This window comes from Oncorhynchus mykiss, chromosome 3 (assembly GCF_013265735.2).
Source record: "Oncorhynchus mykiss isolate Arlee chromosome 3, USDA_OmykA_1.1, whole genome shotgun sequence".
NCBI classification, from domain to species: domain Eukaryota; kingdom Metazoa; phylum Chordata; class Actinopteri; order Salmoniformes; family Salmonidae; genus Oncorhynchus; species Oncorhynchus mykiss.
This window is the reverse complement of record NC_048567.1, coordinates 67,260,282-67,399,183: the sequence shown is the minus strand read 5'-3', so window position 1 is coordinate 67,399,183 and position 138,902 is coordinate 67,260,282. Positions and strand designations below refer to the sequence as shown.

Genomic DNA, 138,902 nt, shown 5'->3' with positions numbered 1-138,902 from the left:
GTGGAAATAAAACAAATACACATATAAACAAATGTTTTTTCAACTTATTTGAGAATAGTGAATCATGCAAGGGTGTCAATATACTGTATCTAACCACATCTTTATATATTATAGCAAACTATTTTATTTGTCAATTATGCTATAGTTGATATATACACGTTTGCTACATCATGACCCACCATCTCCTCCAGAAGCGAGCAGCTCACTGTTGGGGCAGAAGCGCACCACGTTGACAGCCTTGGTGTGCCGTGCAAGGTTGGACAGGAAGTCCACCACTGCTTTCCCATCGGGCCCCATCTCCACACGCCACAACTAACCACAGGAAGTGACCTCACACGTTATAGCATCACACAGACCCACTACACTCATTAGGTCATTATCTCTCTTAATAGTATATCACCATACAATACATTATTAGTTTCCTTTACCAAGCTCTCTGTGTGTGTGTGTGACAATCTGCTAATGCATACAAAGTGTTCACGGTGTGTGCATATGTGTGCATATGAGAGTGAGAGAACAATAGAGACTGGTCTCAATTCCAGGTGGGATACTTGAAACAACCCCAGAGAATGAATGACTAAACAACAATGGAGGGGTTGTTTTAAACAGATAACGTCAGTAGCTAACTGTTGCTCACCCTGACAGTGGTGTCCACTCCCGCTGTGGCCAGCCTGTGTATGCGGCCCTCTGAGTTGTGCTGGAAGTCCAGACTGTAGACAGGTTCTTTGTTGTGCCACGCAATCTCACATGTTATCACCTTCATCTTGCTACTAAATACAGGCAAAGAGAGTAACGTTAACGTTAGCTAACTGAAAATGCGATGTCAGTTAGACTAGAGACAGCTAGTAACGTAAACAGTTAGTTAGCTAACTACAGCAAATAAACAAACAGCAGATGTTGTTGACACCGATAGTCACTTGCAATACATACTGGGAAGGCAGTGGAGAAAGTTGGGCCATTAACCACTTCCAAGTGCTCTCAAAGTTACATTCATTTTTTTTTAAGAGTTAGCTTGGTAGCTACTGGTTTGCTTAGTTCAGCCATGGCTAAACTAGTTTAATTCGATTGCTGTGTGTTGAAGTAAAACAATTTGCGAAGACACATGAACAATTATGTTATATCAAATATTGGATTATTCAAATACGCATCCAGAACAAATCCATAAATATGCATGTATCTCTGCCTACCAGTTTTTTTCCACTGATTAACTTTTCTGCTGCGTCCCGCGCGGAGTCAAATCTACAAGCGGGCAGCAGAGAGAAAACATTGGTTTCCCGCGTAGAGTTCGGAAAAAACTTCCGGTAGAGAAGTCAGCAGTGATAGGCTGAGAAGGGAAGGGGCGGGTAATACCAGAGTAGTCCAGGGGGTTCCACGAGCTTCTATATAGCCACAGATTCCACAGCCAGAAAGTCCAAATTGGCACACACACACACAAAAAAAAAAATGCCTTTGCTCTTAATTTAAATTCAGTGTTAGGTTTAAAACGAAATGGGCGAGGTTTATGACTTGGTGTCAGGAGCTTGCCAGCTTGTAGTCCTAAAAACAGGAAATTATTTAGCTCTGGTTCTTTCAGCCATTCCTATAGGCAAAATGAATGTCGAAATAGGATTTTTGGAATACACGCCGAAAATAGGGTCAGAGGTTATTAACACAGGCTCATTAAATATTATGTTTTGTTCTATGAGATAACCTGACCCTTATGAAATATGAAGCCTTTATGCAATGTAAATTACATAAATGCTTAAAGTGATATTAGTTTATATCATAGAACAAAACGTATAAGATCTCCTACGCCTGTGCTTACCAGACCTTAATTTCAGCGTTTATCCAAAAACTCCATACATTTTTCCAAAGGCTTCATTCAACGAACCACCGTGGTTAGTGCCTACAAAAAGACGCCATTGCTATAGTCCGCCATAGCGGACGCGTTTTTGCCGCCTTTCATTTTTTCACATTGTGAATTTTTCAAAATATTCAAGTTAATTGTGTATATGTTGTAGGCTTATATTGGCATGACGTTTTGATAGCTGTGTAATTCTCTAGGACAAGGTGAGTTTTATAATTATATTTGCCTCAATTTACTCTTAAATTCACAATGCAAATGATTGATTCCAGTTAACTGCGCACATCTCTCTAGGACAAGTTATCAAAACGTCAAGCCAAGGTAAACCTACACAAAACACAGACCTTATACAGTAGGTCTAAAATTGCAGGTGGAAAAATGTATGGTGAAAAAACAATTAGAACCATTTCCGGGTTTTATGACTCATACTGTGGCACCCAATTGTGTCTGGGTAATTTAAAATCTGTAAATCTGCATTCCAGAATAACATATGACATGCAAGCCATTGTAAGTGTTTGATGTAATGTAATTTCAGGTAAAAATGTAAGTTTGTTATATTGCCCAACCATTCAGCAAATATACTTTCGCTTTGAAGCTAGGTGCTCTTCTAATGACACCGAATGAATAATGTTTCAGTTTTGATGCCTTCCCAACCCAGTAAATTATTGCTGATCGTGTATGGAATTGTGAAAGTGACAGAGGATTCGTTAGTCAGTAAATGTTATTGGGATTTCAAGGTCTCTTTTTTTCATTGCATACTTTTAGAAGCAATGTTGGTAATGTATCTTTTGTAGAGGCTATACATTGAAAAAAAAGTCAACGCATCGCTGGAACAGTGAAAAAAATAAATATATTTTTAAAAGAAATAATACATCCGGGACAGTTGCATTGCTAAAAGGACAACCAAAATTCCCTCGTGTCGAGAAAACAAAGCACATTCCCACTCTCTAATCCCAATTGAGGGATGAATCACAAATCAATAAATTAACCAGTTAACTTTGATAAACATTCCAGATATAGCTGCTGATTTTCCAGTTAATTAATAAAAAGGTTCAGTTAAATATGGATCATTGAAGATATTGAGTCAGTTGCACGACCTCAATGAGTCAATCTTTCTTCATGAAATAGAAAGTTTGGAGTGGTTTGAGCTGGCTATCAATTTGATCCTGCTTTGAAATACAGTGCTTTCAGAAAGTATTCAGACCACTTGACGTTTTCCACATTTTTCTTTACATTACAGCCTTATTCTAAAATGGATAAAATAAATATTTTTCCTCAGCAATCTACACACAATACCCCATATCGACAAAGCAAAAACAGGTTGACATTTTTGCTCATTTATTAAAAATAAAAATACCTTATTTACGTAAGTATTCAGACTCTTTCGCAATGAGACTTGAAATTGAGCTCAGGGACATCCGGTTTCCATTGATCATCCTTGATGTTTCAACAACTTGGGAGTCCAGCTGGGGGTAAATTCATTTGATTGGACATGATTTGGAAAGGCACACACCTGTCTATAAGGTTCCACAGTTGACAGTGCCTGTCAGAGAAAAAACCAAGCCGTGAGGTCGAGGGAATTGTCCGTAGAGCTACAAGAATGGATTGTGTCGAGGCACAAACCTGGGGAAGGGTACCAAAAATTTCTGCAGCATTGAAGGGCCCCAAGAACACAGTGGCCTCCTCCATTCTTAAATGGAAGAAGTTAGGATCCACCACGACTCTTCCTCAAGCTGGCCGCCCGGCCAAACTGAGCAATTGGGGGAGAAAGCCCTTGGTCAGGGAGGTGACCAAGAACCTGATGGTCACTGACAGAGCTCTAGAGTTACTCTGTTGAGATGGGAGAACCTTCCAGAAAGACAACCATCTCTGCAGCACTTCACCAATCAGGCCTTTATGGTAAAGTGGCCAGATGGAAGCCACTCCTCAGTAAAAGGCACATGACAGCCCGCTTGGAGTTTGCCAAAAGGCACCTAAAGTCCATGAGAAACAAGATTATCTGGTCTGATGAAACCAAGATTGAACTCCTTGGCTTGAATGGTAAGCGTCACGCCTGGAGGAAACCTGGCACCATCCCTACGGTGAAGCATGTTGGTGGCAGCATCATGATGTGGGGATGTTTTTCAGCGACAGAGACTGGGAGACTAGACAGGATCGAGGGAAAGATGAACAGAGCAAAGTACAGATAAAAACCTGCTCCAGAGCACTCAGGACCTCAGACTGGGGTGAAGATTCACCTTCAAACAGGACAATGATGCTAAGCACACAGCCAAAACAAAATAGGAGTGGCTTTGGGACAGGTCTCTGAATGTCCTTGAGTGGCCCAGCCAGAGCCCAGACTTGAACCCAATCGAACATCTCTGGAGACCTGAAAATAGCTGTGCAGCAACGCTGCCCATCCAACCTGACAGAGCTTGAGAGGATCTGCAGAGAAGAATGGGAGAAACTCCCCAAATGCAGGTGTGCCAAGCTTGTAACGTAAAAAACCTAAGACTCAAGGCTGTAATCACTGCCAAAGGGTCTGAATACTTATGTAAATGTCATATCAGGTTTTATTTTTTATAAATGAGCAAAACTGTTTTTGTTTTGTCATTATGGGGTATTGTGTGCAGCTCGATGAGGGCGGGGGGGACTATTTAATCAATTTTAGAATAAGGCTGTAACGTAACAAAACGTGGAAAAAGTCCAGGGGTCTGAATGCACTGCACCTCTCTGGACTCATCCCCCATCTCTTGCATTACAATCTCCCGCATTTGGACCTTAACTTTTAATTAATAATTTACAATTTTGTTAGCGTCCCAGAGGTAGGAATAGGTTTGAAATCCTCTGGAGTGCAAAAACCCTGTTATTTCAAGAGAAACATCAGTCTCAGCTCAAAAGAACAGAGAGGGATTGATAGTACTCTGATAAGACAAACGTGTGACAAGAGTGAGGGGAGAGAGGTTATGGATATCGTACTCCTAGTTATAAAACATACAACACAAAATAAAAATATATGTTAACTCAAGATTTGGGTGAAAAAGTCTTCATTATTTCTTAGCATATAAATGAACATGAGCACATAAGAGTGAATGCAACATTGAATACTGAACTTAATCTGTCTTGATCTAGGAACGATGTAGAACTGATGGCTATGTCTGTTTTGGGAGAGAAGGGAGTCCTTCTACCAAGCCACAGAGCAGATCATGGTGGAGACTATGTCCCTTAACTCATCAAGTGAAAACTCCTCTGTTCCTGACATCATTCCAGGAAAGTTCACTGTGGTCACCTGTAATCGAAGAGAAAAACATCTTCCCGGAACACTGACATGATTCTAGAGCCTCCATCCACATTGGAGTAGTAAGTGTTTGTGAGAAGGAGAGGTTGAACTCAGTAACCCCAAAGTTTCAGTGCAAAATAGCTTACTGTTTGTTGCATCATTAAGTACCACCATGGTCATGGAACAATATAAAAGTGTTTGTACAGCAATACAAATAAATACTTTTCAGTTCATTCCCTCTTTCACTAGTAAAAAATCCATAGAAAATACATTTAAAAAGTGTAAAAACGCAGAGGTAAAAGGAGAGGCAGGAAGTCTCTGTGACCATCTCCAGGTCTGCCTCTCCTCACAGAGTTAGATGGAGGACAACCCCTCCATCCATATCCCGCCCCAGGCCCTTACGCAGGCCCCAACGTCTCCACATCAGTAAGAACCTGATGGAGGATCTCGTCGATGACTGGACAGTCGTAGTTGACTTGTTCAAGGTCCAACGCTGGAACAAACGTGACAAGGAGACGACCAATGCTCCTCCGAAGCTCCCTCAGCCTGAGAGACAGACAGACAAAGAGAAAAAGGATGTTCATGTACAGTGCCTTCAGAAACTATTCACACCCCTTGACTTTTTCCACAATTTGTTGTGTTACAGCCTGAATTTAAAATGGATTAAATTGAGACGGTCACTGGCCTAAACACAATACCCCATTATGTCAAAGTGGAATGATGTTTTTACAAATTAATAAAAAATGAAAAGTTGAAATGTCTTGAGTCAATAAGTATTAATCCCCTTTGTTATGGTAGGCCTATATACACGTTCTGGAGTAAAAAATGTGCTTAACAAGTCAGGTAATAGTTTTTTTTAATGACTACCTCATCTCTGTACCCCACAGATAATATGTAAGATCCCTCAGTTGAGCAGTGAATTTCATACACAGATTCAACCACAAAGACCAGGTTTTCCAATGCCTCGCAAAGAAGGGAACCTATTGGTAGATGGGTATAAATACATTTTAAAAAAAGCAGACATTGAATATCCCTTTAAGCATGGTGAAGTTATTACACTTTGGATGGTGTATCAATACACTCAGTTGCCGGAGAGGAAGGAAAATGCTCAGGGATTTCACCATGAGGCCAATGGTGACATTAAAACAGAGTTTAATGGCTGTGATAGGAGAAAATTGAGGATGGTTCAACAACATTGTTACTCCACAATACTAACCTAAATGACAGAGTGAAGAGATGAAAGCCTGTACAGAACAAAAAATATTCCAAAACATGAATCCTGTTCGCAAATAAGGCCGTTTCTGTCCTGGAAATAAAATGCTATGATTAGGGCAAATCCAACACAAACATCACTGAGTACCACACTTCATATTTCCAGGCATGGTGGTGGCTGCATCATGTTATGGGTATGCTTGTCCTTGGCAAGAACTAAAGAGTATTTTAGGATAAAACGGAATAGAGCTAAGCACAGGCAAAATCCTAGAGAAAAATCTGGTTCAGTCTGCATTCTAACAGACAATGGGAGAAAAATGAACCTTTCAGCAGGACAATAAACTTAAAGTGGCTTGAAAATATATGGCAAGACTTACAAAGGCTGTCTAGTAATGATCAGCAACCAACTTGACAGAGTTTGAAGATTTTTTTAAAACAATAATTTGCAAATATTGTACAATCCAGGTGTGCAAAGCTCTTAGATGTGTGCAAAGCTCTTAGAAACTTACCCAGAAAGACTCAACTGTAATCACTGCCAAAGATGATTCTAATATGTATTGACTTGGGTGTGAATAATATGTACATTTCTGTATTTCTCTCTCCCTTGTGGCAAGGATATGTAGTAAACACTATGGGAGATAATAATTGTGCAAAAATGTCTAAAAACATGTTAGGGTATTCTGTGGGTGAGAAAGGGGAAAAAAAATCATCAATTTTGAATTCAGGCTGTAACACAACAAATGGTGGAATAAGTTTAGGGGTATGAATACTTTCTGAACAAACTGGTGATCTGATGACCATACAGGAATACTGAAGGAAACAGAAGTGAAAATCTTATCCTCACGTCTGGGGTGCCTCCGAGGTCGAGCCATTAGCAGCACTAGTGGCCGCTACGTCTCCCCTCTCTGTCTGGGCAGCTGCAGCCTGAGCTGCTTCTCTCTCCTGTTTCTCTCTCTCCTCTTTCTCTCTCTCCCACTCTTGTTTCTCCCTCCTCAGCTCCACCACGTCCAGCTGCAGCGTCTCACACTGGGACAAGAGGTTGCCCTTCTCCTCTTTCATAGCCTCCACCTGGAGGTGGGAGAGTAGATAGGGACACAAAAGGGAATGGACGGCAGATGATTATGCGGAGGAAGATAAGAAACCACATCAGATAGACAAACTGATTAATGTTCACTTACACACAGTATGATGCATTGCCCCATCACCACCTCTTCATCCTCCACACACCTGGTACATCAGGTTTCCATCAAACTAGCCTTTTTCACGGTATGGTAAAATATCAACAGCATACTTATAAAGGTAGGGGGGATAAAATGGCCACTCACCTGGGAGCGTAGCATGTCACGTTCACAGTTGGCATTGCTGAGGTCCTGGAGCAGAGTGTCTACCTGTACAGCCAGCTGGTCACTGACCTTACTCCCCTCTGCCGGCTCTCGTTCTCCATCCCCTGCTCCAGTCTGACATGCCAGGTGGCATTGCTCTCTCTTCACAGCGGCCCGGGAATGCTCCTGCATGCTGCCCTCCAGGTCATGGAGCTGGCAGGTCAGCTTGTGGACCTGTTCCTTGAACTGGTCCCTCTCATGGGCTGCAGCCTGCATGAGCTCCAGCAGCTGATCTTGCTGCTCCTGTGCCTCTGACAGGTTACGGAAGTCAATCCGAGGAAGGTCTGATGGGTCTGGGACAGATGGGCCAGCAGAGAATGGGCCTGCAGAGGATGGGCCGGCAGAGGATGGGCCTGCAGAGGATGGGCCTGGTGTGGATGGGCCTGGTGTGGATGGGGCTGCAGAGGACGGGCCTGCAGAGGAGGGGCCTGGTGTGGAGGGGTTTGGTGTGGAGGGGCCTGGTGTGGAGGGGCCTGGTGTGGAGGGGCCTGGTGTGGAGGGGCCTGGTGTGGAGGGGCCTGCAGAGGATGGGCCTGCAGAGGATGGGCCTGCAGAGGATTGGCCTGGTTCTGTTCTCTTCCTATCTCTTTCCTCCTTCTTCTTGTTGTCCTCTTCTTTGTTCTTCACTTTTGTCCAGTTCTCTATTCTCTCCTTCTCCTTTTCCACTTCCTCCTTTTTCTTTCGCTCCTCCTCCTCTTCATCCTTCACGTCACCCCGTATGTCTGTCTGGGTGGTGATGCTCATCTGCTCTGAGGAAGGTGGTAGAGGGGAGAGGTTGGTCGCTGCGGTTCCCGTTTCCACGGAGCTTGTTCCTATGCCATTGGTCCTAACATTGCCAGTGCCAGAAGGGGTTTCCACAGCCCTACTCTCTGACTTTACCTTGCCCATGTCAAAGGTTGCCTTCTTTGGAATAGGGGTGCTGTTGGTCTCCAAGATAACAATGTCATCGTCATCCGTGATCTCATCATCGTCATCGTCAATCGGGATGATGACTGATGGGGATGACACATTCGTCTCTGCTGCCGTTGATGCGGATCCCATAGAGGTGTTTTGGTGGAAACCGTTCACCCTGGGTCTTTTGGTGTCCCTTTCAGAGGTCATGGCCAATGTTCTCTTCATTCTACAGAGGATATGGGGGCTTATTATGCACCATTAAACAAATAACAATGATTATTGACAGAATTTCTCTCTCCCTTGTGGCAAGGATATGTAGTACAAACACTACGGGAGAGACAGAGAACGAGAGAGCATACAAGAGAAGAGAGACTACCACTCAGACAGTGACCCTACCTTGAAGGTGTTGAAGGGGCTGGAGGGGTTGAAAGAGAGCACACGCTAGAGATGATGGGCATGTGGTTGGAGGAAGGGCTGGTCCCTATGAAGAGAGAGATACATTTATATCAACACTTACATTATCAAAAACATCCCCACCAACATAACATACACAGTTCACAGTAGACGTACCTGATTGAGTGAGGGGAGAGATCCTGAGAGGAGATGATCTGGGCCTAGCACTGAGTGGTGATGCTGTGGTAGCCCTAGTGCTCAGTGGTGCCTTCACATTAACTCTGACTGTAGGGGGAGCAGAAGCTGGAGACATCTGTACAGCTGTCCTGAAGCTCTACAAATGACAGAGGAAAGGAAGGACATGAGTAGGAAGACTGTATTGGCTGTTTTTATTCAACTAGCTAGTCCTCCTCGCCTCTGTACTAGGTGCTGCTATATGACATATCTAGACCCACCGATGTCTTTATTAGCTGCAGTTTCAGGTCCTCCTGTTGGCGCCTCAGAGCTTCGTTCTGCCGAGCCAGCGCTGCGATCCGCATCCGCTCTGCCTTCTTCTGCTCATCTTCATACTGACACACACACACACACACACACACACACCAGAGCCGGGCATTAGGACACACACAACAAAGTAGTTTGGGCAGGGTACACAAAATACAAGGTAGAACAAATCATGTGTAGGCATGAACCAGGGTGTGACACATACATAGACAGGCAGACAGACACACACAGAAAAAGCTAACCTGTTGTCGTTTCCACTCCTGCTGCATTTTGGTGTTCCTTTCACTGTGAAATAGAGCACAGTTTAATTTGATTGAAAATGAAAAGCCATAATGGCATTAATCTCACCTGCTGACATCATACACATTCTATGGAATCGCCTATCAGGTTCGAAATGATTGGCACCCTTGATAAAGATGAGCAAAAGGTTTTCAATGGGGTTCAAGTCAGGAGACTGATTTTGTCTTCAATTAACAATTTCTTGATTTTGATGTGTGCTTGGGGATATTGTCTTGCTGGAAGTTGCACTTGCGGCCTCCAAGTTTCAGCCTCCAAGGGGAGGCAACCAGGTTTGTGGCTAAAATGTCCTGGTATTTGGTAAAGTTAATGATGCTGTTGACCTTAACAAGTGCCCCAGGACCAGTGGAAGCAAAATAGCACCATAACATTTACATTTTAGCCAAGATCCACCACCATATTTTACAGTAGGTATGAGGTTATTTTCTGCACCTGCATCCTTATTTTGTTGCCAAACCCACCACTGACTGGTGTGCATGCCCAAAGAGCTCTGTCATCTGACCATAGCACCGGTTCCAATCCAAGGGGCAATGCTGTTTATCAAACTCTAGGCATGTACATTTGTTTGTTGCTCTCAATAAAGGCTTTTTCGTGCAACCATTCCAAAGAGCCTATTGGAATGGAGGTGGCGTCTAATTGTAGATTTGGAGATGTGGTGACCCGGTAATGTGACAAAGTTTTGTAATTCTCCTACTTTGGCCCTTTTATTTGCCTCCTGAACCATCTTCCTCACTGTGCGTGGGGACAAGATACACTATGCGTCTAATACTAGGCAAGTTTACCACTCTTCCAACGGTTTTACACTTCTAAATTGTTGCCCTAATAGGTAGTATGTATTTTTTTTGCCATTGCCAGATTTATGAAGGTCAACAACCATGTCTCTTTTCGTTTGTGAGTTCTATTCATTTTCCCATTGTGATGGATGACAGGGAATTTACATGCATGTTACCTAATGTTTATACCCCAGTGAAACAGGAAGCCACGAAAGGCCACACACAATACAGTTCCTTAAACTGAGATGAATTTACAAAAGTAGACTGAATTAAGAATTTTTATGAGTACAAATACTTGTGAACTTATCTTTTTTAGAACAAATCATTACTTGTTAAACAAATCTCTTTCTCTAAGCAATGTATATAAAATAATAAAACAATATAGCACAGTATTTTGATTTATTGTATACATAATTGTTTGTTCATCTTTATCAAGAGTGCCAATAATGGACCTGACTGTACAACGTCAACTCCTTGCCTACTGTGTTGCAAAATGAAGTGAGAACTTGCACATTCATCTGTCAAGTCAACAGTCAGGTGTAATTGCTGAAGCAGTTTGTTAAAAATTTGTCCCCCACTTGAAATCTTCGACATACTTCTTATTCTTTTGCACGCTACTCCTCTTACACCGTTTGGATTGAGTTGCTTACATACAACCTTTTGACATCTTTTATACTTTTTAAATTGTTAAGATTTTTGTCCTTATTTTTGTCCTCCATCCACTTTTATGGAATTTCCTCAACATTCTAAAAGGTCCCAGTGTGACACCACTTAACATTCCATTCACTGTAAATGCAAATTGACACAAATTAGCTACTCTGCTTTTCAAATCTGAAATCAGAACAACAATATATTCTACCGATCAATCAATATAGTGGTTTTACTAACCGTGCCAAAGATATATAAACAACTGAAAATTTAAACATTTTTCCAACAAGTTAGAGGGCATGACTTCTTGGTCTACTTATCTGCTATTCAAATCTGGAAACAGAACAGATTGATCTGTTACCAATCAAAAATGACAATTGTTTGAGTAACAGCATCAACTACTTTGTCTGAACTTTTACAAACTTACATTTTAATTAAAAGTTACAGCTGTTTAAAATGACAAAAAGTAGCTAGCTAACGTCAGCTTACAGCTCTCTCGTGTCATCATTGAGCAGCCCAAACGGAGCAGTTACTACGGATACTCACAGTGCATGGGGCAGCGCTGGGAGCTAGGGACAGACAGAGACGATCAGCTATAGATACTAATGAAGGAAGTTACTGTATTTCTAATTTCGGGTTCGGCAATCAGGCCTGGGTAGGGCTTGCACTAAAAAGTCATGCCCATGCAGGGCTCTAGATAGAACGTAGCACTGGTTGCATTAGCCCAGGGCTTCGGGATACAGGTGTGAATCACTACATGTATCCACACACACACTTTATTTTTGCTTGCCTGGCTTAATGGGCCAATAGAATAGTCCCAAAATTGCAAACCCTGGCCATCTGACACTCCAGGCAGGCTAGAGAAAACTCTCAAAGTATAGTATTTGACCATGTAGTATTTGACACAGACTTTTCTTTCCTAACAGGTCTGAAGGAAAAGTCACACAATCTTCTGTGTCCCTGTCCGATTATGTAAATCAGACAAAATCATGTCATGAACATTTCCTGCAAATTCTATCAATTTGCTTTGTTTATAACTCAAAGTAGATTGAAATTGAACTAGTGACTCGACTTGTGTATCCCCCTGGGGATAGAGGAGCTATGAGGGAATGGGTGCCTTTATCCTGTCAGTGGGTCCCTCTTCCCACTGATCCCGATTCAGCCCAGAGAGAACTTCAAGAAAATCCTGCTGTTGTCCAAACCGTTGTGATAAAATTTTAATTTAAAACTTCAATCCCTCCTTGTCTCCTGTACTCTATTATCACATTTTCCATATACTGTGGTATTCTAGGAGTGTATTAAAAAAGTGTAGTCGTGAGAGTGTAGTTATTTCTGATCAAATGTGTGATCCGATTGCCCCACAATCCAATGTATTAAGGTTGACACACTACATGACCAAAAGTATATGGACAGAGTAATGACGTTGGGCCCGGGAACTGCTACAGGTTCCCGTACCTCAGCTGGCGTGGCAGGTTCCCCGTGCCTCAGCTGGCGTGGCAGGTTCCCCGTGCCTCAGCTGGCGTGGCAGGTTCCCCGTGCCTCAGCTGGCGTGGCAGGTTCCCCGTGCCTCAGCTGGCGTGACAGGTTCCCCGTGCCTCAGCTGGCGTGACAGGTTCCCCGTGCCTCAGCTGGCGTGACAGGTTCCCCGTGCCTCAGCTGGCGTGACAGGTTCCCCGTGCCTCAGCTGGCGTGACAGGTTCCCCGTGCCTCAGCTGGCGTGACAGGTTCCCCGTGCCTCAGCTGGCGTGACAGGTTCCCCGTGCCTCAGCTGGCGTGACAGGTTCCCCGTGCCTCAGCTGGCGTGACAGGTTCCCCGTGCCTCAGCTGGCGTGACAGGTTCCCCGTGCCTCAGCTGGCGTGACAGGTTCCCCGTGCCTCAGCTGGCGTGACAGGTTCTTGCACATCAGCAGGGGTGCCGGTCCGCTCCTGAACCCCGGGTTCGTCCCCTTTGACAGCGTCCTGCAGCTGGAGCCACGCGTCGGAGGGGGTACTGTCACATGTACTCCCTCTCTGGCCTCTAGGTCATCAGGCTGCTGATTATCCCGCATACCTGTCACAATCGTCTCACGCTCCTGCGCCTCATGACACTTACCTGGATGGACTCCTTCACCTCCTTGATTATCTTCCCTATATCTGTCACCCCCCTTGGTTCTTTCCTCTGGTGTCATTGACTTTGTTTTCATGTCGGTGCGTTGTTAGAATTACGTGTTTGTTTCATTTATTTAAACACCCACTCCCTGAACTTGCTTCCCGCTATCATCCAGAAGGCGAGGTCAGTACAGGTGCATCAAAGCAGGGACCGAGAGACTGAAAAACAGCTTCTATCTAAAGGCCATCAGACTGTTAAACCACTAACATTGAGTGGCTGCTACCAACACACTGACTCAACTCCAGCCACTTTAATAGTGGAAATTGATGTAAAAATATATCACCAGCCACTTTAAACAATGCTACTTAATATAATGTTTACGTACCCTACATTACTCATCTCATATGTATATACTGTACTCGATACCATCTACTGTATCTTGCCTATGCTGCTCTGTACCATCACTCATTCATATATCCTTATGTACATATTCTTTATCCCCTTACACTGTGTACAAGACAGTAGTTTTGGAATTGTTAGTTAGATTACTTGTTGGTTATTACTGCATTGTCGGAACTAGAAGCACAAGCATTTCGCTACACTCGCATTAACATCTGCTAACCATGTGTATGTGACAAATACATTCGATTTGATTTGACTCTCAGCACACTCTTTACAGACAGACATTTTTGTGATCTAACTGCCCCACAATCATAATTAAAATCAGGTTGATAGTAGTTTATCAAAGTAACCAGACCAATTATATTACTAAATGTAACTGACTATATGTAACTGCGTTGCTTCTAATAGTAGATAAATGTTTTTTTTACTTCTTCCACTACCACAAACATACTTTTAAAAGAGAAAGCAAGCCCCACAACTTTACTTCATGTAAAGTTACCATCTAGTTATAATTATATTTCTTCCATCCACTCTAGAGCTTAAGCGATTTAAGTTATGAATACGAAACAAACTTCTAAAACCTACAGGCTGCCCCAACTTATATTGCTTGAGACATTTTTTTTGATAGCATTTATACTTTTTGTACTACAACAACATTTAAATGAGCTCTCAATGCTTTTTAATGCCAAAAAGGCCCATAGGCTTGAATGCTAAAAAAAATATCATTTTACTGTTTAAGCTATCAACTCCAAACCAATGTTCACACGTGCAGAATTACCTAACTTAGATTTCTTGCATTCAGAATTTCGATACCATATATACTTTTTGAACTATAAGCATTTTAATTGTTAATAAAAAAGCTCCATAGGCTTGAATGGGAAGTACTTGAATTTGCCACTGCTCATTCACTGTTTAAAGGGTAGGTAGTATAAACATAACCACATGTAACATATGGATTTGCATTAGTATACACATCAAAAGTCCCAACGCAAAGTTAACTCAACTTGAAAAATGGAAAGTATTACATAAAACCAAATCAGAATTCCTTAGAACGTCAAATTAATGTCGGAAATTAAACCAAATCGTTTGCACTCATGACTACTGGTTTAAATGTAATTTCTTGTTACAAATCAGCTTGTATGGTTGTTAGGCCCTACCAGCCTGCTAACGTTACATTAGCACTGTGTGGGTCAGCCAGTTGCTATCAACACCTAGTTACAACTAAGTTTTGAAATACATAACGGCATCTAACCAGTTACCAAATAATGTCACCGGTATACGCAGAGCCCAGAGGCCGACCCAAAACAACACCGCTGGAGGAGAGGGCGCCAGAGCAGGTTTCTAGTGAGGCTACACCACCCAGAGTATATTACTCGCTAACGTCCAGTCCCTAGTAGACCAAATCAAGGCAAGAGTTGCTTTGCAAAAAGATATCCGGGATTACCGTAACATACTCTGTTTCACGGAAACATGGCTAGCTGGGGACATGCTGTCGGAGTCTACACAGCCAACGGGATTTTCAGTGCATCGCACCGACAGGAATAAACATCTCTCCGGTAAGAAGAAGGGCGGAGGTGTATGTTTCATGACTAATGTCTCATGGTGTAATTGTAACACACAGGAACTCAAGTCCTTTTGTTCACCTGACCTAAAAATTATCACAAGCAAATGCCAACCACATTATCTCCCAAGAGAACTCTCCTAGGATATCGTCACAGCCGTGTATATCTCCCCTCAAGCGGATACTAAGACGACCATCAAGGAACTTCCCTGGACTTTATGCAAACTGGAAACCATATCTCCCGAGGCTGCATTTATTGTAGCTGGGGATTTTAACAAAGCTAATTTGAGAACAAGGCTACCTAAATTCAAATCAACATATCAATTGCAGTGCATGAGTGAATAACACGCTCAACCATTGCTACCCTAACTTCCGCGATGCATACAAGGCCCTCTCCCGCCCTCCTTTCGGAAAATCCGACCATGACTCCATCTTGTTGCTCCCCTCCTATAGACAGAAACTAAAACAGGAAGCGCCCGTGCTTAGGTCTATCCAACGCTGATCTGACCAATCGGATTCCACGCTTCAAGAATGCTTCGATCTCGTGGACTGGGATATGTTCCGGGTAGCCTCAGACAATAACATTGACGTATACGCTGACTCGGTGAGTGAGTTTATAAGGAAGTGTATTGGAGATGTTCTACCCACTGTGACTATTAAAACCTAAAACCGTGGATGGATGGTGGCATTCGCGCAAAACTGAAAGCACATACCACCGCATTTAATCATGGCAAGGCGATTGGAAACATGGCCGAATAAAAACAGTGTAGTTATTCCCTCTGTAAGGCAATCAAACAAGCAAAGCGTCTGTATAGAGACAAAGTGGAGTCGCAATTCAACAGCTCAAACACGAGACGTATGTGGCAGGGTCTACAGACAATCACGGACTACAAAAAGAAAACCAGCCCCGTCCTGGACATCGACGTCTCGCTTCCAAACAAATTAAACAACTTATTTAGTGCGCTTTGAGAACAACACAGTGCCACCGACGCAGCCCGCTACCAAAGACTGGGGGCTCTCCTTCTCCGTGGCAGACGTGAGTAAAACATTTAAAAGTGTTAACCCTCGCAAGGCTGCCAGCCCAGACGGCATCCCTAGTCGCGTCCTCAGAGCATGAGCTTCCTGACGGGGGACGGCCCAACAACTCCACTCTGCTGATCCTTAACACTGGAGCCTCACAAGGGTGCGTTCTCAGCTCCCACCTGTACTCCCTGTTCACCCATGACTGCGTGGCCAGGCACAGGTCCAACTCAATCATAAAGTTTGTAGACGACACTACAATGGTAGGCTTGATTACCAATAACGACGAGACAGCCTACATTGAGGTAAGGGCGGCCGGAGTGTGGCGTCAGGAAAATAACTTGTCACTCAATGTCAGCAAAACAAGAGATTATCGTGGACTTCAGTAAACAGCAGAGGGAGCACCCCCGTATCCACAGACGGGACAGTAGTGGAGAAGGTGGAAAGTTTTAAGTTCCTCTGTGTACATTTTACAGACAAACTGATGGTCCACCCACACAAACATTGTGGTGAAGAAGGCGCAGCAGCGCCTCTTCAACCTCAGGAGGCTGAAAAAATGTGGCTTGTCACCAAAAAAACACACCAACTTTTACAGGTGCACAATTGAGAGCATCCTTTCGGGCTGTATCACCGCCTGGTACAGCAACTGCATCGTCCACAACCGCACCCCAGAGGGTGGTGCGGTCTGCACAACGCATCACCGGGGGCAAACTACCTGCCCTTCAAGACACCTACAACACCCGATGTAACAGAAAGGCCAAAAAGATCATCAAGAACAATAACCACCGGAGCCACTGCCTGTTCCCCCCGCTACCATCCCGAAGGCGAGGTCAGTACAGGTGCATCAAAGCTGGGACAGAGACTGAAAAACAGCTTCTATCTCAAGGCCATCAGATTGTTAAACAGCCACCACTAGGACAGAGAGGCGGCTGCCTACCTACAGACTTGATATCACCTGCGTCCAGCAAAACGTGGTAGAATTAAAATGTTTTGAACTAGGATAAATGGCCTGGCAACTACCAAACGTTACTGTGGTGGGAAAACTCGCAGCATAATGAAAACACAAGCAACTTGTGCCACGAACCAGCATGGGAAATATGTTGCCATTATTTTGCTTCCATCAACAACTCACACAAAGCACTGTTGTCAATCTAACCGCATTTTGCGGAAGGCCTAATGTTGGTTTCACACTCCATGCATAGACAAAATAATGATGCATGTTTCAGCCTTAAGGTCAATTATCTGCAAATAGCCTAGATATACAGTTATGCATTGAAAATATCTTTAGATGCAGCATTAATTGTTCATTATAAACTGGTTGGTTCGAGCCCTGAATGCTGATTGGCTGACAGCCGTGGTATATCAGAACGTATACCACGGGTAAGACAAAACATTTTATTTCTTTTTAAACTGCTCTAATTACCACGGTAACCAGTTTATAATAGCAATAAGGCACCCTTAGCAGCTAAGGGCTGCATCCAAGCACGCCGCATTGCATCATATATAAGAACAGCCCTTAGCCGTGGTATATTGGCCATATACCACTCCCCCTCGTGCCTTATTGCTTAAGTATATGGTAGATGGTTGGGTTCTCACTGTTGCTTGTAGGTTTTCTGGTATGAAGGTTGGTCATCATCGGAGTCTTCAGGCTCTTCCTCTACCATGCAGCTCCTGGAAAGGCAGGCGATAATGAATGCCTATATACTGCCGCGGCAACGTCAACACACACAGGTACACACACAAATACATACACTCCGGTAGGCAAGTAGACATGCACACAAACAAAGACCGAGGGGGGTTGGGGTCACACAACATGTTACAACACTTTATAAACATGTTCATTTAATCTAGGTGGGTTCGAGACACACCTGAATTGGGGGTCGGGATTCATGTGGCAGAACCACTTCTCTGGGAGCAGTCTGCAATCAATCCCATCTGGCAGCTTCCTCCAGCGCAGGCAGGTGTCACATTGCACCCAGTTCTGGTCCGGGCGCTTCCTATGGGGGTAGAGGTACGCAGAGGAACAAGTTAGAGGAGGGATGGAGACACAGAGGAAAGGAGAAAGGAAGATGGAGGAGTGTTTTACTTACATGGTGTCTTCCACTGGTACGGTGCTGTTAGGATCTTCTTTGTCTCTTTTAAAGCGGATCTCTTTCCAGTAGTCCTCCAGCTTAACCCCTAAGTTGTTGATGGTTTTCCTGCACAAAGAAAATAAGAAATAAACTATGACAGTTCACGTAGTGCCACTTTATCCAGCTAAATTATTAAAAGTACACCATCTTTAAAGTATGTGGTCAGATGGCCGCAAAACAGTCAGATTGTTTTGTTTCATTGAATGGAAAACGGTTCTTCAGGAAGTGTTCTTGAAGGGAGAACTCTCTTCTTCAACTATATGCGGTAAGAGTTCTTACCTGTATTTGTCGGTATTGTCAAAATCTTGCTTGTTGTGGGTGGGCTCCAGAAAGTTACACTCGATAACCCCAATGACCCCGAGACCTTGGATGTTGGCCTGAAGGGGGTAGAGGTGGTTATGAGTCAGTGATGGAGGACGAGGCATCCGATTACCACAATGGATGGCAATTTTTCTTATGCACAATCCACACGCCCAAACATACAAAAACACTATTTTACCTTGAGTTGAACGCCCACTCGCTCATAAGGTTTTATAAGGCGGTTCTTGTGGTACATCATGATGCCATATTGGTCTTTGCTCTTGGTGTTGTACCCAAACGTGATGGGAATACGTCTGTTCTGGTACAGGACTTAAGGCCTCAAACAGGAAGGAGAGAAGATGACATATCCTCTCCCCTTTGTGAAAAAGACCATATTGTATCACTGTGTTGAACATGAAAATCTAGCTATGGAATGTATTCAACTAATATTAGTTAAACATAGGTAAGTGATTATTATCGCAAGCTTATAAAAGTATTGTGCCTATGGCAGTGGCTGATGGTATTTCTTATATGTAGAGTACCCATATCTTCCTATTTCTATTTTGCCCCCAAAAGAAAACAAAATGAGTGTCTCGAGGATGTGACAACACGAACGCACAGGAAAACACAAACATGGACACACACAGTAAAGCCATCCACGGAGGCTCCTGCGTGGGGTAGGATACCACAAAGTTGGGCTTGTAATAGTCCTTAGCGATGTATGCCAGGCTCTTGGAGATGAGCTCAGTCTTCACTTTCTGCCCTCGAATGACGATCTGCATACGCGGCTTCAGGTACAGAATACTGCAGTATGCCTGAGCACACAAACAGCACATTGAGAGAATACAATAAACAATCAAAATACAACACTAGAAAAATAAAATTTCACACATACAAATGATAATGCACATGTCTAGTGTTTACAAACTCTGTCCTGGGGACCCCAAGGGTTGCAAATGTTGGTTTTTGCCCAAGCTTTACACAGCTGATTCAAATAATCAACTGATCATCAAGCTTCGATTATTTTAAAATCAGTTGTGTAGTGCTAGGCAAAACCGAGTTTGGAAACATCTAGCTAAAGCTACGCTCTGTCGTGAGAAATGCTGTATGGAATGTCAATATTCTAATACTCACACGTAGCGAGTAGTAACTCTCTGGTTTTGTGAGCAGCTCCGACCGCCTGTATTGCTCACTGGTGCTCTCCAACACATCCAACGGGATTCTGATGTCGTAACTGGATGTTGTGAAATCAAATTCTGTCTGTCCTGTTAATGTCCTGTGGACAAAAATAAACACTTACTGTATAGACTCCTACTCAACCGTTTTACATGCTCCATACTTCAAAAAGGGCCTCTGTGCCGACCCCTAATGGTGGAATTTTAGGTTTTGATTATGTTCAAGGAGAAAACTAAAGTGAAACCTACAATTCCACCAAGGGAGAAATCTGATGGCTGAGAGAGTGGCAGTTCCAAAGGAGAAGTAACATTTGAACGTAAATTCCACGTAGTGAAACTCAATAGCCGAGGGAGAAAGAAAGAGGGGAAAATGTCCTTATACGGACTGTGTAAGAGAAGAATACCCAGGTGTGTGTGTGTGTCTGACCTGCGCAGGCTCCAGATGATGATGCGTGTTCCTGAAGAGCCCATGGAGCAAGTGGAGTTGATGGCTTTGAGCTCTGTGAGCAGCTCGTTCTCCGTCTTAAAGAGAGAGTAATACAGGATGTCCTGCAGACTGGCCTTGTGCTTCTCATTCACACGGAGTGCAGAAGTCAAGGACAACACACACAGGGACAATACAACCGACAGACTATAAAATGACACAGTGTACAAGTACATCTATAGATCACCGTCCCACCTGTCCAAACTGTTTGAAGGTGATGACAGTTTAAGCACTATGACGTGTGTGTATGTGCAGTGCGTATGTGTAGTCTCTCTATAGAAGGATATACTGGTTGTGTGCAACGCGTTGGAAGGAGACAATGGGTACGATGATCTGCTCTGCTTTAATCTGTGCCAGGTAGCTCTGTGAGAGCATGCCTACATGCATGGTGTCTCCATCTAGAGACTTGGAGAACACGATGGCGTCTCGTCCCAGACGCATGGACCCCGACTTGAAACCGTTACCGTAGAGACCAATCGGGTGCTGGCCGTTTATGACTGTCTTGTCACTGTAACCGAAACTGAGGAGGGAGAAGGATAGAGAAACATGGTGGTTTTCTATGTACATCAATCAGAAACTTGCATTCTTATAGCACAGCAGACATTCATTTGTTTTTTACTTGTCCCTGGTTTGTTCCGGGACGTCCCTTAGGACGTTTTCTGAACATTTGTTTTTCCAGTTGTCAAGACATTACATGATGGTCCCATGGGAATGTTCTCTGGGAGGACTTCTGTAAATTCCCTGGACGTCACGGAGGACCGAGTCAGGACGTTTTCAGGACATTCACCAGTGTCATCAGGATGTCACGTGATGGTCCCGAAGGGGGTGTTCTCTGCAGGACTTTTGTCCCGGCTTTTATCTAACCTGATTCACCCTGCTAAAGTAGTGGTAATGGTTCAGAGAACTGTCCATACCTGAGCATCTTGTGCATCTTTTCATAGTCCAGCCCATTTCCATTGTCCATGAAGATGAGGCAGTCTTGGCCTTTGAACTGGGTCTTATCAATCCAGAACTGCTTGGCATTGACATCTGGATCATAGGCATTATCTGGGGAAAAGACATGGAAATAAAGGATTTGTAACCATAGAGAAATATGAACAGAATAAATCAGAAATGACATTTTCCCACAAATATTGATTTTTCCACTGTTACTTTACAAATAACGAATCTCTTGCATAGTGTTTGCCACTATAGTAGACCACCCAAGCCATTTGTCCAATGCCAACACATCCACGCCAAACCAGCATAGGAGTACAAGCCAAATCACATTGCCATCTGTGTTGCTGATGCTGTGGAAAACTACCACATATCATCAGGGTTTTAGACACCCAATATAACATTAAAGCTGTGTAATGTAAAGTGTGATAGATATAATATGTCCTCCTTTGTTGCTTGTGCAACGTGGACCATTAGAACAGGCTGGCTTTGACAGCTGTCACAGAGGATGCAACCCCAGCCTCTGCCGTAGATGCAACATCCACAAAACACTACTGGAACATTAGACTAACACAAACATGTGGTCTGGTCTCCCTCTCCCATCAACTACCTTCAAAATCACTCCCTCCCTCTATCCATCTCCTTTTCAAAATGTTCATCCCTACCGCCATCTTTGTACTACTATCTTCTATTGTCTAGCTCCTCTGCTCTCCATTATTGCCTGGAGTAAGCTTGAATCCAAAGGCCTCTCCAAAGCCATACTGGCAGGGTGGGGTTGGCAGTGTGTGTAGATGGGAAACACTAGGCTGATGAGAGATATTGCTATATCCTACGCCTTTGTTGCTCCAGGTACAAAGAGAGAGAAAGAGTGGGATTGGTTAGCAAAAGTGAGGGGTATTGAAGGAAATCAAGAATGTGAGATACTGCAACAGAGAAAGATGGAGAAGGAGAGATTGATGGTGATAGGAGGAAACTGTATCAGAGACATGCACAGAACTGTGATGGACATCTGAGACGGTATCTGGTGACAGGCTGAATACTAAACTGGGTTGGCAGACAAACTGCAGGCTGGCAGACTGCACTGCAGCAACAGAGACCTGCCTGAGAAACGGCTCACTGCCTGATAAGCAGGGCTCCAGAAGGCAACCATTTAGTTGACCCTATAACTATCTGTGCGAGTTACATTTTTAATTGGTTACACATTCTACCTGGTCACCTCAATCTACATGTCCTATTTTTGGGCTAGATAAAACATTGACTTGGTTAAACAGTAAACTGCAATTATACTCATGACTCCTTTAATGAAATGGTCTGCCCTCCTGCTGTGCCTGTTTCGCTGGGGCCACCTGCTGTAATGAGCAAGCCTCGCCCCGTGTGCCCTGAGAAATGCATTCTGATTGTATAACATTTCAAAATGTAACTGCAAAGAAAAAACAACCTTGGAAGCAACTACTGTTGTCCATGTTAAAGAGAGGGACACGGGTATAGGTACAATTTGTTTTCTCATCTTTCTGTAGGTATTATTTGTATTTCTCAGCTCTCAATGTTGAGCTCAAAGCACACAGTTATACAATCAAGATATTCTGAATGTGGAGCATGTGAAATGTGCATATACCATGGCGAGTGCACTAGGCCTCATTGGAGATGAGTAGGTAGTAGACCTATTACAAAAGTGTTTTTAGCACATTAAAATGTACTGTTTGATTAACATGGCTACTAGCAGTAGGTGTTACATTTAGAGTTAGCAATCTAGCTAATGTGTTTACAGTTTCCACTTCCTCAGGTGGTGAATGAGCACCAATTGAATTACGCACATATATGTAATATTAGTGCATAAAGATAACGGAAAAATCATCTCTATTGAACCCCAAAAACAGAAAATTCTATAGCCCCATTTTGACAGTAAAAAAAATGCATGATAATCACTGGATTAGATTGCATGTCAAAATATCTTGTATCAGGCATTCCTGCTTAGACATGTTAGATGTAACGTGTTTATTGAAAACGATCCCAGTAGTCTACCACACACTTCTAAATAAAGCAATGTGATTGACCTTACAATCCCTTCCCAAGATGATCACTCCTATTATTTCTATTGCGTGATGAATGTCTTTGGATGGTGCGACCAAATCATGGGCTGGTACTATCAACTGTAAAAGTTTGTGGCACCAGTACCACCAGGTTAAAACGTTACCCTGGAGCCCAGTGATAAGGCAAAGGGATTAATCATCATGGAGGCTGAAAGTGCATGTGGAAAAAGACCACCCCAGGGACAGGACTGCTGTGGGATAGGCTACAGGCCTAGCCCGAAGGATAAAAAGCCTCATCCAGACACACTACTACTGTAGGCTAATTGTCAGAAACTATGGTAATATGGTTCAGAAAATATAAAAGGTCTGATCACAATGACGTCATTCGAAAACAAATCAATGAGATGCAAAGAGAAGTGAGGAAGGCGAGCCGAGGAGGGAAGGGGACCTTGAACACCCATTAAGTTATATTCCCAAACAGTCTAGGGTATCAGAGGCATTACGGAGTGTTGGCATTCCCTCTTTTTCTGACGCTCTCGGGTAGTTTGTGTGACAGAGCAGCCTAGCAGAGGGCTTATTTCTCAGCATGGGTAAAATGTTCTTATATGCAACATCTATGGCTGCCAACTTGAAGAGTGGAGAAAGGTAGAGAGGAGGGGCGAGACAGGGGATTACACAGATTTAGAATGATAGTCTGAGCTTCCATTAGGTTATATTCCCACTCATTGTAGGGTTCAGAGAGCTTTAGCATTCTCTGTCCATCTTGAGTAGTTTTTGTGCCATAGCAGCCAAGAGCAATAACTTTTTATAGTAGTCTGGAGAACGGTAGTAGAAAGGTAGAGGCAGAGTGAGTATAGGAGGGGAGGACATGGCAGGGGAAAGAAAACGGCATATTCCGTAGTGTGATTTGAATAGAGAGTGATACTCACTGAACATCAATTATGTTATATTCCCACTCACTGTAGGTTCAGAGATCTTTAGCTCTTCAGTGTGTAGTCATACAGCATAGGTTTCATGTAGCATACATCAAAAAGCTACATTCCATGTTATGAAAATTCCATAATGTTTCCAAAGTCACGGGTAATTACTGGTACATTTTAAAAGTTACTGAGAATATTCCCTCCCGTTGCAACCCTACTCTGGAAAACAGACATCCCCAGGGACAGGACCGGACCGCTGTGGGTCCGTCTATAGGACTATCACTTTAAATCTGTTTCTGGGTAACCTGTGAGAATAATATTGACGAATACATGGATACGGTGACTGAGTTTAACAGGAAATGAATAGGAAATGTTGTGCCCATAGTAACTATTAAAACCTACCCAAACCGTGGATAGATGGCAGCATTTGCACAAAAATGAAAGAGCAAACCACCGCATTTAAAAATGGCAAGGCGACTGGGAATATGGCCGAATACAAACAGTGTAGTTATTCCCTCTGTAATGCAAACAAACATGTAAAATGTCAGTACAGAGACAAGTGGAGTCGCAATTCAACAGCTCAGACACGAGACGTATGTGGCAGGGTCTACAGACAACCATCGGACTACAAAGGGAAAACTAGCCATGTCGTGGACACCGACGTCTTGCACCCAGCCGGCACCAGACAGTATCTCTAGCCGCGTCCTCAGTGCATGCGCAGACAAGCTGGCCAGAGTGTTATCAGACATATTCAATCTCTCCCTATCCCAATCTGCTGTCCCCACATGCTTTAAGATATCCACCATCGCTTTTTTGGGTACAGGAACAATGGTAACTGAACCTTACACGTTAACCTTACACCCTAGACTAGAGGTTGAACAATTAATTGGAATGACAGATTAATTAGGGCAGATTTCAAGTATTCATAACAATTGGAAATCTGTATATTTAACTAGGAAAGTCAGTTTTATTTAACTAGGCAAGTCAGTTAAGAACACATTCTCATTTTCAATGACAGCCTAGGAACGGTGGGTTAACTGCCTCGTTCAGGGGCAGAACGACCGATTTTCACCATGTCAGCTCGGGGGATCCAATCTTGCAACCTTACAGTTAACTAGTCCAACGCTAGAACCACCTGCCTCTCGTTGCACTCCACAAGGAGACTGCCTGTTACGCAAATGCAGTAAGTCAGGGTAAATTGCTAGCTAGCATTAAACTTATCTTGTAAAAAACTCCCTGTTCACCCATGACTGCGTGGCCACGCACACCTCCAACTCAATCATCAAGTTTGCAGTTGACAACAGTAGTAGGCCTTAATTACCAACAATGATGAGACAGCCTACGGGGAGGAGAGTGAGGGCCCTGGGAGTGTGGTGCCAGGAAAATACCCTCTCACTCAACGTCAACAAAAGAAGCTGATCGTGGACTTCAGGAAACAGCAGGAGGGAGCACCACCCTATCCACATCAACAGGACCGCAATGGAGGAGGTGGAAAGCTTCAAGTTCTTCGGTGTACACATCACAGACAAACTGAAATGATCCACCCACACAGACAGTGTGGTAAAAAAGGTGCAACAGCGCCTCTTCAAGCGCAGGAGGCTGAAGAAATCTGGCTTGGCACCAACTTCTACAGATGCACAATTGAGAGCATCCTATCCAGCTGTATCACCGCCTGGTACAGCAACTGCACCGCGCACAACCGCAGGGCTCTCCAGAGGGTGGTGAAGTCTGCCCAATGCATCACCGGGGGCAAACTACCTGCCCTCCAGGGCACCTACAGCACCCGATGTCACAGGAAGGCCAAAAAGATAATCAAGGACAACAACCACCCGAGCCACTGCCTGTTCACCCCACTATTATCCAGAAGGAGAGGTCAGTACAGGTGCATCAAAGCTGGGACAGAGACTGAAAAACAGCTTCTATCTCAAGGCCATCGGACTGTTAAATAGCCACCACAAGCACCTTAGAGGCTGCTGCCCTATATACGTAGACTTGGATTCACTGGCCACTTTAATAATGTTTACATATTTTGCATTACTCATCTCATATGTATATACTGTATTCTATTGAATTATATTCTACTGTCTCTTGGTCTATGCTGCTCTGACAATGCTCATCCAAATATTTGTATATTTTCTTCATTCCTTTACTTTAGATTTGTGTATATTGTTGTGAAATTGTTAGATATTACTTGTTAGTTACTGAACTGTTGGAGCTAGAAACACAAGCAATTCGCTACACCCGCAATAACATCTGCTAAATGTGTATGTGACCAATACAATTTGATTTATAGGTCTACCCCAAGGGGAAAAAGAAGACTCATCCATTAACACTGTGGTTATGGGAAAAGAATCCCATCCAAAAATGAGACACTCAGCAGGATAAAATAGGTCACAAAATGAGCGCAGAACATTGCCACAGAGTAGCCATTTTAACACCATGATGCTCAGTGATTGGATAGTAATTATTTAACGACTCACAGTTGGACACAACGATTGGACAATTATGACAGGTGACACAGGTAACTTGGCGACTGGACAGTAGGACTGATGATGACTCACCTATTAATTCAGCGATCGCACTGAAGGGCCAGGTGTGGCTGGTGGAGTTTGTGTGGAGGAACTTGGGACAGAGCTGTTAAGGGAGGAGTAGAGTTAGCCTATGTTGATGACATTAAAGGGATAAAATGTTGTATATTACCACCTCCTTCAGGAAGCATTATGTTAGGGCTACTCCATTCTCAAATGACTGACAACCCTTGATGTCCTGACTGACTAACCTACATGTGTCCATCCCCACATCATGTGAGTCTAAAGTGTGAAAAGCACACCCAATACTCACTGCCTTTACTCATCTCACACAAACCTCTCTCCATCTTCTTCACACACAAACCTCTCTCCATCTTCTTCACACACAAACCTCTCTCCATCTTAATACACCCCCCCCCCCCCCCTCCTCCTCCTGTCAAACACACACGCCTGTAGATTCAGAAGCTCCCCCAAGCACAGCCCATGGGACATGGAGAGGATAGTCTTAAAGGATCGTCTTAAATTAGATAAGACGCATGTCCGGGTCAATATGGTCATTCTTGGCTATATGGTGGTGAAGTTAAGCTATACATCTCGCACTTCTGACCTGTGCAAGGATGAAAATAGACACTATTTCCCCATTTGAATGGCATAGGATAATTGGATGCAGCAACAGCAACCATACTGTGACCGAGGAGTGGAATCACTGGGGTATATATTATAGCTATGAACTGGAGACAGCGTCCAAGATGGCCGACCGTTGTTTTCAACGTAATCTACTCACGTTCGCATACGCTGTTTCGTGGTGGTTGCCATCTGCTTTACAACGCCGTGAAAACACGCCCGTTAGGCAATCTGGCGCTTTGATTTGAACACAATTCAATCTCCCGGATTTCCGAATCTCTCGACGCAACTCGTTTTTGACAATAGTGGATGAGCGCCATTGGGCTACTCCGTGTGTGACACTGAAAAATATTGCACGTCACCACAACAACACCGCATGACATTAGATGAGGAGAAACGCCTCTACAAAGTATCTATTTTCTCCAAGTTCAGAAATAGTTCTGTATTTATCTAGCAAACGACAAGATAGAAATATCCAGCTCCGCTGGTCAAAAGATGTTCCATTTTGCATGGGGACTGGGGGTTATCAATATCGCACGCGCTAACGGCAATCAACATTCCCAAAGGATATTGGCTAGCTAGCTAACGTTAGCTAGCTCCAAAACACACATTACATTATGCGATTGAACCAACAAGACTATCACCATACTTCTAAGTTTACTGCACAGCAATTTACGTCTAGATACAAATTCCAACAGATTACAGATACTGTAAAATATCATAATATGCTTACCGCACTTAGAGGCACTCCTCTCTGTACTTGCGACGCCATCTTCTCCGAAATGCAGAAGGGGCGTGGTCAACATGCACAAGTCCAGCGCGAGGGCACCGCCCAGCGGGACATGACCCCGCCCATAACATGCTGTTGGTGTGATAAGAATAACTTCATGTATCTGTTTAATCACGAACCAATTTATATACATTTTAAAGAAAGACACTGGCATCTGAGTACGGTTAACACCTAACTCTCGAAGTCCTCCTGACTTCAGAGTCTGGAATGGTTCTTTGATGTTGTCGGCACAATGCGTCGATAATGAAGGAGGCTGTGCTATTACTGGTTGGCTCTCCACTGTGTCTTTCTCAGTCAAAGACCCACACGACACAGCCCCAAGCCCCACCCTTCCATTACAACTGTTGGATTTCAAATATTTGTTTGTATTATTATGTTTTATTGCATTACAGGAACATGGTACAAAACTATATACAAATATCACACGTAACAGAAAAGTAAATAATAAACAAAACCAGAGAGACACAGTAAAAATATATTAAAGACAAGTTACATTTGGACAAATTCTGTAGACACTTATTTGATCATTTGGTATTTATATATTTTAAATCAAATAAAATTGTATTGGTCACATACACATGTTTAGCAGATGTTGTTGCGGGTGTGGCGAAATGCTTGTTATATAATATTGTAAATCAATCAGAAAAATATTGAAACTTATTTTCTTACCATAAAAATGTTTTACCCTCTTTTTCTCCCCAATTTCGATCTTGTCTCATCGCTTTTTTTTTTTTGTACCATCATCTTTGCAATGCAAGAGAGAGGCCCTAATGTATTATTCCAGCTCAGGCGCAATTGAGATTTTGACCACTAGATGGCAGCAGTGTATGTGCAAAGTCTTAGACTGATCCAATGAATTTTTGTTCAAAGACTGCCCAAATGTGCCAAATCGGTTTATTAATAACTTTCAAGTTCATAACTGTGCACTCTCCTCAAACAATAGCATGGTATTCCTTCACTGTAATAGCTACTGTACATTGGACAGTGCAGTTAGATTAACAAGAATTTAAGCTTTCTGACAAAATCAGATATGTCTATGTCCTGGGAAAGGTTCTTCTTACTTACAACCTCATGCTATTCGCATTAGCCTACGTTAGCTCAACTGTCCCATGGGGAACACACCGATCCTGAAGAAAACACCCGCCCGCTTAACCTGGAAGCCAGCAGCACCGAGGTTAGCCTGCAGGTGCCCGACCCGCCACAAGGAGTCACTAGAGTTCAATGATCCAAGTAAAGCCCCCCTGGCCAAACCCTCCCCTAACACAGACGACGCTGAGCCAATTGTGTGCCGCTCTATGGGACTCCCGATCACGGCCAGTTGTGATACAGCCCGGGATCGAACCAGGGGCTGTAGTGATGCTGCGCCAATCCCCAGCCCCCATGAACTTCATGTTATGGATTAAAAATTCTCCCAATAAAATGAACAAATTCACAATGTATTGGCAGTCACTGTGCATGTATGTCAAATAAAAAATAATATGAAATTAGAAAATACTTACAGGTTTACCCATCTTATCACTAATATATATTTTCCTATCTGTCCAAAATATTTTACTATGCAAGTAATCTCAAAATAAATGCTCTATAGTCTAATTTTCCAATTTTCAAAAGCTACATTCTTTTTCTACATGAATTATATATATAGAAATACGACTATTACAAGGATAACATCTGTGAAGGATCTTGTTAGAGACGTATCTTACTTTATTAGTTATCAAATATTTATATGAATTAGTCCACCAATTCACATCAAATGAAGGTGCCCATTTGGATTTTCAAATCCAAACTATGAGTATGGTTGTATTCCCACAGCTAGGGATTGCCTAAATAGGTATCTCCCCTGACGAGGGCCTGTCTTCAATACAGACTCCTTTTGTCATACTGTATTCCATATGAAGCATCCAGACCTTATGAAAGTTGTCCAGTATACCCTTAATCTTGTAATAAATAAAATCTAGTAATACATAACTTGACAATGTGGGAGTATAAACAACTTACCAATTAATGGCAATGCATTTCTTAGACGCTCTAAATGCTTGGTTACACTGTTTCTTCAGATAACAGTTTGCAGTATTAACATTTCCAAACAAATAAAAACATAAAGAAGGGAGAATCTGTAGACACCCAGAGAAAAAGAGAGGGATTGAGTACAAAGAACACACTCTTTGCCAGAATTCAGCCAGCCTTCACAAGACCATAACAAATCCAAATACAGTTGAAGTCGGAAGTTTATATACACTTAGGTTGGAGTCATTAAAACTAGGTTTTCAACCACTCCACAAATTTCTTGTTAACAAACTATAGTTTGGCAAGTCGGTTAGGACATCTACTTTGTGCACGACACAAGTCATTTTTCCAACAATTGTTTACAGACAGATTATTTCACTTATAATTCACTGCATCACAATTCCAGTGGGTCAAAAGTTTACATACACTACATTGACTGTGCCTTTAAACAGCTTGGAATATTCCAGAAAATGATGTTATGGCTTTAGAAGCTTCTGATAGGCTAATTCACATCATTTGAGTCAATTGGAGGTGTACCTGTGGATGTATTTCAAGGCCAACCTTCAAACTCAGTATCTCTTTCGCTTGTCATCATGGGAAAATCAAAAGAAATCAGCCAAGATCTCAGAAAAAAAATTGTAGACCTCCACAAGTCTGGTTCATCCTTGGGAGCAATTTCCAAATGCCCGAAGGTACCACATTCATCTGTACAAACAATAGTACGCAAGTTTAAACACCATGGGACCACGCAGCGGTCATACCGATCAGGAAGGAGACGCGTTCTGTCTCCTAGAGATGAACGTACTTTGGTGCAAAAAGTGCAAATCAATCCCAGAACAACAGCAAAGGACCTTGTGAAGATGCTGGAGGAAACAGGTAAAAGGTATCTATATCCACAGTAAAACGAGTCTTATATTGACATAACCTGAAAGGCCGCTCAGCAAGGAAGAAGCCAACACTCCAAAACCACCATGAAAAAAGCCAGACTACGGTTTGCAACTGCACATGGGGACAAATATTGTACTTTTTTGGAGAAATGTCCTCTGGTCTGATGAAACAATAATATAACTGTTTGGCCATAATTACCATCATTATGTTTGGAGGAGAAAGGGGGATGCTTGCAAGGTGAACACCATCCCAACTGTGAAGCACAGGGGTGGCAGCATCATGTTGTGGGGGTGCTCTGCTGCAGGAGGGACTGGTGCACTTCACAAAATAGATGGCATCATGACGGAGGAAAATTATGGATATATTGAAGCAACATCTCAAGACATCAGTCAGCTTGGTCGCAAATGGGTCTTCCAAATGGGTCTTCCAAATGGACAATGACCCCAAGCATACTTCCAAAGTTGTGGCAAAATGGCTTAAGGACAACAAAGTCAAGGTATTGGAGTGGCCATCACAAAGTCCTGATCTCAATCCTATAGAAAATGTGTGGGCAGAACTGAAAAGCGTGTGCGAGCAAGGAGGCCTACAAACCTGACTCAGTTACACCAACTCTGTCAGGAGGATTGGGCCAAAATTCACCCAACTTATTGTGGGAAGCTTGTGGAAGGCTACCTGAAACATTTGACCCAAGTTAAACAATATAAAGGCAATGCTACCAAATACTAATTGAGTGTATGTAAACTTCTGACCCACTGGGAATGTGATGAAATAAATCAAATCTGAAATAAATCATTCTCTCTACTATTATTCTGACATTTCACATTCTTAAAATAAAGTGGTGATCCGGACTGACCTAAGACAGTGAATTTTTACTCTGATAAATGTCAGGAATTGTGAAAAACTGAGTTTACATGTATTTGGCTGAGGTGTATGCAAACTTCTGACTTCAACTGTATGTCCCCTTTTGTGTTTTAAACCTCCAGCAGAGGAATGATTTTTGAGTGCATGTTATTCGGTTTCACTGGAATATAGTAGGTTCTATGGATGGTCTTAAATTACAGCAATGTATGTCTGAGATGATATGAACATGACTGGGCATTCAAACATATATGTACCTATTCATCATCATCAATAGCTTCTACCAGGTCTTCCTCACATTTTTTTTACATGTTTTGTGTCACCAGGAAAAGGTTCTATCAACCCTTGATACAGTTTGGAAAACAACTTTGGAGGTTTGTCTTAAAATAGCATCTGGCTTGACCAGTGTTTGCTGCCCAGAGAGAATAAAGTGCTGTATCAAAAATTCACCTCACCTCCATCACAGACTTCCCTGGCTGCCTAACCCTGCTGAGACCCCTGTCACCATCTGATCCTCCTACAGTAAAGCATGACAAAGGATTGCCTTATACATTATATTATCCAAGAATAAAATCAATGGTTCAATATTGGAAATGACCATTATTCCCAGATCTCAGACTGAAGCTTTAATCTTAACCTGCTGTACTGTAGCTACTGTAGGTCTACCCAGCAATTCAAAAACTTTGTATCATTCAATGATATTGTTAATAAACTGCTAAATTGACCTGAGCTCAGTAGAATGGTCTTCCCTAGCTGTCTGATCCAGCTGGGAACCCTGTCACCGTCTGATCCTGCTAAGGCATGATGAGCATAGTGTTGTGTTGGCCTACTGACTGCACTAGAAGGCTGCATCCCCGCGGGATCCCTGCGAGATCTGCTGGTCCCAACAGAGATCATTGTGGCACGGTCAGCATTTTCAATGCTGTGGACAGGAGCGGGCGGTCAGACAGAGATCATTGTGGCACGGTCAGCATTTTCAATGCTGTGGACAGGAGCGGGCGGTCAGACAGAGATCATTGTGGCACGGTCAGCATTTTCAATGCTGTGGACAGGGGCGGGCGGTCAGACAGAGATCATTGTGGCACGGTCAGCATTTTCAATGCTGTGGACAGGGGCGGCGGTCAGACAGAGATCATTGTGGCACGGTCAGCATTTTCAATGCTGTGGACAGGGGCGGCGGTCAGAGAGAGATCATTGTGGCGCGGTCAGGGCGGGCGGTCAGACAGAGATCATTGTGGCACGGTCTGCATTTTCAATGCTGTGGACAGGGGCGGCGGTCAGACAGAGATCATTGTGGCACGGTCAGGGCGGGCGGTCAGACAGAGATCATTGTGGCGCGGTCAGGGCGGGCGGTCAGACAGAGATCATTGTGGCGCGGTCAGCATTTTCAATGCTGTGGACAGGGGCGGGCGGTCAGACAGAGATCATTGTGGCGCGGTCAGCATTTTCAATGCTGTGGATCATTGTGGCACGGTCAGGGCGGGCGGTCAGACAGAGATCATTGTGGCACGGTCAGGGCGGGTGGTCAGACAGAGATCATTGTGGCACGGTCAGGGCGGGTGGTCAGACAGAGATCATTGTGGCACGGTCAGGGCGGGTGGTCAGACAGAGATCATTGTGGCACGGTCAGGGCGGGCGGTCAGACAGAGATCATTGTGGCACGGTCAGGGCGGGTGGTCAGACAGAGATCATTGTGGCACGGTCAGGGCGGGCGGTCAGACAGAGATCATTGTGGCACGGTCAGGGCGGGTGGTCAGACAGAGGACTTTGTGGCGCGGTCAGGGTGGGCGGTCAGACAGAGGACTTTGTGGCACGGTCAGGGTGGGTGGTCAGACAGAGATCATTGTGGCACGGTCAGGGCGGGCGGTCAGACAGAGATCATTGTGGCACGGTCAGGGCGGGTGGTCAGACAGAGGACTTTGTGGCGCGGTCAGGGTGGGCGGTCAGACAGAGGACTTTGTGGCACGGTCAGGGTGGGCGGTCAGACAGAGATCATTGTGGCACGGTCAGGGCGGGCGGTCAGACAGAGATCATTGTGGCACGGTCAGGGCGGGTGGTCAGACAGAGATCATTGTGGCACGGTCAGGGCGGGTGGTCAGACAGAGATCATTGTGGCACGGTCAGGGCGGGCGGTCAGACAGAGATCATTGTGGCACGGTCAGGGCGGGTGGTCAGACAGAGGACTTTGTGATAAAAATATTTTTGTTGTCCATCAGATTATTTTGAAACCGTCTTCGTTCTGTTTTGTATGTGTTAGCCTACATATTGTATCAAAAACACTTTTTTTTTTGCATTATTCACACACTCAGAATTCGCTGCTTCAACTTCAGTATCCTACTTCTCCTAGTTGGACATGAGAGTTCAAGTACGCCTAGCATGTGTGGTCTCAATGAAATAGAGTAGGCTGCCTACGCGGACGGAGAATCCCATAGCAGTTAACTTGAATATGAAATTAACTTAAATATGATTTTACTGTAGTTTACTACTGCGTGTGTAAATACATTTTGATAATGGAAAGAAGTGAAGGGCGCTCAACCAATGTGAGTCGAAGTACAAAAATACTAAAAAAATCATGATTGAAACTGAAAAGGCACAACACATAGGTTGGGCTACTATGGTGAGCGAGCGTCGCCCCTTTTAGTTTTCAATAAGTATTGATTACCCATTTATAGGTCTCTGCCTGCAAATCGTCCTTCAAGGTAGGCAATATCCAATAGACCTATGCAAAACTGTAGCTGTCATCGTTCTTGCTGCTTCTAAGTGGTGACTCACTTTTTTAGCAAAAAATAAACTATTTCAGTTTTGTGTTATGTTGGCATTAATACGTGTCAAATATCAGTTTGAAAACACTGTAAAAAAAAAATAATAATAATTGAGTTAATTAACCTCTTGGGGCAAGGGGGCAGAATTTTCACTTTTGGATAAATAGCGTGCCCAATTTCAACTTCCTGCTACTCATGCCAAGAATATAAGATATGCATGCATATTATTCATAGATTTGGATAGAAAACACTCTGAAGTTTCTTAGCAAAAAATAAACTATTTCAGTTTTGTGTTATGTTGGCATTAATACGTGTCAAATATCAGTTTGAAAACACTGTAAAAAAAAATCTAATAATCATTGAGTTAATAAAGCCTCATACAAACATGGTCTCTTTTTTCTTTCTTGAGTAAGGCAGCTCCAAAATGTTGAAGTTTCAGCCTAGCTCAGTGCTTTCTGTGGTGGTGGGGCAGCCAGCGGAAAATACAGAGGGTAGGAGTTGGTAACGTTCTTTAGTTCTGCCATGATTGGCTCAGTGTTCTGTCACTCATGGGGACACTACATCACTGCAAAATCTACTGGAAGAGCTCGTAAATTCAAGCCCATTGGGTTCTGCCATAGAGTTACATTAGAAGTGCCCATCCAAGAAGGCTCAAGGTCTTTGGCCACAGATAAAATAAGGTCAAATCACGTAATATCTACCATAGCCTTGATTGAACTAGCGGGATGAAACATTAGCTAACGTTGCATGTCAGTTGCAATACTAACTCAGCACTGTGAATAAACACTAGTTTCATTTTTTTCTGTTAAGTTAAACAGCAGTTACCTTGCCAGCAACATCAGTCAACTAATCAACACAATCAATGGGGGGGCCACGAAAGGCCAGGGCTCCTGGGCACGTGCCCTGCATGCCTAGTCGACATGCAAGTTTAGATAGCTGGCTTGACTAAATACCAATCAAAAAGAGTTAGCTGGCATGGCTAATTGAGTGACTGACATGAGAAATAAACTGCTGAAGTTCAACCACATTTGGAAATTGCACCAGGTGTATTCTACTACTCTTACAGTCAACAGTAAGTTGAGACCGTGACGGAGTTACAAAACAAACATATTTTTGGTGGGTTGGAGGCCCTAAGCGAAAGCTTATGTCGCTTATGCCTTGAATTGCCATACTCTGCCTACTTCCATAATCACTTTAATATATAATTTAGTATGCATGTAAACTTACTCAAACCAAGATGGCAAAAAAACAAACATTTGAGAGAACCAAACCCATTGCACAATTTCCGATCAAATATTGCAATAACGGCCTCCTTTCCAGACCAGCATGGTTAAAGCTGTTCCTGTGCAGTAAGTCACTTGGGCCTCGTCAGCCAGGCTACATGCATCTACCCAGAACACAAATCCCTGCCTCCCCAGATAAAGCTATAACACCTGCATACTTATGTTATTGACTCTTAGGGTTAGGTCTCTGAGATTATCAAGCAAACATTCACAATATAAATTTTGAGCTCCATTTATTGGATCATTCTTTAATATTGGTTTTTATTTACAGACCATAATATATTAATTCTGATATTAAAAAGTTATAATTTTCAGGAGGCCAGACATTCACATAATTTAGTTAAGCATTCAAATGTGAAGAACAAATCGATGATGAGCGGTAAGTCCAAACATTCCCCAAAACACTTAAAAACAGACAGAAGTCGAAGAGTTCCCTTGAATAAAATACCAAATTGACCCGCATGTTATTTTATTATATTAGATATCTAGAGGTTTTGCCATGTACACAAATCACATTCAATAATTTACCCACAAATAAAACTGCAACATCATGATTGATGACAAGCAGAGCTTTTTAAACATTTAAAACCAAAACATCCTGTACTAAGAGCCTTAGAGTTCCCATAGTCACTGACCAGCAGGTATACTAACCTACTCCTGTCTCATTGGAATACATTACAGCCTGGCAGTCAGACAGACACAACTTGCTAATAGGAGGGAGTAGGTTTATGGAAAGCTTTGTAGAGCGATGGAATGGAATCAGTAGTCAGTACTGCTGTCACTCCCTTTGTTACAGTGGTACTTATTTTACAACCAGTATCACCTCTAAAAGCTACTGTAGCTAGCATCAGTATTACTTTAACTTTAAGTCAGCACATTCAGACTTGTACTCAGAGAGCCCAATAACTACCACTCCGTTCCAGTTTGTGTCAGTTAATTCTAGATTATTTTAGAGTACCGGTATCTCAAATGTAGAATATCCTATATAGACATGGAGTGTTCAGATTCAACCAAGTAAAGTAAACAATTCATCATTCAAGAGAACATCCCAAAAGATTGCCATTTAGCTGGCATACGCCTATAATAAAACATCGCTTTCAGCAGTTGTGGCCATTCTACAACATTCAATTGCTATAGTTCCAGTTCTCATTTCCTCAGCGTTCTAAGCTCTAGAACCTTGGTGGAGATCTAACTCTCCATGGAGTCCAGGAACTCTCCCTCAGTGATGTGCTCCAGTCGCTTCAGGACTTGGTGGGCGCTGGCTGTGGGGTAGTCTGCCACAGGGTAGTCTGCAGGGCTGCTGGGTGATGTGCCCTGGAAGGAACAGCAGAGTGTATGGAGGAAGGGAGCAAGCTGGGTGATGGAGGAGAGAGAGCGATGGGTGAGGAGGGGGAACTCCAGACGCTCCGTAGACGACTCGTCACTCAGCGCCTGGAATTATAGGACATGACATCAACAGAATGGGATGAGCAGATCGCACGATTGAGTCATGTTATCATGGTGACTATAAGGACATGAGTTCTCTTGCTCTATAGTGGTGTTTGCGTTCTCTTACCCCGTAGTGTTGGTGTAGAGCTTCTAGTACTTTGACAACATGGGGTTTGCACTCCTGCTCTCCCTCCAGGAGACCATTCTCTGGGCCACTGTAGCGGCTCATATCCACCTCTGGAACAAAGGCCCAGCGATACCTTGACACACACGCACACACATGAGCAGAGAACATTTAATTGTAATCATGCTAAGCACAGCCTATATAGATGCTAAGTTGATATTAAGCAGGGTGAGGCACTCACATCTGAAAGAGGGGCATCTTCTCTGGGGGGAAGGCCAGGGCGGTGTCAAGGAACTTGCAGGCAGACATGTACATGTCCAACTCTGGCTGGGGGAATGTCAATGGCCCAATCCCCATGGACCCACGTACCACTTTAGTCAGCCTGACAGAGAGAGGAAAAGAGGAGGGAGAACAAAGAAAGGGTGGTGATAGTTACATGAGAGACTGTCTCCTACATAGATAGATGGACAGATATATTGATGCGTCTACAGTAGACTGAGTGATCATGGACTCACTTTGACACCTCTTTTTCTTCCGACAAGGCTTTCTCCAGACGAACAAATGTGTGAATCTGACAACCAAAGATCAAAGACACCATTAGAAGACAGGACTGGACAAACACTACCAAAGATTTTCTTTTGACATGCCACCTCCCTGCTGAAAACAATGTACATCGCTACAGTGTATACATGCATTGAAATGAGAAAATTAGGGCTGTGACGATATTTTCCATGCCAAAAAATAAAACACGAAGCAGACAAAACTCTTTGGTTGTTTAAAAACCTGCTGTATGTAAAATATTGTATGATATAGCTTCGAAGATAAGCAAATGTGAATGAATGACAACATAATGATGTTTGTTTCAAACACTAGGGCTGTTTTCCTAAAGGAGTTAAATGCGCTTCTTGATTTGTTTCCTTTCCATGATATACTAATGAGTATCTTGATACTGGTTCCTTCCGGCCCTACAGGAAATCAACAGTGACAGGAAGTGATGTCATCAAGGTGGGGGTTGTTCCTCACCAGTTCTGTGACCATAATTGGCCAGAGGGAGGTGAGGTGCTGGGGGGAGATCCGCAGCATAAGAACACGGAACGTCAGAAAAATCTGGGCAGAAACGGAGGGCGTTTGACCAATACGCAGAGCCTCTGTCAGCCGCTCTGAGGGAGAGGGGAGGAGGAGGAGAGAGGATAGGATACTCGCATTACATTATACTGTATATTAATAATTAATATTGGCCTTATAAAATGTTAATGTCACACACACTCTCATTATCCATCAAATGTGATGGTCTACACCAGTATTTCTAAATCCTGGCGCTCACACACTTCATTCAACTAATCAGATCCTCATCAATCAGGTGTGTGAGTGCTAAGGCAAAAACAAACAAAAAAGTGCACCCATTTGGAACCCCAGGAATGAGAAACGGGTCTACACACTTTGTCAATACACACAAATAAATGCCCAGAATACACAGAAAGCACACCCACCTTGGATGAGGGGCAGGTAGAGGTGGTACTGGTCTAACTCCCCACTGAACATGGCAAAGGCCTGACGCTTCAGTAACATGGGCTTCTGCTCTGCACTGGGGAACAGCTTCAGAGAACTGCTCTGCATGCCTGCAATACACACACACACAGAGTTAACACACGCACAAATGCACTCACACGGATGCACACACACACCTACTCTACTTACTCATGAGGTCTTTGAACATGGTCTTCTCATGGGTCAGCAGGTGGTCGATGATGGCCCTCCAGCTAAAGAAACACAGGTCAAACACAGTCATTTTCTTATAACAGTTTATTTGATAATATTGATTTGTTAATATTTACATGGCATGCACACACTTAAACACAAGCACACGCACAAACACAATCTTACTGGGGGGCACAGGAGACATCCATGGTGAAGAACAGAGGATCCATGTAGAGTTCGAAGGCCTCTTTTTTCCAGGCCCTCTTGGTGTAGGCGTACCCACTCAGATTGCTCAGGAGCTGGGCACCTGCCCCGAAACTGGGCATGTTGTAGGCACTGTGGTTCTTCAGGTAGGGGAAGACGTAGTACATGAGGCGAGAGATGAGAGGGACGGCTTTCTCCTTCTCATCACTGCGATACACCATGTCCAGAAGAGGGGCTAGAACCTGCAGAGGAGGAGGGTCTGTCAGAAATAGAAACACATACATAGGCATGAGAGCAATGGGTGCACAGATCCACACACGGACACACCTACCTCTGCCAATAGCGCAAGGGCTTGTACACTGTACACAGAGGGGGCTGAGGAAGACACCATAGTGCTGGCCTGAGCTTCAGAGTCTGGAGAAAAGAGAGGAAAGGAAAGAAGGAGATGGGAACAGAAGGGAGTTGTTAATCATGAATATGTATGACTTTCTAATCCAGTGCCCGCCCTGAGGGCCAACCCAAGGCTTAACCTCCTCATGGTAGCAGGAAGGATCTCCATCTCATCCTTCAGGCCACATCCTGGGTGCACTGCTTCCAGTGACGCAGCAGGGCACTTAGTTCCACTACTGGGGACCGGTTGACATGGGTAACACCAGAGGAGAGGCACTTTTGTAAGAATAGTGTCCTCTTTCCTCACTGGACCATTACACTGGGGGACATAATGTCGTGAGGAAGTGCTGTGTTTCCATGGTTACAGTATAAGTCTGTGGTCTCTCTCAGTCCACTCTAATGTAGACCTGAAGAGAGCAGAGGAGAGGATGGAGAGGAGACTGTTGGTCGAGGTGGGCCCTCTTGCGTTTCTCAACTAATGATGTAGAACGTGCATTCGGTGCCGGGGGTTGGTTGCCATGGTTACCGAGGAGCATGTCCTGAGGGTTAAGGAAAGGGGTGTCAAACTCATTCCATGGAGGGTTTAGTGTCTGCGGGTTTTTGGTATTTCCTTTCAATTAAGACCTAGATAACCAGGTATGGGGAGTTATTTACTAATTACTGACCTTAATTCATCAATTAAATAAATAAAGTGAGGAGTGAAAACCCGCAGACCAGAGCTTCTCAAACTCAGTCCTCGTGACCCCAAGGGGTGCATGCTTTGTTTTTTGCCCTAATACTAGACTACTGATTCAAACCATCAAAGTTTGATGATTATTTGAATCAGCTGGGTAGTGCTAGGACTTAAACCAAAACGTGCACTCCTTGGGGTCCTAAGGATAGAGTTTGGGAAGCCCTGCCGCAGACACTAGGCCCTCCATGGAATGAGTTTGACACGTGGTTAAGGAGGTTAGACTCTGACATCAGAGCTGCTATCTAAAAGATAGCGAAGGAGTCAGGCGCAGGACACAGATAAGAGTAACAACCACTGATTTACTCAATCCAAAACGTAACAAAATCCAATCCAAACAAGGACACAACAGGACTCAAAGAACACACCGGAATACACGAAAGACAATCACGCACAAAACAGAAAGGGAAACCAGAGGGTTAAATAAGGAACATAATTATGAGATGGGAATCAGGTGTGTAAAACAGACAAAACAAAAGGAAAAATGAAACATGGATCGGTGGCGGCTAGCAAGCCGGTGACGTCAACCGCCGAACGCCGCCCGAACAAGGAGAGGGAACAACTTCGGTGGAAGTCGTGACATCTGACCCATTTTAAAGCCTAATGTACACCTTCCACTTCAAAATAACGTCAATTGAACATCCGCTTCCATCCGCAGCTCCTTGGAAAAGTGTCCTGGAAAAGTGCAAACATATACGGACAGGAATGGACGTTCGCGATATTGCATTTTTAGAGCAAACCTAGCATATGGTGTGGAAGCACAAGGTGGAAATTAGGCTTCAGTCTGTTCCTGATAGAAGCCAGGGATGTCTCCGTGTGTGTGTGTGTGTGTGTTTGGTTACCATAGAGGTCCAGGTTCAGTTCGATGGATGGCTCCTCGGTCTCAGGACACACCTGTGGCTGGTTCTTGACTTCCAGATTGCGGCTGAGCCAGCTGGTCTGTTCCAGAGATGACCCCGCCACCCCGCCCACCGCCTCCAGGATCTTCTGGGTCACTTCCTACAGGACATCGCCATGGTAACCATCATTATCATGCATCTCACACTGTACCCTCTCGATCTTTCGTTTTAATGAAACGTCCGGTCCTGTCCACACATTTCGGTGTGGACATGGGCGGACAGGCGCGGACGTTCGATATTGCATCATTTCATTCAATCGGACCTAGCGGATGGCGTGGAACAGGAAGGTGTACATTAGGCTACAGCTAGGGCTGTGCTACTGTGCTCCATGTCTTACCTGCATGTCTCTAGTGTCCTTCTTATTGTCCAGGTTGGAGAGTCGGTTTACAAAGTCATTGAGGATCCTGTAGTAGGAGAGGAGAAAGATGTCTGTACAGCTATGGAGAGGTAGACTAGAGTGCAATAATATCTTGTTGATTCTGATACAGTAGCAAACCAAAGCATGTCTATTGATGTGGGATGTACTACTTATGTTTGTAAATAACATTTACATTATAACAAACAACAGAGTGTGTTACGCTGGGAACAATGTCTACAGTAACAAATCAGTATGACCACAGATGTATGCACGCATGACTGTAAGGGGAGTTATTTGTGAATCGAGGGCTGACGTCATTTCCTGTCACAACTTGTGGACTTGTTTATGTGCTGCTGTGCGTTTTGTTGCTAGTGTAACTTTGCTACCTGCCAACTTTACGTATTTTTTAAATTACCGTTTTATATTTTTCTTTTTTCCCCCTCGCTCAACTTTTTTCATTCAACTTTTTCACCCTGGACATGGTTCTACTGGACCTCCACCAGCCGAAGATAAATAGTAACATTAACATTATGCCTTCTAATTGCAGTCGCTGTACTCATAATGTACAGGAGAACAAATCGCCTAATGGTGAGGATAGCCGTGCTGTAAGCCCAGCTTCAGACGCAATAGTTAGGTAAGGGTAATTTGCCCCCATAGGCAAGGCTCTAACTCCTCTAGCTCCACAAGGAGATAGGGTGCAGGCCAGGCAGCAGGCTGTGCCACCAATAAGTACAGATAGTAGTATAAATCCTCTCGCACAGTCCCCGCAGCCGTACAATTTTGTCATGGCTTCTGGAGGGAAATGCTGTAGGAATGCTCAACTGGTGTCGCTCATTCAGCCGACAGAAACTTTCAACCGGTTCTCCCATTAAGCAACGAGTCGGAGTCAGAGGCCGAGCCTTCTCTGGTCTCTCCTCCACCCATTACGGGGTCTGAGACGCCGAAGCCTCCCACCATTAGCTTTGACGAATCATCCAGCGATCATACACTGTTTACCAGGGGGCCGGGCTACCGACGTTAAGGCTAATCTGAAGATGGTGCTGGCTAAGGCTAAAACTGGTGAGTGTAGAGAGTATAGGGATATTGTTATCCATGTCGGCACCAACGATGTTAGGATGAAACAGTCAGAGATCACCAAGCGCAACATAGTTTCAACCTGTAAATCAGCTGAAAGATGTGTCGGCATCAAGTAATTGTCTCTGGTCCCCTTCCCAGTTAGGGGGAGTGATGAGCTCTACAGCTGAGTCTCACAACTCAATCGCTGGTTGAAAACGTTTTTCTGCCCCTCCCAAAAGATAGAATTTGTAGATAAATTGGCCCTCTTCTGGGACTCACCTACAAACAGGACCAAGCCTGGCCTGCTGAGGAGTGACAGACTCCATCCTAGCTGGAGTGGTGTTCTCATCTTATCTATGAACATAGACAGGGCTCTAACTCCACAATGAGATAGGGTGCAGGCCAGGCACCAAGCTGTTAGCCATCTTGCCAGCTTAGTGGAGTCTGCCACTAGCACAGTCAGTGTAGTCAGCTCAACTATCCCCATTGAGACCGTGTCTGTGCCTCGATCTAGGTTGGGCAAAACTAAACATGGCGGTGTTCTCCTTAGCAATCTTACTGGAATAAAGACCTCCTCCATTCCTGTCATTATTGAAAGAGATTGTGATACCTCACATCTCAAAATAGGGCTACTTAATATTAGATCCCTCACTTCCAAGGCAGTTTTAGTCAATTAACTAATCACTGATCATAATCTTAATGTGGTTGGCCTGACTGAAACATGGCTTAAGCCTGATGAATTTACTGTGTTAATCCCCCGCGCACCCCGCAAAGGCGGAGATGTTGCTAACATTTACGATACCAAATTTCAATTTACAAAAAAAGAAAAGAAAAAAAGACTACGTTTTCGTCTTTTGAGCTTCTAGTCATGAAATCTATGCAGCCTACTCAATCACGTTTATAGCTACTGTTTACAGGCCTCCTGGGCCGTATACAGCGTTCCTTTCCGAGTTCCCTGAATTCCTATCGGACCTTGCAGTCATGGAAGATAATATTCATATTTTTGGTTAATTTAATAGTCACATGTATAAGTCCACAAACCCACTCCAAAAGGCTTTCGGAGCCTTTCCTCATAATCCTGGACTATCAGACCACCATTTTATTACGTTTGCAATCGCAACAAATAATCTGCTCAGACACCAGCCAAGGATCATCAAAAACCTTGCTATAAATTCTCGGACAACCCAAAGATTCCTAGATGCCCTTCCAGACTTCCTCCACCTACCCAAGGACGTCGGCATACAACAAACTGAGGAACTTCATTTAACCTTGAAGCTATATTATACCCTAGATGCAGTCGCACCCCTAAAAACTAAAAACATTTGTCATAAGAAACTAGCTCCCTGGTATACAGAAAATACACGAGCCCTGAAGCAAGCTTCCAGAAAATTGTAACGGAAATGGCGCTACACCAAACTGGAAGTCTTCCGATTTAGCTTGGAAAGACGGAGCAGCAGTGAGGGTACTATCATCCTATTTTTCCATCTTAATTGAGGAGAATAAGAACAATCCAAAATGTATTTTTGATGCTGTCGCAAAGCTAACTAAAAAGCAGCATTCCCCAAGAGAAGATGGCTTTCACTTCAGCAGTGATACATTTATGAACTACTTTGACAAAAAGATCATGATCATAAGAAAGCAAACTACGGACTCCTCTTTAAATCTGCCTATTTCGCCAAAGCTCAGTTGTCCTGAGTCTGCACAACACTGCCAGGACCTAGGATCAAAGGAAACACTCAAGTTTTTTAATACTATATCTCTTGACACATTGATGAAAATAGTCATGGCCTCTAAACCTTCATACTGGACCCTATTTCAGCTAAACTACTGAAAGAGCTGTTTCCTGTGCTTGGCCCTCCAATGTTGAACATAATAAACAGCTCCCTATCCACCAGATGTGTACCAAACTCATTAAAACTGGCAGTAATAAAGCCTCTCTTGAAAAAGCCAAACCTTGACCAAGAAAATATTTTAAAAAAACTAAAATCGGACTATATCGAATCTCCCATTCCTCTCAAACATTTTAGAAAAAGCGGTTGCCCAGCAACTCACTGCCTTCCAGAAGAGCACTGAGATCACACTCGTGAAGGTGGTAAATTACCTTCTAATGGCGTCAGACCAGACCATCTGTCCTCGTGCTCCTAGACCTTAGTGCTGCTTTTGATACTATCGATCACCACATTCTTTTGGAGAGATTGTAAAACCCAAATTGGTCTACACGGACAAATTCTGGCCTGGTTTAGATCTTATCTGTCAGAAAAATATCAGTTTGTCTCTGTGGATGGTTTTTCCTCTGACAAATCAACTGTAAGTTTCAGTGTTTCTCAAGGTTCTGTTTTTAGGACCACTATTGTTTTCACTATATATTTTACCTCTTGGTGATGTCATTCAGAAACATAATGTTAACTTTCACTGCTATGCGGACGATACACAGCTGTACATTTCGATGAAACATGGTGAAGCCCCAAAATTGCCCTCCCTGGAAGCCTGTGTTTCAGACATAAGGAAGTGGATGGCGGCAAATGTTTTACTTTTAAACTCGTACAAAACAGAGATGCTAGTTCTAAGTCCCAATAAACAAAGACCCTGATCTCTCTTTTGACAAACATATCAAGACTATTTCCATCTACGTAACATTGCAAAAATCAGAAACTTTGTCCAAAAATGATGCAGAAAAATTAATCCATGCTTTTGCCACTTCTAGATTAGACTACTGCAATGCTCTACTTTCCGGCTACCCGGATAAAGCACTAAATAAACTTCAGTTAGTGCAAAACACGGCTGCTAGAATCTTGACTAGAACCAAGACATTTGATCACTTAAGGCTAGGGCTGATTTCAAGGTTTTACTGCTAACCTACAAAGCATCACATGGGCTTGCGCCAATCTATCTTTCCGAGTTAGTCCTGCCATACATACCTACACGTACACTACGGTCACAAGATGCAAGCCTCCTTATTGTCCCTAGATTTTCTAAGCAAACAGCTGGAGGCAGAGCTTTCTCCTATAGAGCTCCATTTTTATGGAATGGTCTCCCTATCCATGTGAGAGACGCAGACTCGGTCTCGACCTTTAAGTCTTTATTGAAGACTCATCTCATCAGTAGGTCCTATGACTGAGTGTAGTCTGGCCCAGGAGTGTGAAGGTGAAAGGAAAGGACAGTTCCCCTCTCTTCTCTCTAACCCTATTACAGGGGCTGAGGCTTACTGGTGCTCTTCCATGCCGACCCTAGGAGGGATGCGTCACTTGAGTGGGTTGAGTCACTGACGTGATCTTCCAGGTGGGTTGGCGCCCCCCTCGGGTTCGTGCCGTGGGGGAGATCTTCGTGGGCTATACTCAGCCTTGTCTCAGGTTATTAAGTTGGTGGATTGAAGATATCCCTCTAGTGGTGTGGGTGCTGTGCTTTGGCAAAGTGGGTGGGGTTAAATCCTGCTTGGATGGCCCTGTCCAAGAATATAGTCGGACAGGGCCACAGTGTCTCCTGACACCTCCCATCTCAGCCTCCAGTATTTATGCTGCAATAGTTTGTGTCGGGGGGCTAGGGTCAGTCTGTTATATCTGGAGTATTTCTCCTGTCTTATCCGGTGTTCTGTCTTCTCTCTCAGCCCTAGCACCATGCCTGATGACTCCTTGCTGTCCCCAGTCCACCTGGTCGTGATGCTGCTCCAGTTTCAACTGTTCTGCCTGCGGCTATGAAACCCTGACCTGTTCACCAGACGTGCTACCTTGTCCCAGACACACACACACTCGCTCACTCGCTGTCTCTAACTCTGAATGATCGGCTATGAAAAGCCAACTGACATTTACTCTTGAGGTGCTGACCTGTTGCACCCTCTACAACCACTGTGATTATTATTATTTGACCCTGCTGGTCATCTATGAACGTTTGAACATCTTTGCCATGTACTGTTATAATCTCCACCCGGCACAGCCAGAAGAGGACTGGCCACCCCTCAGAGCCTGGTTCCTCTCTAGGTCTCTTCCTAGGTTCCTGCCTTTCTTGGGAGTTTTTCCTAGCCACCATGCTTCTACATCTGCATTGCTTTCTGTTTGGAGTTTTAGGCTGGGTTTCCGAATAGCACTTTGTGAAATCGGCTGATGTAAAAAGGGCTTCATAAAATCATTTCATTGATTGATTAGTCGCTTCGGATAAAAAAAAGTCTGCTAAATGGCATATGTAATGTGATCAATAACTGAGACCGGTTTCTGGACATCAAGTGAACATTTTAGTACATGTGTCAGAAGGATAAGAAGTTGACGACTAACCCCAGCAGCAGGAAGTGTCCGGGCGGAGCCAGGTTGAGCTGCACAGACTCTCTGAGGAGACTGAGGAGGGGTGCCACATTTTCCTGGAGCGCCTGAGCTGGAATACTACGAGACAGACAGACAGACAGACAGGAGGGTGGTGAAACATTGTTAAAGAATATCACATGTAGGCAAGAACTGAAGTGTATTACTAACTACATGGCAGTGTGAATCTCTGTGTTGATGTCGTTGTTTGTTACCTCTGGGTGTAGGCATAGCTGAACTGTAGCATGGGGATGTCTACCAGGGTGGACTTCTGCCACACAGACGAAGGAGAGACAGAAGGGAGTTGCATCAACTATGACCTTCAGATGACCACTATACCACCATGTCATTTCTCTCTGGGTTTAACAGTCAATTATTTGTGTGTGTGTGTGTGTGTGTGTGTGTGTGTGTGTGTATACCTGGTCTCCTTTGATCTGGTGGGGTTTCTTTACCACCTCTTTGACCATCTGCAGGATGTTGTCTGTATGGAGCGTTCCCAGGGACTTCACCAGATCCACAATGGTCAGATGAGACTCACTGGACACAGGCAATATCTACAGAGATATGGAGAGAGAGAGAAAGAGAGAGGAGGAGATAAAGTATGCCCCCCCTCTATCTGTCACCCTCTTGTTGTGATGGAAGGTGTGTGTGTGTGTGTATGTATGTATGTGTCACCCTCTTGTTGTGATGGAAGGTGTGTGTGTGTTTGTATGTATGTGTCACCCTCTTGTTGTGATGGAAGGTGTGTGTGTGTGTGTGTGTGTATGTATGTGTCACCCTCTTGTTGTGATGGAAGGTGTGTGTGTGTGTTTGTATGTATGTGTCACCCTCTTGTTGTGATGGAAGGTGTGTTTGTGTGTGTGTGTATGTATGTGTCACCCTCTTGTGATGGAAGGTGTGTGTGTCACCCTCTTGTTGTGATGGAAGGTGTGTGTGTTTGTATTTATGTGTCACCCTCTTGTTGTGATAGAAGGTGTGTGTGTGTGTGTGTCACCCTCTTGTTGTGATGGAAGGTGTGTGTGTTTGTATGTGTGTCACCCTCTTGTTGTGATGGAAGGTGTGTGTGTGTGTGTGTATGTGTCACCCTCTTGTTGTGATGGAAGGTGTGTGTGTGTGTATGTATGTGTCACCCTCTTGTTGTGATGGAAGGTGTGTGTATGTATGTGTCACCCTCTTGTTGTGATGGAAGGTGTGTGTATGTATGTATGTATGTATGTATGTATGTATGCATGCATGTATGTATGTCACCCTCTTGTTGTGATGGAAGGTGTGTGTGTGTATGTATGTATGTATGTATGTATGCATGTGTCACCCTCTTGTTGTGATGGAAGGTGTGTGTATGTATGTGTCACCCTCTTGTTGTGATGGAAGGTGTGTGTGTGTGTGTGTGTGTATGTATGTGTCACCCTCTTGTTGTGATGGGAGGTGTGTGAGTGCATGTATGTGTCATCCACTTGTTGTGATGGAAGGTGTGTGTGTATGTATGTGTCACCCTCTTGTTGTGATGGAAGGTGTGTGTGTGTATGTATGTGTCACCCTCTTGTTGTGATGGAAGGTGTGTGTGTGTATGTATGTGTCATCCTCTTGTTGTGATGGGAGGTGTGTGAGTGCATGTATGTGTCATCCACTTGTTGCAAAAATAAATAATAATAATTTTCAAACACTCACTTTGTTTGTGGTGTGTCTCTTGCTCTTCCGGCTGCTCCACACTGCTCCCACTGAGGCCATGAGCTGCACCCCATACTGCCCTGTCAGAGGAGTCAGAAACTCCAACACACGCTGCCTCAGGATCTACACACACACACACACAAGTACCATCAGAGCGACACACAAATTCACATGCAGTACATATCATAGCACTACTTACTTCCCATACAAACACACTCCCACGCAAACATAAACACAGGCATACCTTGGAGCTCCTGAAGTAGACGGATGTGGAGGGGTGTCTGGTGGTCCTCTGGGACTCCTCCCTCTTGACCACACCCCACAGCAGAGCCATACTACTGAGCATGTGTGGCAGCTCCTTGATCACAGCATTGCGTGCGTTCCGGACGTCTGCAGGGTCACAGGCCACCAGGGACTGAGAGGGACAGATGGAAACATTAAACAATTGTTTTCTGCATTCAACTCTGTGTGTCTGAGTGGGTAGCAGAGTGATCCACCTACATGTTGCCAAATCAGTAGTGTGTGTGTGTGTGTGTGCGACTTACCTTCTTGTTGTCCAGTAGACAGTGGTGAGTGAGTGTGGTCAGTCCCTCCAGTAGGGTGAGAGGGTAATCAGGAGCAATGTTCTCCTTCCTGCTACTCTGTGTAGCCTTCCCCCCGTCGTGATCGTACTGTTTGACCAGCTCATCCAGGTTCCTGCAGATCTGGGTGATGAGCGGAGCAACGATGATGCCCAGCGAGCGCCCGAGGTAGGGCAGAGACGAGCACAGCAGAGCCACCCAGTGGGGGTGCATGGCATAGCCGTACTGCGGCTGCAGAGCCCGGGCTGCAGCAGACACAAACATCCCCTGGGCTGTGATGGGCTGGGTCTGGACATACTGAGCTGCCTTGATGGACTGTTGGAACAGAACCCCTGTCTGCCATTCCTGCTTCATGGCTGAGGAGGCAGGGGTAGCTACAGGTGTGTCACGGGGCTCATCGGGGTGCGGGGTTGAACCAGACCCCCCTGGCCACACGTAGTACTCCAGGACGATGAGGGCCTGTAGGAGCTTGAGCAGCTCCATCTGTAAGGGGTATTGCTCCTGCCCCCCTCCCCCTCCAAGATTCACCAGGCTCTCCTCAGACAGGCCCACCTGTTCATCGAACAGATTCAGACCCCCCATGGCAGAGTCCTTCTCCACCCCTTTCTGGCTGATGTACATGGAGGCTGAGAGGGTGAGAAGGGCGTAGTGCTGCACCTTACACCCAGCCAGCAGCTTGCGGATGGCCTCTGGGCCGACCCCAGCCTCCTGCAGGGTGGAGCTGTCCCTCTGACCCCACACCACACACCCCAGCTGAGTCACCAGGCGGGTCAGCACCCCCACGCTCTTCACCTGGACCTCCCTGTTCCCCTGCAGCTCCCTGGGACCCAGGGTGAGGTAGGACGGGTAGTGGGAATGTAGGAACCTCAAGCACAGCGATACCAGCAGCTCGATGAGCAGGGAAGGGGGAATGGAGGGCGAGGAGGTGGGCGAGAGCAGGCGTCCATGGAAGCCTCTTCCGTCCTGGGCCTGCTGGTGGCGCTGGAGAAGGTTGGAGACCAGGTTGAGGTGGGCGGCTGAGCTGGTGTCCAGGGAGGTGGAGGAGAGGGCGTCCACTAGAGGGCGCTGGGCGCTGCTCCTCAACAGACTGTCTAACAGGGCCAGGCCGTGGAGCAGGCGGGGCCAGCCGCCGGGCATAGAGTACAGCAGAACATGGCGGAACAGAGAGTCAATGACTTCACGCTTCTCACGCTCCTGTTTGAGGAGACGCGACTGAGCCATGGCTTCACGCTCCAGGTCATCCTCCTCGCTCGACAGCGAATCGGACACTTGCGTGTGTTCCGATTCCACCCTCCTCAGGCAGCTGACCACACCTCCTTCCTCTACGCTACAACCGTAAGTGGCGGAGCTGGAGTTCTCTGTGGAGACCTGGGCACCACTGGTGTCAGCTGACTCGGTGTGTTCGCTCTCTTCTTCCTCCTCCTCCTCCTCCTCTAGCTCGTCTTCCCCCTCTGTGGCTTCGCTCTCACTGCAAGACACCCCTGTGGAGTCAGCCGCTGGATTGGTCGTCTCTGGGTCACGCTCTAGCTCCCCCCACAGGGCCTCCCGGTCCACCAGGATCATGTGACCCAGTGTACCCTCATCTGGTTGGGTGCTGGTTGCCATGGCACCCGTGGAACCCTTGGTGGTGCTTCGACTTCTGCTGTTTAAATCTTTCAGATTACCTACGGAGAGAAAGAGGTCTACCAAAACATATACACACTAGGAGAGCAACATCCCTAAACACTCCAACAATCACCACTTAACACTCCAGAACACACACAAACACACGCACGCACCTGCGGTGAGGTTCTGTTTGACACTCTGGATGGTGCAGCGCTGGGTGGAGGGGTGGAGCAGCAGCAGCAGAACAGGCTCCAGGATGCGGACCACGTCCTGCAGGGAGAGAGCCCTGACCAGCCAGCACTGGGCTGCAGCACTCACAGAACCATCTGGGCTGTTCAGACAGTCCACCACCACGCACAGAGACCTGGGACAGAGATACACAGAGTCAGTCATAGGGAGATGAGGGACAGACACACAATCTTAAATAGTGCTCAGACAAGACAGACAGACAGACAGACAGACAGACAAAGAGTCCATCTCAGTTATCTGAGGAAAGCAGAACAGGTTCACTACAGTAGTACAGTCGTGGCCTAAAGTTGGGAATGACACAAATATAAATTTTCATCAAGTTTGCTGCTTCAGTGTCTTCAGATATTTTTGTCAGAAGTTACAATGGAATACTGAAGTGTAATTACAAGCATTTAATAAGTGTCAAAGGCTTTTATTGACAATTACATGAAGTTGACGCCAAGAGTCAATATTTGCAGTGTTGACCCTTCTTTTCAAGAGCTCTGCAATCCACCCTGGCATGCTGTCAATTAACTTCGGGGCCACACTGATGGCAGCCCATTCTTGCATAATCATAATCAGAGTTTGTGGGTTTTTGTTTGTCGACCCGCCTCTTGAGGATTGACCACAAGTTCTCAATAGGATTAAGGTCTGGGGAGTTTCCTGGCCATGGACCCAAAATATCGATGTTTTGTTCCCCAAGCCACTTAGTTATCACTTTTGCCTTATGGCAAGGTGCTCTATCATGCTGGAAAAGGCATTGTTCGTCACCAAACTGTTCTTGGATGGTTGGGAGAAGTTGCTCTCGGAGGATGTATTGGTACCATTCTTTATTCATGGCTGTGTTCTTAGGCAAAATTGTGACACATGAATGGTCTCAGGATGCTTTTCTGTTGGCATGACACAGGACTGATGGTAGCTCTCACCTTGTCTTCTCCGGGCAAGCTTTTTTCCACATGCCCCAAACAATCGAAAAGGGGATTCATCAGAGAAAATGACTTTACCCCAGTCCTCAGCAGTCCAATCCCTGTTCCGTTTGCAGAATATCAGTCTGTCCCTGATGTTTTTCCTGGAGAGAAGTGGCTTCATTGCTGCCCATCTTGACACCAGGCCATCCTCAAAAAGTCTTCGCCTCACTATGTGTGCAGATGCACTCACACCTGCCTGCTGCCATTCCTGAGCAATTTCTGTACTGGTGGTTCCCCGATCCCGCTGCTGAATCAACTTTAGGAGACGGTCCTCTCGCTTGCTGGACTTTCTTGGGCGCACTGAAGCCTTCTTCACAACAATTGAACCTCTCTCCTTGAAGTTCTTGATGATCCGATAAATGGTTGATTTAGGCGCAATCTTACTGGTAGCAATATCCTTGCCTGTGAAGCCCTTTTTGTGCAAAGCAATGATAACGGCACGGTTCCTTGCAGGTAACCATGGTTGACAGAGGAAGAACAATGATTCCAAGCACCACCCTCTTTTTGAAGCTTCCAGTCTGTTATTTGAACTCAATCAGCATGACAGAGTGATCTCCAGCCTTGTCCTCGTCAACACTTACACCTGTGTTAACAAGAGTTTGTGAAAATGTTGTGTCATTCTCAAAACTTTTGGCCACGACTGTAGAATCACGAAACAGAATACACTGGGGACCACAGCACAAACTGCTGTTGGACCCAGAGACCAACCACTGACCATACTTCAAGCTCTGTACTCACCGGTCAAACGATCGGTTCAGAGACATGGTCCGGTTTGACTGGTTCTCCCTAGTCAGGTGCCACAGCACTGAGAACCTATGTAGGGCCTCCAATCGTATAGCCTGAGGGAATACACAAAACATACAGTGGGGAGAACAAGTATTTGATAACCTGAAAAATCGGCAGTGTTTCCTACTTACAAAGCATGTAGAGGTCTGTCATTTTTATCATAGGTACAAGTCAACCGTGAGAGACGGAATCTAAAATCAAAAAATCCAGAAAATCACATTGTATGATTTTTAAGTAATTAATTTTCATTTTATTGCATGACATAAGTATTTGATACATCAGAAAATCAGAACTTAATATTTGGTACAGAAACCTTTGGTTTGCAATTACAGAGATCATACGTTTCCTGTAGTTCTTGACCAGGTTTGCACACACTGCAGCAGGGATTTTGGCCCACTCCTCCATACAGATCCATCAGGTTTCGGGGCTGTCGCTGGACAATACGGACTTTCAGCTCCCTCCAAAGATTTTCTATTGGGTTCAGGTCTGGAGACTGGCTAGGCCACTCCAGGACCTTGAGATGCTTCTTACAGAGCCACTCCTTAGTTGCCCTGGCTGTGTGTTTCGGGTTGTTATCATGCTGGAAGACCCAGCCACGACCCATCTTCAATGCTCTTACTGAGGGAAGGAGGTTGTTGGCCAAGATCTCGCGATACATGGCCCCGTCCATCCTCCCCTCAATACGGTGCAGTCGTCCTGTCCCCTTTGCAGAAAAGCATCCCCAAAGAATGATGTTTCCACCTCCATGCTTCACGGTTGGGATGGTGATCTTGGGGTTGTACTCATCCTTCTTCTTCCTCCAAACACGGCAAGTGGAGTTTAGACCAAAAAGCTCTATTTTTGTTTCATCAGACCACATGATCTTCTCCCATTCCTCTTCTGGATTATCCAGATGGTCATTAGCAAACTTCAGACGGGCCTGGACATGCGCTGGCTTGAGCAGGGGGACCTTGCGTTTGCTGCAGGATTTTAATCCATGACGGCGTAGTGTGTTACTAATGGTTTTCTTTGAGACTGTGGTCCTAGCTCTCTTCAGGTCATTGACCAGGTCCTGCCGTGTAGTTCTGGGCTGATCCCTCACCTTCCTCATGATCATTGATGCCCCACGAGGTGAGATCTTGCATGGAGCCCCAGACCGAGGGTGACCGAGGGTGATTCCATTTTCTAATAATTGCGCCAACAGTTGTTGCCTTCTCACAAAGCTGCTTGCCTATTGTCCTGTAGCCCATCCAAGCCTTGTGCAGGTCTACAATTTTATCCCTGATGTCCTTACACAGCTCTCTGGTCTTGGCCATTGTGGAGAGGTTGGAGTCTGTTTGATTGAGTGTGTGGACAGGTGTCTTTTATACAGGTAATGAGTTCAAACAGGTGCAGTTAATATAGGTAATGCGTGGAGAACAGGAGGGCTTCTTAAAGAAAAACTAACAGGTGAATGAGAGCCGGAATTCTTACTGGTTGGTAGGTGATCAAATACTTATGTCATGCAATAAAATGCAAATGAATTACTTAAAAATCATACAATGTGATTTTATGGATTTTTGTTTTAGATTCCGTCTCTCACGGTTGAAGTGTACCTATGATAAAAATTACAGACCTCTACATGCTTTGTAAGTAGGAAAACCTGCAAAATCGGCAGTGTATCAAATACTTGTTCTTCCCACTGTAACTGACATGTTAGTTATACACAGAGGATGACTTACTGTTTGTTATATCACATGAGTTTAGGCTGGAGTATTTGTTCATATGTTAGGTGGCTATATGTAAAACCTCAGTGCTATTTAAATGCGTTAGGAGTATTGGATGGCTCTTTGCTGTAGGCGTCTAGTGTCTTGATATTACAGTAAAATCTTGTTAGTGTGTGTATGTGTTCTGTACCTTATCTCTGTGGAGTAAAGCCTGGCAGACGATGTCCTCACAGATGGATGCGGACGGGGCCAGGCAGTGGAGCCGATAGAAGAGCTCCACACAGGAGGTGTGCTGCTCTCGACGCTCCACATCCAGCTGACCCCACAGCACCTGGGCCACCCGCTGCATGGGATCACAAAGATGAAAGGTGAAATGTTAGAGGTGATGATGATCGTGTTCATTTGAATCAACTTAACGCAGCAGCATCAGATTACTAATGATCCTGATTTGGTTAGGTAATAGGCAGCAGAAATGAAAAAGGTGATGATGCTGTTGGACATAGAGTTACAGATGACACATTCACTAAGGAAATGTACACATTTCATCATATTATAGAGTAACACGTCAGACCAGCTAGGACTACTCATACTATGTTCCCTCTTTATGTAGCAGTAATACAAGCCCCCTGCCATGGTAGACCATGATTTCCTGACCTGGTAGAAATCTGTACTCTGCTCGATGGCGCTGAGCAGGCCTGGGTAGATGGGGGGTACAGTGACCATCTGCAGCCGTCCGCTCAGGGGTTTGGCGTTGCTGGCCTGGTAGCGCCTGGTCTTGTCCTGGATGACCAGGGCCAGGGACTGGGAGTGGTTGATGAGCTCCAGAAGAGAGGACACAGCCGTGTGCTGCACCTGGTAGTCCCTCGACAGGCAACACAGGGTCATCAAGGACCTCAGCCACAAAGGCAGGCAGCCCACGTCACTATCTGAAGAGAAAAAACAAAACAATATTTTGGTTACTTCCCATTCAATGAGTTCAAATTAGTCAAGATCATGAAAGCATATCAGTATACTGACTTGAACCAACATAAAGTGGTCAATTCAGCCCTGTTAGTAAGCCATGTTAGGAGTAGGAGTACACACTAAAGCTTAAGCTTTTCATTTGAATAGACAAACCAGCACCCCAGTAAACCTTTTGGTTAAGAGTAGAGTTGTACAAATTCCCCTATGTGGACTCAATTGTGTGAGTCTGACATGCAAGACTACTGGTTGGCTAACTAACTACAGTAAGTTTGTGTAGAGCTGTATAGACTGACCTGTATGGGTAAACAACCATTATTGTGTAAAAGTGTATACTGTCACCTGTATGGTGGAACATGTCACTGTAGAGCACCTGGCTCTCCTCCTCACTCAGGTACAGGGGGAAGGTGGTACACTCCAACAGCAGGTGGCATGCTGCCGTGAACGCCTGGCGGCACTCCTCTGAAATCTCCGCCCTGCCCCGGGGCATGTACCCTGCCCCCCAGTCCACCCCTCCTCCCGTGCCCACTCGCCCTTTCTTCTTCTCTGTAGGTGGGACAGGGAGGTCTGGGACAGGGGGGTCCGAGATAGAGCGTGGTTTGTGTTTGTTGGGGGTGAAGAGCTCGGCTAGCTTGTCTTTGATCTGGGTCGTGGTGATCTGAGGGCCCTCCTGGAACGAGGTTTTCCCACCAGGCTGTACAGCCTCCTCCTGCCCCCTGACGTCCTCCACCTGAACCAGAAGGTACCTGGGAGGGGAGAGGAGGGAGAGAGAGATGGGGAGAGAGAGAGTTGATCAAGTTGTTTTGATTGATGCATGTTGTGCTTGATGACTGTGTGTTACATGTTTTCCAGATGTGATCATGTTCTCTACCAGGTGGTTATGAAGGTCAGTATATCCAGCAGACACTGGGTCATGGTCTCCACATTGCCCCCCTTCCTCCACACACCCTGGCACTCTCTCACGATCCCCACCCCCTCTGGGCTCAGTCCCACCCCTGGTAAGAGGTGCAGTTCCGAGGGTGAGGCGCTGATGCCCAATCCGCTGTCTTCAGACCGAAGGAGTGGGAAGGCGCTTTCTCCCTCTACCGGGCCAGTCTCCTGCTCCACAACCCCATTCAGCTCTTCCTCTGGTTCTGCGTTGTCATGGTTAACGTTGACCCGACTGCCCTCTTCCTCCTCCTCGACCCTTTCCTTCTCCATATCCTGTATCTAAGGGGAGAAAATGTATGATCCATCCAGAATACCACCAATGAGGGAGTGGGTAGTATGACCTTAAAAGGACAGTTAGAGAACTGTTTCCTTGTCCTTAAACTCAAAAAATATTTTCTCATTTTTTCCCAAAAATTTTAGAGAAATCCCATCGTGATCCAGTATCTGACTGAAAGAAGCTAAAGATCAGTGTAAGCTGTGTTTATGTGACAGACAGACAGGCCAGTGTTACAGCTGGACTTCAGACCTTGTTTATATCTGCAGGGAGAGTGAAATTACAAGATTGGTTGGCCTGTGTAGTCTGGATCTACCATCAAGACAAGAGGAGTACAGTACATGAGAGACAGCCTAACAAGGGGCTAACCCTGCCAGGAATGTTATCCATCAGTCAGACAGGTCACCTACCAGACAGTTCATCCTGAGGGCATGACCATTCTTAAGTACCTCAGTAGTGCTGCATCCCTAACTCCCATTTTCCTTCTACTCTCCATACGCATGCCAGTTTCTCTGAACCACTGCACACACTCACACAGCCACTGACCGGAACAAATTTGAAGCTCTCCTCCTGTGTCGGTGACTTCACTTTCTGTGACTGTGACTCCACCTCCATGTCCATATAAGTCACGGGCATCTGGATCTTACTGAGCACCTTGAAGCAGGTGCGCAGGCCCTGTGTGAGCTCCGATAGGTCCAGACAGGTCATGTGGGTACGGAGTGCATGCAGCATGCGGCCAAGCATCTGGGGCAGGAACTGAGACTGGATGTCAGCATGGAGCTCCTATTGGACCAGACCAATCAGATAGGGTTAGAGAGAGCAAGAAAGAGAGGGAAAGAGAGAGAAAGAGGAAAAATAGAAGCATGTGTGTGTGTGTGTACCAGAGGGATGACGTCCAGTAGGAATATGATGAGAGTGGAAATCTCTGTGACAGAGGGAGCAGGAGAGTCACTGTGATACTGCAGAGGGGGTGGCGGCAGGTCAGCTGGGTCGCTATTGAGACAGAGACACAGAGAGAGATCAGCTAAACAACATAAAATACATTCGAGTTGGAGAAAGATGCTTTATAACAGCAAAGCTACAGTGACTATTCCAGAGGAGGTACAGTAGGTGCTAGTAGAGGCGTTACCTACCTGAGGCAGGTGCAGAAGTGGCAGGTAATGTAGTCCCACAGGAACTCACTGTTCATGGAGCTCACCAGCATGTTCACCGTCTTTATGATTTCTGATGCGTTCTTGTTCTCTTTTATTTTACTGCACAGACAACACATCTAGGCAGTCACTATCATGTCGATCTCTTTTTAGGAAACTTCCCAATAAATATCATTCATCTATATTAGTTCACTCTCCACTCGTCCCATCCTCTCACCTGGCTAGCTGGTTGCCTGTCAGGCCAGTGCTGGTGATAGACTCCTCCCCCAACATCTCTCTGCAGTAGCTGTAGAATGCTCTCACCACCTCCAATAACACACTGCCCACTATCAGAGGACCTGAGAGAGACCACCATCATTATCATCACATACTGTCCACTGTCAGAGGACCTGAGAGAGACCACCATCATCATCATCATCACACACTGCCCACTATCAGAGGACCTGAGAGAGACCAGCATCATTATCCCACACTGCCCATTATCAGAGGACCTGAGTGAGACCACCATCATCATAATCATCAAACTGCACTCTATCAGAGGACCTGAGAGAGACCACTATCCTCACACACTGCCCACTATCAGAGGACCTGAGAGAGACCAGCATCATCATCCTCATTATCATCACACAATGCCCACTACCAGAGGACCTGAGAGAGACCACCATCATCATCACACACTGCCCACTACCAGAGGACCTGAGAGAGACCACTAATCCTCACACACTGCCCACTATCAGAGGACCTCAGAGAGACCACCATCATTATCCCACACTGCCCATTATCAGAGGACCTGAGTGAGACCAGCATCATTATCAGCATCATTATCACAAACTGCCCACTATCAGACGACCTGAGAGAGACCACCATCATCACACACTGCCCACTACCAGAGGACCTGAGAGAGACCACTAATCCTCACACACTGCCCACTATCAGAGGACCTGAGTGAGACCAGCATCATTATCATCATCATTATCACAAACTGCCCACTATCAGAGGACCTGAGAGAGACCACCATCATCATCACACACTGCCCACTACCAGAGGACCTGAGAGAGACCAGCATCATTATCATCATCATTATCACAAACTGCCCACTATCAGAGGACCTGAGAGAGACCACCATCATCACACACTGCTCACTATCAGAGGACCTGAGAGAGACCAGCATCATTATCACACACTGCCCAATATCAGTGGACCTGAGAGAGACCAGCATCATTATCATAAACTGCCCACTACCAGAGGACCTGAGATAGACCACCATCATTATCACACACTGCCCAATATCAGAGGACCTGAGAGAGACCACCATCATCATCACACACTGCCCACTACCAGAGGACCTGAGAGAGACCAGCATCATTATCATAAACTGCCCACTACCAGAAGACCTGAGAGAGACCACCATCATTATCACACACTGCCCACTATCAGAGGACCTGAGAGAGACCACCATCATCATCATCATCACACACTGCCCACTATCAGAGGACCAGAGACCACCATCATCTTCCTCATCATCACATACTGCCCACTATCAGATGGCCTGAGAGAGACCACCATCATCATCATCATCATCATCATCACACACTGCCCACTATCAGAGGACCAGAGACCACCATCATCTTCCTCATCATCACATACTGCCCACTATCAGATGGCCTGAGAGAGACCACCATCATCATCATCATCACACTGCCCACTACCAGAGGACCTGAGAGAGACCACCATCATCACCATCACACTGCCCACTATCAGAGGACCTGAGAGAGACCACCATCATCATCCTCATTATCATCACACACTGTCCACTATCAGAGGACCTGAGAGAGACCACCATCATCATCATTATCATCACACACTGCCCACTATCAGAGGACCTGAGTGAGATGAACATCATTACCACTACACCCTACTTACCAGCAGAGGGCTTAAGACAGCTGGAGAGAGTGAGAAGGGGAGGGGAGGGGTAGGAGAGATCAGGCCTGAAGTAGGGGAGGTGTGTGTTTACCTATCTCTGGCTTATCTATAAGGCTGATGATGATGCGGAAGGGTCGTAGATAACCAATCACGCTCTCCGGGTCCGCCTCCACATCCTTCTGATTCAAGATGTTGATCAAAGCCTAAGGACAGAGACACAGAGGACACACACGGTTACACCACTGGGTATTTACTGAATTCAAGTTCACCTTGTTTTCATGGTTTCATATTAAAATGAATGACTTGCATTTAAAGGCAGGTGTTTTAAGTCCTTCATGAGGTTTAATAATCTGGAACAGTATGATTTATATACTGCCACTGATCAACAGTAGTGTTAGCTAGTGTGTCCAACCTGCACTAAGAGTTCTCTGGAGTGGGTGTTGAAGTAGAAGGCTGTGTGTTCTTCCATGGAGATGAAGAGGTCAGGGTCTGCAGCAACCATACCCCCCTTAATATCTGTGCCTGGGGAACAGCAACACACACAGATACAGTTATTCACTTATAATATCAAGGCAGACATTTTATTCTCTAAAAGGAGAGATGCAAACAATTGAGGCTACATGGATACATTTATTAGGTAGATCTTAACGACATTAGCAAAAACTACATTTATTAGCTACATAGTGAAGTATATTCAGGCCTACTGCTAGACTACAACTCAAAGCCATAACTTCATTGTGTGTATGTGTGTGTGTGAACATGGCTGTGGTGCATGTCTATCCACACTAACTACCTAGCAGCCAGGCGTAGAGGCGTCTGTTGAGGGACATGTCTCTGCGGAGCAGCGTGAGGGAAGCAGCAGACACCACTCTGATCATGTCCTCCCTAGTCATAGGAATACTGCCTTGGGTTGGGTCCTGAGGTAATAACAGGGACAGTTACATGGGGCACAGGGAAAGGGGAGAGGATGAAGATAGAGAGGCAAAGAAGGAAGAGTTGGAAGAGGAGATGAAAGAGGATTAAGGGAAGAGCAGGACAGAGTATATAAGGAGGAGGAGGAGGAGGTGAGGAGGAAGAGGAGAGGAGGAGGTGAGAAGAAGGAGGTGAGACAGAGGAGAAAAGGGAATATGAGGAGGTGGTGGAGAAAGAGGAGGTAAACCTCTAACCTCTGAGAAAAACATTGACGCTTGCAAGGACACGGTGACTGAGTTCATCGGGAAGTGTACAGGGGATGTTATTCCAATGGTGACTATTAAAACCTACCCAAACCAGAAACCGTGGATAGATAGCAGCATTCGCACAAAACTGAAAGCGCGAACCACCGCATTTAACCATGGCAAGGTGACTGGGAATATACAAAGTGTAGTTATTCGTTCCGTAATGCAAACAAACATGCAAAATGTCAGTACAGAGGCAAAGTGGAGTCGCAATTCAGTGGCTCAGACAAGACTTATGTGGCAGGGTCTACAGACAATCACGGACTACAAAGCGAAAACCAGCCACGTAGCGGACACCGATGTCTTGCTCCCAGACAAGCTAAACACCTTCTTTGCCCTCTGAGGAGAACACAGTGCCACCGAAGCGGCCGGCTCCCAAGGACTGTGGGCTCTCGTTCTCCGTGGCCGACGTGAGTAAGACATTTAAACGTGTTAACCCTCACAAGGCTGCCGGCCCAGACGGCATCCCTAGCCGCGTCCTAAGAGCATGTGCAGACCAGCTAGCTGTAGTGTTTACTGACATATTCAATCTCTCCCTATCAAGATGTCTACCATTGTTCATGTACCCAACAAAGCAAAGGTAACTGAACTAAATTACCATCGCCCTGTAGCACTCACTTCTGTCATCATGAACCTCTACCTTACCTGACACCCTAGACCCTCGTCAATTTGCATACCGCCCCAATAGATCCACAGACGATGCCATTTCCATTGTGCTGCACACTGCCCTATCCCATCTGGACAAGAGGAATACCTACGTCAGAATGCTGTTGATTGACTATAGCTCAGCCTTCAACACCATAGTACCCTCCAAGCTCATCGTTAAGCTCAGGGCCCTGTGTCTGAACCCCGCTGTATGCAACTTGGTACTGGACATCCAGAAGGGCTGCCTCCAGGGGCGAAGGTAGGAAACAACAACTCCACTTCGCTGATCATCAACACAGGGGTCCCACATGGGTGCGTGCTCAGCCCATTCCTGTACTCCCTGTTCACCCATAACTGCATGGCCATTCACACCTCCAACTCAATCATCAAGTTTTCAGTCGACACAACAGTAGTAGTTACCAACAATGACGAGACAGCCTACAGGGAGGAGGTGAGGGACCTGGCAGAGTGGGGCCAGGAAAATAACCTCTCACTCAACGTCTACAAAACAAAGAAACTGATCGTGGACTTCAGGAAACAGCATGCCCCTATCCACATCGACGGGACAGCAATCGAGAAGGTGGAAAGCTTCAAGTTCCACGGTGTACACATCACTCACAATCTGAAATGGTCCACCCACACGCAGACAGTGTTGTGAAGAAGGCGCAACAGTGCCTCTTTAACCTCAGGAGGCTGAAGAAATTCGGCTTGGCCCCTAAAACCCTCACAAACTTTTACAGATGCACAATTGAGAGCATCCTGTTGGGCTGTATGCCTGGTAAGTCAACTGCACCACCCAACCACAGATCTCTCCAGAGGGTGGTACTGTCTGCCCAACGCATCACCAGGGGGCACACTGCCTGCCCTCCAGGACACCTACAGCACCTGATGTCACAGGTAGGCCAAAAAGATCATCAAGGACATCAACCACCCGAGCCGCGGCCTGTTCACCCTGCTACCATCAAGGCGGCGAGGTCAGTACAGGTACATCAAAGCTGGGACCGAGAGACAAAAAAACAGCTTCTATCTCAAGGCCATCAGACTGTTAAATAGCCATCACTAGCCAGGTCCCACCCGGCTACTCATCCCTACAACCTTACGAGGGTGCTGCCCTATATACATTGAATCACTGGCCACTTTAAATAATAGAAGACTATTCACTTAAATAAGGTTTACATACTGCTTTACGCATATCATACAGTGGCAAGAAAAAGTATGTGAACCCTTTGGAATTACCTGGATTTCTGCATAGATTTGTCATAAAATGTGATCTGATCTTCATCTAAGTCACAGCAACAGACAAACACAGTCGGCTTAAACTAATAATGCACAAACAATTATACGTTTTCATGTCTTTATTGAACAGACTGTGTAAACATTCACAGTGCAGGGTGGAAAAACTACATGAACCCTTGGATTTAATAACTGGTTGACCCTCCTTTTTGCAGCAGTAACCTCAACCAAACATTTTCTGTAATTGCGGATCAGACCTGCACAACGGTCAGGAGGAATTTTGGAAAAATCCTCTTTACAAAACTGTATCAGTTCAGCAATATTCTTGGGATGTCTGGTGTGAACCGGTATTTTGAGGTCATACCACAGCATCTCAAATCGGTTTGAGGTCAGGAACCTGACTTGGCCACTCCAGAAGGCGTATTTTCATCTGTTGAAGCCATTCTGTTGTTTATTTACTTCTGTGTTTTTTTTGTCGTTGTCCTGTTGCATCACCCAACTTCTGTTGAGCTTCAATTGGTGGACAGATAGCCTAACATTCTCCTGCAAAATGTCTTGATAAACGTCTTGATGTCTTGATAAATGTCTTGATAAACTTGGGAATACATTTTTCGGCGATGATAGCAAGCTGTCCAGACCCTGAGCAAAGCAGCCCCAAACCACGATGCTCCCTCCACAATAACATTTGCTAAATATGTGTATGTGACCAATAAAATTTTATTTTAACGTTACTTACCAGGCAGGTGGCCAAGGAGAAGAAGAAGAGCAGGATCTCCAGCATGTTCCTCTGCACCAGAACATTTGAGTCCTGCAGAGACAGACACAACGCCTTCACCTGGGAGAGAGAGAGAAAGAGAGACAGACAGACAGACAGGTTATCCAACATGGCCAACACAACCCTACACTCGCTCACACTAACACACAATAACTCACCACCAGGCGGTTGTCATAGCCCAGCATGCGTGTTTGCTGGTGCGGGGGGGTTAAGCGGTCAAAGTGTGTGACGATGAAGAGAGAGGCAGGCAGCCGGACTAGAGGGCTGACCAACACACTGCCCCACAGAGCCCCATAGAACACCTGCTGGCCCACCAACATAGACAGTCTCAGTAGCAATGCATCCGTCCTGGAGAGTGGGGAGAGGGGGAAGAGGATTCGTAATATCATGAAATTATCTATGCAAAAGAAAATACACTGAGTGGGCCTCCTTGGTGGCACAGTGGTTAAGGGTGCTGTACTGCAGCGCCAGCTGTGCCCCCAGAGACTCTGGGTTCTCGCCCAGGCTCTGTCGTAACCGTCCGCGACCGGGAGGTCCGTGGGGCGACGCACAATTGGCCTAGCGTCGTCCGGGTTAGGGAGAGTTTGGCCAGTAGGGATATCCTTGTCTCATCGCGCACCAGCGACTCCTGTGGCGGGCCGGGTGCAGTGGGCACTAACCAAGGTGCACGGTGTTTCCTCCGAGACATTGGTGCGGCTGGCTTCCGGGTTGGATGCGCGCTCCCGTACGGGAGTTGCGGCTTGGTTGGGTTGTGTAGCGGAGGACGCATGACTTTCAACCTTCGTCTCTCCCGAGCCCGTACAGGAGTTGTAGCGATGAGACAAAACAATTGGATACCACGAAATTGGGGAGAAAAAGGGGTAAAAACAAAAACAAAAGAAAATACACTGAGTGTACAAAACATTAGGAACACCTAATATTGAGTTGCACTCCTTTTTCCGTCAGAACAGCCTCAATTCATCGAGGCATGGATTCTACAAGGTGTCGAAAGCGTTCCACAGGGATGCTGGCCCATGTTGACTCCAATGCTTCCCACAGTTGTGTCAAGTTGGCTGCATGTCCTTTGGTCCATTCTTTATACACACAAGAAAATGTTGAGCGTGGAAAACCCAGCAGTGTTGCAGTTCTCAAACTGGTGCACCTGGCAACTATTATCATACCCCGTTCAAAGGCACTTCAATCTTTTGTCTTGCCCATTCACCCTTAATGGCACACATACACAATCCATGTCTCAATTGTGTCAAGGCTTTCCTCTTCATCTACACTGATTAAAGTAGAATTAACATGTGACATCAATAAGGGATCATAGCTTTCACCTGGTCAGTCTATGTCATGTTTTGTACACTCAGTGTATATTGCAATATATATTGCAATTTTGCATGTGTGTGTGCGTGCACGCGCGTACCTGTCATAAACCTCAGCCCCCTCCTCCAGGCCAGGTAGTAGTCCAGTGATGAAGGCCTGTAGGCTGGGCAGTAGGGCCCTCTGTAGGGGGAGGTAGTAGCGCTCATACAGCGTCAACAGGGCTGGCTTCACTGCCATTGCAGCATGGCCCAGCAACGGGAACAGCCCCGAGCTAACACACACACACAAAGATAGAGATCAATACAACACATTAACTCACACACACATCAGTACAGGAGAATGCATGTATTTTTTTACACCTTTATTTAACTAGGCAAGTCAGTTAAGAACACATTCTTATTTTCAATGACGGCCTAGGAACGGTGGGTTAACTGCCTTGTTCAGGGGCAGAACGACAGATTTTTACCTTGTCAGCTTGGGAATTCAATCTTGCAACCTTACAGTTAACTAGTCCAACACTCTAACCACCTGCCTCTCATTGCACTCCACGAGGAGCCTGCCTGTTACGCGAATGTAGTAAGAAGCCAAGGTAAGTTTCTAGCTAGCATTAAACTTCTTATAAACAATCAATCAATCAATCATAATCACTAGTTAACTACACATGGTTGATGATATTACATCAGTACAGGAGAACACACAATCCATTAACACATGGACAGGTCAATAGGCCTACAACACCTCAGGACAGACAGACAATACAGACGGACGGACACATCCTATGGGTTAGCATGAGTCCTACACCTGTAGATGAAGAGGTCCTTGGCCAGCCATTTGGTGCCGATGATCTTGAAGATGACCTCATAGGTCTCCAGGGCCTTGATGTGCACTCCGCTGGGCAGGGCTGGGTGAAGACACTGGGCCAGACGCTTCCCAATGATTAGCCTCTTGGGCAGCAGAGAGTAGCGCAGGTTACTCTGCAGGGCCTGGGGAGGGAGGATTAGAGAGAGGGAGAGCGGTGATGAAGGGGGGGTAACTACCTGGTACCAAATGGTGCTTGTGGTGGTAGTTAGTGGTGTGTGTTGTAATGAATACCAAAGAAAAAAACAATTCATGGGTAATTATTGTGTATCTAATATGTTATTTGTCTGGGCTATTGACAAAAAAATAGGTCATGCAGTACTGACACTGTCAACATAACCAAATAGATGAGCAGGAACTGGAAGTGTTGCTTTGTTTACATGACAGATTAAAGTGGCCTGAAGGGATCCTCACTCATTCTCACATAGCGCCTAGACACATACAGATCAACACACACTGGCATTCTACCATAACACTCTGAAGCAAACATCCTTCTTGCTAAATGTGTCACAAGCAGTGACCTACAGGCAGTCTCCTTGTGGAGTGCAACGAGAGAGAGGCAGGTCATTATTGCATTGGACTAGTAAACTGTAAGGTTGCAAGATTAGATCCCCCGAGCTGACAAGGTGAAAATCTGTCGTTCTGCCCTGAACAAGGCAGTTAACCCACCGTTCCTAGGCCGTCATTGAAAATAAGAATGTGTTCTTAACTGACTTGCCTAGTTAAATAAAAGTTATACAAATAAATAAAACATTTAGAAAATGTAAAAATCTGCAAATGGCGCCCAAAATACCGATTTCCGATTGTTATGAAAACTTGAAATCGGCCCTAATTAAATCGGCCATTCTGATGAATCGGTCGACCTCTAATTCTGGGCTACTGCAGTAGAACAGTTTACGAGAAATGTTAAACTGAGTGCCTGCAAAAGCAATCAAAACACTCTGTATGATAGGTCAATGAGAGTTTGAATAAAGTGTTGTCTTCTAACAGCTTTAATAGTTAGAAGCAAATACATTATCAAGTAAAAAGGTATAGACTATCATCCTCTCTATTGAATGATTGTGGGCTAAGTGAATGAACAATGATGTAGGCTTATTTTCTGAAACTCGATTGATAGATTGGCATCCGCTATGAGATGGAAAAACATTCCCAATCTCACAGACCACTGATCTTGGAGCCAGATCCAGACAGAACCAGACCCAACCATGGCAACACCAGCAGGACGGACAAGTGACTGCAGGTAGTGACTGGGCCCAGAGCCAGAGAACCACTCAAACACAGAAAGTACAATACACTGACCAAGAGCCCAATAACATGGCTAACTCGTCAATGCTAAAGAATAAGCAGTTAGCTTCTACTCTGTAAGGACATGAATACACTCAGAAAATGCCACCATTGATTTGGTCAGTCACTCTCACTCAGATATCAGTCTATTGACGTACAGGTGCGTCAATCTAAATAACATAATACAAAAATCTCCATCAAAATCAGTCAGTTTAAGCTGGAGATATCTATGGCAGCCTTCCACATCTGTGGTGGAAGATGGCCGAGCTACAGAGGTGTTTGTCAGAACATGAGACATCCCGAAAACTGAACTTCTCACGAAAATGTCTGTAGCGTCCGAACTATGGAAATATGAGATTAATTAGGGCCGATTTCAAGTTTTCATAACAATCGGAAATCTGTATTTTTGGACACCGATTTGGCCGATATTATATATTTTTTACACATTTATTTAACTAGGCAAGTCAGTTAAGAACATATTGTTATTTTCATTGACGGTCTAGGAACGGTGGGTTAACTGCCTCGTTCAGGGGCAGAACGACAGATTTTACCTTGTCAGCTCGGGGATTCAATCTTGCAACCTTACAGTTAACTAGTCCAACGCTCTAACCACCTGCCTCTCATTGCACTCCACGAGGAGCCTGCCTGTTACGCGAATGCAGTAAGAAGCCAAGGTAAGTTGCTAGCTAGCATTAAACTTATCTTATAGAAAACAATCAATCAATCATAATCACTAGTTACCTACACATGGTTGATGATAAACTAGTATTATCTAGCATGTCCTGCTTTGCATATAATCGATGCGGTGCACATTCGCGGAAAAAGGGCTGTCGTTGCTCCAACATGCACCTAACCATAAACATCAATGCCTTTCTTAAAAGCACTACAAGTATTTATTTTTTATACCTGCATATTTAGTTAATATTGCCTGCTAACATGATTTTAGTTGAACTGGTAAATTGTGTCACTTCTCTTGCAACAGAGTCAGGGTATATGCAGCAGTTTGGGCCGCCTGGCTTGTTGCGAACTGTGTGAAGACTATTTCTTCCTAACAAAGACAGCCAACTATGCCAAACGGGGGATGATTTAACAAAAGCGCATTTGCGAAAAAAGCATAATCGTTGCACAAATGTACCTAACCATAAACATCAATGCCTTTCTTAAAATCAATACACAGAAGTATATATTTTTAAACCTGCATATTTAGTTAAAATAAATCCAGGTTAGCAGGCAACATTAACCAGGTGAAATTGTGTCACTTCTCTTGCATTCATTGCACGCAGAGTCAGGGTATATGCAACAGTTTGGGCCGCCTGGCTCGTTGCGAACTAATTTGCCAGAATTGTATGTAATTATGACATAACATTGAAGGTTGTGCAATGTAACAGCAATATTTAGACTTAGGGATGCCAGCCGTTAGATAAAATACGGAACGGTTCTGTATTTCACTGAAATAATAAACACTTTGCTTTCGAAATGATAGTTTCCAGATTCAACCATATTAATGACCAAAGGCTGGTATTTCTGTGTGTTATTATGTTATAATTAAGTCTATGATTTGATATTTGATAGAGCAGTCTGACTGAGCGGTGGTAGGCAGCAGCAGGCTCGTAAGCATTCATTCAAATAGCACTTTTGTGCGTTTGCCAGCAGCTCTTCGCAATTCTTTAAGTATGGCGCTGTTTATGACTTCAAGCCTATCAACTCCCGAGATTAGGCTGGTGTAACCAATGTGAAATGGCTAGCTAGTTAGCTGGGTGCGCGCTAATAGCGTTTCAAACTTGACTCACTCTGAGACTTGGAGTAGTTGTTCCCCTTGCTCTGCAAGGGCCGCAGATTTTGTGGAGCAATGGGTAACGGTGCTTCGAGGGTGGCTGTTGTCGATGTGTTCCTGGTTCGAGCCCAGGTAGGGGCGAGGAGAGGGACGGAAGCTATACTGTTACACTGGCAAAACTAAAGTGCCAATAAGAACATCCAATAGTCAAAGGTTAATGAAATACAAATGGTACAGAGAGAAATAGTCCTATAAATACTATATTAACTACAACCTAAAAACCTCTTACCTGGGAATATTGAAGTCTCATCTTAAAAGGAACCACCAGCTTTCATATGTTCTCATGTTCTGAGCAAGGAACTTACATGGCACATATTTCACTTTTACTTTCTTCTCCAACACTTTGTTTTTGCATTATTTAAACCAAATTGAACATGTTTCATTATTTATTTGAGGCTAAATAGATTTGTATTGATGTATTATATTAAGTTATAATAAGTGTTCATTCAGTATTGTTGTAATTGTCATTATTACAAATAAATACAAAATAAATATGGCCGATTAATCGGTTTCGGCTTTTTTTGGTCCTCCAATAAATCGGTATCGGTATTGAAAAATCATAATCGGTCTACCTCTAGTCTCTACGACCCCCACAAGCCCCAAGGGAGTCGTCAGAAGTCAATACTGACAATGTGCCAACTTATGTTTGTGGAAAGGGGAGATTCTCATGAACATGATGGTGTTCTCCGTTTTGCTCTAAGACCCCTACAAGTGTTGCGGGACTCGTCTCAAGGTAACCGATAGCGGTAAAATAAAATAAAAGAATGGTATGGAGGTAGTTTTGTGCCTACCCAAAAAAAGGGGTTAAATATGTGTTCAAAAATATATATATTTATAGGACAGACACTTCAAACCCTTATTCCTTATGAATCTTTTTTTTTTTTTTTTTACAATTTTGGTCTGCCTGGTGACATCACATTCATGAGCTTGGGTCCAAGGAAAACACTGAACTTCTCATTTTGGTCCCAGGCTGAAAAAGTTTAAGAACCCCTGGTCTAGAGTGGCTTCATGTCTGAATATATTGTACCAGCCATGTCAACCGTACCTTGTTGAGTTTACCCAGAGAGGAGATGAGGTCGGCCCATTCACTGGATGACTCAAAGTTCCGCAGGGCCTTCTCGATGACTGCCGCGTAACTACGGTAACGGTAGTCATTCTGCAGCTCCTGCTCCTCGGGATCCATAATGCCTGACTCACGTCCCAGCATGCTCAGCGTGTGTCTGAGGAAAGGGGGAGGAGAACTGGAAACAGAGAGGAGAGGGGGCAACAGAACAGATATTTGTTGTCAGACATCAATCCCTACATCAGGGTCATGTCCACAAGGCTCAAATTGGAAGAAAACAGAGTGAAAAGTGGAGCCTGGTACTAGCCTACATGTACCTGAAATTGAATTGTTTTGATACGGTGTCCCCTAATGAACACAACCCAGATTTCTGTTTGTAACATTGAGCTATGTTGCAGAGGGTTTTCTCCTGCACACACAAATTGATATGGTCACAGTGACACATGCGGTCACACACACGCGCACACACACACACACACACACACACACACACACACACACGAATCACAATGAGCTCATTCATGATTGGGTCTGCTCTGTGCTTGTCTGCCTGACCTGGCTTGAATTCTGAAAATAGTCTAACAGACAACTGGAATTTAGGACACAGGGCGACTGATTCCTGTTGAACACATCTACACATGCTCCCAGAGGAACAAACATCAGTGCCCCTATTCACAAAGTGTCTCAGCGTAGAAGTGCTGATCTAGGATGAGTTTGACCTTTTAAAGACAGAATCCGCAGTAGGGGGAAACATCGCCACTTGCAGCCACACCACCGTTGTTATTGTTTTTGTTGCCGAGCTGAGGAGCATCGAGCAGAATGGTAAAAAAAAGAATATCCAGTACATATTGTTCTCTTCTATCACGTGTGGCTGTTTCACCATTAAGGATCAATAAGATGGGCGCACACTTACTCAGATGATTTGTCACATGAGTAGAATACAACAGTGAAATCGTTACTTACAAGCCCTTAACCAACGGTTAAGAAAAATCTGTGTTAAGTAAAAAATAAGAAATAAAAGTAACAAATAATTAAAGAGCAGCAGTAAAATAACAATAGCGAGGCTATATACAGTGGGTACCGATACAGAGTCAATGTGCGGGGGCACCGGTTAGTCGAGGTAATATGTACATGTAGGTAGAGTGCGGTAGCAGAGAGAACCGTCTATGACTAGGGTGGCTGGAGTCTGAGAATTTTTAGGGCCTTCCTCTGACACCGCCTGGTATAGAGGTCTTGAATAGCAAGAAGCTTGGCCCCAGTGATGTACTAGGCTGCACGCACTACCCTCTGTAGTGCCTTGCGGTCGGAGGCCAAGCAGTTGCCATATCAGGCAGTGATGCAACCAGTCAGGATGCTCTCGATGGTGCAGCTGTAGAACCTTTTGAGGATCTGAGGACCCATGCCAAATCTTTTCAGTCTCCTGAGGGGGAATAGGTTTTGCCGTGCCCTCTTCACAACTGTCTTAGTGTGCATGGACCATGGTAGCTTATTGGTGATGTGGACACCAAGGAACTTGAAGTTCTCAACCTGCTCCACTACAACCCTGTCATGAGAATGGGGGCGTGCTCGGTCCTCCTTTTCCTGTAGTCCACAATCACCTCCTTTGTCTTGATCACATTGAAGGAGAGGTTGTAATCCTGGCACCACACGGCCAGGTCTCCGACCTCCTTCCTATAGGCTGTCTTGTCGTTGTCAGTGATCAGGCCTACCACTGTTGTGTCATCAGCAAACTTAATGATGGTGTTGGAGTCATGCCTGGCCATGCAGTCATGAGTGAACAGGGAGTACAAGAGGGGACTGAGCACGCACCCAAGGGGCCCCCAAGTTGAGGATCAGCGTGGCGGATGTGTTGTTACCAACCCCTAACCACCTGGTGGCAGCGGAGTGGTAGTCATTTAGGAAGGTTACCTTAGCGTTCTTGGGCACAGGGACTATGGTAGTCTGCTTGAAACATGTTGGTATTACAGACGCAGACAGGGAGAGGTTGAAAATGTCAGTGGAGACACTTGCCAGTTGGTCAGCGCATGCTCAGAGTACACATCCTGGTAATCCGTCTGGCCCTGCAGCCTTGTGAATGTTGACCTGTTTAAAAGTATTACTCACACCAGCTACAGAGAGCGTGATAACACAGTCGTCCGGAACAGCTGATGCTCTAATGCATGTTTCAGTGTTACTTGCTTCGAAGCGAGCATAGAAGTAATTTAGCTCCTTTGGTAGGCTTGTGTCACTGGGCATGTATTATATTAAGTTAAAAATAAGTGTTCATTCAGTATTACTGTAATTGTCATTATTTCAAATTATATATTATATACATATTCATACACACACACACACACACACACACACACACACACACACACACACACACACACACACACACACACACAGGGGAGAACAAGTATTTGATAACCTGCAAAATTGGCAGTGTTTCCTACTTCTAATTTTTATCACTTCAACTGTGAGAGACGGAATCTAAAACGGAATCTAAAACAAAAATCCAGAAAATCACATTGTATGATTTTTAAGTAATTCATTTGCATTTTATTGCATGACATAAGTATTTGATACATCAGAAAAGCAGAACTTAATATTTGGTAGAGAAACCTTTGTTTGCAATTACAGAGATCATTCGTTTCCTGTAGTTCTTGACCAGGTTTGCACACACTGCAGCAGGGATTTTGGCCCACTCCTCCATTCAGACCTTCTCCAGATCCTTCAGGTTTCGGGGCTGTCGCTGGGCAATACGGACTTTCAGCTCCCTCCAAAGATTTTCTATTGGGTTCAGGTCTAGAGACTGGCTAGGCCACTCCAGGACCTTGAGATGCTTCTTACGGAGCCACTCCTTAGCTGCCCTGGCTGTGTGTTTCGGGTTGTTGTCATGCTGGAATAACCAGCCACAACCCGTTTTCAATGCTCTTTACTGAGGGAAGGAGGTTGTTGGCCAAGATCTCGCGAAATACATGGCCCCATCCATCCTCCCCTCAATACGGTGCAGTTGTCCTTTCCCCTTTGCAGAAAAGCATCCCCAAAGAATGATGTTTCCACCTCCATGCTTCACGGTTGGGATGGCGTTCTTGGGGTTGTACTCATCCTTCTTCCTCCAAACACGGCGAGTGGAGTTTAGACCAAAAAGCTCTATTTTTATCTCATCAGACCACATGACCTTCTCCCATTCCTCCTCTGGATCAACCAGATGGTCATTAGCAAACTTCAGACGGGCCTGGACATGCTGTGCCTTGAGCAGGGGGACCTTGCGTGTGCTGCAGGATTTTAATCCATGACGGCGTAGTGTGTTACTAATGGTTTTCTTTGAGACTGTGGTCCTAGCTCTCTTCAGGTCATTGACCAGGTCCTGCCGTGTAGTTCTGGGCTGATCCCTCACCTTCCTCATGATCATTGATGCCCCGCGAGGTGAGATCTTGCATGGAGCCCCAGACCGAGGGTGATTGACCATCATCTTGAACTTCTTCCATTTTCTAATAATTGCGCCAACAGTTGTTGCCTTCTCACCAAGCTGCTTGCCTATTGTCCTGTAGCCTATCCCAGCCTTGTGCAGGTCTACAATTTTATCCCTGATGTCCTTACACAGCTCTCTGGTCTTGGCCATTGTGGAGAGGTTGGAGTCTGTTTGATTGAGTGTGTGGACAGGTGTCTTTTATACAGGTAATGAGTTCAAACAGGTGCAGTTAATACAGGTAATGAGTGGAGAACAGGAGGGCTTCTTAAAGAAAATCTAACAGATCTGTGAGAGCCGGAATTCTTACAGGTTGGTAGGTGATCAAATACTTATGTCATGCAATAAAATGCAAATGAATTACTTAAAAATCATACAATGTGATTTTATGGATTTTTGTTTTAGATTCCGTCTCTCACAGTTGAAGTGTACCTATGATAAAAAATTACAGACCTCTACATGCTTTGTAAGTAGGAAAAACCTGCAAAATCGCCACTGTATATAAAAAAAGAAAAAATAGGCAGATTAATCGGTATCAGCTTTTTTTTGGTCCTCCAATAAATCGGTATTGAAAAATCATAATCGGTCGACCTCTAGTAAGTACAGTCACTGTGGGGACGATGTCATCGATGCACTTATTGATGAAGCCAGTGACTGATGTGGTGTACTCCTCAATGCCATCGGAAGAATCTCAGAACATATGCCAGTCTGTACTAGCAAAACAGTCTTGTAGCTTATCATCTGACAACTTTTTTATTGACCGAGTCACTGGTGCTTCCTGCTTTAGTTTTTGCTTGTAAGCAGGAATCAGGAGGATAGAATTATGGTCAGATTTGCCAAATGGAGAGCGAGGGAAAGCTTTGCACGTGTCTGTGTGTGGAGTAAAGGTGGTCTAACGGATTTAAGTTACCCTGCATCAAAGTCCCCGGCTACTACGAACACCGCCTCTAGATGAGCGTTTCCTGTTTGCTTATGGCCATATACAGCTCATTGAGTGCGGTCTTAGTGCCATAATCAGTTTGTGGTGGTAAATAGACAGCGACGAAGAATATAGATGAAAACTCTTTTGGTAAATAGTGTGGTCTACAGCTTATCATGAGAAACTACCTCAGATGAGCAAACCATTGAGACTTCCTTAGATATTGTGCACCAGCTGTTGTTTACAAATATATATAGACCGCCACCCCTTGTCTTATCAGAGGCTACTGTTCCATCCTGCCGATACAATGTATAACCCGCTAGCTGTATGTTATTCATGTCGTCGTTCACCCATGACTTGGTGAAACATAAGATAAGTTTCATCGAGTCCAAGTACTGGCCCAAGTAACGCACATATATGGTTGCTGTGACAACCAATGGGATGACAAAAGTCATTTGAATATGGAGACAATCCTAGATATGCAATAAACTATTTTATTTAGCTCTGAAAAATTATTATCACTGACATAAGGTTTAACTGTATATGTTCAATTGCTCTCCTGCCAGAGGAAAGGTTGTTTCGTGTGTGTGTGTGTGTGTGTCTGTACACACAGTACACTCTGTAAATGTAATAGAGCAGAGAGACATGGAGCAGAGAGACATGGAGAGAGAGAGAAACAAAAACATGGAGAGAGAGGGAGGGACTAACAAAAACATATAGAGAGAGAGGAGAGCGAGCGAGACTAACATATGGTGAGAGAGAGGGCAGGATTAGAGCAACAGAGACATCTGGACTCACTGTGGGAGAGAGAGGCTTTAACTAACATAGGAAAGCCTGCACAACACAGACACAAACAATATTATGCGTAGAAACACAGGCTTTCCCTGGCTGTTTCGTTAAAGATGCGAGGAGTCTCATTCTGGTCACTCCAGGACAGTACTCGAGAAGGTCAGTTTCCCTCTGGAAATAATTTCTCCATTAACAGAACACTGAGTAAGTAATATAAAACTTAAACCCTTAATCCATGGAAACAGGAGAGAACATTGTGCTGCTGAGCAACACTAACATGGCAGCCACTAACCAAGTCAGAGTACATGTCAATGAAAATGCCTTGATCTCACCTACAGTGTCATTGCGCAAAATGGTACGCAGCATCATCTGGATGTGTGCGCAACAAAAGGTCAACATTCACCTTCTGCTACCGTTTCTGTCAAGCTGTCTATGCATACAGTTTGACGCATATGTTCGATAAATCCAACGTATGCGCCACACAAAAAGCACTGCAACTGCCTCTGCAATGCAATGCTGCAAGGCAAACAACGTTCCATTGAAAATTAATGTACTTCTGGTGTACCAAAATGCAATGACGCTGTCGGTGTAATCGAGGCGTGATACTGGTATACCGGTCACCTGCCTACCCATAACCCCCTGCTCACATCCCAAGCTCAGGCCTCATATCCCTCCCTTCTATATGTGTAATAGCCTAGCCCTCTGCGTCTCTTTGTGTCTGTGTGTTCGAGGCTGTGTGTGGATGGTGAGATCACAGTAAGTTCAACCAGCTGATTAAATTGGGCCATCTCTAATGTTCTAGCTAGGGGATGCTTGCTTGTTAGATATCCCTATAATTCTTTATCGATTTGTCTCCTCTACAACACTGATGTCTGTCAGTGTGTTGAAATCCTGGAAACAAGCTGAGCAGACAAACACGGATTGATTTCTGTCTCTGTACATTTATCTCAAACAAGTTTAGGGATTTGGAGACAGAATGGAAGAATGGAAGACGGGAATCAGAGTTGGGCGGACGGACGGCCAGACGAGAAGCATAGGGAGCAGAGTCATATGACGGAGAGGGGGACCATAAAATGGCATGGGAGAGGATGGCTGACATTTTACATGCTCCTAACCAACTGTGAAATTTTGTCTACTTTTTTTAAAACTTATTTTGTACATAATATATTTTCTTTTAACTTCTTGGTGACGGGGGGGGGGGGGGGGGGGGAGTATTGAGTAGCTTGGATGAATAAGGTGCCCAGAGTAAACTGCCTGCTACTCTGTCACAGATGCTAATATATGCATATTATTATTAGTAGTAGTAGTAGTAGTAGTGGATAGAAAACACTGAAGTTTCTAAAACTGTTTGAATGATGCCTGTGAGAATAACAGAACTCATATGGCAGGCAAAAACCTAAGAAAAATCCAACCAAGAAGTGGGAAATCTGAGGATTGTTGTCTGAATGCTGTACTCAGATTATTGCATGGTTCGCTTTTTCCGTAAAGGTTTTTTGAAATCTGACACAGCGGTTGCATTAATGAGTCTGACGTGAAGGATTAACTGCTTTCCTGGGAACAGGCCCGAATCCCCGTCATTTGCATGAAGAGAAGACAGAGAAAAAGGGGGCGGAGGTCGGGCTGCCTTCTGAGAATTCGTAGGCAAGCAAGTAAATCCCCACTGCCAGACGTTCTATTGGCCAACGTGAAATCATTGGAAAGTAAAATAGATGACCTATGAGCAAGATTAAATTACCAACAGGATATTAAAAACGGTAATATCTTATGTTTCGCTGAGTCGTGCCTGAACAACGACATGAACAACATACAGCTGGCGGGTTTTACACTGTATCGGCAGGATAGAACAGCAGTCTCTGGTAAGACAATGGGTGGCGGTCTTTGTATAATTGTAAACAAAAGCTTGAGCACAATATCTAAGGAAGTCTCAAGGTTATGTTCTCCTGAGGAAGAGTATCTCATGATAAGCTGCAGACCACACAATCTACCGAGAGACTTTTCATCTGTATTTTTTGTAGCTGTCTACATACCACCACAAACCGATGCTGGCACTAAGACCGCACTCAATGAGCTGTATACGGTCATAAGCAAACAGGAAAACGCTCATCCAGAGGCGGTGCGCTTAGTGGCCGTGGACTTCAATGCAGGGAAACTTAAATCTGTTATACCCAATTTCCACCAGCATGTTAAATGTGCAACCTGACTGAAAAAAAAAACACTAGACCACCTTTACTCCACACACAGTCACCCTCCATTTGGCAAATCTGACCATAATTCTATCCTCCTGATTCCTGCTTACAAGCAAAAACTAAATCAGAAAGCACTAGTGACTAGGTCAATAAAAAAGTTGTCAAATTAATCGGATGCTAAGCTACAGGACTGTTGTGCTAGCACAGACTGGAATATGTTCTGGGATTCTTCTGATGGCATTGAGGAGTATACCACATCAGGCACTGGCTTTATCAATAACTGAATCGATGATGTCGTTCCCACAGTGACTGTACGTACATACCCCAACCAGAAGCCATGGACTACAAGCAACATCCGCACTGAGCTAAAGGGTAGAGTGTCCTCTTTCAAGGTGCGGTACTCGTCGCCGGAAACTTATAAGAAATCCCGCTATGCCCTCCGATGAACCATCAAACAGTCAAAGCGTCAATACAGGACTAAGATCGAATCATACTACACCGGCTCCGATGCTCTTTGGATGTGGCAGGGCTTGCAAACTATTACAGACTACAAAGGGGCGCACAGCCAAGAGCTGCCTAGTGACACGAGCGTAGCAGTAGGATTGCAAAGGGTTGAAAACTTTCCGGTAAATTTCCAGAATTTTTCAGAAAATTTTTCATGGGAACTTAAGCCCGGGAATTTTGTTTAAAAATCATTAAAAAAAAAGTTATTATAACAGTGAACCTTTTATGTGGGATACGCAAGGCAATTCTAGGTCTTGTGGCATATTTTGGTAAAATTATCCCCAATTCAGTGGAATTGAAACCCTCTGCATGCACAGTGCATTCTTCCATCACATGTACAGCTGATTATCAAGACCTTGCACACTAATGAGATGCTATTGAGGCCATACTACTACACTGTCTGAGCCAAGGACTACATGCTTTCTGGTAAGTTTGGATTACAATACTGGGTGGGGTGAAAATATTTGCGACATACATGATTTTTTGTTAACTAGTGAATAGTAGCCTATAGCAAAGTGTGTTTAAATAATTTCTAACTTGTTAACAAGTTATTTTTTGCTACCATGTGGGTTTTAGCTTGCTTGAGCCTGCTAACTGAGGAGTGTTAATTCACCTGTTTCCATACGTTTCATTTTTAAACGTTTATCTTACAAATGAGTTGTTTCATCTAACTGGAATTGTATTTGGGTTTTTTTACTATTTTTTTTCCTCATCTTTACAGGAAAATGCCACGGGCACTATCTGATTTGTAGAGACATTTGACTGCAGCTAATGTAAAAGGAAAAGATGTGTACATTTGTAAATACTGTGCTAAATTATATGTGAAGAGTGCAACAAAGAAGCAGAATCCTCTGGCCAAGTGCATAAAGTTCCCTCAGTGGTCACAACAAGCATCCTCTGATAAAAGTCCCCCTACTTCTATTCGAGGTGAAAATAATGAATTAGCCACCTTATCGATAGCAACAGCTCATGGTCCTCCTGGAATCACAAGTTTTTTGAGTCAATGGAGTAGAGGTCGACCGATTATGATTTTTCAACGCCGATACCGATTAAATCGTCCGAATCTTTTATTTTTTTATTTGTAATAATGACAATTACAACCATACTGAATGAACACTTATTATAACTTAATATAATACATCAATAAAATAAATTTAGACTAAAGTAAATAATGAAACACGTTCAATTTGGTTTAAATAATGCAAAAACAAAGTGTTGGAGAAGAAAGTAAAAGTGCAATATGTGCTATGTAAGAAAGCTAACGTTTCAGTTCCTTGCTCAGAACATGAGAACATATAAAAGCTGGTGGTTCCTTTTAACATGAGTCTTCAATATTCCCAGGTAAGAAGTTTTAGGTTGCAGCTATTATAGGAATTTTAGGACTATTTCCCTCTATACCATTTGTATTTCATTAACCTTTGACTATTAGATGTTCTTATAGGCACTTTAGTATTGCCAGTGTAACAGTATAGCTTCCGTCCCTCTCCTCGTTCCTCCCTGGGCTCGAACCAGCAACACAACGACAACAGCCACCATCGAAGCAGCGTTACCCATGCAGAGCGAAGGGAACAACTACTAGAAGGCTCAGAGCGAGTGACGTTTGAAACGCTATTAGCGCGCGCTAACTAGCTAGCCATTTCACTTCGGTTACACCAGCCTCATCTCGGGAGTTGATAGGCTTGAAGTCATAAACAGCACAATGCTTGAAGCACAACGAAGAGCTGCTGGCAAAACGCACAAAAGCGCGCCTGCTTCTGCCTACCACCGCTCAGTCAGATACTTAGATACTTGTATGCTCAGTCAGATGATATGCAACGCAGGACACGGTAGATAATATCTAGTAATATCATCAACCATGTGTAGTGATTATGATTGATTGTTTTTTTATAAGGTAAGTTTAATGCTAGTTAGCAACTTACCTTGGCTTACTGCATTTGCGTAACAGGCAGTCTCCTTGTGAAGTGCAAGGAGAGTGAGGCAGGTCGTTATTGCGTTGGACTAGTTAACTGTAAGGTTGCAAGATTGGATCCCCCGAGCCGACAAGGTGAAAATCTGTCGTTCTGCCCCTGAAAGAGGCAGTTAACCCACTGTTCCTAGGCCATCATTGAAAATAAGAATGTGTTCTTAACTGACTTGCCTAGTTAAATAAAGGTATTAAAATTAAAATCGGCGACAAAAAATACCGATTTCCGATTGTTCGGCCATTCCGATTAATTGGTCGACCTCTACAATGGAGGAATGTAGTCAGAGAAATACTAATGAATGTCTTGCTCGAGCTGTGTATGCAACTGGTTCACCTCTGATGCTCACAGGCAATGTGTATTGGATTTCTGAATATTCTTTGCCCAGTTTACACCCCTCCAACCAGACATACTTTATCTACTCATTTGCTGGATGCAGAGTTCAGAGTTCAAGTGAAGGTCAAGTAAATCATATAGAAAGCAGACTGTATTGCAATCATCTCTGATGGGTGGTCGAATGTTCATGGGCAGGGAATAATTAACTACATCATTTCCACCCTTCAACCAGTATTCTACAAGAGCACAGACACAAGGAACAACAGACACACCGGTCTCTACAATGCAGATGAGCTGAAGGCAGTCATCAGTGAACTTGGACCACAGAAGGTACTTGCATTGGTGACAGACAATGCTGCGAACATGAAGGTCTAAAGTAGAGGAGTTGTACCCTCACATCACACCCATTGGCTGTGTTGCTCATGCAACGAATCTGCTCCTCAAGGACATCGTGGCACTGAAAACAATGGGTACACTCTACAAGAGAGCCAAGGAAAATGGTAAGGTACGTGAAGGGTCATCAAGTTATAGAAGCAATCTACCTCACCAAGTAAAGTGAGAAGAATAAGAACACCACATTGAAGCTGCCCAGCAACACCCGTTGAGGCGGTCTTGTCATCATGTTTGACAGTCTCCTGGAGGGGAAGGAGTCACTTCAAGAAATGGCCATGTCACAGTCTGCCGATATGGACAGCCCCATCAAGAGGATCCTCCTGGTTGATGTATTTCGGGAGAGTGGTAAGCAGCCTGAAACTCCTGAAACCTATAGCAGTAGCCATTGCACAGAATGAGGGAGACAATGCCATCCTGTCTGATGTTCAGACTCTGCTTGCAGTTAGAGAAAAAATCCAAACTGCCCTGCCCACTTCACTGTTGCTCCAAGCAGAGAAAACTGCAGTCCTGAAATAAATCAAAAAGTGTGAAGACTTCTGCCTGAAGCCCATACACGCTGCAGCGTACATGTTGGACCCTAAGTATGCTGGCAAGAGCATCCTGTCTGGTGCAGAGATCAACAAGGCCTATGGTGTCATCACTATCGTGTCTCGCCACCTTGGCCTGGATGAGGGCGAGGTTCTTGGCAGTCTGGCGAAGTACACAAAGCAAGGGCTTTGGGAAGGAGATGCAATACGGCAGTCATGCCAATATATCTCATCAGCCACCTGGTGGAAGGGACTTTGTGGATCTGAAACTCTTCCCCCTGTTGCTTCCATCATCCTCCAAATCCCACCAACATCAGCGGTCTTAGTGTGCAACTGGTCCTTGTTTGGGAACACACACGCGCAACAGGCTGACCAATACAAGGGTTGAAAAATGGGTGGCCATCCGGGCAAATTTGAGGCTTTTGGAGCCTGACAACGAGCCATCCTCACTAAGGTTGGAAAGTGACAGTGAAGATGAGGCTTCAGAGTCTGATGTTCAAGAGGTGGACATATACAGTGGGGCAAAAAAGTATTTAGTCAGCCACCAATTGTGCAAGTTCTCCCACTTAAAAAGATGAGAGGCCTGTCATTTTCATCATAGGTACACTTCAACTATGACAGACAAAATGAGAAAAAAAATCCAGAAAATCACATTGTAGGATTTTTTATGAATTTATTTGCAAATTATGGTGGAAAATAAGTATTTGGTCACCTACAAACAAGCAAGATTTCTGGCTCTCACAGACCTGTAACTTCTTCTTTAAGAGGATCCTCTGTCCTCCACTCGTTACCTGTATTAATGGCACCTGTTTGAACTTGTTATCAGTATAAAATACACCTGTCCACAACCTCAAACAGTCACACTCCAAACTCCACTATGGCTAAGACCAAAGAGCTGTCAAAGGACACCAGAAACAAACTTGTAGACCCGCACCAAGCTGGGAAGACTGAATCTGCAATAGGTAAGCAGCTTGGTTTGAATAAATCAACTGTGGGAGCAATTATTAGGAAATGGAAGACATACAAGACCACTGATAATCTCCCTCGATCTGGGGCTCCACGCAGGATCTCACCCCGTGGGGTCAAAATGATCACAAAAACGGTGAGCAAAAATCCCAGAACCACACGGGGGGACCTAGTTAATGACCTGCAGAGAGCTGGGACCAAAGTAACAAAGCCTACCATCAGTAACACACTACGCCGCCAGGGACTCAAATCCTGCAGTGCCAGACGTGTCCCCCTGATTAAGCCAGTACATGTCCAGGCCCGTCTGAAGTTTGCTAGAGAGCATTTGGATGATCCAGAAGAAGATTGGGAGAATGTCATATGGTCAGATGAAACCAAAATATAACTTTTTGGTAAAAACTCAACTCGTTGTGTTTGGAGGACAAAGAATGCTGAGTTGCATCCAAAGAACACCATAGCTACTGTGAAGCATAGGGGTGGAAACATCATGCTTTGGGGCTGATTTTCTGCAAAGGGACCAGGACGACTGATCCGTGTAAAGGAAAGAATGAATGGGGCCATGTATCATGAGATTTTGAGTGAAAACCTCCTTCCATCAGCAAGGGCATTGAAGATGAAACGTGGTTGGGTCTTTCAGCATGACAATGATCCCAAACACACCTCCCGGGCAACGAAGGAGTGGCTTCGTAAGAAGCATTTCAAGGTCCTGGAGTGGCCTAGCCAGTCTCCAGATCTCAACCCCATAGAACATCTTTGGAGGGAGTTGAAAGTCCGTGTTGCCCAGCAACAGCCCCAAAACATCAGTGCTCTAGAGGAGATCTACATGGAGGAATGGGCCAAAATACCAGCAACAGTGTGTGAAAACCTTGTGAAGACTTACAGAAAACATTTGACCTCTGTCATTGCCAACAAAGGGTATATAACAAAGTAGAGATAAACTTTTGTTATTGACCAAATAGAAATCTTGCTTGTTTGTAGGTGACCAAATACTTATTTTCCACCATAATTTGCAAATAAATTCATAAAAAATCCTACAATGTGATTTTCAGGATTTTTTTTCTCATTTTGTCTGTCATAGTTGAAGTGTACCTATGATGAAAATTACAGGCCTCTCATCTTTTTAAGTGGGAGAACTTGCACAATTGGTGGCTGACTAAATACTTTTTTGCCCCCACTGCAGGAGGTCCAGGGAGAAGACATGGAGGCCTAAGAGGAAGACAATCAAAGCTTTAGTTTCTAGACTATCATTTTATGTATGTTGAAAACATTTTTGGGAGATGAGATGGATCATTCAATATTCTCTTTCTTTTGTTCTTAAGTGAAATAATCCCACGTGAAGAGTCAACTCATTTAATTAAAACCTGTTGCGACTCTAGGGGCAGTATTTTCATTTTTGGGAAAAAAACGTTCCCGTTTTCAATGGGATATTTTGTCAGGATAAGATGCTAGAATATGCATATAATTGACATCGTTGTATAGAAAAAACTAACGTTTCCAAAACTGTAAAGATATTGTCTGTGAGTATAACAGAACTGATGTTGCAGGCGAAAGCCTGAGAAAAATCCAATCCGGAAGTGCCCCAGGTTTTGAAAGCGCTGCGTTGAAATGAGTCCCTATTGAGCTGTGAATGTGCCATCAACGAGCTTACACTTTCTACGTATTCCCCAAGGTATCTACAGCATTGTGACGTAGTTTTACGCATTTATGTTGAAGAATAGCCGTAGGCGGCCACATTGCGTAAGTGGTCACATGGTGGCTCAGAGAGAGATTCTCACGTAAAATACAGAGGTAGCCATTACTCCAATCGGTCCTACTGAAAAACGAATTGTCCCCACGGATATTTATCGAATAGATATTAGAAAACACCTTGAGGATTGATTATAAACAACGTTTGCCATATTTCTGTCGATATTATGGAGCTAATTTGGAATATTTTTCGCCGTTTTCGTGACTGCAATTTCCGGGCGATTTCTCAGCCAAACGTGAAGAACAAACGGAGCTATTTCGCCTACAAAAATAATATTTTGGAAAAAATTAACTTTGGCTATCTACCTGGGAGTCTTGTGAGTGAAAACATCCGAAGTTCAAAGGTAAACTATTGAATTTGATTGCTTTTCTGATTTGTGACAAGGTTGCCTGCTGCTAGCAAGGCATAATGCTATGCTAGGCTATCGATAAACTTACACAAATGCTTGTCTAGCTTTGGCTGTAAAGCATATTTTGAAAATCTCAGATGACAGGGTGATTAACATAAGGCTAAGCTGTGTCTCAATATATTTCATCTGTGATTTTCATGAATAGGAATATTTTCTAGGGATATTTATGTCCGTTGCGTTATGCAAATTAGTGTCAGGCGATGATTACGCTCCCGGATCCGGGATGGGGAGTCACAATTCGTAATAATTTTTTTTTTTTTAATTATATTGGAAGGATTTAAATAATTTGCAATTATGTTTACTTATGATAAGGTAAAATGTTTATGTCTCTATATGATATGGTAAATATATCCAATGCAAAAAACATCAACTTTTAAATGGTATTAATATTAATTTGCATATATTTCCATTAATTCCCATATATTCCCGTTAATTCCCATATATTCCCCACGGAACGTTTCCACCTCTGAATATTCCCAAAAATTTGCAACCCTACGTACCAGACGAGCTAATTTACTTCTATGCTCGCTTCGAAGCAAGTAACACTGAAACATGCATGAGAGCATCAGCTGTTCCGGACGACTGTGTGATCACGCTCTCCGCAGCCGATGCGAGTAAGACCTTTAAACAGGTCAACATTCACAATGCAGCAGGGCCAGATGGATTACCAAGACATGTACTCCGAGCATGCGCTGACCAACTGGCAAGTGTCTTCACTTACATTTTCAACCTCTCCCGGTCTGAGTCTGTAATACCAACATGTTTCAAGCAGACCACCATAGTCCCTGTGCCCAAGAACACTAAGGTAACCTTCCTAAATGACTACCGACCCGTACCACTCACATCTGTAGCCATGAAGTGCTTTGAAAGGCTGGTCATGGCTCACATGCACACCATCATCCCAGAAACCCTAGACCCACTCTAATTTGCATACCACCCCAACAGATCAACAGGTGATGCAATCTCTTTTGCACTCCGCACTGCCCTTTCCCACCTGCACAAAAGGAACACCTACGTGAGAATGCCATTCATTGATTACAGCTCAGCGTTCAACACAATAGTGCCCTCAAAGCTCATCACTAAGCTAAGGACCCTGGGACTAAAAACCTCCCTCTGCAACTGGATCCTGGACTTCCTTACGGGCCGCCCCCAGGTGGTACGGGTAGGGAACATCACATCACATCATACCAGGCAGTCATGTCCACATCGCCAGCAAACATGGTTCAAGCACACCAAGACAGTCATGAAGAGATCATGACAAAACCTATTCCCCCTCAGGAGACTGAAAGGATTTGACATGGGTCCTCAGATCCTCAAAAGGTTCTACAGCTCCACCATCGAGAGCCTCACGACTGGATGTATCACTGCCTGGTATGGCAACTGCTCGGCCTCCGATTGCAAGACACTACAGAGGGTAGTGCGTACGGCCCAGTACATCACTGGGGCCAAGCTTCCTGCCATCCAGGACCTCTATACCAGGCGGTGCCAGAGGAAGGCCCTAAAAATTGTCAAAGAATCCAGCTACCCAAGTCATAGACGGTTCTCTCTGCTACCACATGGCAAGCAGTACCGGAGCACCAAGTGTAGGTCCAAGAGGCTTCTAAACAGCTTCTACCCCCAACCCATAAGACTCCTTCCTGTACATCTAATCAAATGGCTACCCAGACTAAAACGATTACCCTGGCTGTTTCGTTAAAGACACTGCCACATGTGCGGAGTCTCATTCTGGTCACTCCAGGACAGTAGTAGGTGAGCTTCCCTTTGGAAATAATTCCTTCAATAACAGAACAACAGTGAGGAAGCACTATAAAACTAAATCCCTTGATCCATGGAAACAGGAGAGAACATTGTGCTGCTGAGCAACACTAAGTGTCAATGACAAAGTACTCTGTCTGAGGTATACCGGTCACCTGCCTACCCGTATCCGCCTACCCGTAACCGCCTGCTCACATCCCAAACCCCATGTCCCTCCCATCTATATGTGTAATAGCCTAGCTCTCTGTGTCTCTTTGTGTCTGTGTTAAAGGCTGTGTGTGGATGGTGAGATCACAGTACGCTCAACCAGTTGATTAATTAGGGCAATCTCATGTCAACATCTCTAATTGACAGGAGTTAGCTAGGGGCTGCTTGCTTATTTGTTAGCCATGCCCATAATTCTCTATCTGTGTCTCCTCGACAACATTGATCGTTAGTGTGTTGAAATCCTGGAAACAAGCTGAACAGACACACACACATGGATTGATTTCTGTCTCTGTTTGTCTCTATACCTTTATCTCAGACAAGCTCAGGGATGTGGAGACGGAATGGAAGACAAAGAGACAGACGGGAATCAGAGTAGGAAGAAAGAGAGACTGAGATAACTATAGGGAGCAGAATTATATCACTGAGGGGAATCCAAACTGATGAGTAAGCAGTGGTGTAGACAGCCTTACATCACTTCCTCTTCGGGACCTAGCCGACAATGCCTAACACACTCAGCCACTAAATCCTGCAAATCACTGCCAAACTCAATGCATTACACAGATTAATTGCAATTTACTGCTGTGGTACACACATACATGCACAAAGCAGTAATTTCAGTATGACTGTGACTACCTCATAAAGCTGGTTGAGAGAATGCCAAGAGTGTGCAATGCTATCATCAAGGCAAAGGGTGGTTACTTTGAAGAATTCCAAATATAAAATATAATTTGATTTGTTTAACACTTTTTTGGTTACTACATGATTCCATATTTGTTATTTCATAGTTTAGATGTCTTCATTATTATTCTACAATGTAGAAATATTTGAAAAATAAAGAAAAACCCTGGAATGAGTAGGTGTGTCCAAACTTTTGACTGGTACTGTACATATAGATTGCATTTGGATTACTGTTACGTTCTTGATTTCTTTATGTTGTACTTTTTATTTATTTATATTTATTTTACATCTGAATTATTTGTGTACTTGTTTGACATTTTACTGCATTGTTAGGCGCTAGTAACATAAGCATTTCACTGCACCCGCTATAACATCTTCTAAACTGTGTACTCGACCAATAAACTTTGATTTGATTTTGACACAAAGACACACACACACAAAACACAGTAATATCAGTATGACTGAACTGATTGACTAGCCTAGTCTGTCTAGCCCTGGACAGAAAACATGTGAATGGACCATTCTCTCACACAGCACTAGCCATTAGAACTACCTTTAATACAAGCTACGCTTTAATACAGATCCTGGATCAGAACCTCTCCTTTAAAAAGGTTAGGTCAGTACTTTGCCTTTAAGACAAAACTTACTGAAAAGGTTAGTCTCAGAACAGTTGCTGACGCATCCACAGATCCACACAGTCAGATTATCTCTTCTTTCCTTTCTGTCTCTCTTCCAATTTCTGCTAATGTTGTAAGTTCTCTCCTGACAAACAAGTAGGTAGGCAATGTGAACAGGTCAGGTTAGGTGCAGAAATACAGGAGGATTTGCATATAGGGCAACCTCAAGCCTGTCAAGTGATCTACTAACCCTATGCAAACATCACTGTGTGGATACACAAATATCTTTCAAAAAATTGTTTTTAAACATATTTTCCTGGAATTTTATCGAATCACAAAATGTCTGTTTGAATTCAAACAAGGAAATGTCAATATTTAGGCCTGGAGCTACATCGTGTAAATACTCAAATACATTGTAGTTTATCCCAAAGTTGAACTTCAACACAGAATAAAGCCTGGAGCAGCCCGTCAAACACTCATTCTCCGTGTCATGAACATGCTGATAGGCAGCGAGCACTCCAGTAAGCCTGCAACGTTTGCTCCTGCAGGGGGGGGGGGGGGGGGGGACTGTGTGCTTAGAGGGTGGACTCACAAAGAGCAAAGAGATATTCGTTACCAGATTATGAAACTGACTGTAATATAGCACTATTGCATAAGACTATGCCTTGTGAGACTTCTAATATGAATTGGACAGGCCAGAACTGCTAGGATGGGACAGACACTGCTGTTAAAGACTCAGTCATGGCAGAGCCTTTGAATGTGACTCTATAGACCAGACAGCATTATGTAAGATGGCATGGCTATGGAGAGTGAGAAAGCAAATCAGGGATTTCCGTCTGTGTGTGTGAGTGAGCGAGAAGAGGATTTCATCCAATCAGATGTTATTGGCAATGTATTAGGCAAGCTCCTGCTCTTCCAGCTAAATACTGTCTGTCTCTCGCTCAGCATCTTTGACAGGATCTAAAGGACCCGGAACTCTCATGACATCATCATCTACATGCTCTGTTGAAAATAACTCCTCAAATTCCACCACTTCCTCATCTTTCCTGTGGTGTTAATTTTTTTTGTTTATTTATTTCCATCCCCATTAGATTTTGCAGAAGCAGCATCTACTCTTCCTGGGGTCCACAAAAAAACATGACAAGTAACAAAACACTGATACACAAGGACAGTCACAGAAATGTAAAATACAACAAAACACTAAAAATAATTTGTGTGTTAGAGTGTGTCCCCTTACAGTCCCCACCATTCCATGAGATGTTGTTTAATCCGATTTTTAAAGGTCATTTTGCTGTTTGCTTGAGTAATTGGAGATAAAAGGGAGTTCCATGGATGGATCTGTATGATACTGTGTGTTGCAGTGAATTCGTTTTGGACTTGGGGACTGTGAAGAGACCCCTACTGGCATGTCTTGTGGGGTATATATGGGTGTCTAAATTGAATGTTATTTGATCATGGAGACAATCTGGAACTTTCATCACAGTATTATTTCTCATAAAAACTAGAAGCAGTTCATCTCTAGTCAACCCTCAACCAGGAAAGACTGGCATGCATGTTGTTGATGAAGCAGTGAAAAGCAACTATTTTAAAATAATTGAAATTGGATGTTTGTTGATGTTTCAGATTAAAAGGTAGGTCTGATAGAGTTGCCCACTCAGTCCATACAGTTGATTATGACAGCGGGTTTCAATCGCCACAAGACATGGCCCAAACTACCACGGTACATCATGTCCCTGTGGACCAACGAGTCAAATGAATTTGTATAGTAGACTACAATGCACCATATTTAGATCATATTGATTCACAACAGGAAAACGTGAACTAGGGAGAAAACAGATAATTAAAATGGGAAAAATGTTGCATCAACGTGCTATCACGTGGTGCGGTAAACAATAAAACACAAGGTGCATCATATGGGTTCATCAATGACTCACCAACTGCAAAACAAGCTCCGGTTTAAGCTCTCAAATTTCCCTCAACCCCGGCAAAACGGTGATGGTTAACAGGTCTGGATGTAGCGTCCGTTCTGCTTGAAGAAACCGCCAACCAACCGTTCTGTCTAGAGTGCGCTTCCCAATCCCCAAATTTGTCTTGAGCAGATCCTGCTAAACCCAAAGGGGTGGCATCCCCAAACTCAGCTGATTCAATGCACACGAGCGGAGCTAGGAGAGTGCACTTCCTGCTCTTAGGGGAAGGGGGTGAATAGCTACGACCGCTTAGGAGCAGTATTTATCTTCACAAGCTATAAAAGCCCCTCACAATGTCACTTAAACGTTCACTTAAATGAATAAACGAGTCAACCGTGGTGGGTAAACCTGTTTCTTGCATTCAGTGTTCAAATCTGAAAGTATTATTCTCTCTTGTCTCACTGCCACCCCCGGCTTTGGTACATTCCGGGATGTGCGATGTTTAGAAACATCTCGAGTCACTGTCAGGTATTGGTCAAAGCTGGGGCGAAGAGGACTGACAAAATAACTGCAAACAAGCTGCATGTTTAATATGTTTACTTTTTATCAACCAATCGTTTTCATTACATGTTTACAGAGACAACTAAGTAACGTGTTTAACTATTCCGTGCACATCAACCTATACCCTGGCTCGTTTTCATTACATTTTTACAGTCATTTTTGAGACAATGAAGTGACGTGTTTAACTATTCAGTGGACATCAACCATATCCTCTGGCTCTGCAAACACTTCACAGTGCAGTAGATAAACTGCAAATAAAATACAAATTACAATGGTCTTTTAATTGCTCTTTACTGATGTGGTTATTAAATGGTTATTATACACCAATACCTCATGGTTAATTCACACACACACATATATAACTGCCAAAATAATGGAAACACGAGTTGATGAGGGAAGGCCTACAAAGTATATTGAAAGCACTTCCACTCAGGTGTGGCTCCTGAGTTAATCAAGCAATGAACATTCTATCATGCTTAGGGTCATGTATAAAATGCTGTCCAGGCCATTATTTTGGCTATAGGATGACAATGGCTCCATCCAGTGGCGTAGGCAGAAATCTGTTGATGGCACATAATAAACCATAGACCTATTAGACTAGAACATGATGCCCTGATATAGTCTAGTGGTTAAGAGCATGATTTCTGAAAGTGTTGAATGAAAACATTGTTGTAGTGCTGATCGTTGTCTCTGAATGTACTGAAAATCTCTTTAAGGCCCTTGATTAGACCAATGCAATCAGTGATTGATACAGGGGGACTGGCCGGCCTTCATGGCAAAATCACTGATATCAAATAACTTGGCAAATTCTCCAACATCCTCTTCTATGCACGGTCTCTTTTAAAAAATGTACACTGAGCTTTGATTGGCCATTTTACTTGTTTTTGCTAGCTAAGTTGACTAGTGAGTCTTAGCTAGCTAACAGTGAGTAGCCTACACAGTGTAGCCTAGCCAACACAGCAATTTACAGCACATGGTATCAGTATGAAGTGACACAAGCCAGAACCCACCCTTTATTTAGAAATTGATAAGCTGATTGTTTAGTTTTTTTAAATTAGTTTAACAGTAAATAATCAATAATAATTTAAATTCATTATATAGGCCTAAATTAAACTAGATTTTAGTACAGCACTCGATTTTATGTAAGATGTCATTGAGTGTCCTGAAAAGCATCTGCCAAATAAAATGTATTATTATTAATATGAATATCCCTTTCGATGTCCCACCCCCTCCCTACTGCTTGCTATGAATTCTATCTGATGGTGTATGCATGTTTAGACCAGTGCTAGACTTGGACTGAAATATGTGCCGGTAGTCATTTTGGGTGCCGGTACTATTTATATTTAATTGAACTCAAATACTTTTGTGCTAATATTCTATAGGAGGTGAAGGAACTCAAGCAGAAGAACATTTGAGGTGCCGGGTACTCATTTCCGGTGAACTCCTGCCCAGGTCAAGTACTGTTCTTAGGTAAAAAGAAAAATAATGTCCCATTTGGAAAATATTATAATAATTTTTTGCTCAATCTGATTGGGTGGAATGGTCACTTAATGGTTTGATGAGTATGAAAACGATGTAAACCATTTGCCATCTCAGTCACCAGATTTCAACCCAATTGAACACTTATGGGAGATTCTGGAGTGGCGCCTGAGAGCGTTTTCCACCACCTTCAACAAAGCACAAAATAATGGAATTTCTCGAGGAAGAATGGTGTCGCACACCTCCGATATAGTTCCAGACACTTGTAGAATCTATGCCAAGGTGCATTGAAGCTGTTCTGACTCACCCTAGGCCTACATCCTACTAAGGCACTTTATGTTGCTGTTTCCTTTATTTTGGCAGTTACTTGTATATATTATGGCAGCAGATGAAAGGGTCCTTAAGTCAGGGTCCCTCATCAATTGTTGCACCTGTTGGTGACCCCGCCCATACCTGTACCTGTCTATCCACTACAAACTCCCCCTGGGGCTCCAGTGTTGCTGGAGGCAACAGCGCCAGGTACACAGGTGTGTCAGCCCCCTCCGCAGGCGTCTTGGTCCCATTGGGATAGGTCATGTCAGACTTCACCCAGCCCGGGCAGCAGGAGTTTATCAGAATCCCTCTCTGGGGCATCTCTCTTCTTAGCCTGCGGGCCTGGATCCGGGTAAGGGCCATCAGGCCTATTTTGGACACCCCATAGACTGAATTTGGCCAGCCCTTGTTGATGTGGTCTCCAGCTTTGGCCTCGGCAACAAAGCGCTTCATCAGAGCCACTAGCTCCTCCTCTGTGATGTCATCACTGCAGAGCCTGGCCTGGAGGTCCGGAGAACACATATAGAGGGTGATATAGCCCACGATGCTGGCAACATTCACTATCCTCCCTATAACAGACAGACATACAGTTAAGTTAAAGGAAACATCATATGTAGATTAATTAAGTGATTTGGCATGGGTGTTGTTAGGCCCAAAACGAAGTTAAGATAATGTCTAGATGCTTTTTATAGTGGAGATCACGTTTATAAAGTGCCTGGCTGGGCTGATGAGACAGTGGATTGGATTGCGCAGTCAGATGGAACAGAGCAAATAAACATTTTAACGTCATAGATTTAGACGGCGGTAACTTGTGTAATAGACACCGACTGGAATGCGGTTTTAACCAATCAGCATTCAGTATTAGACCCACCCATTGTACAATTATGTAATAATGGCCGAGAAGTCGGTATTTGGAGGATATATTGGCACGGGTGTTGTTCGTCTCAGGCCGGCAAACCGCGCCAATATATTCTCCAAGCAACGGCTTCGAGGGCATTATCACTTTATTACAACGGGTTAGCAATACATTCAAATAATGATTGACATATTTTAATTTAAACGTTATTTTTATTAATTTATTCATACTATTTCATTCTTCCACAAGATATAGTCCTGACACAAATCTAGGCTTGCTACCCAAGCCGGCCGGTCGTTGGTTCTATTGGTTCGGTTGCCAAAGATGCAACCAAGTCGTTCCGTCTTTTTGTTCTGTATCTATGGACGCGACCTAATCGTTCGTTCTAAATGTTCTATTGCCATACTGGTTGGCAACATTCGTATGCCTTGCTTGCTATCTAACTAACTACGGCTAATTTACAGTCACGTCAAAAAGTACAGCCAGAATAACAGCAAAGTAGTTGCATTTGTTTAAGCTGTTTTCTAGTGACATTTATTTGGATACATCCATAACAATGAGCTAATAAGGCGCGATTTCGGCTGGCATAGAAATGGGCTCACTCGTCAGAACACAGCTAGCCAACAACACAGCGAAAACGATCACTTCAAACTGAAGCTGGAAAGACCGTAAACTAGCTGCACTTCGTTTCGTTTGACCTTTTTTTCCAACTGATATTTATTTGTATATATATCCATAAAAATAATGCCAGCTGATTCATGATTTCGACTGGCTGAGAAACGCTGCCTGCCTGTCTGTCTCCTCCCAACACACATATTACTATTGGACAGCTGGAAATCGAATTTGAATATTGAAACAATGTTTCAAATGTCGGAGAGACAGTGGGTTGAGCAGTCAGATGGAACTGATAAATGGGCATTTTAAGGTAATATATTTAAGATGTAGCCTTTGGAATCTTGTGGAATAGACACCGACTGGAATGCAGTTTTAACCAAACAGTATTCAGGATTTAGCCCAAACAACTACCTCTTTCCCTACTGTATTTTATTTATTTATTTATTTTGCTCCCCCATTATTTTTATTTCTACTTTGCACATTCTCCCATTGCAAATCTACCATTCCAGTGTTTTACTTGCTATATTGTATCTACTTTGCCACCATGGCCTTTTTGCCTTTACCTCCCTTATCTCACCTCATTTGCTCACATCGTATATAGACTTGTTTATACTGTATTATTGACTGTATGTTTGTTTTACTCCATGTGTAACTCTGTGTCATTGTATGTGTCGAACTGCTTTGCTTTATCTTGGCCAGGTCGCAATTGTAAATGAGAACTTTTTCTCAACTTGCCTACCTGGTTAAATAAAGGTGAAATAAATAAAATAAAAATTAGACCCACCCATCGTATAATAAAAAATAATCACTCGGTACACTACCAAATCAGTGATAGTTTTCCCCCATGAAACAAGGGTTTACCATCTTTCTTCAGGAGAGGGAGAAATTCATTGCACATGTCTCTGGTGGCGAAGAAGTTGGTTTGGAGAATGCGTTCTGCTTGGCTGCCAAAGGATGCAGGGTCACCTCCTGGACATAGAGGGAGCTATTAGTTCACTTTAAATGGCACTGCATCCCAGGCCAGCTAACACACACTACTCTTATTGCAGGGTTTCCCAAACTCGGTCCTGTGGCTAGTTTAGTTTTTTGCCCGAGCACTACACAGCTGATTCAAATAACCAACTCATCATTAAGTTTTGATTATTTTAATCAGCTGTGTATTGCTAGTGTGTCATAGACTTATGGTGTGTGTTTGTGTAACATTAATGTGTAGTTACGTTTTGGGGCGATGCCTGCGTTGTTGATCAGCACATCCAGACCCCCGTACTCCTTCATGAAATGCTGCCGGGCCGCCTGGATGCTGACCGGGTCTGTGATGTCCAGCTGGAGGAGTCTGGGCTTGAGTCCCTCCCTCTGCAGATCCTCGACAACCATGGCCCCCCTCGGGACGTCCCGGGCACTCAGATACACATCCCCTTTAAAGCCCTGGCACAACGCCTGCACTATGGCTAACCCCAGGCCACGTGTGGAGCCAGTGACCAGAACCACCTGTGGACCAGACATCACCTCAGAGAGAGAAAAATCAAAAGCTATAGATTCAGAAAGTTATAGAGCAGGGGTATTCAAATCTTACCCTACGAGGTCTGGAGAACTGCAGTTTTTCTGTTCTACTTGATAATGAATTGCACACAACTGGTTTCCCAGGTCTAAACCAGTCCCTGATTAGAGGGGAATAATAAAATAAAAACATCTATGGAACTGGCTTCAAGGTCCAGATTTGAATTTGAGGGCTAGTCTGAGCTACCGGTAAACATACAATTCACAATACATTAACGTGTTTAACATGTTGCCGATATAAATTAAAGGTATGTTGCTCCAGCACAGGGCTAGCATGCCTAATTCAACTCATCAAGGTTGATTTGGTAGTTTAATCAGTTGTTTTAGTGCTGGTCTAGAACATTAGCTGGCACACCGTAAAATAGATTTGAAAAAAATCCATCATATCCACATAATCTAAAGATACATTAAAATGTAACTCCCTGAGCAATTTAAACAGTGCAGATTATAATTAATTTACACCAGTGAATAAAGAATCATGTATATTCAGATGTATCACTTACCAGTGTGAATGTATAAACTGTTACAATGTAGTATGGAGCACACCACCGTCTTTGCAGCTAATACAGTATGGATTGATACACCTAGAAGTGGCAGAGAATATTCTCTTGAATTAGCGGAGAGGTCTAGAATGTGACAAAATGTCACCGTACTTTTTCAGCTAACTAGCTCGCACTGTTTCTCCCTCTTATCTCCCCCTAATCTTCTTCCTCATTCCCACCCACCCACCCGCTTCCCCCTCCATCCCCAACCTCTCTTATAAACCCAAAGTGGGAGTTTTATCTCAAAAGTGGGAGTTTTATCTAAAAAGAAAGATACATTAATAATCCATTATGAACAGCAACTTACAGTATCATTCAACACAATAACGGTCAGAGAAGTAGAAGCCCTGCCCGAGCATTCGATTTCTTCAAGGTGCTTGTCATGACAGGAAGGAAACACTGAGATCAAGATTCAAGACATAACATGCAACATACAGTACAAGTCAAAAGTTTGGACACACCTATTCGTTCAAGGTTTCCTCTTTATTTTGACAATTTTCTACATTGTAGAATAATAGTGAAGTAACCAAAAAAGTGTTAAACAAAACAAAATATATTTTATATTTGAGATTCTTCAAAGTAGCCACCCTTTGCCTTGATGATAGCATTGCACACTCTTGGCATTTCTTTATTTTGACTATTTTCCACATTGTAGAATAACAATGAAGACATCAACACTATGATATAACACACATGAAATTATGTATTTACCAAAAAAGTGTTAAACAAATCAAAATATATTTTACATTTGTGATTCTTCAATGTTGCCTTGATGACAGCTTTGCACACACTTGGCATTGCATAGTCCACAATGCATAGCAGAAGCTGTTAAGAAGTATTTTGGTCCGAGACTTTGCGCTCCTGCTTGCTGTGTGGTAGCAGAGTGAACAGTCTATGATTGGGGTGGCTGGAGTCTGACAATTTTTAGGGCCTTCCTCTGACATCGCCTGGTATAGAGGTCCTGGATGGCAGGCAGCTTAGCCGCAGTGATGTACTGGGCCGTACGCACTACCCTCTGTAGTATCTTGCGATCAAAGGCCGAGCAGTTGCCATACCAGGCAGTGATGCAACCAGTCGGGATAATCTCGATGTTGCAGCTGTAGAACCTTTTGAGGATCTGAGGACCCATGTCAAATCTTTTTAGTTTCCTGAGGGGCAATAGGCTTTGCCGTGCCCTCTTCACGACTGTCTTGGTGTTTGGACCAATCTAGCTGGTTGGTGCTGTGGACACCAAGGAACTTGAAGCTCTCAACCTGCTCATCTACAGCCCCATGCATGAGAATGGGTGTGTGCTCGGGTCCTCCTTTTAACGTAGTCAACAATCATCTCCTTTGTCTTGATTACGCTGAGGGAGAGGTTGGTATCCTGGCACCACACCTCCAGGTCTCTAACCTCCTCCCTATAGGCTGTCTCGGCATTGTCAGTGGTCAAGCCTACCACTGTTGTGTCATCTGCAAACTTAATGATGGTGTTGGAGTCGTGCCTGGCCAAGCAGTCATAAGTGAACAGCGAGTACAGGAGGGGACTGAGCACGCATCCCTGAGGGGCTCCAGTGTTGAGGATCAGCGTGGCAGATGTGTTGTTACCTACCCTTACCACCTGGGGGCGGCCCGTCAGAAAGTCCAGGATCCAGCTGCAGAGGGAGGTGTTTAGTCCCAGGTGAGGGCACTATGGTGTTGAACGCTGAGATGTAGTCAATGAATAGCATTCTCACGTAAGTGGTCCTTTTGTCCAGGTGTGAAAGGGCAGTTTGGTGTGCAATAGAGATTGTAGCCACTACTTCCGGCGCCGACAGAGATGGCCGCCTCGCTTCTCGTTCCTAGGAAACTATGCAGTATTTCATTTTTTTACGTGTTATTTCATACATTGGTACCCCAGGTAATCTTAGGTTTTATTACATACAGGAACTACTGGATATAAGAGCAACGTCAACTCACCTTCATTACGACCAGGAATACGACTTTCCCGAAGCGGATCCTCTGTTTTGCCCACCACCCAGGACAATGGATCGGATCCCAGCCGGCGAACCAAAACAACGACGCCGTAAAAGGGGCAGACGAAGCGGTCTTCTGGTCAGGCTCTGCACATCGCGCACCCCTCCGAGCATACTACTCTCCAATGTCCAGTCTCTTGACAACAAGGTTGATGAAATCCGACCAAGGGTAGCATTCCAGAGAGACTAACATTCTTTGCTTCACGGAAACATGGCTCACTCGAGACACGCTATCGGAGTCGGTACAGCCAGCTGGTTTCTTCACGCATTGCGCCGGCAGAAACAAGCATCTTTCTGGTAAGAAATATGCCTTATGATAAACAAGATGTGGTGTGATCATAACAACATACAGGAACTCAAGTCCTTCTGTTCACCTGACTTAGAATTCCTCACAATCAAATGTCGACCGCATTATCTACCAAGAGAATTCTCTTCGATTATAATCACAGCCGCATATATTCCCCCCAAGTAGACACATCGATGGCCCTGAACAAACTTTATTTGACTCTATGTAAACTGGAAACCACATATCCTGAGACTGCATTCATTGTAGCTGGGGATTTTAACAAGGCTAATCTGAAAACAAGACTCCCTAAATTCTATCAGCATATCGATTGTGCTACCAGAGCTGGTAAAACCCTGGATCATTGTTATTCTAACTTCCGCGACGCATATAAGGCCCTCCCCCACCCACGACTCCATTTTGTTGCTCCCTGCCTATAGACAGAGACTAAAACAGGAAGCTCCCATGCTCAGGTCTGTTCAACGCTGGTCCGACCAATCTGATTCCACGCTTCAAGATTGCTTCGATCTCGTGGACTGGGATATGTTCCACATTGCGTCAAACAACAACATTGACGAATACGCTGATTCGCTGAGCGAGTTTATTAGCAAGTGCATCGGCGATGTCGTACCCACCGCAACTATTAAAACATTCCCAAACAAGAAACCGTGGATTGATGGCAGCATTCGCACAAAACTGAAAGCGCGAACCACTGCTTTTAACCAAGGCAAGGTGACCGGAAACATGACCGAATACAAACAGTGTAGCTCTTCCCTCCGCAAGGCAATCAAACAAGCTAAGCGTCAGTATAGAGACAAATTAGAGTCGCAATTCAACAGCTCAGACACAAGAGGTATGTGGCAGGGTCTACAGTCAATCACGGATTACAAAAAGAAAACCAGCCCCGTCGCATACCAGGATGTCTTGCTCCCAGACAGACTAAACAACTTCTTTGCTCGCTTTGAGGACAATACAGTGCCACTGACACGGCCCGCTACCAAAACCTGCGGACTCTCCTTCACTGCAGCCGACCTAAGTAAAACATTTCAACGTGTTAACCCTCGCAAGGCTGCAGGCCCAGACAGCATCCCCAGCCGCGTCCTCAGAGCATGCGCAGACCAGCTGGCTGGTGTGTTTACGGACATATTCTATCAATCCTTATCCCAGTTTGCTGTTCCCACATGCTTCACGAGGGCCACCATTGTTCCTGTTCCCACGAAAGCTAAGGTAACTGAGCTAAATGACTACCGCCCCGTAGCACTCACTTCCGTCATCATGAAGTGCTTTGAGAGACTAGTCAAAGACCATATCACCTCCACCCTACCTGAGACCCTCAACCCACTCCAATAGGTGCACAGATGACGCAATCGCAATCACACTGCACACGGCCCTAACCCATCTGGACAAGAGGAATACCTATGTGAGAATGCTGTTCATCGACTACAGCTCAGCATTTAGACCCTGGGTCTCGACCCTGCCCTGTGCAACTGGGTACTGGACTTCCTGACGGGCGGCCCCCAGGTAACAACATATCCACCCCGCTGATCCTCAACATTGGGGCCCCACAAGGGTGCGTTCTGAGCCCTCTCCTGTACTCCCTGTTCACCCACGACTGCGTGGCCATGCACGCATCCAACTCAATCATCAAGTTTGCAGACGACACTACAGTGGTAGGCTTGATTACAAACCACGACGAGACGGGAGGAGGTGAGGGCCCTCAGAGTGTGGTGTCAGGAAAATAACCTCACACTCAACTTCAACAAAACAAAGGAGATGATTGTGGACTTCAGGAAACAGCAGAGGGAGCACCCCCCTATCCACATCGACGGGACAGTAGTGGAGAGGGTAGAAAGTTAAGTTCCTCAGCGTACACATCACGGTCAAACTAAATTGGTCCACCCACACAGATAGCGTGGTGAAGAAGGCACAGCAGCGCCTCTTCAACCTCAGGAGGCTGAAGAAATTCGGCTTGTCACCAAAAGCACTCACAAACTTTTACAGATGCACAATCGAGAGCATCCTGTCAGGCTGTATCACCGCCTGGTACGGCAACTGCTCCGCCCACAACCGTAAGGCTCTCTAGAGGGTAGTGAGGTCTGCACAACGCATCACCGGGGGCAAACTACCTGCCCTCCAGGACACCTACACCACCCGATGTAACAGGAAGGCCATAAAGATCATCAAGGACAACAACCACCCGAGCCACTGCCTGTACACCCCGCTATCATCCAGAAGGCGAGGTCAGTACAGGTGCATCAAAGCTGGGACCGAGAGACTGAAAAACAGCTTCTATCTCAAGGCCATCAGACTGTTAAACAGCCACCACTAACATTGAGTGGCTGCTGCCAACATACTGACTCAACTCCAGCCACTTTAATAATGGAAAAATGTATGTAAAAAATGTATCACTAGCCACTTTAAACAATGCCACTTAATTTAATGTTTACATACCCTACATTACTCATCTCATATGTATATACTGTACTCTATACCATCTACTGCATCTTGCCGTCGTTATGTAATACATGTATCACTAGGCACTTTAAACAATGGCACTTTTATATGTTTACATACCCTACATTACTCATCTCATATGTATATACTGTACTCGATACCATCTACTGCATCTTCCCTATGCCATTCTGTACCATCACTCATTCATATATTTGTATGTACATATTCTTCATCCCTTTATACTTGTGTGTGTATAAGGTAGTTGTGAAATTGTAAGGTTAGATTACTCGTTGGTTATTACTGCATTGTCGGAACTAGAAACACAAGCATTTCGCTACACTCGCATTAACATCTGCTAACCATGTGTATGTGACAAATCAAATTTGATTTGATCATTTGTGGATCTGTTTGGGCAGTATGCAAAGTGGGTCTAGGGTTTCTAGGATAATGGTGTGCATGTGAGCCATGACCAGCCTTTCAAAGCACTTCATGGCTACGGACGTGGGTGCTACCAGTCTGTAGTCATTTAGGCAGGTTACCTTAGTGTTCTTGGGCACAGGGACTATGGTGATCTGCTTGAAACATGCTGGTATTACAGACTCAATCAGGGACATGTTGAAAATGTCAGTGAAGACACCTGCCAGTTGGCCAGCACATGCCCGGAGCACACGTCCTGGTAACCCGTCTGGCCCATTGGCCTTGTGAATGTTTAAAGGTCTTACTTACGTCGGCTACAGAGAGAGTGATCACACAGTCGTCCAGAACAGCTGATGCTATCATGCATGTCTCAGTGTTGCTTGCCTCAAAGCAAGCATAGAAGTTATTTAGCTCATCTGGTAGGCTTGTGTCACTGGGCAGCTCGCGACTGTGCTTCCCTTCCCCACATCCGACGAGCGTCGGAGCCGGTGTAGTACGTTTCAATCTTAGTCCTGTATTGGTGCTTTGCCTGTTTGATGGTTCGTCTGAGGGCGTAGCGGGATTTCTTATAAGTGTCCGGGTTAAAGTTCCACTCCTTGAAGGCGGCAGATCAGTGCGGATGTTGCCAGTGACCCATGGATTCTGGTTGGGGTATGTACGTAAAGTCACTGTGGGGAGGACGCCATTGATGCACTTATTGATGAAGCCAGTGACTGTTGTGGTGTATTCCTCAATGCCATCGGAGGAAACCCGGAACATATTCCAGTCTGTGCTAGCAAAACAGTCCTGTAGCTTAGCATCTGCGTCATCGGACCACTTTTTTTATTGATCGAGTCACTGGTGCTTCCTACTTTAGTTTTTGCTTGTAAGCAGGAATCAGGACATTGGAATTATGGTCAGATTTGCCGAAAGGGGGGGCGAGGGAGAGCTTTGTACCCGTCTGTTTGTGGAGTAAAGGTGATATAGATTTTTTCCCCCTCTGGTTGCACATTTAACATGTGGATAGAAATTAGGCAAGACTGATTTCAAATTCCTTGCATTAAAGTCCCAGGCCACTAGGAGTGCCGCCTCTGGGTGGGCGTTTTCAAGTTTGCCGAGTGCGATCTTAGTGCCAGCATCCATCTGTGGTTGTAAATAAACAGTCATGAAAAATATAGATGAAAACTCTCCTGGCAGATAGTGTGGTCTACAGCTTATCATGAGATACTCTACTTCAGGCGAGCAAAATCTAGAGACTTCCTTAGATTTTGTGCACCAACTGTTTATAAACATACACAGACCGCCCCCCCTCGCTATTCTATCTAGCTGGTGCAGCTTATATCCCGCCAGCTGAATGTTATCCATGTCGTCATTCAGCCACGATTCGGTGAAACATAAGATATTACAGTTTTTGATGTCCCGTTGGTATTATATTCGTGATCGTACATCTTTTAATTTATTGTCAAATGATTGTACGTTGGCAAGTAATATTGATGGTGAAGTCAGATTTCCCACTCAGTCGGTGGATCCTTATTAAAAAGGCACCCCGCCCTGTGTCCTCTATACCTGCATTTCTTTCTCCTGCCAATGACGGGGATATTGGCCTTGTCGGGTGTCTTATGCATATCCTGTGCGTCTTGCTTGTTGAAGAAAAAAATATATTTGTCTAATCTGAGGTGAGTGATCGCTGTCCTGATATCCAGAGGCTCTTTTTTGCCGTAAGATACGGTGGCAGAAACATTGTGTACAAAATAAGTTACAAATAACACGAAAACCCCCCACATAATACAATTGGTTAGGCGCCCGTAAAACGGCTGCCATTTCTTCTGGTGCCATCTTCAACCTGCAGGTCAGGTTGACTGACCTCAAGGAAAAATAAAGTGCACACTTACAGTCCTGCCCCTCAATCTCACTGATGCAGTTCAGCATGCAAACACACAACTCACACCACAGATAGATGTATCAGCAGTTCATGCGTACAATATTTGGGAATAATCATGGCTATCCAATGCAACTAATGTTTAGTAGCAGTTTCACTGAACTGCGTCTCAGAGGAAATCGAAAAACAGAATTACAGATCAATTTGTTTTATCTAGTAATTAGTGGATACTGGCCCATCCACCTCATCGAATAAAAAAGGGTACCTATTTTACATACGTAAGGTAGGGGAGAATGTAGAACAGCCAGGCATAGCCATTGACTGGCCACACACAAAAAATAAATCATTATTTTTGCAGAAGCAAGACCTGTACTGGTAATCTCAATCAGTTGGACTACTGCATGTAACAACATTCTTATCCATTTGTGTGCTTTGCACTTTTGACTTCACATGCAGCAACCTTACAACTGACATGAATGTGTAGTAAATGGACATGCAGCTCATTAGATTGAAGTGACTTTCACCCAACCTTGCCGACAGCAACACTGAAAAGTGAATCTCATGTTTTGCCACTAGAAAAGTAATGCAGCGTGTTTCAACACGTTTGCTCAATGGCACTGGTCTGAGACTGGTTATTCAAGTATCATATATTACAGTGCCTTCGAAAAGTATTCAGACCCCTTTACTTTTTCCAAATTGTTACATTACAGGCTTATTCAGTAATATGCACATAATACCCCATACTGACAAAGTGAAAACAGTTTAGACATTTTGGTAAATATATTAAAAAGAAAAAATGCTTATTTACATAAGCATTCATACCCCTTGCTATGAGACTCAAAGTTCAGCTCTGGTGCATCCTGTTTTCATTGATCATCCTTGAGATGTTTCTACAACTTGACTGGAGTCCACCTGTGGTAAATTAAATTCATTGGACATGATTTGGAAGGCACACACGTCTATAAGGTCCCACAGTTGATAGTTCATGTCAGAGCAAAAACCAAACCATGAGATCGAAGGAATTGTCGGTAGAGTGCCGAGACAGGATTGTGTCGAGCAGCAGATCTGGGGAGGGGTATAAAAAAATGCCTGCAGCATTGAAGGTCCCCAAGAACGCAGTGGCCTCCATCATTCTTAAATGGAAGAAGTTTGGAACCATCAAGACTCTTCCTAGAGCTGGCCGCCCAGCCAAACTGAGCAATTGGGGGAGAAGGGCCTTGGTCAGGGAGGTGGCCAAGAACCCAATAGTCACTCTGACAGAGCTCTAGAGTTCCTCTGTATAGATGGGAGAACCTTCCAGGACAACTATCTCTGCAGCACTCCACCAATCAGGCCTTTATGGTAGAGTGACCAGACGGGAGCCACTCCTCAGTAAAAGGCATGAGAGCTCGCTTGGAGTTCACCAAAAGCCATTTAAATACTCTCAGACCATGAGAAACCAGATTATCTGGTCTGATGAAACAAAGATTAAACTCTTTGGCCGGAATGCTTAGCGTCAGGTCTGGAGGAAACCTGGCACCATCCCTACAGAGAATGGTGGTGGCAGCGTCATCCTATGGCAATGTTTTTCAGCAGCAGGGACTGCATGACTAGTCAGGATCGAGGCAAAGATGAACAGAGCAAAGTACAGAGAGATCCTTGATGAAAACCTTCTCCAGAGCGCTCAGGACTTCAGACTAGGGCGAAGGTTCTCCTTCCAAAAGGACAACAACCCTAAGCACACAGCCAACACAATGCAGGATTGGCTTCGGGACAAGTCTCTGAATGCCCTCAAATGGCCCAGCAAGAGCCTGGACTTGAACCCGATTGAACATCTATGGAGACCTGAAAATAGCTGTGCAGCAACACTCCCCATCCAACCTGTCAGAGCTTGAGAGGATCTGCAGAGAAGAATTGGAGATACAGATGTGCCACGTTTGTAGCGTCATACCCAAGAAGACTTGATTGCTGCCGAAGGTGCTTCAAGAAAGTACTGAGTAAAGGGTCTGAATACTTATGTAAATGTGTTATTTTAGTTTATTTACTTGCTTTGTCATTATAGGGTGTTGTGTGTAGATTGAGGGGGGGGATATTTAAAATAAGGCTGTAATGTAACGTGGAATAAGTCAAGGAGTCAAGGAGTCTGAATACTTTCCGAAGGCACTGTATCTAAGCTAATAAAAACAGGCATTTGATATTCCCTCCATCAGCAACAACCAGTCTGCATGGACACACAAATAAAGATATTTCAAATACAAAGTATATGTTACAGAATATTTTATTATGAACAACTAGACAGGATCTTAGCGGACATAGCACTGTATAGGTTGCAGAAGGCAGAGAAACATCCCCATGCCCCGCTGGACGAGACAGACTTAACTATCTCTGATGATCTTGGTCAATTTGTGGATCTTTGTCTTGGTGGACATGTCCACATACTTATCCCCAATGCTGACAATCATACCGCCCAGGATGGAGGTGTCAGACTGGAGGGAAAAGCAAAATAACACAGGAAGTTAAAGCACCAGTCGACGCCATAGCAATGTATGCGACTGGATATCAGCATGTTCTTTTTTAGTGCTAGCCTTACAGTCCTAAACCATTGCATCTACCATAAATTGATGGTAGATGATTGAAAAGCCTTATTGTGCCACAGAGGGCACAAATTGAGTATGGCCTCACCTTGGTCTCTAGTATGAGAGTCTCTCCCTTTGTCAGGAAGCCGTTCAGAGCCACCTTCAGATCTGCCAGGTTAGCCTCATCAAGGGGCTGTTATACACACAAACAGAAATATCAAATCAAATGCTACAACTGATATGGAACTTGGATTGACAACCATATACCAGGGGTTCTCAAACTTTTTGGGGCCGCGGACCCCTTTTGTCCTCAGGGACGCCCTCATAATGGGGCGGTGGTAGCCTAGTGGTTAGAGCGTTTGGCCAGTAACCGAAAGGTTGGTGGATCGAATCCCCGAGCTGACAAGGTAGAAATCTGTCGTTCTGCCCCTGAACAAGGCAGTTAACCCACTAAGCTGCGCGTTCCTAGGCCATCATTATGAATAAGAATTTGTTCTTAACTGACTTGCCCTGTTAAATAAAGGTTAAAAAATACATATCAGAATATCTCATGTGAGATAAAAACATTATACAAAACAGTATATGAGGTATGACTGTCAGATTTTATATCCAGCCTGTAAGCTACAGAAAAGGCCATATACTCTTTCTACTATATCATATATCTGCTACATAATTTATGTTAGATCATTTTTTTGACGGAATGTTGATGGTGTGCCGCAGCGATGCGTCTCTCCAACAGCACCCTGGAGAAGCGAGCTGGGATTGGACAAGCAAAATGTTTTGCGCCCCTGCCTTTGACCAAGTGGGCACTGCTTATCACAGGGCGGCATCAGTACTCACCTAAAAAGCCCATATGCCACTGGTTGAGAGAAATTGTCATTGTTTTTGGCAGAATTATGTGAGGTTTCATTTATGTGGTGTTGTTGGAGGTGCGTCTTGGTCAGTTTAACTCAGAAAATGCCACTCTTGTCAATCTGCCGCCATAGGTGGACGCCTAATCCCACTTAATGAGCGGGCCGGCCGTGCATTTATGTTTAAAAAATATAATTAGGAATACAATAAGTATTGAGTTGTGTATACCAAAATGTATAATTGGTGGAGTACTGTGGATACAAATACCGCTGTGAGCCTGCCAGACCCATGTTGCCCAGGGTTAAAGACAAACATGATATTCCTGTGTTTTATATTTTTTTTTTTTTTTTTTTTTTTTTTTTTACCTTTATTTAACCAGGCAAGTCAGTTAAGAACAAATTCTTATTTTCAATGACGGCCTGGGAACAGTGGGTTAACTGCCTGTTCAGGGGCAGAACGACAGATTTGTACCTTGTCAGCTCGGGGGTTTGAACTCACAACCTTCCGGTTACTAGTCCAACGCTCTAACCACTAGGCTACCCTGCCGCCCCAGACATTTCCACATTATGAGGTTGGAATAATAATGTGAAATTGTGAAAAAATTGATAAATGCCCTTTTAGTGAAAGAGCTGTTTGAAAAGACAGCCTGAAATTTCAGCCTGTTTTGGTGGGAGAGATATCCATGGTGACATCACCATGCGGTAAATTAGTTAAAAGATTGATAAGAAACAGAGTTTCAAATCTCTCTGCCAATAACAGCTATTTTTTTCATTTCCCCCTCCCAACTCAAAGCACTCTGACAGTCCAATGTTCTCTCTAAGCTGCGTGTGCACGCAGTAGCCCCGAGACTGCCACGCAGCTTCCCCGGGACTGCTGTGCAGAAATATTATCCCACAGAGAGAAGTACGAGATTGAACTTGACTCAACTTTCTAGAGCAGTGGTCACCAAGGCATTCCTAGTCGATTGCCAAACATTTTTTTTTATTAGTCTCAGGCTATTGGTGGCAGGTGCACCTGATAGTGAGTTATTAACCCAGTTATAAATCAGCAATAGGGTCGTGATTGCTTCCTACAAGAGCACAAAACGTGTACAGTTCTAGAAAAGCGAGTCAGGTAAAGAGGGTTTTTTTTGTCTTAAAGGGGAAGTGCTGTATTTTTAGATTTATTCAAGCCTAAGTAGGCAAGCCTAAGTAGCCAATAGGTAGCATAATTTGTCTGATTCTCTAATAATGTAATGGGAATAATAATGAATTTTATTTTGTAAAGTGGTTTCTTGCATCAAACAAAATGTTCAGTCACCTTGTCTGAAGATCAAGTGGATACACAGGTTACTGTCAAGCCCTGCATGTTTCTTCTTCTCATGCAATGTAGGCCTACATTGAACACCAGACATTGGCTGCTACTGTAGGCTGAAATAGAACAGCTATATCCATGTTAAAATGTTAGGCCGACATTATGATCAAATAGCCACAGTAGCCTACATGGCCATTGTGAAAACGAATTTAAAGCGGGTACAGCCTCAGTGTTCACAAACGTGCGCCAGAAGTTGCACAGAATTTTCACAACGTTTAAGTTTGCACTCAGCAGACCTGATATTTGCTCAGTGCCCCCCCAGTGCTATATTCTAAGAAGCTATTTGTTTCTTTTTGACCATTTTAATTAAAAACAATCACAGTAACGTCCTTAATTGTTACCCAGAAATGACATTTGATATTGTGATAGAAACAGCTGCATTGGCATAAAATAATTGTAGATTAGGCCTAATAACATTACAATGTATTGTGTTGTACCCTCAAAATATTGCACAGATTGCATGGACAAAAATGTGTTTAATCTGTTGTTAGTAATATTCATCTTAAAAAAAGTAAGTAAATGAGAGAATGATAAAAGTGTACAAAGCCGTCATCAAGGCAAAGGGTGGATACTTTGAAGAATCTCAAATATATTTTGATTTAACACTTTTTTGGTTACTACATGATTCCATATGTGTTATTTCATAGTTGTGATGTCTTCACTATTATTCTACAATGTAGAAATGAGTAAAAAATAAAGAAAAACCCTGGAATGAGTAGGTGTTTCCCAACTTTTGACTGGTACGGTATATATTTTGTGATCTGGGCCATGGAACCCCTGTAGTACGACCCCACTGAGAACCCATCCCATATACAACAAGTGTGTGTATGTGTGTCACCGTACATGTGCTGTGGTGACAGTGCAGATGACCTCGCCACGGTGAGCGCTCATCATTTTTGCAAAGGCACCAATGACATCTGCGGTCAGGGTCAGGCGGCCATTATCTGCCAACACAGCTAAAAGAGGAGAGAGGAGGACAATGAAACCACATTAGGCTAGCCAGTAGACACAAGTAACTAACATTTTCACTAATTGCATTTGCATCCTCATTTGCATGAACTAACATTAGTACGGGTGAGGATGTTCTCATAACAATAGCCAAAATACTCTTAAAGGACTCTTTTCTAATCTCATTTGCATCACTATCTAATTAAGATCACTTGTGAGCAGCAAACATTCTTAGCTGACATTTACTTCATATTCATGATTACAACTAGCCGATCAAAAGGTATGGCGTGACATCTATATAGATTTTTCCATTTTAACATTTCAAACGGTCAAAAGGGACAGAAAACACAGAAAGGAAGACAAGCAGTAGTTTGGTAGATGAGTCTTGACAGCAGAACAACAACGTTATCCTCCACAAACCTGCCCCATTTCATTTTCTTACACAACAGCAGTCTCCAGAACAAGAGTGGCATGTGCAGTATAACTTAGTAAGACTGGGCAACTCACTGATGAGGTTAACTGTGATTGGGGAGAGATTTGCCTTAGTCATGGCGGCACCAAAGTACTTCAGCTTGAGGCTGCGCTTGACATGGGGGTTCATCACGATACTGGACAGCTTGGGGTCCTTGATCAGAGACTGACGGAGAAGGAAAAGAAAGAAAGAGAAAGGAAGCTGGTCAAAAAGTATATTGTGGCCACAGACAGTGCCAAACAGACAAATGTATGGTTTCCCACAACTGGCAGTGATTGGGAGTCCCATAGGGCGGCGCACAATTGACCCAGCATCGTCTGTGTTTGGCCGGTATAGGCCGGCATTGTAAATAAGAATTTGTTCTTAACTGACTTGCCTAGTTAAATAAAGGTAAACACAGTTCCCTCAAACTCAACTCTGGACCGTGAAGCCAGCTCCACCGCGTAATCCCCCCCCCCCCCCCCCCCCCCCCCTTAATATGGGACTGATTAAGACCTGGGAAACCAGGTGGGTACAATTAATCATAAGGTAGAACAGAAAACCAACAGGCTCCGTACCTTGTAGGGTAAGAGTTGAATAGCCCTGCCCAAGATAATAGAGTGTATATACATTACACACTTGTGGCCAGACTGAGGCCTAAGACAGGAGAGAGAGGTGCAGTGGATAACTTACTGACAACGTGCCCATCTCCTTCTCTACTTGTTCTAGTTTCTTCTGCTTGCTGGCAGCAGAGAACAGGGCTGTGGCATAGCGGCCTCCGACCCCATACACGTCGATAGGGGGCTAGAATAGAAAACGGACACAAAAATAAGCTATAAAACAACCATGTACTTGAATCACAGAGCCAATGACATTACTCAAGCTGTGGCGTGCGTTAACATCATTACCAAAGCACACGAGTCATCATTGACTTAATATTACACTGATCAGAGGAGTACTTAATTCATTCTTACCCTAATCAAAGCTTGTCGAAGAACTGAAGTGCTGAACTGACGCACCTGCAGAAGGGAAGAGATAGTCAGTCATTGGTTGATTACGATCTTCATAAGTGACGTTTGGAGTGCCGTAGGAAGTTAGCTTGACCACTTTGGCATTGTATTCATGTAATAAAACTGTGGCAAGACATCAGTAGATTTATAATTGAACACATTTATGAAGATTTTACACTATTGTGGAGAGATGTACTGCTTGGATTTTTTACATACGATAGAAATAAACTGAAACATTATGTAATTAATTTCATTATTCTTTTGGCCAAATTTCATATACACAAATGTAAATTTACAAACAAAAAAATAAATTCTTACCCTACAAAAAGAAATTGAACTGTATTTTAATACAGTTAAATACTCTAACAAAAAAGCTGTTAGAATTGTAAGTATATGTATGTCCCTTAAGGTCCTTGTGTAATTGTAATGGGATATTGTACCCCCTAGCTCGATTGTCCATTGTATGTAGTCTATATGTACTTGTGTTCCCTCATGTACTTTCTGTATTGATTTGTTGTTAAAAAAAATTAAATAATAATAATAATATTAATAATTTAAAAAAATGGTTAGCTTGACCACATTTTCTACAATAAAGTTATGTAGCGATAATAATACCTCTGTCTTATGGACGTTGGACAATATTTAACAGTAATGCCATCGGGTCGTAGGAAAATGCCCAACAAACGTAGACAGCTATCCAGCCAGGTACCTAACAATGTTGATGAAGTTAGCCGGCTGTCGTTAGCATGCCAGCGGGCTTGTCAAGTTCATGCCAGCATGCAAGGCCTCGCGTGTACTGTGTTGAAACACATTCTGCGCGATATCAAAACAATGCACATTGATCTGTTTTGTCCTGGTTAATAATCTAAATACATTCTCAAATTAAAAACAGAGCCATAGATCGTATAACATTCTTGTTTTTTTAGAAAGTCATACCTGCAGTCCGAGTCCTAAAGCTGCCATGTTCTCCTGCGACTGTGTAGGTCAAAACTTCTGCGCATGACAGTACGTAATGTAAATTCAGAAACGAGAAGCATTACGGGAAACGTAGTTCATGTGTCAATAGGCGGAATTGTATTTCCTCGACCAAAAAAAATGAGGAAGTGGAAATTCACTGACCTCGTCAGCAGACAAGCAAACAATTTAGTTGCGTGGATTAACGTGTGGGGGCAGCATTTCTCTACACCCGCAATCACATCTGCTATGTGCATGAGACCAATAACATTTGATTTGATTTTGATGTCATTTGATTTTTTTTTTTTTTTAATCAAAGCCAATTATAGTACTTATCAGGTTCTCAAGTTTCAATATCAGGCCTATTTTATTAAAACATGAGCTCAGCTTTATATAACGCTTCTAAGTGCACTTTTGCTGATATCACCTCAGGTATGTATTGACACAGGCCTGGTTGTCCCAGCATCACCTGTATGAAGATACTGTGCCATTGTGTCAGTGTGTAGTTTACAGTGTCTGTGTAGATTGATGCCCATTGTTGAGGCATTTGCATTTCATTGTGCTCCTCCTACATTCTCACGGGTGAGCAGTGACACAGCCTTGGTGGTTTCTCCAGACCCATCTTGTGCACCTTCCACCATACTAAAACAAATGCCTATTGTCACTTATGTGTGTGCAGAACTGAAGGGTTTATCCTTGCATGTACAGTAGGCCACCTATTGAGATGGAGGTATAATTTTGGTAGTCTTAAATGTGTCTTCCTACATCAGACAGACAGAGCCTATTTATCAGAGAGAATGACAGGAGCTATTCACTGACTTCACCTTCTATAAATTCCTCCAAATCAAATCAAATTGTATTGGTCACATACACATATCTAGCAGATGTTATTGCGTATTGAAAGGGTTGTGTATCGTATCCAGGTCTCTTCTAGGCTAGCCTACTAGCTGATATAGGACTACCTCTGTGGCCAAGTAGGCTATTGAAGCCTACTATTGAAGCCTACTTGAAGCCAATTTACATTGAAGTCCCAATATAAATTGATGTAAACGATGGAAGCACTGAATGGAAGACCCAGCGGTCACTGCATTGTGTTATTGAGACTATAAATAACTTTAATAATTAAACATAAAAGCAATGTCAAATATCTCCCCATATTAGGCTATGCCATTGCATTCTAGATAGATCCACGAGTTGTAGCCTGTTTGGAGGGTGGAGTGGGGTCACATTGCCGGACTTGTGACACTTGTGACATCAGACACCTGTGCAATAGGACTAGGCTTAATGATGCACATTTCTGAAAAGTTTAACACCTTGAAGGAAGATGACAAGGGTTTTAAAAGTGCATATATCCAATAGTGTGAGTTTCCAGATTGTTCTGTTATTATGCAACTGTTAAAGCTGATTAACCAGCAGGATCTCCTGCCCAGTCAGTTAATTAGGCAAAGTGAGGTTTCTTTCTGGCAATTTCCACCCAAGTAGGCTAACAGGTTGAACGTCATGAGGCAAACCAATCTCCTGTTTAAAAACAAAAACAAAGGTTAATTTACAGTAGTACGCAAAAGTAGCTTGTTCCTCAAAACAATACGGTATTTTAAAATTAGAACAATAACCAATGGGCGTGTTGCGACCGAAGCCATCCGAAACGTCACACGTGTAGGGCGTGGCATAGGGAGAAGAAGCGGAGTCGATGCTTATAAAGCCTAGCCTACCTTGTCCTATTCAGTCACCTGTGTGCTATTACACTTAACTGCTCGAGAACAGAGCATACGGGAGGACAAAATACGAATTATCGCTACATCGGAAGGACTGACGCCGGGAAGATACACATATCTACTGTCGCTAGAGAAGCAGGCTCACAGTCAAATCCTCAACTTGTGGATTGATGTAGTCAGTAGCTACAATATAGCGTAATGGGAATGGTGAGTGTGCATTTTTGTGATGACAGCCCGTTTTCAATTGTAGCCTGGAGAATGCGGTAATGGGTGCTAAAAAAGTAGAGAATAGACAAGCGAAGGAGAAAAGAAAAAGCAGGTCGAGCACTTGATTCACTATTTTATTGAACCCAGAATGCATGGAATTAATGTAGGCTACTAGGTCAGGGTCAAATACTATTCTTTTTGACGAATTCAACCACACATTTTGCTCAATACTACGAGGCTACACACCCTCCTTGGCAATGGGGACAATGCGTGTGCTTTCTTTCTAGAATATTCCTTTGCCGCTGTATCATTGGTTGTGGTGCGTGCCACATGTCTTCATGGTGCTTTGACAACAATGCCCTGATCCCATATCTCCGGTATAGTTTCATGTTGATACAGTATCTTAAACGGTCAGCTCCCGAGTCCCTTTTTATCATCAGGGGGCATCTTGTCTAGAAAATGTCACCTTGTGGCTGACAGCTGTATGGGTAGCCTATCTATGCACACCACCATGTAATGATAGTAATACAAGTCTTACAATATATTGATATTACTACATCACATGCGTTATAGCGTATTTTTAAATAACATAAGACGTTCTAAATGCTCATACATGCTCATAACAAGTAATAAAGTATTAAAGCTTTCGAGTGTTTCTAAGACAGTGAAGGCATTGGAACCCTCTTCTCTACCCTCAATTGATTTGTAGTATAGCATAACTTTGGCCAGGTCATATGCAAACGTTTCTGTTCCATTGAACAACTGTTTTTGTTGTTTTAGAAGGGTCTGCTGGCGACATGTAGTCCAATGAACACGGAGCTGAAGAGACAAACAAAGAGTTATTTTAGTGCAAGGGGCAGGGATAGGGCGGACGGTTGGGTTTATGCCAGCACGTGATGAGGGCTGAAATCACTAAATATGTAAACTACAGGCGGGAAGAATGACCGCTGTGTGCCGGTGGACAAGAAGAGTGATTGTCTGGGAGCATGTTGTTGGATCATGACATTTCTCTTACAGTTCTGTTAGAGTAAGATATTGAGGCCGGTCATGTTTGAGGTTGGTTGATACTAAGTGATGTTGAGATGTTGGTGATGCTAAAACTGACCAGAGAAATAGCCATCTAAAATATCATATTGTCTAGTGAATCATTTGCAAACTTGACTCGGGATAATGACTTCTGCTGCAATGGTCGGGGGATGATGTAATCATAATCCATCAGTCATGATTGAAAATGTGTTTATTACATTTCAAATTACAATAACAAAAAAAAAGAACATCACTGTTTGTATGTTTTCTCTAAAGAAAAAAAGGTCTGGGGTTACAATTGTATAAACCTATGATAGAGTTGTTAGAATAAAATTAATACAAAGTTAAAATGTATTGCACATTACACATTTTTTTTTTTGTGTATGTAAAATTTACCAGATAATGAAGAAATTAACAACTAACTAACTTGTTTTTATTTTAAAAATATCATATTACGTATTTCATTGTAAATGTCTTATTAATGAAATAAAAAATGTAATTACTTGCTCCAAAACAACTTCAGAGTCACACTCATAAAACATGTGTATAATAGTTTCCCCTTTATCACAGAAAAGGCATATGTCCTCTAAAGCCATGCATTTAGACAAGTTATTGCAAGGGTATGTTTTGTGCAAGATTGATTTTAAAGTGAATTTCTTTTACTTTATTTTATCTACAAAATTTGTGAGGGAGAAACCAAACCTTCTTCCATTAAATTTCGGTAATATATGCATTTCAGAAGAATTTCCCTCGAGGAGAGATCTTGTTCTTGGAGTTAAAAAGTTATCTTAAGAATGTATTATTACATTTGTTGTCCAGCAGGGGGAACCTTCTAACAAGTTGTGCATCAATCGTGACATGTTCTCCAAAATACAAATGATATTTCATTGAGTAAATCCCAAAGGTATTTCTTTGCATATAGAATTCCATTCTTTATAATGTATATATGTTTCCAATAACTTTCCATAAGAGTATTTCCTTTTTCAAATAAATCAAGCACACATATAATATTTATTTCAAACCACTTCGGGAAGAACAAATACTTGTTTTTTTAACAACAATATCTTTGTTGTTCCACAGAAGTGTTTTGTGTGGGGGTAAGTTGTGGATATAACATACTTTCAAGCTAAAAAGGGCTTGTTCATGAAATTTGGACAGTTTGATGGGTAATTTTGCTGGAGAGTAGTTGCACTTCCACAAATTGAAGACAAACCATTTTTATAAAAATTTGATGGAATTAAGTATCCCTATAGATTCAGAGCTAAGCATGGATCTTTTTTAAATCCAGTTTACTTTAAAGATATTGTTGATATCAATTCAATCTAGTGCTTCAAGCCCACCATCAGCTCTTTTTGTTTGATTTTATTGATTTCTTACATTTTTCTCTATAATGTCTAGGAAAGGTTTGTTGATTTCAGGCTGGTTTGATCAGCTACAAATAGGGATAGAGCAGAGAAGACAACGTGACAGACCCTCTTCTGACAATAAAACCCTTCCAATAGACGTCACGCTGGAGCCAGTTATTAAAGATGTTTTTTTTTGTCTTTCATCTCTTGACTGAAATTGAGATGTTGACGGACAATATGGTTTTTCGCCATGTGCTCCCCTAAATATTTCAGTGTCTTTCACTGGAATATTCTCAATAGATTGGTAATTTGAGTTACATGTGGATATCAGTGTCTTTCACTGGAATATTCTCAATAGATTGGTAATTTGAGTTACATGTGGATATCAGTGTCTTTCACTGGAATATTGTCAATAGATTGGTAATTTGAGTTACATGTGGATATCAGTGTCTTTCACTGGAATATTCTCAATAGATTGGTAATTTGAGTTACATGTGGATATCAGTGTCTTTCACTGGAATATTCTCAATAGATTGGTAATTTGAGTTACATGTGGATATCAGTGTCTTTCACTGGAATATTCTCAATAGATTGGTAATTTGAGTTACATGTGGATATCAGTGTCTTTCACTGGAATATTCTCAATAGATTGGTAATTTGAGTTACATGTGGATATCAGTGTCTTTCACTGGAATATTCTCAATAGATTGGTAATTTGAGTTACATGTGGATATCAGTGTCTTTCACTGGAATATTCTCAATAGATTGGTAATTTGAGTTACATGTGGATATCAGTGTCTTTCACTGGAATATTCTCAATAGATTGGTAATTTGAGTTACATGTGGATATCAGTGTCTTTCACTGGAATATTCTCAATAGATTGGTAATTTGAGTTACATGTGGATATCAGTGTCTTTCACTGGAATATTCTCAATAGATTGGTAATTTGAGTTACATGTGGATATCAGTGTCTTTCACTGGAATATTCTCAATAGATTGGTAATTTGAGTTACATGTGGATATCAGTGTCTTTCACTGGAATATTCTCAATAGATTGGTAATTTGAGTTACATGTGGATATCAGTGTCTTTCACTGGAATATTCTCAATAGATTGGTAATTTGAGTTACATGTGGATAATATTTAAATTATGTTCCAGACCGGAAGCTGAAGAGAATGATTTGATAATAAGTTTAATAGCAACTTTTAGAAATAGCGCTGTATCTGAAACCTGAAATACCTTTTAATTCAGGTTTGTTTAAAATGCGACTAAAAGGAATAAGAGCGCTGAAATCGGGTAACCCTGGGGTGCACTATGGTGAATATTATATATTTTAAATGTTACAATTAATTATATAAGAAATAAGAAATATTAATATCTTTATAAAACATATTGATAACAGAGAAAAAGCTAGGCCCAAAACCTAAAGTTTACAACGAATGTTTTAGGAATTTGTGTTCTGTTGTATCAAGTTATTACAAAAGTCGAGGAATAAAATAATAGCCTCTGAGTCAATTGAATCAGCGTAATCAAGTCTGAAACTAACCTAATGTTACAGACTTTTCATGAAACCAGTTTGGGTTTTAGTTAAGGTGGTTTTGGCCCATTTTAAGTCTATTAACATATGCTAAAGTTATGAATTTATATTTAATAATGTAATAGGTCTCAAATTATATATGAAAAGGGGATCTTTATCAGGTTTTGGTGTTAAGGAAATAACTCCGTATTTCGTGGTAGTAATCATTTATCTCACCCATAGCTAGGCATTCTTGGAACATGTTGAATACTGGTCCCTCTAAATGATCCCAAAAGTGAAAATAAAATTCCACAGAAAGACCACTAATCTCTAGTATAGAAAACTTATCTTCACATATGGATTTAAACTCATCAGAAATAATTGGAACATGGACATGTTTCACAAATGTTCACATTCAATCTAGTTACAATTGGATTTATACATATTTTCATGAAAAGAATACACAGTTACAGATTATTTTAGGGTCTTGAATAGAGGTCGACCGATTTTATGATTTTTCAACGTCGATTACCGGTTATTGGATGACCAAAAAAAGCCGATACCGATTAATCAGAAGACGATTTTTATTTGTAATAATGACAATTACAACAATACTGAATGACCACTTATTATAACTTCATATAATACATTAATAAAATCAATTTAACATGTTCAATTTGGTTTAAATAATGCAAAAACAAAGTGTTGGAGAAGAAAGTAAAAATGCAATATGTGCCATGTAAGAAAGCTAATGTTTAAGTTCCTTGCTCAGAACGTGAGAACATATGAAAGCTGGTGGTTCCTTTTAACATGAGTCTTCAATTTTCCCAGGTAAGAAGTTTTAGGTTGTAGTTATTATAGGAATTATAGGACCATTTCTCTCTATACCATTTGTATTTCATTAACCTTTGACTATTGGATGTTCTTATAGGGACTTTAGTATTGCCAGTGTAACAGTATAGCTTCCGTCCCTCTCCTCGCTCGAACCAGCAACACAACGACAACAGCCACCCTCGAAGCAGCGTTACCCATCGCTCCACAAAAACCGTGGCCCTTGCAGAGCAAGGGGAACAACTACTCCAAGTCTCAGAGCGAGTGACGTTTGAAACGCTATTAGCGCGCACCCCGCTAACTAGCTAGCCATTTCACATTGGTTACACCAGCCTAATCTCAGGAGTTGATAGGCTTGAAGTCATAAACAGCTGCTGGCAAACGCACAAAAGTGCTGTTTGAATGAATGCTTACGAGCCTGCTGGTGCCTACCATCGCTCAGTCAGACTGCTCTATCAAATCATAGACTTAGTTATAACATAATAACACACAGAAATACAAGTCTTAGGTCATTAATATGGTCAAATCCGGAAACAATCATCTCGAAAACAAGATGTTTATTCTTTCAGTGAAATACGGAACCGTTCCGTATTTTATCTAACAGGTGGCATCCATAAGTCTAAATATTCCTGTTACATTGCACAACCTTCAATGTAATGTCATATTTACGTAAAAGTCTGGCAAATTGGGCGGCCCAAACTGTTGCATATACACTGACTCTGCGTGCAATGAACGCAAGAGAAGTGACACAATTTCACCTGGTTAATATTGCCTGCTAACCTGGATTTATTTTAGCTAAATATGCAGGTTTAAAAATATATAGATTTTTAAGAAAGGCATTGATGTTTATGGTTAGGTACACATTGGAGCAACAATACACACCGCATCGATTATATGCAACGGAGGACACGCTAGATAAACTAGTAATATCATCAACCATGTGTAGTTAACTAGTGATTATGATTGCTTGTTTTTTAAAAGATACGTTTAATGCTAGCTAGCAACTTACCTTGGCTTACTGCATTCACGTAATAGGCAGGGCGGCAGGGTAGCCTAGTGGTTAGAGCATTGGACTAGTAACCGGAAGGTTGCAAGTTCAAACCCCCCATCTGTCGTTCTACCCCTGAACAGGCAAGATGTTCAAGATGATAGGCTGTCATTGAAAATAAGAATTTGTTCTTAACTGACTTGCCTGGTAAAAAAATAAGTCTCCTCGTGTTTAGAGCGTTGGATTAGTTAACTGGTTGCATGATTGAATCCCTGAACTGACAAGGGAAAAAAATCTGTTGTTCTACCCCTGAGGCAGTTAGCCCGCTGTCATTGACAATAAGAATGTGTTCTTTACTGACTTGCCTAGTTAAATGAAGGTGTACATTTTTTTTTTTAAATTGGCCAAATCAGTGTCCAAAAATACCGATTTCCGATTGTTATGGAAACTTGAAATCGGCCCTAATTAATCGGTCGACCTCTCGTCTTGAACATGATGCAAAAAATGCTTATGACTTGAATGGGGTTTGTTCTACAAATGTTAACATATGGAAACACAGCCAGGAAAATTAAACCAAAGCATGGAATGCTGTCATATCTTGTCCTTAGACTGCTTACAGGGTAAGGAAACCAATATGTAATTTGGGTGAACTATCCTGTTAAACAATATAGGCTACGAAGGCATTTTTGTTCTCTTTTCACATGAACTGAGCTGCTAGACTTTTTAGTTCCTTACACGACATCGTTAGTTTGCCTGTTCAAGCTCTCCCCCGCCCTCCTTTGTTCTGGGTAACCTCAGAGAATAATATCGGCGTATACGCTGATTTGATGAGTGAGTTTATGAGGAAGTGTATATGAGATATTGTACCCACTGTGACTATTTAAACCTACCCTAACCAGAAACCGTGGAAAGAGGGCGACATTTGCGTAAAACTGAAAGCGCGAGCCACTGCATTTAACCATGGAAAGGCGACTGGGAATATGGCCAAATAACGACAGTCTAGTTATTCCCTCCACAAGGCAAGCAAAATGTGAGTTTAGAGACGAAGTCAAATGGCAATTCAATGGCTCAGACACGAGACGTATGTGGTCTACAGACAATCCCGGAATACAAAAGGAAAACCAACCACGTCACAGACACTGACATCTTGCTTCCAGACAAACTAAACACCTTCTTTGCCCGCTTTGAGGATAAGAGTGTCAATGACGCCGCCCGCTACCAAGGACTGTGGGCTCTCCTTCTCTGTGGCCAATATGAGTAAGACTTTTAAACGTGGCAACCCTCGCAAGGCTGTCGGCCTTGATGGCATCCCTAGCCGCATCCTCAGAGCATGCACAGACCAGCTGGCTGGTGTGTTTACGGACATATTCAATCTATCCCTATCCCAGTCTGCTGTCCCCACATACTTCAAGATGGCCACCATTTTTCCTGTACCCAACAATGCAAAGGTAACTGAACTAAATGACTATCGCCCTGTAGCACTCACTTCTGTCATCATGAAGTGCTTTGATAGACTAGTCAAGGATCATATCACCTCCACCTTACCGGTCACTTCACCTAGACCCACTTCAATTCGCTTACCGCCCCAATAGGTCCACAGACAATGCAATTGCCTGCACACTGCCCTATCTCATCTGGACAAGAGGAACACCTATGTAAGAATGCTGTTCATTGACTACAACTCAGCATTCAACATCATAATACCCTCCAAGCTCATCATTAAGCTTGATGCCCTGGGTCTCAACCCCACCCTGTGCAGTTTGATCCTGGATTTCCTGACAGGCCACCCACAGGTGGTGCCCCAGTGTTGAGGATCAGCAAAGTGGAGATGTTTCCTAACTTCACCACAAGGGTGCGTGCTCAGCCCTCTCCTGTACTCCCTGTTCACCCATGACTACATGGCCATGCATGCCTCCAGCTTAATCATCAAGTTTGCAGATGACTCAACAGTAGTAGGCTTTATTACCAACAACGAGACAGCCTACAGGGAGGTGGTGAGGGCTCTCGGAGTGTGGTGTCAGAAAAATAACTTCAACAAAACAAAGGAGATGATCGTGGGAGCACCCCCATATCCACATTGACGGGACAGCAGTGGAGAAGGTGGAAATGTTCAGGAGGCCGAAGAAATTTGGCTTGTCACTTAAAACCCTCACAAACTTTTACAGATGCACAATTAAGAGCATCTTGTCATGCTGTATCACCGACTGATACGGCAACTGCACCGCCTTCAACCGCAGGGCTCTCCAGAGGGTGGTGCAGTCTGCACAACGCATCACTGGGGTCAAACTACCTGCCCTCCAGGACACCTACAGCACACGATGTCACAGAAAGGTCAAAAAGATCAAGGACAACAACCACCCAAGCCACCCCGCTACCATCCAGAAGGCGCGGTCAGTACAGGTGCATCAAAGCTGGGACCGAGAGAGTGAAAAACAGCTTCTATCTCTATCATACTGTTAAACAGCCATCACTAGCACAGAGGCTGCTGCCTACATACAGACTTGAAATCATTGGCCACTTTATAAATGCAACACTAGTCACTAATAATGTTTACATATCTTGCATTACTCATCTCATATGTGTATATACTGTATTTATACTCTGTCATTGCTCCTCCATATATTTATATATTCTTATTCCATTCCTTTACTTAGATTTGTGTGTATTAGGTATATGTTGTGGAAGCTAGAAGCACAAGCATTTCGCTACACTCACAATAACATCTGCTAACCATGTGTATGTGACCAGTAAAATCTGATTAATTTTTGTTTTCTCAGATATTTTGCCTCAGAGGTCTTGCATAAATGTGTCACCTTTCTCACTTCCTGTCGAACAAGGGCTCTAATCAAGTGTTTTGTCCTTGCTGTCTTGCAGGAATGTAAATTCTAGGCTATACTAGACTGGAGGCCTGCAGCATCCTCCTTTAAAACTGGAGCGTCCTCAGTGCTGGTAGATTCTCCTCCGAACACACACACCCCTAGTGAATTTGACCAGATGGTGGATACTACAGCGTCCATGTAGACAGCAAACCAAAGGATAGTGTTTTTATTGCCCTTCTGTTACTTTAAACCTTGACTTTTCAGTTTTTCTTCACTTTTGAACGAGTAGTTCTGTTTAGCACTTGCAATGAGTATGGGTACAGGTGTCATGGAGGCAGCGGACATAGCTGTGGTGGCTCTGTACTTCATCCTGGTGCTGGGCATCGGGTTCTTCGCCATGTGGAAGGCCAACCGCAGCACAGTGAGTGGATACTTCCTGGCGGGACGCTCCATGACATGGGTGGTGATCGGAGCGTCGCTGTTTGTCAGTAACATTGGCAGTGAACACTTCATAGGCCTGGCGGGGTCGGGAGCAGCCAGTGGCTTTGCTGTGGGAGCATGGGAGTTTAACGCTCTTCTCCTGCTGCAGCTGCTGGGCTGGGTGTTCATACCTGTGTATATCCACTCTGGGGTGTACACAATGCCGGAGTACCTCTCCAAACGCTACGGAGGCAATAGGCTAAAGGTGTACTTTGCTGCCCTTTCTGTGCTGCTCTATATCTTCACCAAGATCTCTGTGGACTTATACGCCGGGGCGCTTTTCATCCAGGAGTCGTTGGGCTGGAACCTCTATCTGTCCATCATCCTGCTCATCAGTATGACCGCAGTGCTTACAGTCACTGGTGGCCTGGTCGCAGTCATGTACACGGACACCCTCCAGGCCGTGCTGATGATCGGTGGAGCGCTCAGCCTGACCATCATCAGCCTGATCAAGGTCGGCGGTCTTGAAGGGGTTCGGACCAAGTACATGCTAGCTGTCCCAAATGTAACAGCTATCCTGGCCAGTGGGAACTTCACCTACTCGGCTTCCTGCCGCATTGAGCCCAAGCCAGATTCCCTGCGGCTCCTCCGGGGTCCGCTGGATGAGGATATCCCCTGGCCTGGCTTTCTTCTGGGCCAAACCCCAGCCTCCATCTGGTACTGGTGTGCCGACCAGGTCATCGTCCAGAGGGTGCTGGCTGCTAAGAACATTGCCCATGCCAAGGGCTCCACGCTGATGGCTGGCTTCCTGAAGGTCCTGCCCATGTTCATTATCGTCATCCCTGGGATGATCTCCCGGATCCTGTTTGCGGATGAGATTGCCTGCATCGGGCCAGAGCACTGCCTGGCTGTTTGCGGCTCTAAGGCGGGTTGCTCCAATATCGCGTATCCGCGGCTTGTCATGTCAGTGATGCCCATGGGATTGCGAGGGCTGATGATGGCTGTGATGATTGCAGCTCTCATGAGTGATCTGGACTCCATCTTTAACAGTGCTAGCACCATCTTCACCCTGGACATCTACCAGAGCGCAAGGCGTAGTGCATCCCAAAAAGAGCTACTGTTGGTGGGCCGGCTGTTCGTGGTGTTCATGGTGGTCATCAGTATCGCCTGGATCCCTGTCATCATCGAGATGCAGGGTGGCCAGATGTATCTCTACATACAGGAAGTAGCTGGATACCTCACCCCGCCCATCGCCGCCCTCTTCATGCTGGGCGTGTTCTGGAAGCGTTGCAATGAAAGAGGTGCATTCTGGGGCGGTATGACCGGATTCGTGCTGGGCACCACCCGGCTGATTCTGGCGTTTATTTATCGCGAGCCTCCCTGTGACCAGCCAGACGACAGGCCTTTCTTCATCACACATGTCCACTACATGTATGTGGCTGCTGGGCTGTTCTGGGTATCTGGACTGGTGGCTGTGGTCGTCAGTCTCTGCACCCCTCCTCCGGATGAGGAGCAGATTCGCACCACCACATTATGGGGCCTGCGTAACATTGGAAAGCTTCCCCCCAAAGACCGTGAGGAGATGTACAAGCTGACAGATAAGAGCCCTGTGCAGTTGAATGGGAATGGAGACCTCTATAAGGATCTGCCCCCAGACATTTGTAGAGCTAGGTGTCTAGAGGGGGAGGACGTCACGTTGCTAACGCCGCCTAATGACCATGAACCCGCGACCCCCAGCTCAGAGACAACCCCAGGAACGACTCCAGCAACGCCCACCAACCAGTTTGATAATAGTCACGCAGGGCTCATGCATGCAGAGGAAGGTTGTTGTGGGGAGGGTGGGAGGGGCATGCATCTGTTGGAGTGGTTCTGTGGGTTTAAAGAAGCAGCATACAATGCCCATCCCAAAAGGACAGAAGAGAATGAGAGAGCCATCATAGAGATGCTGTATGAGCCACCCAGAACCAAACTGCTGCTCAACAGTGGGCTGTTTCTGGTCTGCTCGTTGGGAATATTCCTGTTTGTCTACTTCTCTCTATAGACTGGACCAAATTAGGGGTTGTTGGGGATTGTTTCAAAGGCACAGTTACAATTTTCTGAGATTTGATGTGAATCTGAAAAATGATTCACTGAGCTTTTTGAAGTCATTCCTTTGAAATGATTGAAGCTTCTCCCTCTTGTTACATTAAAATAATCAAAGTCCAAAGCACTTTGTGGTCTCCTAATAGTGCTCTTCAGATTCTCCATATACTTCTATGCTACTGTATGATTACTAGATATGCTTATCAGCATATGTGAATAAGATGAAGTATGAATTCCTTGTTTATATTAGAGATTATTAATCTGCTTCTGTGTTATTCCAAAACCCTTTTGTGATTTTTTTTTATTTTTTATTTATTTGTAGGCCAATTTTAAGAAACCTGCTCAAGGCCTTTTTGTTATAATATATAATACAGTGCCTACGGAAAGTATTCAGACTTCTTGACTTTTTCCACATTTGTTAGGTAACAGCCTTATTCTAAATTATTCATACATTATTTTTTTCCTCAATCTACACACGATACCCCATAATGACGAAGGAAACAGGTTTTTGAAGAAAAAAATTCTAAACAAATGAATAAAAAAATGAAATATCACATTTGCGTAAGTATTCAGACCCTTTACTCAGTACTTTGTTGAATCACCTTAGGCAGCGATTACAGCCTTGAGTTTTCTTGGGTATGATGCTACGAGTTTGGCACACTTTGTATTTGGGAAGTTTTTCCCCATTCTTCTCTGCAGATCCTCTCAAGCTCTGTCAGGTTGGATGGGGAGCGTTGATTTACAGCTATTTTCAGGTCTCTCCAGAGATGTTCAAGTCCGGGCTCTGGCTGGGCCACTCAAGGACATTCAGAGACTTTTCCGAAGCCACTCCTGCGTTGTCTTGGCTGTGTGCGTAGGGCCGTTGTTCTGTTGGAAGGTGAATCTTTGACCCAGTCTGAGGTCTTCTGGAGCAGGTTTTCATCGATCTCTGTCTGTACTTTTCTCCGTTCATCTTTCCCTTGATCCTGACTAGTCTCCCTGTTCCTGCCGCTGAAAAACATCCCCACAGCATGATGCTGCCACCACCATGCTTCACCGTAGGGATAGTGCCAGGTTTCCTCCAGATGTGACACTTGGCATTCAGGCCAAAGAGTTCAATCTTGGTTTCATCAGACCAGAGAATCTTCTTTCTCATGGTCTGAGTCCTTTAGGTGCTTTTTGGCAAACTCCAAGCGGGCTGTCATGTGCCTTTTTACTGAGGAGTGGCATCCGTCTGGCCACTCTACCATAAAGACCTGATTGGTGGAGTGCTGCAGAGATGGTTGTCCTTCTGGAAGGTTCCCCCATCTCCACAGAGGAACTCTGGAGCTCTGTGAGAGTGGCCATCGGGTTCTTTTTCACCTCCCAGACCAAGGCCTATCTCCCCCGATCCATCTGTACCATCCTGTCTCTGAGCTCTATTAGCAATTCCTTCCACCTCATGGCATGTTTTTTGCTTTGACTTACACTGTCAACTGTGGGTCCTTTTTTATAGATGTGTCTGCCTTTCCAAATCATGTCCAATTACTTGAATTTACCATTGGTGGACTCCAATCACGTTGTAGAAACATCTCAAGGATGATCAATGGAAACAGGATGCACCTGAGCTCAATTTCGAGTCTTATAGCAAAAGGTCTGAATACTTAAGGTATTTCTGTTTTTTATATTTTACTTTGTTATGGGGTATTGTGTGTAGATTGAGGATTTTTACCATTTTAATTTAATACATTTTAGATTAAGGCTGTAAAGTAACACAATTTGGAGAAAGTTACAGGTTCTGAATCCTTTCTGATGGCACTGTATATGCCATTTAGCAGACACTTTTATCCAAAGCAACCCATGATCATGCAAACATTTTACAAATTGGTGGGCCTGGGAATTGAACCCAATATCCTGGCGTCACAAGCGCTATGCTCTACCAACTGAGCTACAGAGGACCAACTGGAAGTTATGCAGGGACTATGCAGTGTTATGCAGGGGCCACCGTATAGTGACACTAAAGCATCACACTCTACCACCATTAGATGGGGAATAAAACTCCTGAAGTGTTGAGATTTTTTTGTATTTTTATTCCTATTAGCTTTATACATTGTTTGCAAATGTGGTGTGGATATAATGTGGTTGCAAATGCTTTGAGTTTTTACAAAAATATTTTTGTTTTCATGTTTGGACAGTTACTTTTCATTTACAATTCTTAAGAATACCTAGGTAAGTTGCTGTAGATTGTTAAATATAAAAATGTAAATATGTTTGACAATTGACATGAGAATATAATTTTGTTTTTTTGCACTGTATTGTAGCGTTGCAAAGAATTGAACATATCAATTAATGCTCATGGTTACATTTTCATAATGTGTTGTGTATGATTAGTCTAGCTACTGTTTGGATTTTCTCACGGTGTTTGACTGAATGGTTTTTTTTTTCTTTCAAGGTTATTGTTGTGAAATTGTTCAGTAAGCTACTTTGTTAACTTGGTGATTAAACCACACGAGCCCAGTTGTTTTTTAAAAATCTTTTGTTTACCCTTTTTTTTTATTTTACCCTTTTTATATATTCATGAATTTGTTGCTGTATTTTTAAATGGCTTATAATTGTATCTGAGTTGAGCGCGTACTGTATTTCATAGAAACCTATTCTTACCAAATGTGTCTTCGTGTGCAATGCTAAAGCAAATCAATAGCCGATCTATGAAGATTGACATGTGATTTTCAGACGTGGTGGTTTTTATTTTGCAAATGTAGGCTTAGCTAACCATCCCCTGTTCCGAGTCTGATTAATGAAGGGCTATTGTATATATCTCTGAGAATCAGGTAGACTATTGAGAAGAGATTTGTTTCTTTTTCTTAGAGAAATATATATATAATGCTATTTTTACAGATTTTATTTTTTAGAAAGAAATCAACAAATAAAGTTCCTGTGGAAAATAATAAACTTGTGTTGAATGTATTTTATTTGTATTGTCCTCACACATTAAATGGGTATAAATAAACATGGTTGTCTTCTTGAAAGTTCAAAATTCACTGTCTAACATGAATCCCTGGGGCTTAGTGCCTGATATGTAACCCTGGGGCCTATTAATAATCTGTTAAAAAATTGGACGGGATTGGATGATGCAAGGCTTTTTTACAGATGATGCAGCCAAGGAGCAAGCCGGATCAGTTTCTCATAAGTCTCTATATCTTTCTCTTATCATCCTTCACTGTCTCCACTCCCCCTCTGCAATTTTCCACAGTAGTGTGACTTGCCTGACATATCCAGTAAAACCGCTTTTAAATCAAACATTGCTTCATACTTTTTAAACATGTAGAAAAATGAATAGTCATTTTTACTATTTACTCTAATTTTCACTTCTAGCTTTGTGTGTATTCTCACTGTGACACTCATTCCACTCAATACTTACAGTCAATGGTAGAGATTTGGTATGAGAAGAGTCGGTATGAGTGATGTTCCATGAATGACTGGATAAAGGGCGAGAGGTAGCTTAGCGGTTAAGAGCGTTGGGCCAATAGCCGAATTCCCGAGCTGACGAGATGAAAAAATATGCCGATGTGCCCTTGAGCAAGGCACTTAACCCTAATTGCTCCCGTAGGTCGCCCTGGATAAGAGCATCTGCTAAATGACTCAAATGTAAAATAACAGATGTAGTGTTGACTGCTGGACTGGCCATGAAAGAGGTGAGTCAATAAACACTAAAACATGAACACTCAGCCTCTCACAGTGAGCCACTCACAGGAAAACAGCCCGAGAGGCAAAACGTGCTCATTTCTCTCATTTGGGTTAATTGGGTTAACAAGGTACACTAATCTCAGCCATAAGTGTGCCGTGATCATGGTTTCTGTTTGAGTTGTGTCCTAATAAACAACAGGTCAACAGAAAAGGAACAGTGATATGGAACAGTGAACAGCATATGATGTCCCACACTCATGATAAGACTGACTCAGAGAAGGGTCTAGTCTAGTGCAGGCATCCGCAACTAGATTCAGCCCCGGGACTATTTTTTATTGAGCGGCTGGAACAAAGTTACAAATAATATGTAGACTGCAAATTGACCGCAAGAATCCCAAACAGATATAATTTTCACTAAAACATACTAATTTCAAACCTTGCTTACATTTGTATGCAATCACGTGTCTCTCTATTATACGTGGGAATACTTGAACAGATTTCTTCAATTAAAATCCTCATGTTCTTACAGTATTTTATGTCCAACTAATTAAAAAAACAAAAACAAAACATTTCTGCTCAGAAAACTTGAAGGGTCAAATAAAACCTCAGGCGAGCCAAATTCGGGGAACTCTAGTCTAGTATTTCAGGCCTATTTAATTTCTAATGAAGACAAGCAGGAAATGTGGACTGAGACAATACACATGAACACTGCCTCGTTAATTAAAGTAATGCTCCAGTGGTTCTGAAAGTGGACAGGGAAAACATTTAAGAGTATCCCCATGTTGTTGTTAATAACCAAACCAAATCACAACCTCATTTATGGCCTGTTCACATGGCAAAAATATGTTTTTCAAATGGATGTGTGATACTCTTACACGTCTCTCTATTTAGCTGTCCATGCATTAGCACTTCTGCTGTTCATGGTCTCAGTTAGCCGAATGCCTGTAATTCCTTGATTAAAGCTCCCTGTTTCCTCTGAGTGTATATATGCTGCCTTCAGGGTGGTATTTGAACCTCTGCTGCTGTTGGGTCAACAGTGTCTCAGTCTCTCAGTCTTACATCCTCAAAGAGAGTTTAATCCACAGGGATCTAACAGTTCATCTTACTGGTCACGATCAGTCATCTGCCACTCCTCCTCCCCAGCTGAAACCAATGATATCATCCTCCTTGGTGGAAAATCACTGGCAGTCAGACCACTCTTTGTTTATTGTTCTTTTGGGCCAAGAAAACGAGCAACAGGACAAAGAACATACACTATTGTATTAAAGTAGCCTATCTTACAAATATATGTAATCTACAGTACACTGAGTATAAGAAACATTAACACCTGCTCTTTCCATGACAGACTCGGGAGAGGTGAAGGGTCGAGAGCCTTGCGTCCTCTGAAACACAACCCAACCAAGCCGCATTGCTTCTTGACACAATGTCCACTTAAATCAGAAGCCAGCTGCACCAATGTGTTGGAGGAAACACCGTGAACCTGGCGCGATGGGACAAGGACATCCCTGCCGGCCAAACCCTCCACTAACCCAGATGACACTGGGCCAATTGTGCACCGCCCCATGGGTCTCCCGGTCTCGGCCGGCTGCGACAGAGCCTGAACTCGAACCCATAATCTTTAGAGAGCACAGCTAGCAGTGCCTTAAGACCACTGCGCCACTCAGGAGGCCCCAAATAATTATTTTTAAGCCTTGAGAATTGAGCAGTGGTGTAAAGTACTTAAGTAAAAAATACTTTAAAGTACTACTTAAGTAGTTTTTTTGGGTATCTGTACTTTACTATTTATATTTTTGATTACTTTTACTTCACTACATTCATAAAGAAAATAATGCACTTTTTACTCCAGACATTTTACCTGACAACCAGCAGGACAGGAAAATTGACCAACTTATCAAGACAACACATGGTCATCCCTTCTGCCTCTGATCTGGCGGACTCACTAAACACAAATGCATCTTTTGTAAATGATGTCTGAGTGTTGGAGTGTGCCCCTGGCGATCCATACATTTTAAAAACATACTTGTGCCGTCTGCTTTACTTAAAATTAAGAATTTAAAATTATTTAAACTTTTACTTTTGATACTTAAGTATATTTTTAGCAATTACATTTACTTTTGATACTTAAGTATATTTAGAACCAAATACTTTTAGACTTTTACTCAAGTAGCATTTTACTGGATGACTTTTTACTTTAACTTGAGTAACTTTCTATTAAGGTATCTATAATTTTACTCAAGTATGACAATTGGGTTCTTTTTTCACCACTGCAATTGAGACATGGATTGTGTATAGCTGTGGCCAACATTTTTGAGAATGACACAATTATGAATTTTCACAAAGTTTGCTGCTTCAGTGTCTAGATATTTTTGTCAGATTTTACTATGGAATACTGAAGTATAATTACAAGCATTTCATGAGTCTCAAATACTTTTATTGACAATTAAATGAAGTTGATGCAAAGAGTCAATATTTGCAGTGTTGACACTGCTTTTTCAAGACCTCTGCAATCTGCCCTGGCATGCTGTCTATTAACTTCTGGGCCACATCCTGACTGATGGCTGCCCATTCTTGCATAATCAATGCTTGGAGTTTGTCAGAATTTGTGGGTTTTTGTTTGTCCACCCGCCTCTTGAGAATTGACCACAAATTCTCAATGGGATTAAGGTCTGGGGAGTTTCCTGGTCATGGACCCAAAATATCGATGTTTTGTTCCCCGAGCCACTTAGTTATCATTTTACCTTATGGCAAGGTGCTCCATCATGCTGGAAAAGGCATTATTCGTCACCAAACTGCTCCTGGATGGTTGGGAGAAGTTGCTCTGTGTGTTGGTACCATTTTTTATTCATGGCTGTGTTAGGCAAAATTGTGAGTGAGCCCACTCCCTTGGCTGAGAAGCAACACCACATATGAATGGTCTCAGGATGCTTTTCTGTTGGCATGACACAGGACTGATGGTAGCACTCACCTTGTCTTCTACGAAGAAGCTTTTTTCCGGATGCCCCAAACAATCGGAAAGGGGATTCATCAGAGAAAATGACTTTACCCCAGTCCTCAGCAGTCCAATCCCTGTTCCTTTTGCAGAATATCAGTCTGTCCCTGATGTTTTTCCTGGAGAGAAGTGGCTTCTTTGCCGCCCTTCTTGACACCAGGCCACCTCCAAAAGTCTTTGCCTCACTGTGCGTGCAGATGCACTCACACCTGCCTGCTGCCATTCCTGAGCAAGGTCTGTACTGGTGGTGCCCATATCCCGCAGCTAAATCAACTTTAGGAGACGGTCCTGGCGCTTGCTGGACTTTCTTGGGTGCCCTGAAGCCTTATTCACAACAATTGAACCTCTCTCCTTGAAGTTCTTGATGATCCGATAAATGGTTGATTTAGGTGCAATCTTACTAGCAGCAATATCCTTGCCTGTGAAGCCCTTTTTGTGCAAAGCAATGATGATGGTACGCGTTTCCTTGTAGGTAACCATGGTTGACAGAGGAAGAACAATGATTCCAAGCACCACCCTCTTTTTGAAACTTCCAGTCTGTTATTTAAAATCATTCAGCATGACAGAGTGATCTCCAGCCTTGTCCTCGTCAACACTCACACCTGTGTTAATGAGAGAATCACTGACATGATGTCAGCTGGTCCTTTTGTGGCAGGGCTGAAATGCAGTGGAAATGTTTTTGGGGGATTCAGTTAATTTGCATGGCAAAGAGGGACTTTGCAATTAATTGCTATTCATCTGATCACTCTTCATAACATTCTGGAGTATATGTAAATTGCCATCATACAAACTGAGGCAGCAGACTTCGTGAAAATTTATATTTGTGTCATTCTCAAAACTTTTGGCCACGACTGTATGTATGCCATTCAGAGGATGAGTGGGCAAGACAAACCATGTAAGTGCCTTAAAACGGGGTATGGTAAGTGATGCCAGGCACACTGGTTTGTATCAAGAACTGCAACCCTGCTGAATTTTTCACTCTCAAAAGTTTCCTGTGTGTATCAAGAATGGTCCACCACCTAAATAACATCCAGCCAACTTGACACAACTGTGGGAAGCATTGGAGTCAACATGAGCCAGCATCCCTGTTGGGCCAGACAGGGATAAGAAATTTTGCTTAAACTAGTCTAAATATCTTGTGTGATATCTGAGGTTGTGCAGCTATTAGAACATGATGCACAACAGGTTCTTATTAGATATTCACTAAGGTGTAATATTCATTAAGGTGTAAATTCATCTGTATTTACAATACCTGCTGAAAGGGGAGGTGAAGGAAATGTTTTCAACCCCAGAGCCCGTCAGAGCCCACTCTCCACCAAGCTGAGAGGGAAATTCACTGGGAACATTACACCGGCATCCTCACATCATATGTGGGAGTGTGTGTTTGCATCAGAGCCCATCAGAGTCCACTCCCCACTGAGAAGGAAATTCACTGGGAACGTCACACCGGCATCCTCACATCACATGGGGAAGTGTGTGTGTTTGCATCAGAGCCCATCAGAGTCCCACTCCCCACTGAGAAGGAAATTCACTGGAACCATCACACCAGCATTCTCACATCACTTTGTTTGTGTGTGTATGAAAGGTTATCATACATATTCAACACAAATGATAACAATCAACTGAATGTTTTATTTAATTGTATATGCAGTACTCCGTACAGTCAAGTGAGTGAGTCATTGACCAATGGTTTGTGAACGTAAACAGTTCATTCCAAGATATTCCCGCTCATGGGGGGTGACGGTCCGGAATCAAACATGGTGGGAATGTGGTCTGAGCATTAACTAATGCTGTGTAACATACCGCAAACACAGACCCGACACATTCCACTCATACCATACACTCCTGACCAAACTATGGGCGACGTGTCTGGGATTCAGAAGATTACAGAATTAATCCACAGAAAAAAACTCAATGGCAAAATTAAATATTTACCTCTCTTTGGAATCACAGTTTCGGACGAGCAGGCTATTTGGGGACATGGGAATCAGTGGAGAGTCAATGAGGCTTATCATAAGCTCAGCTCACTTAGCTAGTAATTTTCCTCTGTATTGTTTGGTATAACATTCCACAGCCACATAACGTGTTAGCAATGTACATTGTTTCTCCTATATGTGCAACATAATTGGTGGTGGTGATGTGGAAGGGATGAGGCAGTGATGTTGTGAAATAGGTAGTCACGGGACAGAGAAAGGAGAACACACACTGACATACACTACCAGACAAAAATTTGGACGCACGTACTCATTCAAGGGATTTTCTTTATTTTTACTGTTTTCTACATTGTAGAAAAATAGTGAAGACATCAACACTATCAAATAACACACATGGAATCATGTAGTAACCAAAAAGGGTTAAACAAATCCAAATATATTTTATATTTTTCAAAGTAGCCACTCTTTGACAGTTTGCTTATCCAACCCTATTGAAGGAGTTCCCACATATCCTTGATTACCTGCCCTATATATGTCATTTCCTGGTCTGTGCGTTGTTCGTGTTTCGTACTGTTTTTCTCTTAAATGATTCACTCCCTGAACTTGCTTTCCGACTCCCAGAGCACACATTACAACAACAAGTAGGTCACATGGGGGAGAGGCGTTGTGCCGTGAGATGTTGCTTTGTTTTTTTAAACCAGGCTGTTCACTTGCGCTATGTAAGATGGAAGGGAGTTCCATGCACTCATGTCTCTGTATAATACTGTACTTTTCCTTGAATTTGTTTTGGATCTGGGGACTGTGAAAAGACCCTTGGTGACATGTCTGGTGGGTAAGTGTGTGTGGGCCAGCGCTGTGTGTAATTTGCCAATACAAACAATTTGGAATTTCCAACACATTGTTTCTTAAAAACACACAAGAAGTGACATAGTCAGTCATTCCACAACTCTTAGCCAAGAGAGACTGGCATGCATAGTATTAATATTAGCCCTCTGATTACAATGAAGTGCAAGACGTGGCGCTCTGTTCTGGGCCAGCTGAGCGGGATCGACTAGGTCTTTCTTTGCTGCACTTGACCATATGACTTGACAATAATGAAGATAATATAAAAACAGAGCCTGCAGGATTTGCCTTCGGAAAGTCTTCAGACTCCTTATTCTAAAATGTATTAAATTAATGTTTTTCCTCATCAATCTTCACACAATACCCCACAATGACAAAGTGAAAACAGGTTTTTAGAAATGTTTGCAAATGTATTAAACCTAAAAAAAAGGAGAAATACCTTACATAAGTATTTAGACCCTTTGTTATGAGACTTGACATTTAGCTCAGTGTCATGCTCGTCTGAATGAATGGACCAAGGCCCAGCGTACTTAGAGTTCCACATGTTTCATAAATAGGAAACTCACCAAAAACAATACAGAAGAAGTTCTAGGCTGCTCACAGGCAGCTACACAAAAACAAGATCCCACAAAGCACAAAGGGGAAATGGCTGCCTAAATATGATCCCCAATCAGAGACTATGATAAACAGCTGCCTTTGATTGGGAACCATACCAGGCCAACATAGAAATATAATCACCTAGATGACCCACCCTAGTCACACCCCGACCTAACCAACATTGAGAATAAAAAGCTCTCTATGGTCAGGGCGTGACAGTACCCACCCATGTTTCAGTGTTACTTGCCCCGAAGCAAGCATAGAAGTTATTTAGCCCGTCTGGTAGGCTCGTGTCACTGGGCAGCTCTCGGCTGTGCTTCCCTTTGTAGTCTGTAAATAGTTTGCAAGCCCTGCCACATCCAACGAGGGTCAGAACCGGTGTGGTACGATTCGATCTTTGTCCTGTATTTATGCTTTGCCTGTTTGATGGCTCGTCTGAGGGCATAGAGGGATTTCTTATAAGCTTCCGTGTTAGAGTCCCGCTCATTGAAAGCGGCAACTCTAACCTTTAGCTCAGTGCGAATGTTGCCCATAATCAATGGCTTCTGGTTGAGGTATGTACTTATTGATGAAGCCAGTGACGGATGTTTTGTACTACTCAATGCTATCGGAAGAATCCAGGAACATACTCCAGTTTGTTCTAGCACAACAGTCCTGTAGTTTATTATCTGCTTCATCTGACCAGTTTTTTATTGACCGAGTCACTGGTGTTTCCTATATATTTTTTTGCTTGTAAGCAGGAATCAGGAGGATAGAATTATGGTCATATTTGTGCGGGTCTCTGTGTGTGGAGTAAAGGTGGTTTAGTTTTTTTCCTCTGGTTGCACATTTAACATGCTGATAGAAATTAGATGAAACTGATTTAAGTTTCTCTGCACTTAAGGCTCCGGCCACTAGGAGTGCCGCCTCTGGATGAGCATTTTCCAGTTTGCTTATGGTGGTATACAGCTCATTGAGTGCGGTTTTAGTGCCCTCATCGGTCTGCAGTGGTATGTAGACAGCTATGACAAATACAGATGAAAACTTTCTAGGTAGATAGTGTGGTCTACAGCTTATCATGAGATACTCTACCTCAGGTGAGCAAAACCTTGAGACTTCCTTAGATATCGTGCACCAGCTGTTGTTTACAAATATACATAGGCAGTCGCCCTGTGTCTTACCAAAGGCTGCTGTTCTGTCCTGCCAATAGAGTGTATAACCTGCCAGCTGTATGCTATTAATGTCGTTGTTCCGCCACGACTCGGTGAAACATATGATATCACAGTTTTAATGTCCTGTTGGTAGGATATACATGCTTTCAGTTCGTCCCATTTATTTTCCAGCGATTGAACGTTGGCTAACAGTACGGATGGCAAAGGCAGATTAGACACTCATAGCCTGATCCTCACAAGACAGCCCGATTTCTTTCCGCGAAATCTCAGTTTCTTTCTCAGCGCATGATGGGGATGAGGGCCTGTTCGGGTGTTTGGAGTATATCCTTCCTGTCCAACTCATTAAAGAAAAATTATTCGTCCAATTCAAGTAATCGCTGTTCTGATGTCCAGAAGCTCTTTTCAGTCACAAGAGACGGTAGCAGCAACATTGTCTACAAAATAAGTTACAAACAATGTGAAATAACAAACAAAATAGCACGGTTGGTTAATAGCCAATAAAACAGCAGCCATCCTCTCCAGCACCATCTATTTATTAAATTACACAGTGTGTTGTGTCATTGTCCTGTTGAAAAACAAATGATTGTCCCGCTAAACGCAACCCAGATAGGATGTCGTATCGCTGCAGAATGCTGTGGTAGCCATGCTGGTTAAGTGTGCCTTGAATTCTAAATAAATCACAGACAATGTCACCAGCAAAGCAGCCCCACACCATCACACCTCCTCCTCCATGCTTCATGGTGGGAACCACATATGTGGAGATCATCCGTTTACCTACTCTGTGTCTCACAACGACACGGCGGTTAGAACCAAAAATCGCAAATTTGGACTCATCAGACCAAAGGACAGATTTACACCAGTCGAATGTCCATTGCTTGTGTTTCTTGGCCCAAGCAAGTCTCTTCTTCTTATTGATGTCCTTCAGTAGTGGTTTGTTTGCTGCAATTTGACCATGAAGACCTGATTCATGCCGTCTCCTCTGAACAGTTTATGTTGAGATGTGTCTGTTACTTGAACTCTGTGAAGCATTTATTTGGACTGCAATCTTAGGTGCAGTTAACTCTAATGAACTTATCCTCTGCAGCAGAGGTAACTTTGGGTAATCCTTTCCTGTGGCGGTCCTAATGAGAGCCAGTTTCATCATAGCGCTTGATAGTTTTTGTGACTGCACTTGAAGAAACTTTGAAAGTTCTTGACATTTTCCGGATTGACTGACCTTCATGTCTTAAAGTAATGATGGACTGTCGTTTCTCTTTGCTTATTTGAGCTGTTCTTGCCATAATATGGACTTGGTCTTTTACCAAAAAGGGCTTTCTTCTGTATACCACCCCTACCTTGTGACAACACAACTGATTGGCTCAAATGCATTATGCATTCCACAGATGAACTTTTAGCAAGGCACACCTGTTAATTGGACCATCTTAGGAGGTTCTGGACTGTGGACTGTCTCAGGAGGTTCTGGACTGTGGACCGTCTCAGGAGGTTCCGGACTGTGAAACGTCATAGGAGGTTCCGGACTGTGAAACGTCGTAGGAGGTTCCGGACTGTGAAACGTCGTAGGAGGTTCCGGACTGTGAAACGTCGTAGGAGGTTCCGGACTGTGAAACGTCGTAGGAGGTTCCGGACTGTGAAACGTCGTAGGAGGTTCCGGACTGTGAAATGTCGTAGGAGGTTCCGGACTGTGAAATGTCGTAGGAGGTTCCGGACTGTGAAATGTCGTAGGAGGTTCCGGACTGTGAAACGTCGTAGGAGGTTCCGGACTGTGAAATGTCGTAGGAGGTTCCGGACTGTGAAACGTCGTAGGAGGTTCCGGACTGTGAAATGTCGTAGGAGGTTCCGGACTCTGAAATGTCGTAGGAGTTTCCAGACTGTGAAACAACACCGGAAGCTCTGGACTGGGAACTGTCGGCGGAAGCTCTGGACTGGGAACTGTCGCCGGAAGCTCTGGACTGGGAACTGTTGCCGGAAGCTCTGGACTGGGAACTGTCGCCGGAAGCTCTGGACTGGGAACTGTTGCCGGAAGCTCTGGACTGTGGAGGCACCACTGGAGGCCTGATGCGTTGGACAGGTACAGGTGGCACCGGGCTGATGACACGCACCTCAGGGCGAGTGCGGGGAGGAGGCACAGGACATACTGGACTGTGGAGGCGCACTGGAGGCCTGATGCGTGGGACTGGTGTAGGTGGCACCGGGATGATGACATGCACCTCAGGGCGAGTGCGGGGAGGAGGCATAGGACGTACTGGACTGTGGAGGCGCACAGGGGTCTAGAGCGTAGAGCTGGCACAACCCGTCCTGGCTGGATGCTCACTTTAGCCCGGCAAGTGCGGGGCGCTGGCACAGGACGCACTGGGCTGTGAAGGCGCACTGGAGACACGGTTGGGTAGAACCGCATAACATGGTGCCTGAACGGTGACACACACTCCAGGGCGAGTGCGCAAAGGAGACACAGGACGCACCGGACTGGGGAGGAGCACTGAAGGCTAGCTGCGTGAAACTGGTGCACATGACACCGGATTGGTGTCACGCTCCTCAGCACGCCTGCTCTGCAGCGCTCTCAACGCCAGCACCTCTCTCCGGAATCTTGCGGCCAGCTCCTCACTCGACTCCCTGACTGGCTCTGGTTCACCCCTCGGCTCTGCCGCCCACTCTGTGTGCCTCCCCCCCCCCCCCCCCAAACATTTTTTGGGCTGCCTCTCGTGCTTGCGTCATGTCCTAGCGTCCTGATCTTGTCACCGTTCCTCTCTCGCTGCCTCCGCCTGCTTCCATGACAGGGTCTTGTCCCCTGCCATTACCTCCTCCCAGGTCCAGGATGTCCTCCACTCCTGGGCACGCTGCTTGGTCACTTGGTGGTGGGATCTTCTGTTACGTCCGTCGTCGGAATGAGACCAAAGTGCATCTTTATTTTAGATGAACACCAAAAAAGTTCTGCAGGGCTTTACAGCAACTGTGCAAAAACAAGATCCCACAAACTAGGGTGGAAAACAGGCTGCCTAAGTATGATTCCCAATCAGAGACAACGATAGACAGCTGCCTCTGATTGGGAACCAACAAAGAAATAGAAAACTAGAATGCCCACCCAAATCACACCCTGACCTAAACAAATAGAGAAATAAAAAGGCTCTCTAAGGTCAGGGCGTGACATTGAGAAAGAGAGGTGTACCACTGCAGATTATTGTTTTGTTCAACACACCGATATTAGACACCTGAACATTTGATATAACAACACAGAGAAAAGAACGCAATGTGAATGCATTTATTGTACTGAACATTAGCATATCTGTAGATATACATGCGTATTTCATTTGAACATTGAAGATAGTGGTGGTGATACATGGTGAGAGAGTGCTAACTCTTCCATAAGTATTGTTATCAATCAATAATGACAAATCTCCTGACATTGACAACTTAAATGGAAAGCTACTAAGGATGGTAGCTGACTCTATAGCCTCTCCTATCTGTCATATCTTTAATCTGAGCCTAGAGAAAAGTCAATTTACCCGGAGCCAATGCTGCAGATAGCAATAATGGGTTATTTGAAAAGTCATAGTCAATCGATCAATAATATAATAATACTTTTAGCAAAAATCCTTATCTATAATTTACAATCTGTAGAAACTTTGAGAATAGAAGGGTTCAGAACTTTTGTGAAGCATCACAGAACAGTTGAAAAATATATGGCAAATAGAAATCCAATATGGATGGTGTTAAGAGATAGATGGGAGGAGTTGAATGGAGCTGAAGGGTGGGACTGATGACAACAAGATAACAAATGTAAAATATACCGTGTCTGTAAAATGTATATAGATTCGGAACTTTTGTGAAACAGCACACTTAAAAATATATGGCAAATAGAATTCAAACTGGATGGACATCAGAAATAGATGGGGAGAGGTTGAGGGTAGAGGAAGGACAGGACTAAAAACAAACAAAATAGAACTATTGTAAAATAGATTGTGTCCGTAAAATGTATATCGTGTGTATAAGCTGGAAGTAGAAGCCTAAGTATTTATTTTTTATTTTTAACCTTTATTTAATTTGGAAAGTCAGTTAAGAACAAATTCTTATTTACAAATGACGGCATACCCCTGCCAAACCCAGACGACACTGGGCCAATTGTGTGCCGCCCTATGGGACTCACAATCACAGCCGGATGTGATCCCGCCTGGATTCAAACCAGGTACTGCAGTGACACCTCTTGCACTGAGATGCAGTGTCTTAGACCACTGTGCCACTCGCGAGCCCCC

The 138,902-nt window shown here is 43.7% G+C and overlaps 6 protein-coding genes across 11 annotated transcripts in view; 1 reads left to right on the top strand and 5 right to left on the bottom strand.

Annotated features, from left to right (window-relative positions):
• LOC110520448 (chromatin assembly factor 1 subunit B) overlaps positions 1-2,033 on the bottom strand; it is a 12,496-nt gene extending 10,463 nt beyond the window's left edge. The window contains exons 1-4 of one of the 4 annotated variants that reach the window (XM_036975000.1): positions 1,351-2,033; positions 1,188-1,239; positions 638-767; positions 180-312 (exon numbers count right to left, since the gene is read on the bottom strand). In XM_036975000.1, the coding sequence (XP_036830895.1) occupies positions 180-312; positions 638-763 (259 nt within the window). In that variant the 5' untranslated portion in view covers positions 764-767; positions 1,188-1,239; positions 1,351-2,033. The other 3 variants (XM_021597773.2, XM_021597771.2, XM_021597774.2) reach the window with 3 other exon arrangements.
• A 2,819-nt stretch (positions 2,034-4,852) lies between these two features.
• LOC110520447 (MORC family CW-type zinc finger protein 3) lies at positions 4,853-28,262 on the bottom strand. The gene is made up of 19 exons (XM_036974999.1): positions 28,137-28,262; positions 26,813-26,885; positions 21,280-21,412; positions 20,653-20,885; positions 20,309-20,465; positions 19,841-19,982; positions 19,393-19,521; positions 18,906-19,025; positions 18,686-18,783; positions 18,365-18,472; positions 18,143-18,271; positions 17,871-17,945; positions 9,727-9,769; positions 9,439-9,552; positions 9,161-9,317; positions 8,987-9,071; positions 7,640-8,816; positions 7,159-7,382; positions 4,853-5,648 (listed from the first exon to the last, which is right to left on the bottom strand). The coding sequence occupies exons 1-19, from the start codon at positions 28,173-28,175 to the stop codon at positions 5,501-5,503; spliced, it is 3,384 nt and encodes a 1,127-aa protein (XP_036830894.1). The 5' UTR covers positions 28,176-28,262; the 3' UTR covers positions 4,853-5,500.
• A 7,945-nt stretch (positions 28,263-36,207) lies between these two features.
• Positions 36,208-89,887, bottom strand: LOC110520446 (protein dopey-2). 2 transcript variants are annotated; one of them, XM_036974997.1, is made up of 36 exons: positions 89,523-89,887; positions 70,123-70,318; positions 65,903-66,084; positions 65,202-65,372; positions 63,955-64,144; positions 63,758-63,856; positions 60,720-60,843; positions 60,339-60,448; positions 60,018-60,129; positions 58,221-58,341; positions 57,986-58,105; positions 57,734-57,845; positions 57,387-57,635; positions 56,520-56,857; positions 55,991-56,394; positions 55,343-55,614; positions 54,879-55,031; positions 52,956-53,056; positions 51,195-51,385; positions 49,381-51,080; positions 49,080-49,250; positions 48,836-48,958; positions 47,587-47,721; positions 47,383-47,438; positions 47,144-47,248; positions 41,802-41,868; positions 41,408-41,564; positions 39,777-39,859; positions 39,428-39,687; positions 39,242-39,303; positions 39,034-39,162; positions 38,567-38,703; positions 38,059-38,114; positions 37,785-37,925; positions 37,547-37,679; positions 36,208-37,422 (listed from the first exon to the last, which is right to left on the bottom strand). In XM_036974997.1, exons 2-36 carry the CDS (start codon positions 70,282-70,284, stop codon positions 37,180-37,182), a joined length of 6,969 nt encoding a protein of 2,322 aa, XP_036830892.1. In that variant the 5' UTR covers positions 70,285-70,318; positions 89,523-89,887; the 3' UTR covers positions 36,208-37,179. The 2 variants fall into 2 exon arrangements, with proteins under 2 accessions (XP_036830892.1, XP_036830893.1); XM_036974998.1 differs by having other exon boundaries at positions 57,399-57,635; positions 89,523-89,883.
• A 194-nt stretch (positions 89,888-90,081) lies between these two features.
• Positions 90,082-95,811, bottom strand: LOC110520445 (carbonyl reductase [NADPH] 1). 2 transcript variants are annotated; one of them, XM_021597767.2, is made up of 5 exons: positions 95,725-95,811; positions 95,379-95,459; positions 94,536-94,824; positions 94,180-94,287; positions 90,082-92,416 (listed from the first exon to the last, which is right to left on the bottom strand). In XM_021597767.2, exons 3-5 carry the CDS (start codon positions 94,819-94,821, stop codon positions 91,941-91,943), a joined length of 870 nt encoding a protein of 289 aa, XP_021453442.1. In that variant the 5' UTR covers positions 94,822-94,824; positions 95,379-95,459; positions 95,725-95,811; the 3' UTR covers positions 90,082-91,940. The 2 variants fall into 2 exon arrangements, with proteins under 2 accessions (XP_021453442.1, XP_021453443.1); XM_021597768.2 differs by lacking the exon at positions 95,725-95,811 and having other exon boundaries at positions 95,379-95,568.
• An 8,850-nt stretch (positions 95,812-104,661) lies between these two features.
• Positions 104,662-110,639, bottom strand: LOC110520444 (ATP synthase subunit O, mitochondrial). The gene is made up of 7 exons (XM_021597765.2): positions 110,528-110,639; positions 109,556-109,600; positions 109,275-109,385; positions 108,638-108,767; positions 108,026-108,138; positions 105,084-105,170; positions 104,662-104,887 (listed from the first exon to the last, which is right to left on the bottom strand). The coding sequence occupies exons 1-7, from the start codon at positions 110,552-110,554 to the stop codon at positions 104,777-104,779; spliced, it is 624 nt and encodes a 207-aa protein (XP_021453440.1). The 5' UTR covers positions 110,555-110,639; the 3' UTR covers positions 104,662-104,776.
• Positions 110,640-112,223: 1,584 nt separating this feature from the next.
• On the top strand, positions 112,224-123,455 carry LOC110520443 (sodium/myo-inositol cotransporter). Its single transcript, XM_021597764.2, has 2 exons — positions 112,224-112,467; positions 121,050-123,455. The coding sequence occupies exon 2, from the start codon at positions 121,302-121,304 to the stop codon at positions 123,453-123,455; it is 2,154 nt and encodes a 717-aa protein (XP_021453439.2). The 5' UTR covers positions 112,224-112,467; positions 121,050-121,301.
• Positions 123,456-138,902: the final 15,447 nt, after the last annotated feature.

Bases quoted from the DNA above. Each gene is read 5' to 3' on its own strand.
- LOC110520445 (XM_021597767.2), bottom strand. From the start codon at position 94,821: ATGTCTGGTCCACAGGTGGTTCTGGTCACTGGCTCCACACGTGGCCTG. The intron at 94,288-94,535 runs GTAACTACACAT...CTCTATGTCCAG, and splicing joins CGCAGGCATCGCCCCAAAAC to GAGGTGACCCTGCATCCTTT. The intron at 92,417-94,179 runs GTAAACCCTTGT...TGTCTGTTATAG, and splicing joins CCCTCTCCTGAAGAAAGATG to GGAGGATAGTGAATGTTGCC.
- LOC110520444 (XM_021597765.2), bottom strand. From the start codon at position 110,554: ATGGCAGCTTTAGGACTCGGACTGCAG. The intron at 109,386-109,555 runs GTAAGAATGAAT...TTTCTATTCTAG, and splicing joins TTCGACAAGCTTTGATTAGG to CCCCCTATCGACGTGTATGG. The intron at 108,139-108,637 runs GTGAGTTGCCCA...CTCCTCTTTTAG, and splicing joins AATCACAGTTAACCTCATCA to CTGTGTTGGCAGATAATGGC.
- LOC110520443 (XM_021597764.2), top strand. From the start codon at position 121,302: ATGAGTATGGGTACAGGTGTCATGGAGGCAGCGGACATAGCTGTGGTG.
- LOC110520447 (XM_036974999.1), bottom strand. From the start codon at position 28,175: ATGGCGTCGCAAGTACAGAGAGGAGTGCCTCTAAGTGCG. The intron at 9,770-17,870 runs GTGAGAACCCAA...TCTATTTCACAG, and splicing joins CAGAAAACCTACAAGCAACA to TGAAAGGAACACCAAAATGC. The intron at 7,383-7,639 runs GTGAGTGGCCAT...TCCCACCTCCAG, and splicing joins GTGACATGCTACGCTCCCAG to GTGGAGGCTATGAAAGAGGA.
- LOC110520446 (XM_036974997.1), bottom strand. From the start codon at position 70,284: ATGCTGGGACGTGAGTCAGGCATTATGGATCCCGAGGAGCAGGAGCTG. The intron at 41,869-47,143 runs GTTAGTCGTCAA...CTCCTACTACAG, and splicing joins GGACACTTCCTGCTGCTGGG to GATCCTCAATGACTTTGTAA. The intron at 37,423-37,546 runs GTAAGAGAACGC...CTATAATTCCAG, and splicing joins CTCTACACCAACACTACGGG to GCGCTGAGTGACGAGTCGTC.